This window comes from Globicephala melas, chromosome 15, assembly GCF_963455315.2.
Source record: "Globicephala melas chromosome 15, mGloMel1.2, whole genome shotgun sequence".
NCBI lineage: Eukaryota > Metazoa > Chordata > Mammalia > Artiodactyla > Delphinidae > Globicephala > Globicephala melas.
This window is the reverse complement of record NC_083328.1, coordinates 57,602,299-57,725,265: the sequence shown is the minus strand read 5'-3', so window position 1 is coordinate 57,725,265 and position 122,967 is coordinate 57,602,299. Positions and strand designations below refer to the sequence as shown.

At 41.1% G+C, this 122,967-nt stretch overlaps 1 protein-coding gene across 1 annotated transcript; it reads left to right on the top strand.

Annotated features, from left to right (window-relative positions):
• Nucleotides 1-62,437: 62,437 nt before the first annotated feature.
• On the top strand, nucleotides 62,438-107,957 carry TGM6 (transglutaminase 6). The gene is given in 12 exon segments (XM_060285316.1): nucleotides 62,438-62,746; nucleotides 63,537-63,584; nucleotides 63,586-63,657; nucleotides 65,161-65,292; nucleotides 66,766-66,943; nucleotides 67,477-67,630; nucleotides 78,391-78,494; nucleotides 78,573-78,821; nucleotides 90,975-91,299; nucleotides 105,953-106,109; nucleotides 106,388-106,509; nucleotides 107,699-107,957. Coding segments are annotated over 12 exon segments (2,109 nt in total).
• The last annotated feature ends 15,010 nt before the right edge of the window (nucleotides 107,958-122,967 follow it).

Here is a 122,967-nt window from a genome sequence, read left to right as displayed (position 1 = left end):
TCTATTTCACTGGTGTTGATGCAGCCTGGCCACAGGAGCCCGCCGCGTGGCTGGCATGTAAGTGCAGGCTTTCTGTGTTGCATGTCTCCAGTGTGGCCAACATGCCCCTCAGACTCAGCCTCTGGAGGTTCTCCCCTACCGCTAACTGCTCTGGAAGTAGTGGTTCTATTGTGATGGTTTGAGCCCAGTTCCCTTTCATGGGCTCCACTGCCCTGCCACAGCCACCTCCTCTCCCGCTTCTGCCTCTCAAGCTGGTCCAGCGTCAGCTTCCCACCTCCAAGTGCCCCAGGTGGGCAGTCAGCACCAGAACGTGTGTCCATACTTGCTCCTGGTGTCAAGGAGCTCTCACCAGGGCCCAGTTCTGGTGTCTGAACGCAGCTGGGCCTCCCAGTCTCTGCAGGACACCAGGCCCCCAGCTGCGGAGGGGGAAGCTCGTCTCTCCTCTTGGAGCCTTGCCACTCTCTCAAATGCCCCTTGATTTGGCCTGGAGAGAGACACCAGTCCCCAGTGAGCAGGGGCAGGGTGAAATAGTCAGACTTCTGCCCTGGTTTCTATTAGAAAAAAGGAAATCCAGAGGTTTCCATTTCCTCCCATCCACATGAGGCCTGCCCCAGACTTTAAATCCCTCAAGCATCAGCCCTGTCAGCAAGCGTCTCCCGAGTGCCTGCTTTCTGCCAGGCTCTGTCCAGAGAGATTAAAAACCAACAAGAGCATGATCCCTGCCTTTGGGTTTCCATCCTCAAGGGAGTCTCCTAAGGTGTGTCATTAAAAATCCATGGGGAGTTTGTAACCAACCCCAAGTACATGTGTCTTAGAGCTATGTCTATACACCCCTCCCCCCCACTTGGGTTCTGAAGGATTTTAGCAATAAAACAAAGAAATAGCAGGCAGAAGCCACAGCGCCATATTTATTTCTGGTAGAAGAGAAGTTAGAGGTTGTAGCAAAGTGTGAGATGCAGTCGGCCTGCTGGCTGAACCCCAGAATTAGGTGACCTTACTCTATTGGTTAGGATATATGCTCAGTAGCCATAGCAGGGAAACCCAAACTGCCAGGGTCCTAAACAGAATGGGCATTAATTTCTCTCATATAAGAGCCAAGGGAAGCATCTCAGGGACACAGGCTTCCTTGTCTTACAATGCTGTCATCCTCCACACATAGCTTCCACCTATCGATTCCAGGTGGTTCTTCCAGCTCAAGGCAAAAGCCCACAGGCCATCCAGCAGGAAGAAAGAAAAGGGGAATAGATGGACACCCTCCTTCCCAATCTGAAAGTCAAAAGTTGAAATTATGCATTTCACTTCTGCAAACATCCCATTGGCCAATGACTCTAAAAGTGGGTTGTTTGAAATGAATAACACTGATATATCTCTAGCCAAACTGATTGGGAAAAAATAAAAAATACACAAATTACAAATATCAGGAATGAATGCACCTGCAGCTATTTAAAGGGAGTAAAGGAATATTATGAACAATGTTATGCCAATAAATCAGACAACTTAGATAAAATGAATTCCTTGAAAGACACAGACTATCAAAATTCATTCAAGAAAAGTAGATATTCCCCATATCTGTTAAAGAAATTGAGTTTGGAGTGAAAACCAGCAGAAACTGTCCAGAAGCCAAACAAGCCACAGAGCGGCTGGTTGTTTTGTCACTATGTTTTCCTGTGGTTTGTTATACAGCAAAGGAACCATTTTTCTCCATGTCCATGCATACATCCTTGCCCTTTCCAGTGAAATGTCCCCTCTTCTGAGAAACCTTCTCCGTATCCCTCCTCCCCTTGCTGCACGCATACACAGTTGGCCCCTCCTTCATCTAAAATTCGCTTCACTGTGCACATGTCTTTTTAGACCACTTTGGCTTAAAGTCATCTGGGCCTTTGTACATCCCTCTCCCCATCTTAGACTATGTACTTGTCATGGGCAAGAACCAGGTTTCCCTTAGCCCTCCACACTTAGCAGTGTCTGGTGTAGATTAAGTACCCATAGATATTCATTAAAGACCAAAGAGGTGAATGAGATTGTAGTTGAACAAACAAATGAATGAATGAAGTGACTAATTGGAAGTACTAAAAAATTATAATATCTAACATTCGTTGAGAGTGTAAAATCTGTAAGTCACTGTTCTAAGGATTTTTAAAAATTTATTGAGTGCCTACTATGTGCCAGATATCGTGCTCAATGTTTCATGTCCATTATCTTACTGAATCCTATATAGCATTCTTGAGTGGCAATCATTGTTATTCTTATTTTTGTCCTTTTAACTTTCTTTATAAATGGACTTTATTTTTAGGAGTAGTTTTAGATTCGCGGCAAAATTGAACAGAAGGCACAGATATTTCTCATATATCCCCTGCCCCCACGTACGCATAGCCTCCCCCATTATCAATATCCCTACTAGAATAGTATACTTGTTACAATTGATGAGCTTATAGTACATTTGTTACAATTGATGAGCCTATATTGACACATCATTATCACCCAAAGTTCATAGTTTTACATTAGGGTTCACTCTTGGTGTTGTACATTCTATGGGTTTGGATAACTTTATAATAACATGTATCCACCATTATAGTACCCTCCTTCTCCTCTAACACCTGACAACCACTGATCCTCTTCCTGTCTCCATAGTTTTGCCTCTTCCAGAATGCCACATAGTTGAAATCATACAGTAAGTAGTTTTGTCAGCCAGACTTCTTTCACTTAGTAATATGCATTTAAGTTTCCTCTAAGTCTTTTCATGACTTGATAGTTTATTTCTGAGTAATGTTCCTTTGTCTAGATGTGCCACAGTTTGTTTATCCATTCATCCACTGAAGGACCCCTTGGATGCTTCCAAATTATGGCAATTATCAGTAGAGTTTCTATAAACATCCATGGGCAGAGTTTTGTGTGGACATAAGTTTTCAACTCCTTTGAGCAAATATCAAGGAGCCCAATTGCTGGATCATGCAATAACAGTATACTTAGTTTTATAAGAGACTGCCAAATTCTCTTCCAAAGTAGCATTATGCATTTCCACCAGCAATGAACGAGAGTTCCTATTGCTCCACACCCACATCAGCATTTGGTATTGGTAGTGTTCTGGATTTTGGCCATTCTGATAGCTATGTAATGGTATCTCATTGTTTTAATTTGCATTTCCCTGATGACATATGAAGTCCAGTATCTTTTCATATGCATATTTGTCATCTATATATCTTCTCTAGTGAGGTGTCTGCTAAATGTATTTAGCCTTTATTTTAATCAGGTTATTTGTTTTCTTATTGTTGAGCTTCAAGAGTTCTTTGTATATTTTGGATAACAGTCCTTTATTAGATATGTCATTTGCAAATATTTTCTACTAGTCTGTGGCTGTCTTCTCATTCTCTTGACAGTGTCTTTGGTAGGTGAGAAATTATTAATTTTGATGAAGTCCAGCTTATTAATTCTTTCATGAATCATGCCTTTGGTGTTGTATTTAAAAAGTCATTGCCACGGACTTCCCTGGTGGTCCAGTGTTTAGGACTCCGTGCTTCCACTGCTGCACTGCAGGGGGCCTGGGTTCAATCCCTGGTGGGGAAACTAAGATTCTGCATCTTGCTCAGTGCAGCCAAAAAAAAATTTTTTTAAGTAAAAATAAATAAAGTCATTGCCAAACCCAGGGTCATCTAGATTTTCCCTTATGTTATCTTCTAGGAGTTTTAGAGTTTTGCATCTTACATTTAGGTCTGTGATTCATTTTGAGTTAATTTTTGTGAATGGTATAAAGTCTGTGTCTAGATTCATTTTTTTTGCATGTAGATGTCCAGTTGTTTCAGAATCCTTTGTTGAAAAGATTATCTTTTCTCCATTGTATTGTCTTTGCTCCTTCACCAAAGATCAGTTGACTATATTTATGTGGCTCTATTTCTGGGCTCTCTATTCCATTCCACTGATCTATTTGTCTATTCTTTCACCAATACCGCATTGTGTTGATAACTGTAGCTTTATAGCAAATCTTGAAGTTGAGTAGTGTCAGTCCTTTGATGTTGTTCTTCTCCTTCAATGCTGTGCTGGCTATTCTGGGTCTTTTGCCTCTCCATATAAACTTTAGAATCATTTTGTTGATATCCATAAAATGACTCAATGAGATTTTAATTGGGATTGCTTTGAATCTACAGATCAAGTTAGGAAGAACTGACATCTTGTCAATATTAAGTCTTCTTATCCATAAACATGGGATATCTGTCCTATATTTAGTACTTTGATTTCTTCATTAGAGTTTTGTAGTTTTCCTTGTATAGATCTTGTATGTATTTTCTTAACATTTTATCTGTTTTATTTTGGAGGGTGTTAAATTAAATAATATTATGGTTTTTTAAATTTCAAATTCCACTTTTCATTGTTGGTATATAGGAAAATGATTGATTTTTTTTATATTAGCCTTAAATCCTGCAGTCTTGCTATAATAGTTTCTTAGTCCCAGGAGTTTGCTGCTGTTGTGGCTGATTCTTTCAGATTTTCTGCAAAAATAATAATGTCATTTATGAACAAAGATAGCTTTATTTCTTCCTTCACAATCTGTACACCTTTCATTTCCTTTTCTTATTGTATTAGCTAGAACATCCAATATTGAAAAAAAGTGGTGAGAGGAGACATCCTTGCCTTGTTCCTGCTCTTAGTGAGAAACCTTCTAGTATGATGCTAGGTATTTTGTAGATGTTCTTTATCAAATTGAAAAAATCCCCCGTATTCCTGGTTTACTGAAGGTTTGAAATGAGTGTTGCATTTTGGCAAATGTCTTTTCTGCATCTATTGATGTGACATGTGATTTTCTTCTTTAGCCTATTGATGTAATGGGTTACAGTAATTGATTTCTTTTTTTTTTTTTTGAGTTGCACAGATTTTTTTTTTAACATCTTTTTCAGAGTACAATTGCTCCATAATGGTGTGACAGTTTCTGCTCTACAACAAAGTGATTCAACCATACACACACATAAATACCCACATCTCCCCACTCTGCATCTCTCCCCGCCACCCCGCCCCCCGCATCCCATCCCTCTAGGTGGTCACAAAGCAGCGAGCTAATCTCCCTGTGCTATGCGGCTGCTTCCCACTAGCTATTTTACATTTGGTAGTATTTATAAGTCCATGCCACTCTCTCACTTCGTCCCAGCTTACCCTTACCCTTCCCTTTGTCCTTGAGGACATTCTCTACGTCTGCGTCTTTATTCCTGTCCTGCCCCTAGGTTCTTCAGAAATTTTGTTGTTGTTGTTTTCAGATTCCATATATATGTGTTAGCATACGGTATTTGTTTTTCTCTTTCTGACTTACTTCACTCTGTATGACAGACTTTAGGTGCATCCATCTCACTACAAATAACTCAATTTCATTTCTTTTTATGGCTGAGTAATATTCCATTGTATATATGTGCCACATCTTCTTTATCCACTCATCTGTCAATGGACACTTAAGTTGCTTCCATGTCCTGGCTATTGTAAATAGAGCTGCAATGAACATTTTGGTACATGACTCTTCTTGAATTATGGTTTCCTCAGGGTATATGCTCAGTAGTGGGATTGCTGGGTCATATAGTAGTTCTATTTTTAGTTTTTAAAGGAACCTCCATACTGTTCTCCATAGTGGCTCTGTCAATTTACATTTCCACCAACAGTGCAAGAGGCTTCCCTTTTCTCCACACCCTCTCCAGCATTTATTGTTTTGTAGATTTTTTGATGATGGCCATTCTTACTCATGTGAGGTGATACCTCATTGTAGTTTTGATTTGCATTTCTCTAATGATTAGTGATGTTGAGCATTCTTTCATGTGTTTGTTGGCAATCTGTATGTCTTCTTTGGAGAAATGTCTATTTAGGTCTTCTGCCCATTTCTGGATTGGAATATTTGTTTTTTTGATACGGAGTTGCATGAACTGCTTGTAAATTTTGGAGGTTAGTCCTTTGTCAGCTACTTCATTTGCAAGTATTTTCTCCCACTGTGAGGGTTGTCTTTTGTCTTGTTTATGGTTTCCTTAGGTGTGCAAAATCTTTTAAGTTTCATTATGTCCCTTTTGCTTATTTTTTTAATTTCCTTTTCTCTAAGAGGTGGTTCAAAAAGGATCTTGCTGTGATTTATGTCATAGAGTGTCCTGCCTGTTTTCCTCTAAGAGTTTTATAGTGTCTGGCCTTACCTTTAGGTTTTTAATCCATTTTGAGTTTATTTCTGTGTGTGGTGTTAGGGAGTGTTCTAACTTCATTCTTTTACATGTAGCTGTCCAGTTTTCCCAGCACCACTTATTAAAGAGGCTGTCTTTTCTCCATTGTATATTCTTGCCTCCTTTATCAAAAATAAGGTGACCATATGTGCATGGGTTTAACTCTGGCCATTCTATCCTGTTCTGTTGATCTATAATTCAGTTTTTGTGCCAGTACCATACTGTCTAGATTATTATAGCTTTGTAGTATAGTCTGAGGTCTGGGAGCCTGATTCCTCCAGCTCCTTTTTTCTTTCTCAAGATTGCTTTGGCTATTTGGGGTCTTTTGTGTTTCCATACAAATTGTAAAATTTTTTGTTCTATTTTGTGAATAATGCCATTGGTAGTTTGATAGGGATTGCATTGAATCTGTAGATTGCTTTGGGTAGCAGAGTCATTTTCACAATGTTGATTCTTCCAATCCAAGAACATTGTATATCTCTCCATCTGTTGGTATCATCTTTAATTTCTTTCATCAGTGTCTTATAGTTTTCTGCATATAGGTCTTTTGTCTCCCTCGGTAGGTTTATTCCTAGGTATTTTATTCTTTTTGTTGCAATGGTAAATGGGAGTGTTTCCTTAATTTCTCTTTCAGAGTTTTCATCATTAGTGTATAGGAATGCAAGAGATTTCTGTGCATTAATTTTGTAACCTGCTACTTTACCAAATTCATTGATTAGCTCTAGTAGCTTTCTGGTGGCATCTTTAGGATTCTCTATGTATAGTGTCATGTCATCTGCAAACAGTGACAGTTTTACTTCTTTTCCGATTTGCATTCCTTTTATTTCTTTTTCATCTCTGATTGCTGCGACTAAAACTTGCAAAACAATGTTGAATAACAGTCGTGAGAGTGGACAACCTTGTCTTGTTCCTGATCTTAGTGGAAAAGGTTTCAGTTTTCCACCTTTGAGAACGATGTTGGCTGTAGGTTTGTCATATATGGCCTTTATCATGTTGAGGTAAGTTCCCTCTATGCCTACTTTCTGGAGGATTTTTATCATAAATGGGTGTTGAATTTTGTCAAAAGCTTTTTCTGCCTCTATTGAGAAGATCATATGGTTTTTCTTCTTCAATCTGTTAATATGGTTTATCACATTGATTGATTTGCATATATTGAAGAATCCTTGCATTCTTGGGATAAACCCCACTTGATCATGGTGTATGATCCTTTCAGTGTACTGTTGGATTCCGTTTGCAATATTTTGTTGAGGATTTTTGCATCTATGTTCATCAGTGATATTGGCCTGTTGTTTTCTTTCTTTGTGACATCTTTGTCTGGTTTTGGTATCAGGGTGATGGTGGTCTCGTAGAATGAGTTTGGGAGTGTTCCTCCCTCTGCTATATTTTGGAAGAGTTTGAGAAGGATAGGTGTTAGCTCTTCTCTAAATGTTTGATAGAATTCACCTGTGAAGCCATCTGGTCCTGGACTTTTGTTTGTTGGAAGATTTTTAATCACAGTTTCAATTTCATTACTTCTGATTGGTCTGTTTATATTTTCTATTTCTTCCTGGTTCAATCTTGGAGTGTTGTGCTTTTCTAAGAATTTGTCCATTTCTTTCAGGTTGCCCATTTTATTGGCATACAGTTGCTTGTAGCAATCTCTCATGTACCTTTGTATTTCTGCAGTGTCAGTTGTTACTTCTCCTTTTTCATTTCTAGTTCTATTGATTTGAGTCTTCTCCCTTTTTTTCTTGATGAGTCTGGCTAATGGTTTATCAATTTTGTTTATCTTCTCAAAGAACCAGCTTTTAGTTTTATTTATCTTTGCTATTGTTTCCTTATTTCTTTTTCATTTATTTCTGATCTAATCTTTATGATTTCTTTCCTCCTGCTTACTTTGGGTTTTTTTTGTTTGTCTGTTCTTCTTTCTGTAATTGCTTTAGGTGTAAGTTTAGGTTGTTTACTTGAGATGTTTCTTGTTTCTTGAGGTAGGATTGTATTGCTATAAACTTCCCCCTTAGAACTGCTTTTGCTGCATCCCATAGGTTTTTGGTTGTTTTGTTTTCATTGTCATTTGTTTCTAGGTATTTTTTTATTTCCTCTTTGATTTCTTTAGTGATCTCTTGGTTATTAAGTAGTGTATTGTTTAGCCTCCATGTGTTTGTGGTTTTTACAGATGTTTTCCTGTAATTGATATCTAGTCTCATAGAATTGCGGTTAGAAAAGATACTTGATACAATTTCAATTTTCTTAAATTTACCAAGACTTGATTTGTGACCCAAGATATGATCTATCCTGGAGAATGTTCCATGAGCACTTGAGAAGAAAGTGTATTTTGTTGTTTTTGGATGGAATGTCCTATCAATATCAATTAAGTCCATCTTGTTTAGTGTATCATTTATCATTATCATTTGTGTTTCCTTATTTATTTTCATTTTGGATGACCTGTCCATGGGTGGAAGTAGGGTGTTTAAGTCCCCTACTATGAATGTGTTACTGTCAATTTCCCCTTTTATGGCTGTTAGTATTTGCCTTATGTATTGAGGTGCTCCTATTTTGGGTGCATAAATATTTACAATTGTTATATCTTCTTCTTGGATCGATCGCTTGATCATTATGTAGTGTCCTTCTTTGTCTCTTGTAATAGTCTTTATTTTAAAGTCTATTTTGTCTGATATGAGAATTGCTACTCCAGCTTTCTTTTGATTTTCCTTTGCATAGAATATCTTTTTCCATTCCCTTACTTTCAGTCTGTATGTGTCCCTAGGTCTGAAGTGGGTGACTTGTAGACAGCATATATACGTGTTTTGTTTTTGTATCCATTCAGCCAGTCTATGTCTTTTGGCTGGAGCATTTAATCTAGTTACATTTAAGGTAATTATCAATACGTATGTTCCTATTGCCGTTTTCTTAATAGCTTTGGGTTTGTTATTTTAGGTCTTTTCCTTCTCTTGTGTTTCCTGCCTAGAGAAGTTCCTTTGGCATTTGTTGTAAAGCTGGTTTGGTGGTGCTGAATTCTCTTAGCTTTTGCTTGTCTGTTAAGGTTTTAATTTCTCCGTCAAGGATCTCTGAATGAGATCCTTGCTGGGTAGAATAATCTTGATTGTAGGTTTTTCCCTTTCATCACTTTAAATATGTCCTGTCACTCTCTTCTGGCTTGCAGAGTTTCTGCTGAAAGATCAGCTGTTAACCTTATGGGGATTCCCTTGTATGTTATTTGTTGTTTTTCCCTTGCTGCTTTTAATATTTTTTCTTTGTGTTTAATTTTTGATAGTTTAATTGATATGTGTCTTGGCATGCTTCTCCTTGGATTTATCCTGTATGGGACTCTCTGCATTTCCTGGACTTGATTGACTATTTCCTTTCCCATATTAGGGAAGTTTTCAACTATAATCTCTTCAAATATTTTCTCAGTCCCTTTCTTTTTGTCTTCTTCTTCCAGGACTCCTGTAATTCGAATGTTGGTGCATTTTATGTTGTCCCAGAGGTCTTTGAGACTTTCTTCCCTTCTTTCATTCTTTTGTCTTTATTCTTCTCTGTGGTAATTATTTCCACTATTTCATCTTCCAGGTCACTTATCCATTCTTCTGCCTCAGTTATTCTGCTATTGATTCCTTCTAGAGAATTTTTAATTTCATTTATTGTGTTGCTCATCATTGTTTGTTTGCTGTTTAGTTCTTCTAGGTCCTTGTTAAACGTTTCTTGTATTTTCTCCATTCTGTTTACAAGATTCTGGATCATCTTTCCTATCATTATTCTGAATTATTTTTCCAGTGGACTGCCTATTTTCTCTTCATTTGTTTGGTCTGGTGGGGTTTTACCTTGCTCATTCATCTGCTGTGTGTTTCCCTGTCTTCTCATTTTGCTTCACTTACTGTGTTTGGGGTCTCCTTTTCACAGGATGTAGGTTCATAGTTCCCGTTGTTTCTGGTGTCTGCCCCCAGTGGCTAAAGTTGGTTCAGTGTTTATGTAGGCTTCCTGGTGGAGGGGACTAGTACCTGTGTTCTGGTGGATGAGGCTGGATCTTGTCCTTTTGGTGGGATAGGACCGTGTCCAGTGGTGTGTTTTGGGGTGTTTGTGACCTTATTATGATTTTAGGCAGACTCTCTGCTAATGGGTGAGGTTGTGTTCCTGTCTTGCTTGTTGTTTGGCATAGGGAGTACAGCACTGTAGCTTGCTGGTCATTGAGTGGAGCTGTGTCTTAACGTTGAGATGGAGATCTCTGGGAGAGCTTTCACCATTTGATATTACATGGAGCTGGGAGGTCTCTGGTGGACCAGTGTCCTGAGCTCAGCTCTCCCACTTCAGAGGCACAGACCTGGCACCTGGCTGGAGCACCAAGACCCTGTCAGGCCACACAGCTCAGAAGAAAAGGGAGAAAAGAAAGAAAGAAGGAAAGAAAGAAAGAAAGAAAGAAAAGAAAGAAAGAAAGAAAGAAAGAAAGAAAGAAAGAAAGAAAGAAGGGAGGGAGGGAGGGAGGGAGGGAGGGAGGGAGGAAGGAAGGAAGGAAGGAGGAAGGAAGGAAGGAAGGAAGGAAGGAAGGAAGGAAGGAAGGAAGGAAGGAAGGAAGGAAGGAAAGGAAGGAAGGAAGGAAGGAAGGAAGAAAGAAAGAAAGAAAGAAAGAAAGAAAGAAAGAAAGAAAGAAAGAAAGAAAGAAAGAAAGAAAGAAAGAAAGAAAGAAAGAAAGAGAGGGGGCTTCCCTGGTGGTGCAGTGGTTGAGAGTCCGCCTGCCAATGCAGGGGACACAGGTTCGTGCCCCAGTCCAGGAAAATCCCACGTACCGTGGAGCAGCTAGGCCCACGAGCCACAGCTGCTGAGCCTGCACGTCCGGAGCCTGTGCTCCACAGCGGGAGAGACCACAGCAGTGAGAGGCCTGCATACTGCAAAAAAAAAAGAGAGAGAAAGTTATTAAAGTGAAAAATAGTTATTAAAATTAAAAAACATTAAAAAGTAATTTTTAAAAAAGTAAAAAACAAAAAGAAGAGAGTAACCAAACCAAAAAACAAATCCACCAATGATAACAAGTGCTAAAAACTATACCCAAAAAATGGACAGACAAAACCCTAGGACAAATGGTAAAAGCAAAGCTATATAGACAAAATCACACAAAGAAGCATACACGTACACACTCACAAAAGAGGAAAAAAATATTTTTTTTTTAAAAAAGGAAGAGAGCAACCAAATCAATAAACAAATCTACCAATGATAATAAACTAAATACTAAACTAAGATAAACATAAAGCCAGGAACAAATTAGATGCAGAAAGCAAACCCCAAGTCTGTAGTTGCTCCCAAAGTCCACCACCTGAATTTTAGGATGATTCGTTGTCTATTCAGGTATTCCACAGATGCAGGGTACATCAAGTTGATTGTGGAGATTTAATCCACTGCTCCTGAGGCTGCTGGGAGAAATTTCTCTTTCTCTTCTTTGCTCGCACAGCTCCTGGGGTTCAGCTTTGGATTTGGCCCCGCCTCTGCGTGTAGGTCACCTGAGGACGTCTGTTCTTCACTCAGACAGGATGGGGTTAAAGGAGCTGATTCGGGGGCTCTGGCTCACTCAGGCCGGGGGGAGGGAGGGGTACGTATGCAGGGCGAGCCTGCGGTGGCAGAGGCCAACGGGACATTGCAACAGCCTGAGGTGCGCTGTGTGTTCTCCCGGGGAAGTTGTCCCTGGATCACGGGACCCTGGCAGTGGCGGGCTGCACAGGCTCCCGGGAGGGGAGGTGTGGGTAGTGACCTGTGCTTGCACACAGGCTTCTTGGTGGCTGCAGCAGCAGCCTTAGTGTTTCATGCCTGTCTCTGGAGTCTGCACTGATAGCTGTGGCTCGCACGGGTCTCTGGAGCTCGTTTAGGCGGTGCTCTGAATCCCCACTCCTCGTGCACCCCAAAACAATGGTTTCTTGCCTCTTAGGCAGTTCCAGACTTTTTCCCAGACTCCCTCCCGGCTAGTTGTGGCGTACTAGCCCCCTTCAGTCTGTGTTCACGCAGCCAACCCCAGTCCACTTCCTGGGATCTGACCTCTGAAGCCTGAGCCTCAGCTCCCAGCACACACCCGCCCCGGCAGGTGAGCAGACAAGCCTCTCAGGCTGGTGAGTGCTGGTTGACACCGATCCTCTGTGTGGGAATCTCTCTGCTTTGCCTTCTGCACCCCTTTTGCTGCACTCTTCTCCATGGCTCTGAAGCTTCCCTCCCACCCAGTCCCCATCTCCGCCAGTAAAGGGGCTTCCTAGTGTGTGGAAACTTTTCCTCCTTCACAGCTCCCTCCCACTGGTGCACGTCCCATCCCTATTCGTCTGTGTTTATTCTGTTTTCTTTTGCCCTACCCAGGTACATGGGGAGTTTCTTGCCTTTGGGGAAGTCTGAGGTCTTCTGCCAGCATTCAGTTGGTGTTCTGTAGGAGTTGTTCCACATGTAGATTTATTTCTGATGTATTTGTGGGGAGGAAGGTGATCTCCATGTCTTACTCCTCAGCCGACTTGATGGTCTCCTCCAGTAATTGATTTTTGAATGCAGAACCAGCCTTGCAAATCTGGGATAAATCCCACTTGATTCTGGTACATAAGTCTTTTTACACAATGTTTTACACAGTATTTTGTTGAGGATTTTTGCATCTATGTTCATGAGAGATAGTGGTCTGTCATATCCTTTTCCTATAATGTCTTTGTCTGGTTTTGGTATTTGGCCTTATTGAATGGGTTAGGAAGTATTCTCTCTGCTTCCACTCTCCAAAAGAGATTGTAGAGAATTGGTGTAATTTCTTCCTTAAACTTTTGGTAAAATTCACCATTGAACCCATCTGGGCTGGTTCTTCTTGTTTTGTACTGATTCAATTTCTTTGATAGAAATTAAATACATATAGGCCTTTTCAGATTCTTCTGTGAGTTTTGTCAGATTGTGTCTTCAAGGAATTTGTCCATTTCATCTAGGTTACAAAATTTGTGGGCATAGAATTATTCATACCATTTCTCTATTATCCTTTTAATGCTCATGGATCTGCAGTGATGTCCCCTCTTTCATTTTTGATATTAATAATTTGTGTCTTCTCTATATTTTCTTATTTAGCTTGCCTAGAGGCTTATTGATTTTATTGATCTTTTCAAAAAATTAGTTTTTGGTTTTGTTGATTTTCTCTTTTGATTTCTTGTTTTTCATTGATTCTGCTTTATTTTTAAGTTTTATTTTCCTTATTTTGCTTACTTTGGATTTAATTTGCTTTTCTTTTGCTAGTTTACTAAAGTGGAAACTGATTATTGATTTTAGATCTTCTTTTCTAATATATGCATTCAGTGCTATAAACTTCCACCTAAGCACTGGTTTGGTGCATCCTAAACATTTTAAGTTATATTTTCATTTAGCTCAAAATATTTTAAAATTTCCCTTGAAATTTCTTCTTTGACCCCTGTGTTATTTAGAATTGTGTTGTTTAATCTCCATTTATCTTGGGATTTTCCAGCTATCCTTTTGCTGTTAATTTCTAGTTTAATTCTAGTGTGGTCTAAGTGCACACATTGCACAATTTCTATTCCTTTAATTTGTTAGGGTGTGTTTTGTGGCCTAGAATGTGGTCAATCTTGGTGAATATTCCATGTGAGCTGGAGAAAAATGTGTATTCTGTTTTGGGGTGTATTAGTTTATAGATGTCTATTATATCCAGTTGACTGATGGCATTGTTGAATTCAACTATGTCCTTACTGATTTTCTGCTTGCTGGATCTACACATTTGTGATAATGATATGTTGAAATCTCCAACTGTAATAGTGGATTTATCTATTTCTCCTTACAGTTCTATCAATTTTTATCCTACATATTTTGATGCTTTGTTATCAGGCACATACACGTTAAGGATTGTTATGTTTCCTTGGAGAACTGACCCCTTTATCATTATGTAACACCCTCCTTATCTCTGATAACTTTCCTTGTTCTGAAATCTGTTGTCAGAAAATAATATAGCTACTCCCACATTTTTTTGATTAGTGTTAACATGGTGCAACTGTCTCCATTCATTTACTTTTAATCTATATATGTCTTTATATTTAAAGTGGATTTCTTCTAGACAAAATATAGTTAGGTCTTGTTTTTTGATCCACTCTTTCAATCTCTGTCTTTTAATTGGTGTATTTAGATCATTGACATTCAAAGTAACTGGATATAGTTGGGTTAATATCTACATTTATTACTGTTTTCTATTTGTTACTTTGTTTCTAGTTTTGTCTCTCACTATTTTTCTGCCTTTGTGCTTTTAATTGATCATTTTATATTATTCCATTTTTTCTCCTTGCTTAGCATATCTTTTGTTCTTTTTTTTAGTGCAAGTACCTTATAATAATAATCCAAATTCTTTTCTCCTGTCCCTTATATCACTGCTTTCCTTCATTTCACTTCTTATTATGTAAGTATACATATATACACCATATATATGAAATATATAAATACACAATCAAATATATTACTATTTGAACAAACTATTATTATTTGAACAAAATAATATCTTTTAGATCAATTATTATTTTGAACAAACTATTATCTTTTAGATCAATTAACAATAAGAAAAACAAAGAAAACATGAGGGGAATTTTCTCCGATCTTCACCAAGAAAACCTGGTAAGGTTTCTGGAGGGAAAACCCACAGAGATGTTGGGGACCCTCTATGACTGGGTCCCCCTGGAGTTTTTAACTCTCAGACTTGTCCACAATGAGCCTCCATCAATCACCACTTTCTTTAGAGTAATCCTGTAAAAACTGACCTTGTTTAAGATGAGTTATTTTAAAAATCTTAATAAAGTATAAAACAGAACAAAAAAGTCACTTCAGTTCAGGTTTTCCTACCCCAACACTGGTTCCCACAGAGGTTGCTGCTCAAGTGTTTCTCTGTATTCACAAATCTCTCCAGTTTGGGGGACAGCAGTTTGCCTTGGGACCTCACTTCTCTTATGGATCTAAGAAGAGTTGTTGATTTTTCAGTTTGTTTAGATTTTTACTTGTTGTTAGTACAGAGTGGCGACTTCCAAGCTTCTTACATGTCAGACTGGGAAGCCAGAAGTCTGTTCTAAGCATTTTATTGGTACTTGTTTATTTAAGCTTTCCAACAAACCTTTGAGGAAAGGACTAACATTATCTTCACCTTACAGATAAGGGAACTGAGACTTCAAGACTTAATTGGGTCACAGGAGAGTTAGTAAGTGGCAGTGGTGGTACCTGGGCAGACTGGCTATAGTGCCTAACCTCTATGTTATGTTGTACTACCTACACAAATTCTGAAAAGGTATCCAGTGATAAATGCCATCACAGGTTTACAAAGAAACAAGGGGGTAAATGATGCAGAAAGTCAAGGAAGTGTGTCTCTGCCATGGCACCCAGCCCTGGAGAGGCATTCTTGGATGCCTCCTCCCACACTACTTTCCTGCAACTACTTGATTATTGGCTCTCTCCTTCCCACACTAAGTGCCATCAATAGGGGAGCTATGAGTCCCTCTTCCCAGAAACAGCCTCCTTACCCGTCCTACCTTTGGCTCTAGACCACTCCTCCTCCCAACCTTGATCACACCTGCCTTAGAAGCCAGCCTCAAACAGCTGAATTCAACCAGCATCTCCTGGAGCCTGCCGCATAGTAGGGGGTCTTCCTGCCGTGTGTCATTTCCCCTCCCTGCAACCTTGAAAGGCAGACATTATTTACTTCCCTTGTACCAATGGGGAAGCAGAGGTTTAGAGCAAGTTCTCTCCATTCTTTGCTCTCATACTAACCTTCACATACCTTTATGATCATCTTTATTGCAATCATTTGTTTATCTGTCAATAGTTGCCAATATACAAGGTAGAAACATAGGCAAATGTGCATAAAATGAGTTATTGATATCACCTTATTAATGGTCAACCCATAGTAAATTAGCTTTCTCTTTTGTAAAATAAAAATGTTTAACATATACAGATACATTTATTAAAATATTTTATACAAATATAGTTACAGTATAAAATTCCCTTAAATACATAAGCAAAATAGAGACTGAAAAACAGACAGTTCTTTTTCCCACCCCTCTTCTACTCTTTTTTCCAGAGAACACACAAGTTGTCAATTTGGAGTGTGCCCTTTCCAACTTCTGGGCCCTTGAGAGAGGAGAGAGGGGGGTCTCCTACTGTTCCATGGTGAGAATTACAGGCTTTTGTAAAATCATCTGATGGTCAGTGCTTCAGACTGAAGGTCCAGCCTTCTGTTTAAACTTGATATCCCTGTGGAGACTGGAGGCATAACTCTACAGGAAGATTTTGGTGTTTTTGTATATGACATTGACAATCCAACTCACCTGATGTGAGCGACCTCCTAGGGTCACGAAGCCATTAAATTCCAAGATTTCTTGAATCACAGATGATTCATGAACCCCTACTGTGACCAGGTTCTAGGGATTCAGCACAGATGATCTTTGTTTTCTAGAAGTTTTCTGGCATGGGGAAACAGAGGTATAGAAGTGGATGTGGGAAGATAGATAATAAAATGAGTAATCAAATAAATACAAAATACATCTTCAAATAATTATTGTACACTGATGAATAAAAGTCAGGATGGTGATATGTGTTGAGGAGGGACTGGGCAGGGCAGCCCTCTGACAGGTGATATTTACTAGAAACAGAAAATGAACTATGAAGGAAAGCCATGTGAAGATCTAAAGGAGTGAGTTCCAGGAACAACAGAGCAAAGCCCTGAGGTGGGAGTATCCCTGGTGTGTAATCAGAACATAAGGAAGCAATGCTCTTGTAGAGGAGAAGTGAGGGTGAGAGTAATCGGAATGAAAGCAGAGTGGTGGAGTGGGGGGCACAGATCCCATCGGGCCTTGAAGACCACTGTAAGGACTTTGGCTTCTATCCTGGATGAGATGGGGCGTCCAGGAGGGTTTTGAGCAGAGAAGTGACAGGATCTCACTTGTGTTTTAAAAGAAGCCCTCTGGCCGATGCAGGGAGTCCAGTGAGGAGGCTACTGTAACCATCCAGGTAAGAGGTGATGGTAGCTCAGACCAGCGTGGGTAGCAAAGGCTGGACGAAGAAGTAGTGGAGAAGGCAGAACCCACTAGACATCCCAAGGGATTAGACGTGGAATGTGAAGAAAGTAGGCTAATAACTGACACCAACATCTTCTAGCGTGAGCAATACAGTGATTCCAGGGCTCACGGAGCACTGCTCTTTTGCTCTTCCTCCACTAGGTGAGCCCTGGGGGACTGCAAAATGGAAGCTCTTTACCTCTCCCTCCAGACTCACTCTGGCCCCCCATTGGCCACCTCTCTGTGTCTAACCCTCTAACCCCTGTGCTGGGACCCTGGCCTAGGCCCAGGAAACATCTTCTTTGGTCAATGTCCCAGGTGTTCAGAGCTCCACACCAGTCTTGGAAGGAGGAGCAGGTTTCAGAGGGAAAAGAAGACTTGAGGTCCAGCTGGGAGGCTGGGGCAATCAAGGAGAACGTCTCAGATGAGCTGACCTTGAAAGATGTTAAGACATTCTCATATTCAGGCAGGGGACATTGGATCCGGGTGAGGGGGGGGTGCATGAGAAGGGAAGATCTGTTGTTAAACATGAGGAATGTGAGGCTGGAGAGGCAAGTGGATGAGGACTGGGAAAAGCCTGACCCTGACTGGCCAGAGTTCATTTCAATTTGGTGGGGCAGAGTGGGGGAGGGGCTGTACGGCAGATTATATTTTCCAAACACGGCCACAATCCTAGTTCCATATGCTCTTCCAGACTCAATCAAAAGGTAAAGTCTAATCTCCCCCCTTCTCAAAGGTTGTCCTTTGAAACTGCCTTGATGAACAATGCAGCCGAAGTGATGCTATGGGACTTCTGATAAATCATAAAAGACAACATGGCTTCTTCCTGGCTCACTCTCGTTCTTGCTCTCTCTCTCTCTCTCAGCACTCACATTTGGAACCCAGCCTCTATGTTGTGAGGAAGCCCACAGCACATGGAGAGGCTTCATGTAGGTATGCCAGCTGAAAATCCAGCTAAGGTTCCCACCACCAGCCAGAATCAACTGCCAACCGTGTGAGTAAACGAAACTTCAGTAGCTTCAGCCCCAGACATTGAGTTACACTCAGCCCTCAAGTCTTCAAGCCAAGGCTCTGAACTTCATGGAACACAGGCAAGCCATCCCCACCATGCCATGTCTGAAATCCTCACTCATGAGAACAATAAATAAATGTTTTACACCACGAAATTTGGGGGTAGTTTGTTACGCATCAGTTAATTGACACAAGCTTCAGTGCATGTCAGCCTCTTGAATAATTTCCCAGTGTCACTAATGTGTCCCTATTATTTCCAGGGTTATCAGTGTCTAAGTAGGCATTATGCACAGACATTAAAGCATTTTATCTAAATATTATCTTATTATTGTTCCCCTTTGTGCTTGGCTGGTGCCTGTTTGTTGAGGAGGCAGGAACACTCCCCACCCAGGACAGGAGCAACCCTTGTGGTTCTGTTTAAGAATAGGGTTCTCTCTTCATGATGCTGTCGTGTAAAAATGATGTGCCTGCTCATCATGGATGAAGAGAACCGGGAGACTCAAAGTGACTCTGGAGTAAGGAATGTGACCTAAGGTAAAGGGCTTATCTGCTCATCTGATGCCTCCCAGGTCAGCCCTGTCCCAAAACAAGCCTCTTTAACCATCCGTGCATCCATCAGTCATCTATGCATCTACTCAATCACAACCATCTTAAATACTTACTCTGTGTCAGGCACTGCACACATGAGAATACAGTGGTCCATGAACTCATGAAGTTTATTTTTTTAATTTATTTTATTATTTATTTATTTTAGGCTGTGTTGGTCTTTGTTGCTGTGCACGGGCTTTCTCTAGTTGCGGTGAACGGGGGCTACTCTTCATTACGGTGTACAGGCTTCTCATCGTGGTGGCTTCACTTGTTACAGAGCATGGACTCTAGGCACGGGCTTCAGTACTTGTGGCACACGGGCTCAATAGTTGTGGCTCACAGGCTCTATAGTGCAGGCTCAGTAGTTGTGGCACATGGGTTTAGTTGCTCCGTGGCATGTGGGATCCTCCTGGACCAGGGCTCGAACCCGTGTCCCCTGCATTGGCAGGTGGATTCTTAACCACTGTGCCACCAGGGAAGGCCCCAACTCATGAAGTTTACATCCTAATGGAGAATCAGACAGAAGCAGGTAAACCAGCAAATAAAATACTGACAGTTTGTTATAAGTGTAATGAAGGAAAAACACAGGTGTTGTCCTGGGGAATAACAGGCTACCTCCCCTGTGGCTGGAGGAGGTCCCTCTGAGGAGTTGTTTTGGCTGAGACCTGAAAAAACCAAGCATGATAGACCTGTCTGCAAGCAAAGGAAACTGACTCTGGCCGGATCAAGGAGAGGAGAAAATATTGAAAGGACACAAGGTAGTCACTCTAAGGAGAGAAGATGGAGAACCAGGTTTAGAAAATGAGCAGGAGCAAAGGATGGCCACACGATTGGCATCACAGTCAAAACTGAACCACAGGAAAAGCGTTCAAGATGGTGACATAAGAAGATCCTGTGGTCACCTCCTCCCATGGACACACCAAATTTACAACTACATATAGAACAGTTCTCTCAAAAAAGACCAGAAGACTGGCAGAACAGCTCTTCCACAACAAAAGACAAAGGAGGGGGGGAAGGCACATCAAGATGGGTAAGAGAGGTGACCAACAAGCAGGAGGGAGCTCCTCCCTCAGGAGCAAGGGGTTCAGCCCCACATTTGACACTTCAGCCTGTGAAACCTGAACCAGAAAGGTGAACTCCTGGAATGACTGGCTTTGAAATCCAGCAGGGCTTATTCTGAGAGAGCTGAAGGGCTGTATAAAACAGAAACTCCACTCTTGCAGGGCCTACACACTGGCTCCAAGTTCCAACGCAGAAGTCATAGCTTGAGAAGCACTTGAGGAGGGAGATTTGCTGACTAATCTTAGGATGTATACGGAGAGTAAGGGTCTTTTGGAGACCTCTCCAGGGACAGAGATGCTGGCAGCTGCCATTTTTCTTACTCTCCTTCTGCCTCATTAGCCTGGAGCTAGCAGGCATCATTTTTGGCACTCTCAATCTCACTCACTAGCACAGCTCACACAGCCTGCTGATCACCCACAACAGCCCTCACCTCACCAGACCCAGAGTGTGACCTCACCCCAGTCCAGCACTCATCCAGCACAGTCCCTGCACTGCCGGATCCAGCAGATGGGCTTGCCCCATCCTAGCTCTCATCCACAGTTGTCCCACCCCACTAGATATAGAAGGTGCATGCACCCCACACAGGGAATGACACTTGAACACCTGGTGCTGGTGGCCAGGAGGGCTTGTGTTTCTGGGCCCCATGGGACTGAAACAAGCAGAGAGACAGATCTTGGCAGGCTAGCACCTCCAGAGTACTGCACAGACAACAGAACAAAGCACACCCCCAGTCTTCCAGTGACCACTCCTTCAAGAACCGGGAGAGAGAGCTGATTTGCCTAATACACAGAAATAAACACAAAGAGTCAGGCAAAATGAGGAGACAGAGGAATATATTCCAAAGAAAAGAGCAAGACAAAACCTCAGAAAAAAAGACAGTAATGAAACAGAGATAAGCAACCTACCTGATACAGAGTTCAAAGTAATGGTAATAAAGATGCTCACCAGACTCAGGAGAAGAATAGCTGAACACAGTGGGATCTTCAACAAAGAGTTAGAAAATATAAGAAAGTTCCAAACAAGCTACAGAGCTGAAGAATTCAATAACCAAACTGAAAAATACACTAGATAAATGAACTAAAAAATACAACAGCAGACTAGATGAAGCAGAAGAATGAATCAGTGAGCTGAAAAACAATGGAAATCACCCAGATAGAGCAGCAAAAAAAAAAAAAAAAGAATTAAAAAAAATGAAGATTTCTTAAGGGACCTCTGGGACAACACCAAGCAGAATAACATTTACATTAAAGGGTCCCAGAAAAAGAAGAGAAAGAGAAGGGACTAGAAAATGTATTTGAAGAAATAATGGCTGAAATCTTACCTAATCTGGGGAAGGAAAGAGAGTTCCAAATAAAATGAACCCAAAGAGATCCACACCAATACATGTTATAGTAAAGTGGTAAAAGTTAAAGAGAGGATTTTAAAAGCAGCAAGAGAAAAACAACTTCTTACATATAAGAGAAACCCCATAAGGCTAGCAGCAGGTTTTTCAACAGAAAATTTGCAAGCCAGAAGAGGGTGGCAAAACACATTCAAAGTGCTGAAAAGAAAAAACTTTCAACCAAGAATTCTGTACCCACAAGTTTATCATTCAGAATTAAAGGAGAGATCAAGAGCTTTCCAGGTAAGAAAAGTTGAAGTTCATCACCAGTAAATCAACCTTACAAGAAATGTTAAAGGACTTCTCTGAGCTTAAAGGCAATGGCACTCATTAATAACAAGAAAACATATGAAAGTAAAAATCTCACTGGAAAAGGTAAGTATATAGTAAAGGTAGTGAATCAATTAGTTATAAAGCAAGTGTGATGGTTGAAAGATGAAAATAGTAAAAATTAACTAAAATTACAATAATTAGTTCAGGGATGCACAAAACAAAAAGATGTAAAATGAGACATCAAAGATACAAAAAATAGGAGAGGGAGTAAAAATGTGTTTTGGAATGTGTTCAAATTGAAGTTGCTATCAACTTAAAACAAACTATTATATACATATAGGGTTTTATATATGAATCTCACAACAACTACAAAGTGAAAACTCATAGTAAATACACAAAAGAAATAGAGAAAAGAATCCAAACTTAACACTAAAGAAAGTCATCAAACCACAAAGGAAGAGAACAAGAACAAGAAAGGAACAGAGAGGAACTATGAAAAAGACACAGAAAACAATTAACAAAATGGCAATAAGTGCATACCTATCAATAATTATTTCAAATGTAAATGGGCTAAACTCTTCAATCAAAAGACATAGAATGGGTGAGTGGATTAAGAAACAAGACACAATTATATGTTTCCCACAAGAGACTAACTTCAGAAGTAAGGACACACACAGACTATAAGTGAAGGTATGGAGAAAGAAATTACATGCAAACAGAAATGAAAGGAAAACTGGTGTAGCTATACTCATATCAGACAAAATAGACTTTAAAACAAAGACTGTAATAAAATACAAAATGGGCATCACATAATGATAAAGGATCAATCCAGCAAGAAGATATAACGTTTATAAATATACATGCACCCAACATAAAGCAAATATTACCAGACCTAAAGGGAGAAATTGACAGCAATAAAATAATAGTAAGAGACTTTAACACTTCACTTACAACAACAGGTTGATCAGGCAGAAAATAAATAAGGAAACACAGAGATTGGTTCAAGATGACAGAGTAGAAGAATGTGCGCTCACTCCCTCTTGCAAGAACACCAGAATCACAACTAACTGCTGGACAATCATCGACAGGAAGACACTGGAACTCAGCAAAACAGATACCCCAGACCTAAAGACAAAGGAGAAACCACAATGAGTTGGTAGGAGGGGTGCAATCACAATAAAATCAAATCCCATAACTGCTGGGTGGGTGACTCACAAACTGCAGAACACTTGTACCACAGAAGTCCACCCACTGGAGTGAACGTTCTGAGCCTCACATCAGGCTTTTCAACCTAGGGGTCCAGCAACGGGGGGAGGAATTCCTAGAGAATCAGACTTTGAAGGTTAGTGGGATTTGATTGTAGGACTTTGACAGGACTGGACGAGAAAGAGACTCCACTCTTGGAGGGCACACACAAAGTAGAGTGCACATCAGAACCCAGGGGGAAGAAGCAGTGACCCCGTAGGAGACTGAACCAGGCCTACCTGCTAGTGTTGGAGGGTCTCCTACAGAGGTGGGGGGTGGCTATGGCTCACCGCGGGGACAAGGACACTGGCAGCAGAAGTACTGGGAAGTACTCCTTGGCATGAGCCCACCCAGAGTCTGCCATTAGCCCCACCAAAGAGCCAAGTAGGCACCAGTATTGGGTCGCCTCAGGCCAAATAACCAATAGGGAGGGAACACAGCTCCACCCATCAGCAGACAAGCGGATTAAAGTTTTACTGAGCTCTGCCCACCAGAACAACACCCAGCTCTACCACCACCAGGCCCGCCCATCAGGAAACTTCCAGAAGCCTCTTACATAGCTTCATCCACCAGGGGGCAGACAGCAGAAGCAAGAAGAACTACAATTCTGCAGCCTGTGAAACAAAAACCACATTCACAGAAAGATAAACAAGATGAAAAGGCAGAGGGCTATATATCAGATGATGGAACAAGATAAAACCCCAGAAAAACAACTAAATGAAACGGAGATGGCCAACATTCCAGAAAAAGAATTCAGAATAATGATAGTGAAGATGAATCAGGACCTCAGAAAAAGAATGAAGGCAAAGATCGAGAAGATGCAAGACGTGCTTTAAAAAGTCCTAGAAGGGGCCTCCTTGGTGGGGCAGTGGTTGAGAGTCCGCCTACCGATGCAGGGGACACGGGTTCATGCCCCAGTCCAGGAAGATCCCACATGCCGCAGAGTGGCTAGGCCCATGAGCCATGGCCGCTGAGCCTGCGCGCCCAGACGGGAGAGGCCACAATACTGAGAGACCTGCATACCACAAAAAAAAAAGTCCTAGAAGAATTAAATAACAAACAGACAGAGAGGAACAATACAATACCTGAAATAAAAAATACACTAGAAGGAATCAATAGCAGAATAACTGAGACAGAAGAACGGATAAGTGACCTGGAAGACAGAATGGTGGAGTACACTGCCGGGGAAAAGAATAAAGAAAAAAGAATGAAAAGAAATGAAGACAGCCTAAGAGAACTCTGGGACAACATTAAACGCAACAACATTCCCATTATAGAGGTCCCAGAAGGAGAAGAGAAAGAGAAATGACCTGAGAAAATATTTGAAGAGATTATAGTCGAAAACGTCCCTAACATGGGAAAAGAAATAGTCACCCAAGACCAGGAATCACAGAGAGACCCAGGCAGGATAAACGAAAAGAGAAACACGCCGAGACACATAGTAATCAAATTGACAAAAATTAAAGACAAAGAAAACTTAATGAAAGCAGCAAGGGAAAAACGACAAATAACATACAAGGGAACTCCCATAAGGTTAACAGCTGATTTCTCAGCAGAAACTCTACAAACCAGAAGGGAGTGGCACGATATACTTAAAGTGATGAAACTGAAGAACCCACAACCAAGATTACTCTACCCAACAAGGATCTCATTCAGATTCGACAGAGAAATCAAAAGCTTTACAGACAAGCAAAAGCTAAGAGAAGTCAGCACCACCAAACCAGCTCTACAACAAATGCTAAAGGAACTTCTCTAAGTGGGAAACACAAGAGAAGAAAAGGACCTACAAAAACAAACACAAAACAATTAAGAAAATGGTCATAGAAACATACATATCGATAATTACCATAAATGTGAATAGATTAAATGTCCAACCAAAAGACACAGGCTCGCTGAATGGATACAAAAACAAGACCTATATATATGCTGTCTACAAGAGACCCACTTCAGACTTACGGACACATATAGACTGAAAATGAGGGGATAGAAAAAGATATTCCACGCAAATGAAACTCAAAAGAAAGCTGAAGTACCTATACACATATCAGATAAAATAGAGTTTAAAATAAAAAATGACACAAGACAAAAGGAAGGACACCATGTAATGATCAAGGGATCAACCCAGGAAGAAGTTAAAACAATTATAAATATATATGCACCCAACATAGGAGCACCTCAGTACATAAGGCAACTGCTAACAGCTATAAAAGGGGAAATCGACAGTAACACAATAATAGTGGGGAACTTTAACACCTCACTTACACCAATGGACAGATCATTCAAAATGAAAATAAATAAGGAGACAGAAGCTTTAAATGACACAATAGATCAGATAGATTTAATTGATATTCATAGGACATTCCATCCAAAAACAGCAGATTACACTTTCTTCTCAAGTGCACATGGAAAATTCTCCAGGATAGATCACATTTTTGGTCACAAATCAAGCCTCAGTAAATTTAAGAAAATTGAAATCATATCAAGCATCTTTTCTGACCACAACGCTATGAGATTAAAAATCAATTATGGGGAAAAAAGCCGTAAAAAACACAAACACATGGAGGCTAAACAATATGTTACTAAATAGCAAAGAGATCACTGAAGAAATGAAAGAGGAAATCAAAAAATACTTAGAGACAAATGACAATGAAAACACGATGATCGAAAACCTATGGGATTCAGCAAAAGCAGTTCTAAGAGGGAAGTTTATAGGAATACAAGCCTACCTCAAGAAACAAGAAAAATCTCAAATATCAATCTAACCTTACGGCTAAAGGAACTAGAGAAAGAAGAACAAACAAAACCCAAAGTTAGTAGAAGGATAGAAATCATAAAGATCAGAGCAGAAAAAAATGACATAGAAACATAGAAAACAATAACAAAGATCAATAAAACTAAAAGCTGGTTCTTTCCGAAGATAAAAAAAAATTGATAAACCATTAGCCAGACTCATCAAGAAAAAGAGGCAGAGGACTGAAATCAATAAAATTAGAAATGAAAAGGAGAAGTTACAACAGACACTGCAGAAATAAAAAGCATCCTAAGAGACTACTACAAGCAACTCTATGCCAATAAAATGGACAACCTGGAAGAAATGGACAAATTCTTAGAAAGGTATAACCGTCCAGGACTGAATCAGGAACAAATAGAAAATATGAACATGCAAATCACAAATGATGAAATTGAAACTGTGATTAAAAATCTTCCAACAAGCAAAAGTCCAGAACAAGATGGCTTCACAGGTGAATTCTATCAAACATTTAGAGATGATCTAACACTCATCTTTCTCAAGCTCTTCCAAAATATTGCAGAGGAAGAAACATTCCCAAACTCATTCTATGAGGACACCATCACCCTGATACCCAAACCAGACAAAGATACTACAAAAAAAGAAAATAACAGGGGGGACTTCCCTGGTGGTGCAGTGGTTGAGAGTCCGCCTGCCGATACAGGGGACAGGGTTCATGCCCCAGTCTGGGAAGATCCCACATGCTGTGGAGCAGCTGGGCCCATGAGCCATGGACGCTGAGCCTGTGCTTCCAGAGCCTGTGCTCCGCAACGGGAGAGGACACAACAGTGAGAGGCCCCCATACCGCAAAAAACAAAAAAAAGAAAATTGCAGACTAATATCACTGATGAATATAGATGCAAAAATCTGTGACAACATACTAGCAAACAGAATCCAACAATACATTAAAGGATCATACACCATGATCAAGTGGGATTTATCCCAGGGATGCAAGGATTTTCAATATATTCAAATCAATCAGTGTGATACACAATATTAACAAATTGAAGAATAAAAATCCATATGATCATCTCAATAGAGGCAGAAAAATCTTTTGACAAAATTCAACACCCATTTATGATAAAAAAATCTCCAGAAAGTGGGCACAAATGGAACCTACCTCAACATAATAAAGGCCATATATGACAAACCCACAACAAACACCATTCTCAATGGTGAAAAACTGAAAGCATTTCCTCTAAGATCAGGAAGAAGAAAAGGATGTCCACTCTTCCCACTATTATTGAACATAGTTTTGGAAGTCCTAGTCATGTCAAACAGAGAAGAAAATGAAATAAAATTGGAAAAGAAGTAAAACTGTCATGGTTTGCAGATGACATGATAGTATACAGAGAATCCTAAAGATGCCACCAGAAAACTACTAGAGCTAATCAGTGAATTTGGTAAAGTTGAAGGATACAAAATTAATGCACAGAAATCTCTTGCAATCCTATAGTTAATGATGAAAAATCTGAAAGAGAAATTAAGGAAACACTCCCATTTATGATTACAACAAAAAGAATAAAATACCTAGGAATAAACCTACCTAGGGAGACAAAAGACCTGTATGCAGAAAACTATAAGACACTGATGAAAGAAAGTAAAGATGATACAAACAGATGGAGAGATATACCATGTTCTTGGATTGGAAGAACCAATATTGTGGAAATGACTATACCACCCAAAGCAATCTACAGATTCAATGCAATCCTTATCAAATTACCAATGACATTCTTCACAAAATTAGAACAAAAAAATTTAAAATTTGTATGGAGACACAAAAGACCCCGATTAGCCAAAGCAGTCTTGAGAAAGAAAAATGGAGCTGGAGGAATCAGGCTCCCTGACTTCAGACTATACTACAAAGCTATAGTAATCATGACAATATGGTACTGGCACAAAAAAATAAATATAGATCAATGGAATAGGATAGAAAGCCCAGAGATAAACACACGGACATATCGTCACCTAATCTATGACAAAGGAGGCAAGAACATACAATGGAGAAAAGACAGTCTTTTCAATAAGTGGTGCTGGGAAAACTGGACAGCTACGTGTAAAAGAATGAAATTAGAACATTCCCTAACACCGTACACAAAAATAAACTGAAAATGGATTAAAGACCTAAATGTAAGGCCAGACACTATAAAACTCAGAGGAAAGCATAGGAAGAACACTCCATGACATAAATCACAGCAAGATCCTTTTTGACCCACCTCCTAGAGAAATGGGAATAAAAACAAAAATAAACAAAAGGGACCTAATGAAACTTAAAAGCTTTTGCACAGCAAAGGAAAAAGGATTAATCTCCTAAATATACAAGCAGCTCATGCAGTTCAATGTCAAAAAAAACAAACAACCCAATTAAAAAATGGGCAGAAAACCTAAATAGACATTTCACCAAAGAAGACATACAGATGGCCAAGAGGCACATGAAAAGATATTCAACATCACTAACTATTTGAGAAATGCAATTCAAAACTACAATGAAGTATCACATCACACTGGTCAGAATGGCCATCATCAAAAAATCTACAAACAATAAATGCTGGAGAGAGTGTGGAGAAAAGGGAACCCTCCTGCACTGCTGGTGGGAATATAAATTGATACAACCACTATGGAGAACAGTATGGAGGTTCCTTAAAAAACTAAAAATAGGGGCTTCCCTGGTGGCGCAGTGGTTGGGAGTCCGCCTGCCAATGCAGGGGACGCGGGTTCGTGCCCCGGTCCTGGAGGATCCCGTGTGCCACACAGAGCCTGTGCTCTGTGACAGTAGGGGCCGCAGCAGTGAGAGGCCTGCATACCACAAAAAAAACTAAAACTAGAACTACCATATGACCCAGCAATCCCACTACTGGGCATATACCCTGAGAAAACCATAATTCAAAAAGAGACATGTACCACAATATTCATTGTAGCACTGTTTACAATAGCCAGGATATGGAAGTCACCTAAATGTCCATCGACAGATGAATGGATAAAGAAGATGTGGCACATATATACAATGGAATATTACTCAGCCATAAAAAGGAATGAAATTGGGTCATTTGTAGAGATGTGGATGGACCTAGAGTCTGTCATACGGAGTGAAGTAAGTCAGCAAGAGAAAAACAGGTACCGTATGCTAACGTATATATATGGAATCTAAAAAAAAGAAAAAGAAAGAAAAAAATGGTACTGATGAACCTAATGGCAGGGCAAGAATAAAGACGTAGGCATAGAGAATGGACTTGAAGACATAGATGGGGAGGGGAAGCTGGGGCAAAGTGAGAGTATCATCGACATACATACACTACCAAATGTAAAATATATAGCTAGTGGGAAGCAGCAGTATAGCACAGGGAGATCAGCTCAGTGCTTTGTGATGACATAGAGGGGTGGAGTAGGGAGGGTGGGAGGGAGGCTCAGGAGGGAGGGGATATGGAGATATATGTATGCATATGGCTGGTTCACTTTCTTGTACAACAGAAACTAACACAGCACTGTGAAGCAATTATACCCCAATAAAGATGTATTTAAAAAAAAAAAGAACTACCATATAACTCAGCATTCCCACTACTGGGCATATACCCTGAGAAAACCATAATTCAACAAGACACTTGTACCCCAATGTTCATTGCAGCACTTTTTACAATAGCCAGGACATGAAAGCAACCTAAACGTCTATTGACAGATGAATGGATAAAGAAGATGTGGCACATATATACAATGGAATATTACTCAGCCATAAAAAGAAACGAAATTGAGCTATTTGTAATGAGGTGGATAGACCTAGAGTCTGTCATACAGAGTGAAGTAAGTCAGAAAGAGAGAGACAAATACTGTATGCTAACACATATATATGGAATTTAAGAAAAAAAATTGTCATGAAGAACCTAGGGGTAAGACAGGAATAAAGACACAGACCTACTAGAGAATGGACTTGAGGATATGGGGAGGGGGAAGGGTAAGCTGTGACAAAGAGAGAGAGAGGCATGGACATATATACACTACCAAACGTAAGGTAGAGAGCTAGTGGGAAGCAGCCGCATAGCACAGGGAGATCAGCTCGGTGCTTTGTGATCACCTGGAGGGGTGGGATAGGGAGGGTGGGAGGGAGGGAGATGCAAGAGGGAAGAGATATCGAACATGTGTATATATATAACTGATTCATTTTGTTGTAAAGCAGAAGCTAACACACCATTGTAAAGCAATTATACTCCAATAAAGATGTTAAAAAAAAAAGAAGATGTGGTACATATATACAATGGAATATTACTCAGCCATAAAAACAAACGAAATTGGGTCATTTGTAGAGATGTGGATGTACCTAGAATCTGTCATACAGAGTGAAGTAAGTCAGAAAGAAAAAAACAAGTATTGTATATTAACACATATATGTGGAATTTATATGCATTAAAAATTGTACAGATGAACCTCTTTTCAGGTCAGGAATAGAGACGCAGATGTAGAAAATAGATGTGTGCACACAGGGGGCAAAGGGGAGGTGGTGGGACAAATTGAGAGATTAGGATTGACATATACACACTACCATGCGTAAAATTGATAGCTAGTGAGAACCTGCTGTATAGCACAAGGAGCTCAGCTCAGTGCTCTGTGATGACCTAGATGGGTGGGATGGGGAGGGGGTGTGATGGAGCTCCAAGAGGGAGGAGATATATGTATACATATAGCTGATTCATTTCGTTGTACAGCAGAAATTAACACAACAATGTAAAGCAACTATACTCAAATAAATAAATAAAAATTTTTAATGGGAAAAATCCCAGAAATGTAGAGATCAAATAACATGCTACTAAACAACCAATGGGGCACTGAAGAAGTCAAAGAAGAAAAAAAGAAATACATAGAGACAAAGGAAAACAAATATGACATACCAAAATTTATGGGGTAGAGCAAAAGCAGTTCTAAGAGAGAAGTTCATAGCAATACAGGCCTACCTCAAAAAATAAGAAGAATCTCAAATAAACAATCTAACTTTACACCTAAAGGAGTTAGAAAAAAGAAGAACAAATGAAGCTCAACTTTAGGAGAAGGAAGGAAATAATAAAGACAAGAGCAGAAGTAAATGAAATAGATAATAAACAAACAAAAAAGATCAATGAAACTAAGAGCTGGTTCTTTCAAAAGATAAGCAAAATTAACAAATATTTACCTAGACTAACCAAGAAAAAATAGAGGGCTTAAATAAACAAAATAAGAAATGAAAGAGGAGACCTTAGAAATATTTCAGTACAGCACAGAAATACAAACGGTTATAAAAGACTACCACAATTTTATGCTAACAAGTTGGACACCCTAAAAGAAATGGATAAATTCATAGAAATATTTAGTCTTCCAAGACTGAGTCATGAGGAAATAGAAAATCTGAATAGAGCAATTACTATCATGGACATTGAATCAGTAATCAAAAATCTCCCAAAAAACAAAAGTCCAGGACAAGATGGTTTCACTGGTGAATTCTACCAAACATACAAAACAAGATTTAATACCTATCCTTCTCAAATTTGTCCAAAAGATTGAAGTGCAGGGAACACTTCCACACTCATTTTATGAAGCCAGCATTATCCTGATACTAAAACCAGACAATGACATCACACACACACACACACACACACACACACATTACAGGTCAGTATCCTTATTGAAGATAGATGCAAGAGTCCTCAACAAAATATTAGCAAACCAAATTCAACAATGCATTAAAAGCATCATACACCATAATCAAGTGGTATTTATTGCAGGGATACAAGGCTGGTTCAACAGCCACAAATCAATCAACATGATATACCACATTAACAAAATAAAGGATGAAAATCTTATGATGATCTTAACAGATGCAGAAAAAGCACTTAACAAAATTCAACATCCATTTATAATAAAAACTTTCAACAAAGTGGGTGTAGAGGAAGCATACTTCAATGTAATAAAGGCTATATATCACAAACCTACAGCTAACATTTACTTAATGGTGAAAAGATGAAACCTTTTCCTCCAAGATCAGTAACAAGACAGGAATGCCTACTCTCACCACTTTTATTCAGCATTGTATTGGAAGTCCTAACCACAGTGATTAGGCAAGAAAAATAAATAAAATGCAACCAAATTGGAGAGGAAGGAGTAAAATGTTTGCTATTTGCAGGTGATATGATACTTTATATAGAAAACCCTTAAAGATTCCATCAAAAAACTATTAGAAGTAATAAATGAATTCAGTAAAGTTATAGGATAGAAAATCAATCTGCAGAACTCAGTGCTGTTTCTATACACTAATAATGAACTATCAGAAAGAGAAATTAAGGAAATCATCCCATTTACAACTGCATCAAAAATAAGTAAGTAAAATACCTAGGAATAAATTTAACCAAGGAGCTTAAAGACCTGTATATTGAAAACTATAAGACACTGATGAAGGAAATTGAAGACACAAGTAAATGGAAATATATTCCATGCTCATAAATGGGAAGAACTAATATTGTTAAAATATCCATACTACCAAAAGCAATCTACTCTCAAATTCAATTCAATGCAATCTATATCAAAATTTCAAAGGCATTTTTCACTCAACTAGAACAAATAATTCTAAACTTTGTATGGAACCACAAAAGACCCTGAATAGCCAAAGCAATCTTGAGAAGGAAGGACAAAGCTGGAGATATCATGCTTCCTGATTTCAAAGCATACTACAAAGCTATAGTAATCAAAGCAGTATGGCATTTGCATAATAACAGATGCAACATATCAATGGAACAGCATTGACAGCCCAGAAATAAAACCACAAATATACAGATAACTAATTTACAACAAAGGAGAAAAAAATATACAGTGGAGAAAGGACAGTCTCTTCAAAAAATGGTGTTGGAAAAACTGGACAGCCACATGCAAAAGAATAAAACTAGACCATTATCTTACACCATACACAAAAATTAACTCAAAATAGATTAAAGACTTGAACGTAAGACCTGAAACCATGAAATTCCTAGGAGAAAAAATAGGTGGTAACTTCCTTGACAACAATATTAACTATGTTTTTGTGGATCTGATTCCAAAGGCAACGGAAATAAAGCCAAAAATAAACAAATGGGACTTCATCAAGCTAAAAAGCTTTTGCACAGTGAAGAAAACAATCATCAAATGAAAAGGCTAACTACTGGATGAGAGAAGATACTTACACATCTGACAAGGGGTTAATATCCAAAAATTGTAAAGAATTCATACAACTTAACAACAACAACAAAACCCCACCAGATTAAAAAATGGACAGGGGATCTGAGTAGACATTTCTCCAAAGAAGACATACAGGTAGCCAACCGACACATGAAAATCACTAATTATTAGGGAAATGCAAATCACAGCCACAATAAGATACCACCTCATACTTAGAATGGCTATCACCAAAAAGACAAGAAGTAACAAGTGTTGGAAAGGATGTGGAGAAAAGGGAATCTTTTTACACGGTTGGTAAGACTGTGAATTGATTCAGCCACTATGGAAAATAGTATGAAAGTTCTTCAAAAATTAAAGAATAGAACTACCATACAATTCAGCCATTCCACTTCTGGGTATTTATACAAAGAATATGAAAACATTAATTTGAAAATATATATGTGCCCTGATTTTGTAGCAGCATTATTTGCAATAGCCAAGATATGGAAACAACCTTAAGTGTCCACTGGAAGATGGATGGATAAAGATATCATATATATACACAGTGGAATACTAATCAGCCATAAAAAAAGAACGAAATATAGCCACTTGCAATATCTTGGATGGACCTTGAGGGAATTATGTTAGTCAGAATGTGAAAGACGAAAATCGAGTGATTTCACTCATATGTAAAATCTAAAACACAAAACAAAAATGAACAAATAAAAGGAAAAAAAAACTCATAGACACAGAGAACAGGTTGGGGAATGGGCAAAATGGGTGAAGGGGGTCAAGTATATGGTGATGGATGGTTATAATGTTGTACACATGAAACATATAATGTTATACACCAATTTTACCTCAATAAGAAAATTGCATCATAAACCCATCGAGTGAGGACATCATTGCTTGACCTAAGAATAACATGGCACTAGAATCCATTCTGGCCAACATAATTATCACCATTGTCCCCCAGAATGGAATCCCTATTGTCCCTGCTTCTTCTTGCCACCAGCTCCCAATTAAAAATTCCAGGTGATAATTTGTGCTTGGCTATACCTAAGTCATGTGACTATGCTCTTGCTGAAACGAAGTCTGGGAAGTTTGGACAAGATGACTGGATCTGCAGCAGCCATCTGTAACAATGAAGAAACAAGCATGAAGAAGATAGCCAAAGATAGCATAACAGAAAGTGAAAGAACTAGGTCCTTGATGGCACTACTGAGCTGCTATACCAGTCTTAAGACTGTCTAATTCTGGATATTTTATTAAATAAACAATAAAGTTCTTTAGAATTTCAGCCACTATTGTCAGAGATTTTATTGCTTGCAGTAAAAAATTTTTAACCATTATAGAGGGAAAGAGATACATACTCAAGTAATTTTTATCTAAGGTGGGTGGTAGGTGTGCTCTAATGAGGGGGCAGAGAGTAAAGTTTTTCAAACTTCTGTGTAAATCAGAATCAACTGGAGTGATTGCTAAAATGCAGATTTTCACAGCTCATCCTCCAAAATTGCTGGCTCAGAATCGTGAGGCATACGCATTATTATGGCATCCAGATGCATCTGATGCAGGCAGTCCACTGAACATAGATGATGAATTCTGCCAACAGAGGCACCCTGATTTAGAAAAGCACCAGGACAGGCAAACCTAAGTCTATTTTCTTATTCCTCCTCTCTGAGTCCCAGGTTCTCATCTGCAAAACTAAAAGTGATAGTGAATGTCAAGTAGCTAACAGTACCTGGACACAGAAAACAATACAAATAATATTATTTATAGTATCAGACTGCCTGGGGATCCTGGCTCAACTGACTGTATGACTTTGGGAAAATTATTTAAACTCTCTGTGCCTCAGTTTCTTCATTTATACAATGCAGATTATAATGGGACCCACCTCATATAGTTGGGATGATGAGTAAGTTAAATATGTTGAGCACTTAGAATAGCAGTTGGCAGAGAGTTAAGTTTCAGTAAAGGTCAGCTTTAATTATTATTGCCAGGGTCAGGCATTCGTCTTAGTCAAAGAGGTTCCCCACCACTACTCCTACCCCACAGCACCAGGGTTTGGGAGTACCAGGAAGGACACAATCTTTCTGCCTGGAGGTCACTGGGAGGACCTTTGAAGGAGGTGAGATTTGATTTCTCCTTTGGTCAGAAGTGGTCTAATCAGGGCTGAGTCTGTGACACCAGAGACCTACACTGAGGCTCAACTCAGAGCTCTGAGGGTTTGCCCAGAGTAGAGCAGAGACTTCCTTCTCTGGAGAATCACAGGGATAGACACTGAGCAGCAGCCTGGATATTAAGGAAAGATCTAAGGATTCAGACAGCTGAGGCAAACCCACTGCAATCTTAAAGGTAACCAACAGAGGGAGACCTAGACCAGAACCAGCTTCTAGCATTTAGCAACTAGCAAATGTCAGACTCAAGAAATTAGATGACTTCAATGTGCAGTCAAGATTGAGAACTAGCACCCTAAAGAGGGGGGAACTTGCTGTAACTGTATGTATTAATCCAGCATGGGAGGGGGACAGGGAGTGGGGTAGAACAGTTGTATATCAGACACTCCAAATTCTCTTGGCCTCACTTGTCCCAGTCATTACTGTAGGAACTGATTCTGGTGTCTGACAGCTTTCCCTTGTACCTCCAGTTTAGACTCTCTTCCCCTGCCCATGACTTTCCTTCTGATGCTAAGGACCCAGCTCAGTATCCACTGAACTGTACACTTAAAAGCAATTTAAATGGTAACTTGTATGTATATTTTACCACAATTATTAAAAATAAATAATTTTTTAAAAACATCATAAAACAATAATTATAAAATGATGTCAATATGTTTATAATGTATAAAGATGTAATTTATATAATAATTACACAAGGATTAGGGAGGAAATGGAGCTATATTGGAGTAAATTTTCTATATGAAATTCACATTAAGTTAAAGTTAATTCAAATTAGATTTTTTAAGTTAAGATGCTGATTGTAACCCCAAGGAAATCACTAAGAAAATAACTTCAAAATTATAGTGAAAGAAACAACAAGGAAATTTAAATGGTATACTAGAAAATATCTATTTAACAGAAAAGAAGTCAGTAATAGAGGAACAAAGACATAAGACAGAAAACAAATAGCAAAATTGCAGATATAAATCCTATCTTAATGGTAATTACAGCAAACGTAAATGGGTTAAACCCTCCAATTAAAAGGCAGAAGTTGACAGAATGGAATTTTTTTTTTAATGACCAAACTACATGCTGTCTATTCGAAGACAAAAACATGTTGAAAGTAAAAGGATGGGAAAATATATACCATGCAAACAGTAACCAAAAGAAGAAGAGTGGCTATACTAATATTAGACAAAATATACTTTAAGGCAAAAATTCTTACTAGAGACAAAATAATGCATGTTCCTCGTACAAGATCTTTGTAGACCAAACCAGGAAATACATATACTTACCTTCATTCCAGAAGGTTCTCCTGAACACTAATGTTTAAGAACAATTGGTGAATGTAGTAGGCCCATGGAGGATTTAAATTGGCCTATACTTTGTTTTTAAAGTGTTTGAATCTATTGCTGACATTTTAAAACCATGAGACTGACATAACATTCAAACTTGCTGCTTCTCTAAAAGCCTGGCCACACTGGGTCTGCTTTTCTACTTAATAAATGTTGGCTCCAGGGACTTCCCTGGCGGTCCAGTGGTTAAGACTTTGCCTTCCAATGCAGTGGGTGCAGGTTCAATCCCTGGTCAGGGAGCTAAGATCCCACATGCCTCCTGGCCAAAAAAAAAAAAAAAAATACACAATAGAAGCAATATTGTAAAAAATTCAATTAAGACTTTAAAAAATGGTCCACATCAAAAAAAATCTTAAAAAAAAATGTTAGTTCCAGCTGATACCAGCTTCCTTTTTCAGTAAGTCTGTTGTCCAATTCCCACCCAGAAGAAACTTGGAGCTTGGCCAGGCCAACATTCCCCTCCACCCTTACCATCCACTCTCTTTTCATGGATGGGGAAACAGACATAGCAAGGTAGGAGCCTGGCCAAGAGTCACACAGGGAGGCTCATGCAGGAGCAGTTCTGCTGCTGCTAGTCACTATCGCCTCCATAGCACTAACATAGCACATAGCACTACCATAAAAAAGCAGAAATGCTGCCTTTGAACTCTTACCCTCCAGGGTGAGCTGATGTGGGCTCATCCTTCACCTGTTGCCTGGGTCGGCCAGTTCTTTCTCCCCCATCAAAACCATTTTAGGAGACTCCAGCAGTCACAGTACCACTGAGAGTTGAATGGGTGACAGCAAATCAGGGAGGGTACGGTCAGGGGCACTTGCATCTTAACAGACATCCAGGGTGAGCCAAATGAGTGATTCAGATTCTAAACCAGGAATTTCAGACACTTGACAGAGAATTGAGGAGGGCACACCTAGTGAATCTTCCCACTAGTGTTGAAATTGAAATCAGACTCTAAAGAGAAGTGTCTTTTAAGTGATTTCAGCTGCAAAACCCTTTCTTCAAACAAAATAACTAATGGAACATAAGTGTATATAAAGTAATCAGACAATTTCCATGATTTGGTGGGAGTGGGAGCCAGGAACTGGGTTCACCCCACTCCCCCCTTGTAGTAGACACTCATGATGGACCAAGCCTTCCTCTCGGCACAGCTGGGGTAGCGTCCCATGCACCATTGCCAGGGTCTCACAACAAGTGTGTTCCATGGGCAAGTCTCTGCTCTGCTTTTAGATAAGCTTCAGAAGGCTGCTCAGCCCTGTGCAGGCACATTCCAGAAGTGTGAGGAGTTGACACCGCTGGAGGTGACCCACTACCAGCGGAGACTGGACTTGACTCTATAATCTTTTTGGAGGGACAGGCCTAAGGTGTGTTCCATACAGTTCTTCAGAGAATGACCAGCAGGATTAAGCCCCAGTTGTTCACTGTAATTGTCTTATCTGTTCAGGCTGTTATAACAAAGAAAAACATAGACTGGATGGCTTATAAACAACAGAAATTCATTTCTCATGGGTCTAGAGGCTGAAGTCTGAGATCATGATGAGGTTCTGATAAGGACCCTCTCTGGCTGCAGACTAATACTGTCTTCTCATTGTATCCTCACATGGCATAAAGAGTGAGGGAACTCTCTTGAGTCTTATAAAAAAGGGCACTAATCCCATTCATGACAGCAGAGCCTGACCAAAGGCCCAGAGGCCCCACCTCCTAATATCTTCACTGGGATTTCAACATATGAATCTGGGGTGGGACACAAACATTCATAACAGTAATCCATTTATTAACACACTCAGTAGACATTCCTTCGTTTCTGTGTCACTTTTAATGCTCCTTCACTTCTAGCTCCTTGGATCACCTCCCAAGTCAACTGTAGGCACACAAACCTTTCCCTTAGGTTCACGGGAATTCAAACTAAGACATCCCTCACCACTGCCCCCAACATGCCTCCCCAGACACTTGCCAGGGCTCCTCCATGTGGGTGATAGCCACTGTCCTAAGCACCTCTAGACCCTGGGCTTCTCGACTACTGTGGCTAATGCCGAAAGCTCAGCCTCTGTACACTGGTGCTGGATTGAATCTTGGAGGCAAAGTTTTGGGTGAAGTAAAAAAGAATAGCTTTATTGCTTTGCCAGGCAAAGTGGGTCACAGCAGGCTCCTGCCCCAAAAAACTGTGTATCCCAACCCGGGAGGATTTGATGAGGAGTTTTATAGCAATAGTTCAAGGGTGGGGTTGCTGACAAGATTAGGGTGTGTGCAGGGTCTGTATTCCTTTAATCTCATCTCAGGTAGTCTTCTAATCTTGATGAGCTTCTCTGGTCCCTTTAATCTTGCCTCAGGTGGTTTCTTGGCTGCTACTCCCTTGATTATCAACTGTTTGAATCTTCCCTTTGGAACTCAGGGAAGATCATGGAAGCTGGAGTCTTGCCTACAAAGAATAAATGCGGGACAGAAAGGCTTCCATGGCCAGGAGCCCCCTTCACATCCAAGAAACCATCTGGACTCAGAAAAAAGTAGCCCAAAGGAAAAGATCAATGCTATTGACTTCATACACATGTACAATTCTTTAAATAGAGTTAGGAGCACGATTCAAAGGCCATGGTGACTAGAAGTGGGAATTGAGAGATAGAATAAGTAGAGGAGAGAAAGCCTCAGCTTCTGGCTGGAGTTAGAGGATGGGAAGGGATGCCATAGGAGCAGACTGGGGGGGAGATAAAAAGACTGGTCTTGGACATGTGCTTTTGGTGCCTGAGAGATAACCTGGTGGAGTTTCCAGGAGACTTTGGTTACCAGTTTCTGGAATTCAGGGGATAGAGATTTGAAAGACAGCAAACTAGAGATGATATTAAAAGTCATGAGCATGGATGAGATCCCTCAAGGTAAATGTCTAGAACAGAAAAGAAGCCTAAAATCTCTGTATTAAAACTTAACCATGGTTTCTGAAAGGTAGATTTTTAGTGGTAGTGAAATAAAGGAACTTCAATTTTATACACTTTTTTCAGCTTTATTATTGCAAGTATTATTTGTATTTATTTCTTAGATTTTGTATTTGTATTTATTTGTACTTTATCATTATAAATAATTTAGCTTCATCATTACAAATAGTAGTGTAAGATTTTTTAAATGTACATCATGGTGATTTGATAAACATGTACATTGTAAAAGGATCTCCCCGGCAATCTGGTTAACACATCCCACATCCATCACCTCACAAGTTTATCCTCTTTCTCTCTCTCTCTCTCTCTCTCTCTCTCTCTCTCTCTCTCTTTTCTGGTGAGAACATTTAAATTCTCCTTTCTTAGCAAATTTCAATTATATTGATACAATTCAGTGTTATCAACTATAGCCACCATGTTTTATGTTAGATCCTCAGACCTTATTCATCTTGTAGCTGAAACTTTGTACCTTTTACCGACCTCTTCCTATTACCCCCAGCCCCAGCCCCTGGCAACCACTTTTCTACTTTCTGTTTCTATGAGCATGAGCATGACTTTTGTTGTTGTTGTTGCTGTTGTAGTTGTTGAAGACTTCCCTTTATTCTTTGGAGTACTAAATACTTACTTTGTTCAGGTACTGTTCATACATTTAAACTCATTTAGTCTTCCTTGGGTCAACAAGGTCGGATCAAATGGGGGGGGGAACCGCCTTCTTAGAGAGCAGGTGTTATCATCTTCACAGGGTATCATTGGCTTTATAAGACTGTCTCACTTCAAGAATGCTGTGTCCATTTCCTGGTGTCACAATTTTTGGGTTTTTTTTTACATCTTTATTGGAGTATAATTCCTTTGCAATGCTGTGTTAGTTTCTGCTACATAACAAAGTGAATCAGCTATATGTATAAATATATCCCCATATCTCCTCCCTCTGCACCTCCCTCCCACCTTCCCTATCCCACCCATCTAGGTGGTCAAAAAGCACCGAGCTGCTCTCCCTGTGCTGTGTAGCTGCTTCCCACTAGCTATCTATTTTACATTTTGTAGTGTATATATGTCAATGCCACTCTCTCACTTCATCCCAGCTTACCCTTCCCCTCACCATTCTCTACGTCTGCATCTTTATTCCTGTCCTGCCCCTAGGTTCTTCAGAACTTTTTTTTTTTAGATTCCATATATATGTGTTAGCATACAGTATTTGTTTTTGACTTTCTGACTTACTTCAGAGTATGACAGAGTATGACAGACTCTAGGTCCATCCACCTCACTACAAAAAAACAAATTGCATTTCTTTTTATGGCTGAGTAATATTCCGTTGTATATATGTGCTACATCCTCTTTATCCATTCGTCTGTTGATGGGTATTTAGGTTGTTTCCGTATCCTGGCTACTGTAAATAGTGCTGCAATGAACATTGTGGTACATGTCTATTTTTGAATTATGGTTTTCTCAGGGTGTATGACCAGTAGTGGGATTGCTGGGTCATATGGTAGTTCTATTTTTAGATTTTTAAGGAACCTCCATACTGTTCTCCATAGTGGCTGTATCAATTTACATTCCCACCAACAGTGCAAGAGGCTTCCCTTTTCTCCACACCCTCTCCACATTTATTGTTTGTAGATTTTTTGATGATGACCACTCTGACCGGTGTGAGGTGATACCTCATTGTAGTTTTGATTTGCATTTCTCTAATAGTTAGTGATGTTGAGCATCTTTTCATGTGCCTCTTGGCTATCTGTATGTCTTCTTTGGTGAAATGTCGATTTAGGTCTTCTGTCCACTTTTTAATTGGGTTGTTTGTTTTTTTTTACATTGAGCTGCATCAGCTGCCTGTATATTTTGGAGATTAATCCTGTGTCCATTGCTTCATTTACAAATATTTTCTCCCATTCTGAGGGTTGTCTTTTCATCTCGTTTATGGTTTCCTTTGCTGTGCAAAAGCTTTTAAGTTTCATTATGTCCCTTTTGTTTTCATTTCCATTTCTCTGAGAGGTGGGTCCAAAAGGATCTTCCTGTGATTTATGTAATAGAGTGTTCTGCCTAATGTTTTCCTCTAAGAGTTTTATAGTGTCTGGTCTTACATTTAGATCTTTAATCCATTTTGAGTTTATTTTTGTGTATGGTGTTAGGGAGTGTATTAATTTCATTCTTTTACATGTACATGTCCAGTTTTCCCAGCACCACTTATTGAAGAGGCTGTCTTTTCTCCATTGTATGTTCTTACCTCCTTTGCCATAAATTAGGTGTCCATACGTGGGTGTGTTTATCTCTGGGCTTTCTATCCTGTACCATTGATCTATATTTCTGTTTTTGTGCCAGTACCATACTATCTTGAATACTGTAGCTTTGTAGTATAGACTGAAGTCAGGGAGCCTGATTCCTCCAGCTCCTTTTTTCTTTCTCAAGATTGTTTTGGCTCTTCAGGGTCTTTTGTGATTCCATACAAATTGTAAAATTTTTTGTTCTGGTTCTGTGAAAAATGCCATTGGTAGTTTGATAGCGATTGCATTGAATCCGTAGATTGCTTTGGGTAGGACAGTCATTTTCACAATATTGATTATTCCAATCCAAGAACATGGTATATCTCTCCATGTGTTTGTATCGTCTTTGATTTCTTTCATCAGAGTCTTACAGTTTTCTGCATACAGGTCTTTTGTCTCCTTAGGTAGGTTTATTCCTAGGTATTTTATTCTTTCTGTTGCAATGGTAAATGGGAGTATTTCTTTAATTTCTCTTTCAGATTTTTCATTGTTAGTGCATAGGAATACATGAGATTTCTGTGTATTAATTTTGTATCCTGCTACTTTACCAAATTCATTGATTACCTCTAGTAGTTTTCTGATAGCATATTTAATATTCTCTGTGTAGGGGCTTCCCTGGTGGCGCAGTGGTTGATAATCTGACTGCTAATGCTGGAGACATGGGTTCAAGCCCTGGTCTGGGAAGATCCCACATGCCACGGAGCAACTAGGCCCGTGAGCCACAACTACTGAGCCTGCGCGTCTGGAGCCTGTGCTCCTCAACAAGAGAGGCCGCAATAGTGAGAGGCCCGCACACCACGATGAAAACTGGCCCCCGCTTGCCACAACTAGAGAAAGCCCTCACACAGAAACAAAGACCAACACAGCCAAAAATAAATAAATAAATAAATTTATTTTTTTTTTAAAAAGATTCTCTATGTATAGTATCATGTCATCTGCAAATAGTGACAGTTTTACTTCTTTTCCAATTTGAATTTCTTTTATTTCTTTTTCTTGTCTGATTGCCATGGCTAAAACTTCCAAAACCATGTTGAATAGTAATGGTGAGAGTGGACATCCTTGCCTTTTTCCTGATCTTAGAGGAAATGGTTTCAGTTTTTCACCATTGAGAATGACGTTGGCTATGGATTTGTCATATATGGCCTTTATTATGTTGATTTAGGTTCATTCTATGCCCACTTTCTGGAGAGTTTTTATCATAAATTGGTGTTGACAGTGTTCATTGCAGCTCTATTTACAATAGCCAGGACATGGAAGCAACCTATGTGCCCATCGACAGGTGAATGGATAAGGAAGATGTGGCACATATATACAATGGAATATTACTCAGCCATAAAAAGAAATGAAATTGAGTTAATTGTAGTGAGGTGGATGGACCTAGAGTCTGTCATACAGAGTGAAGTAAGTCAGAAAGAGAAAAACAAATACCATATGCTAACACATATATATATGGAATCTAAAAAGAAAAAAAAAAGGTTCTGAAGGACTTAGGGGTAAGACAGGAATAAAGACGCAGATATAGAGAGTTGACTTGAGGACATGGCTCGGGGGAGGGTAAGCTGAGATGAAGTGAGAGAGTGGCATGGACATATATACACTACCAAATGTAAAATAGATAGCTAGTGGGAAGCAGCCACATAGCACAGGGAGATCAGCTTGGTGCTTTGTGACCACCTAGAGGGATGGGATAGGGAGGGTAGGAGGGAGAGGCAAGAGGGAGGAGATAAGGGGATATATGTATGTGTATAGCAGATTCACTTTGTTATAAAGCAGAAATTAACACACCATTATAAAGCAGTTATATTCCAATAAAGAAGTTAAAAAATAATAATGAAATAAAATAATGGGTGTTGAATTTTGTCAAAAGCTTTTTCTGCATCTTTTGAGATTATCATATGGTTTTTATCCTTCAATTTATTAATATGGTGTATCACATTGATTGATTTGCATATATTAAAGAATCGTTGCATTCCTGGGATAAACCCTACTTGATCATGGTGTATGATCCTTTTAATGTGCTGTTGGATTCTGTTTGCTTGTATTTTGTTGAGGATTTTTGCATCTGTGTTCATCAGTGATTCTTTTTTTTGTGACATCTTTGTCTGCTTTTGGTATCAGGGTTATGGTGGCCTCGTAGAATGAGTTTCGGAGCGTTCTTCCCTCTGCTATAATTTGGAAGAGTTTGAGAAGGATAGGTGTTAGCTTTTCTCTAAATGTTTAATAAAATTCATCTGTGAAGCCATCTGGTCCTGGGCTTCTGTTTGCTGGAAGATTTTTAATCACAGTTTCAATATCAGTGCTTGTGATTGGTCTGTTCATATTTTCTATTTCTTCCTGGTTCAGTATTGAAACATTGTGCTTTTCTAAAAATTTGTCCGTTTCTTCCAGGTTGTCCATTTTATTGGCATATAGTTGTTTGTAGTAGTCTCTCATGATCCTTTGTATTTTGCAGTGTCAGTTGTTACTTCTTTTTCATTTCTAATTCTGTTGATTTGAGTCTTCTCCCTTTTTTTCTTGATGAGTCTGGCTAATCGTTTATCAACTTTGTTTATCTTCTCAAAGAACCAGCTTTTAGTCTTCTTGATCTTTGCTACTATTTTCTTCATTTCTTTTTCATTTATTTCTTATCTGATCTTTATGATTTCTTTCCTTCTGCTAATTTTTTTTGGGCGGTTGGTGTTCTTCTTCTTCTTTCTCTAATTGTTTCAGGTGTAAGGTTAGGTTGTTTATTTAAGATTTTTCTTATTTCTTGAGGTAGGATTGTATTGCTATAAACTTTCCTCTTAGAACTGCTCTTGCTGCAACACATATGTTTTGGGTCATCAAGTTTTTATTGTCATTTGTTTCTAGGTATTTTCTGATTTCCCCTTTGATTTCTACAGTGCTAACTCTTGATTACTTAGTAGCATATTGTTTACCCTCCATGTGTTTGTATTTTTTACAGTTTTTTTCCTGTAATTGATATCCAGTCTCATAGTGTTGTGGTAGGAATAGATACTTGATACAATTTCAATTTTCTTAAATTTACTGAGGCTTGATTGGTGACCTAAGATATGATCTATCCTGGAGAATGTTCCATGTACACTTCAGAAGAAAGTGTATTCTGTTGTTTTTGGATGGAATGTCCCCTAAATATCAATTAAGTCCATCTTGCTTAATGTGTCCTTTAAAGCTTGTGTTTCCTTATTTATTTTCATTTTGGATGATCTGTCCATTGGTGAAAGTGGGGTGTTAAAGTCCCCTACTATGATTGTGTTACTGTCGATTTCCCCTTTTATGGCTGTTAGTATTTGCCTTATGTATTGAGGTGCTCCTATGTTGGGTGCATAAATATTTACAATTGTTATATCTTCTTCTTGGATTGATCCCTTCATCATTATGTAGTGTCCTTCTTTGTCTCTTGTAATAGTCTTTACTTTAAAGTCTATTTTGTGTGATATGAGAATTTCTACTCCAGCTTTCTTTTGATATCCGTTTGTATGGAATATCTTTTTCCATCCCCTCACTTTGTTTTTTGTGTCCCTAGCTCTGAAGTGGGTCTCTTGTAGACAGCACATATATATGGGTCTTGTTTTTGTAACCATTCAGCCTGCCTGTGTCTTTTCGTTGGAGCATTTAATCCATTTACATTTAAGGTAATTACTGATATGTATGCTCCTATTACCATTTTTTAATAGTTTCGAGTTTGTTTTGGTAGGTCTTTTTCTCCTTTTGTGTTTCCTGCCTAGAGAAGTTCCTTTAGCATTTGTTGTAGAGCTGGTTTGGTGGTGCTGAATTCTCTTAGCTTTTGCTTGTCTGTAAAGGTTTTAATTTCTCCATCAAATCTGAATGAGATCCTGGCTGGGTACAATAATCTTGGTTGGAGGTTCTTCCCTTTCATCACTTTAAATATGTCCTGCCACTCCTTTCGGGCCTGCAGTGTTTCTGCTGAAAGATCAGCTGTTAACCATATGGGGATTCCCTCGTATGTTATTTGGTGCTTTTCCCTTGTTGCTTTTAATATTTTTTCTTGGTATTTAATTTTTGATAGTTTGATTAATATGTGTATTGGAGTGTTTCTTTCTGGATTTATCCTGTATGGAACTCTTTGTGCTTCCTGGCCTTGACTCTTTCTTTTCCCAAGTTAGGGAAGTTTTTGACTATAATCTCTTCAAATATTTTCCCAGACCGTTTCTTTTTCTCTTCTTCTCCTGGGACCCCTATAATTCAAATGTCGCTGTGTTTACTGTTGTCGCAGAGGTCTCTGAGACTCTCCTCAATTCTTTTAATTCTTTTTCCTTTAGTCTGCTCTGTGGCAGTTATTTCCACTATTCTATTTTTTTTTCTAAATTTAATTTTTATTTTATACTGGGGTATAGTTGATTTACAACTATGTAAATGTGTGAGTTTCAGGTGTACAGCAAAGTGAATCAGTTATATATACACATATATTCATTTTTTTCATGATTTTTATTTTTTTATCTTAAAATCAGAAAGATGATTTTAATCTTATTTCTCAATAAAATAATAACATACATTTGTAAAGCAAACAATTTTAAGAATATTTCTCTAAAGGCTTTCTGGAATTCCTAAAAGAAATTCATCTATTTTACAAAGAAAATTCCAAGGAATTAAGGAAAACAACATAAAGTTATAAAGTAGCCCACTCTCCCTACAACACACAGTAATCATTCTGGTACAAACAACATTTTTCTTTTTTAATAGAGCAGGTTCTCATTAGTCATCAATTTTATACACATCAGTGTATACATGTCAATCCCAATCTCCCAACTCCACACCACCACCTCCACTCCCCCCACCGCGGCTTTCCCCCTTGGTGTCCACACGTTTGTTCTCTACATCTTTGTCTCACTTTCTGCCCTGCAACCGGTTCATCTATACCATTTTTATAGGTTCCATATATAAGCGTTAATATACGATATTTGTTTTTCTCTTTCTGACTTACTTCACTCTGTATGACAGTCTTTAGATCCATCCACGTCTCAACAAAAGACCAAATTTCGTTCATTTTATGGCTGAGTAATATTCCATTGTTAATATTTACCACATCTTCTTTATTCATTCGTCTGTTGATGGGCATTTAGGTTGCTTCCATGACCTGGCTATTGGAAATAGTGCTGCAATGAACGTTGGGGTGCATGTGTCTCTTTGAAATGCCGTTTTCTTGGGTATATGCCCAGTACTGGGATTGCTGGATCATATGGTAATTCTATATTTAGTCTTTTAAGGAACCTCCATACTGCTCTTCATAGTGGCTATATCAGTTTACATTCCCACCAACAGTGCAAGAGGGTTCCCTTTTCTCCACACCCTCTTCAGCATTTATTGTTTGTAGATTCTCTGATGAAGCCCATTCTAACTGGTGTGAGGTGATAACCTCATTGTAGTTTTGATTTGCATTTCTCTAATAATTAGTGATGTTGAGCAGCTTTTCATGTGCTTTTGGCCATCTGTATGTCTTCTTTGGAGAAAAGTCTATTTAGGTCTTCTGCCCATTTTTGGATTGGGTTGTTTGTTTTTTTAATATCAAGCTGCATGAGCTCTTTTTATATTTTGGAGATTAATCCTTTGTCCGTGGATTCATTTGCAAATATTTTCTCCCATTCTGAGGGTTGTCTTTTCATCTTGTTGATGGTTTCCTTTGCTTTTCAAAAGCTTTGAAGTTCCATTAGGTCCCATTTGTTTATTTTTATTTTTATTTCCATTACCCTAGGAGGTGGATCAAAAAATATCTTGCTGTGATTTATATCAAAGAGTGTTCTTCCTATGTTTTACTCTAAGATTTTTGTAGTGTCCGGTCTCACATTTAGGTCTCTAATCCATTTTGAGTTTATTTTTGAGTATGGTGTTAGGGAGTGTTCTAATTTCATTCTTTTACATGTAGCTGTCCAATTTTCCCAGCACCACTTATTGAAGAGACTGTCTTTTCTCCATTGTATATCCTTGTCTCCTTTGTCATAGATTAGTTGATCATAGGTGCATGGGTTTACCTCTGGGCTTTCTATCTTGTTCCACTGATCGATGTTTCTGTTTTTGTGCCAGTACCATATTGTCTTGATTACTGTAGCTTTGTACCATAGTCTGAAGTCAGAGAGTCTGATTCCTCCAGCTCTGTTTTTTTTCCCTCAAGATTGCTTTGGCTATGTGGGGTCTTTTGTGTCTCTATACAAATTTTAAGATTTTTTGTTGTAGTTCTGTAAAATGCCACTGGTAATTTGAATCTGTAGATTGGTTTGGGTATTATAGTCCTTTTCACAATATTGATTCTTCCAATCCAAGAACATGGTATATCTCTCCATCTGTTGGTATCATCTTTAATTTCTTTCATCAGTGTCTTACAGTTTTCTGCATACAGGTCTTTCTTCTCCCTAGGAAGGTTTATGCCTAGGTATTCTATTCTTTTTGTTGCAATGGTAAATGGGAGTGTTTCCTTAATTTCTCTTTCAGATATTTCATCAAGAGGCTGGGAAGATGGCGGAAGAGTAAGACGCGGAGATCACCTTCCTCCCCACAGATACACCAGAAATACATCTACACGTGGAACAACTCCTACAGAACACCTACTGAAGGCTGGCAGAAGACCTCAGACCTCCCAAAAGGCAAGAAACTCCCCACGTACCTGGGTAGGGCAAAAGGAAAAAGAAAAAACAGAGACAAAAGAATAGGGACAATGGAGGGAGCTGTGAAGGAGGAAAAGTTTCCACACCCTAGGAAGCCCCTTCGCGGGCATAGACTGCGGGAGGTGGAGGGGGGAGCTTCGGAGCCACAGAGGAGAGCACAGCAACAGGGGTGCGTAGGGCAAAGCGGGGAGATTCCCGCACAGAGGATCGGTGCCGACCGGCACTCACCAGCCCGAGAGACTTGTCTGCTCACCCGCCAGGGCAGGCGGGGCTGCGAGCTGAGGCTTGGGTTTCGATTTCGGTTGGAGCGCAGGGAGAGGACTGGTGTTGGTGGCTTGAACATAGCCTGAAGGGGTTAGTGCACCACGGCTAGCCGGGAGGGAGTCCAGGGAAAAGTCTGCACCTGCCAAAGAAGCAAGAGACTTTTTCTTCCCTCTTTGTTTCCTGGTGCGCGAGGAGAGGGGTTTAAGAGCGCTGCTTAAAGGAACTCCAGAGACGGGCGCGAGCTGCGGCTAAAAGCGCGGACCCCAGGAACGGGCGGAAGACGGTAAGGCTGCTGCTGCCGCCACCAAGGGGCCTGTGCGCGACACAGGTCACTATCCACAGCCCTCTTCCGGGGAGCCTGTGCAGCCCGCCACTGCCAGGTTCCCGGGATCCAGGGACAACTTCCCCGGGAGAATGCACGGCGGGCCTCAGGCTGGTGCAACCTCACGCCGGCCTCTGCCGCCGCAGGCCTGCCCCGCACGCCGTGCCCCTCCCTTCCCCTGGCCTGAGTGCGCCAGAGCCCCCGAAACAGCGGCTCCTTTAACCCCGTCCTGTCTGAGCAAAAAACAGACGCCCTCCAGCGACCTACACGCAGAGGCAGGGCCAAATCCAAAGCTGAGCCCCTGTGAGCTGTGAGAACAAAGAAGAGAAAGGGAAATCTCTCCCAGCAGCCTCAGAAACAGCGGATTAAATCTCCACAATCAACTTGATGTACCTTGCATCTGTGGAATACCTGAATAGTCAACGAATCATCCCAAATTGAGGAGGTGGACTTCGAGAGCAAGATCTATGATTTTTTTCCCCTTTTCCTCTTTTTGTGAATGTGTATGTGTATGCTTCTGTGTGAGGTCTTGTCTGTATAGCTTTGCTTCCACCATTTGTCCTAGGGTTCTATCCGTCCTTTTTTTTAAAAATTTTTTTCTTAATAATTAATTATAATAACTTTATTATACTTTACCTTCTTTCTTTCTTTCTTTCTTTCTTTCTTTCTTTCTTTCTTTCTTTCTTTCTTTCTTTCTTTCCTTCCTTCCTTCCTTCCCTCCTTTAGACAACGAATCATCCCAAATTGAGGAGGTGGGCTTCGAGAGCAAGATTTATGATTTTTTCCCCTTTACGTCTTTTTGTGAGGGTGTATGCGTATGCTTCTGTGTAAGATTTTGTCTGTATAGCTTTGCTTCCAACAATTGTCCTAAGGTTCTATCCGTCCCTTTTTTTTTCTAAATAATATTTTTTAATTCAATAACTTTATTATACTTTACTATATTATATTTTACTGTATCTTCTTTCTTTCTTTTTTCCTTCCTTCCCTCCTTCCTTCCTTCCTTCCTCCATCCTTCCCTCCTTTCTTCTTTCTTTCTTTCTTTCTTTCTTTCTTTCTTTCTTTCTTTCTTTCTTTCTTTCTTTCTTTCTTTCTTCATACTTCTACTAATTCTCTCTACTTTTTCTCCCTTTTATTCTGAGCCGTGTGGATGAAAGGCTCTTGGTGCTCCAGCCAGGAGTCAGGGCTCTGCCTCTGAGGTGCGACAGCCAACTTCAGGACACTGGTCCACAAGAGACCTCCCAGCTCCATATAATATCAAACGGCGAAAATCTCCCAAAGACCTCCATTTTAACACCAGCACCCAGCTTCACTCAACGACCAGCAAGCTACGGTGCTGGACAACCTATGCCAAACAACTAGCAAAACAGGAACACAACCCCATCCATTAGTAGAGAGGCTGCCTAAAATCATAATAACTCCACAGAAACCCAAAACACACCACCAGACGTGGACCTGCCCACTAGAGAGACAAGATCCAACCTCATCCACCACAACACAGGCACTAGTCCCCTCCACCAGGAAGCCTACACAACCCACTGAACCAACCTTAGCCACTGGAGACAGACATCAAAAACAGCGGGAACTACGAACCTGCAGCCTGCAAAAAGGAGACCCCAAACACAGTAAGATAAGCAAAACGAGAAGACAGAAAAACACACAGCAGATGAAGGAGCAAGATAGAAATGCACCAGACCTAACAAATGAAGAGGAAATAGGCAGCCTACCTGAAAAAGAATTCAGAATAATGATAGTAAGGATGATCAAAAATCTTGGAAATAGAATGGACAAAATGCAAGAAACAGGAACTCAGGGGGAAGATGGCGGAAGAGTAAGACGCGGAGATCACCTTCCTCCCCACAGATACACCAGAAATACATCTACACGTGGAACAACTCCTACAGAACACCTACTGAAGGCTGGCAGAAGACCTCAGACCTCCCAAAAGGCAAGAAACTCCCCACGTACCTGGGTAGGGCAAAAGAAAAAACAGAGACAAAAGAATAGGGACGGCACCTGCACCAGTGGGAGGGAGCTGTGAAGGAGGAAAAGTTTCCACACCCTAGGAAGCCCCTTCGTGGGCGGAGACTGCGGGAGGCGGAGGGGGGAGCTTCGGAGCCGCGGAGGAGTGCACAGTAACAGGGGTGCGGAGGGCAAAGCGGGGAGATTCCCGCACAGAGGATCGGTGCCGACCGGCACTCACCAGCCCGAGAGACTTGTCTGCTCACCCGCCGGGGCGGGCGGGGTTGCGAGCTGAGGCTTGGGTTTCGATTTCGGTTGGAGCGCAGGGAGAGGACTGGTGTTGGCGGCTTGAACATAGCCTGAAGGGATTAGTGCACCACGGATAGCCGGGAGGGAGTCCGGGAAAAAGTCTGCACCTGCCAAAGAGGCAAGAGACTTTTTCTTCCCTCTTTGTTTCCTGGTGCACGAGGAGAGGGGTTTAAGAGCGCTGCTTAAAGGAACTCCAGAGACGGGCGCGAGCCGCGTCTAAAAGCGCGGACCCCACAGACGGGCCCGAGCCGCGGCTAAAAGCGCGGACCCCAGGGACGGGCCCGAGCCGCGGCTAAAAGCGCAGACCCCAGGGACGGGCGGGAGACGCTAAGGCTGCTGCTGCCGCCAAGGGGCCTGTGTGCGAGCACAGGTCACTATCCACACCCCCCTTCCGGGGAGCCTGCGCAGCCCGCCACTGCCAGGTTCCCGGGATCCAGGGACAACTTCCCCGGGAGAACGCACGGCAGGCCTCAGGCTGGTGCAACGTCACGCCGGCCTCTGCCGCCGCAGGCTCACCCCGCACGCAGTGCCCCTCCCTCCCCCCCCCCCCCCGGCCTGAGTGCGCCAGAGGCCCCGAATCAGCGGCTTCTTTAACCCCCTCCTGTCGGAGCAAAAAACAGACGCCCTCCAGCGAACTACACGCAGAGGCAGGGCCAAATCCAAAGCTGAGCCCCTGTGAGCTGTGAGAACAAAGAAGAGAAAGGGAAATCTCTCCCAGCAGCCTCAGAAGCAGCGGATGAAAGCTCCACAATGAACTTGATGTACCCTGCATCTGTGGAATACCTGAATAGACAACGAGTCATCCCAAATTGAGGAGGTGGGCTTCGAGAGCAAGATCTATGATTTTTTTCCCCTTTTCCTCTTTTTGTGAATGTGTATGTGTATGCTTCTGTGTGAGATCTTGTCTGTATAGTTTTGCTTCCACCATTTGTCCTAGGGTTCTCTCCGTCCATGGGTTTTTTTTAAAATTTTTTTCTTAATTATTAATTTTAATAACTTTATTATACTTTACCTTCGTTCTTTCTTTCTTTCTTTCTTTCCTTCCTTCCTTCCCTCCTTTAGACAACGAATCATTCCAAATTGAGGAGGTGGGCTTCGAGAGCAAGATTTATGATTTTTTCCCCTTTACGTCTTTTTGTGAGGGTGTATGTGTATGCTTCTGTGTAAGATTTTGTCTGTATAGCTTTGCTTCCAGCATTTGTCTTAAGGTTCTATCCGCCCCCTTTTTTTTCCCCTAAATAACTATTTTTTAATTCAATAACGTTATTACACTTTATTTTATTGTACTGTATCTTCTTTCTTTCTGTCTTTTTTCCTTCCCTCCCTCCTTCCCTCCTTCCTTCCTTCCTCCCTACCTCCCTCCCTGCTTTCTTTCCTTCCTGCCTTCTTTCCTTCTTTGCTTCTTTTGTTCTTTCTTTCTTCCTTCCTTCCTTCCTTCCCTCCTTTTTTCTTTCTTTCCTCCTACTTCTACTAATTCTTTCTCTCTACTTTTTCTCCCTTTTATTCTGAGCCGTGTGGATGAAAGGCTCTTGGTGCTCCAGCCAGGAGTCAGGGCTCTGCCTCTGAGGTGGGACAGCCAACTTCAGGACACTGGTCCACAAGAGACCTCCCAGATCCACATAATATCAAACGGCAAAAATCTCCCAGGGACCTCCATCTTAACACCAGCACCCAGCTTCACTCAACGACCAGCAAGCTACAGTGCTGGACAACCTATGCCAAACTAGCAAAACAGGAACACAACCCCACCCATTAGCACAGAGGCTGCCTAAAATCATAATAAGGCCACAGACACTGCAAAACACACCACAAGATGTGAACCTGCCCACTAGAGAGACAAGATCCAGCCTCATCCACCACAACACAGGCACTAGTCCCCTCCACCAGGAAGCCTACACAACCCACTGAACCAACCTTAGCCACTGGAGACAGACATCAAAAACAGCGGGAACTACGAACCTGCAGCCTGCAAAAAGGAGACCCCAAACACAGTAAGATAAGCAAAATGAAAAGACAGAAAAACACACAGCAGATGAAGGAGCAAGATAAAAACCCATCAGACCTAACAAATGAAGAGGAAATAGGCAGTCTACCTGAAAAAGAATTCAGAATAATGATAGTAAGGTTGATCCGAAATCTTGGAGATAGAATGGACAATAGAATGGACAAAATGCAAGAATCAGTTAACAAGGACCTAGAAGAACTAAAGATGAAACAAGCAACGATGAACAACACAATAAATGAAATTAAAAGTACTCTAGATGGGATCAATAGCAGAATAACTGAGGCAGAAGAACGGATAAGTGACCTGGAAGATAAAATAGTGGAAATAACTACTGCAGAGCAGAATAAAGAAAAAAGAATGAAAAGAACTGAGGACAGTCTCAGAGACCTCTGGGACAACATTAAATGCACCAACATTCAAATTATAAGGGTTCCAGAAGAAGAAGAGAAAAAGAAAGGGACTGAGAAAATATTTGAAGAGATTATAGTTGAAAACTTCCCTAATATGGGAAAGGAAATAGTTAATCAAGTCCAGGATGCACAGAGAGTCCCATACAGGATAAATCCAAGGAGAAATACACCAAGACACATATTAATCAAACTGTCAAAAATTAAATACAAAGAAAGCATATTAAAAGCTGCAAGGGAAAAACAACAAATTACACACAGGGGAATCCCCATAAGGTTAACAGCTGATCTCTCAGCAGAAACCCTACAAGCCAGAAGGGAGTGGCAGGACATACTGAAAGTGATGAAGGAGAAAAACCTGCAACAAACATTACTCTACCCAGCAAGGATCTCATTCAGATTTGATGGCGAAATTAAAACCTTTACAGACAAGCAAAAGCTGAGAGAGTTCAGCACCACCAAACCAGCTTTACAACAAATGCTAAAGGAACTTCTCTAGACAAGAAACACAAGAGAAGGAAAAGACCTATAATAACGAACCCAAAAAAATTTAGAAAATGGGAATAGGAACATACATATTGATAATTACCTTAAATGTAAATGGACTAAAGGCTCCCACCAAAAGACACAGATTGGCTGAATGGATACAAAAACAAGACCCTTATATATGCTGTCTACAAGAGACCCACTTCAGACCTAGAGACACATACAGACTGAAAGTAAGGGGATGGAAAAAGATATTCCATGCAAATGGAAACCAAAAGAAAGCTGGAGTAGCAATTCTCATATCAGACAAAATAGACTTTAAAATAAGGATTATTAGAAGAGACAAAGAAGGACACTACATAATGATCAAGGGATCGATCCAAGAAGAAGATATAACAATTGTAAATATTTTTGCACCCAACATAGCAGCACCTCAATAATAAGGCAAATACTAACAGCCATAAAAGGGGAAATTGACAGTAACACATTCATAGTAGGGGACTTTAACACCCCACTTTCACCCATGGACAGATCATCCAAAATGAAAATAAATAAGGAAACACAAGCTTTAAATGATACATTAAATGAGATGGACTTAATTGATACTTATAGGACACTCCATCCAAAAACAACAGAATACACATTTTTCTCAAGTGCTCATGGAACATTCTCCAGGATAGATCATATCTTGGGTCACAAATCAAGCCTTGGTAAATTTAAGAAAATCGAAATTGTATCAAGTATCTTTTCCGACCACAACACCATGAGACTAGATATCAACTACAGGAACAGATCTGTAAAAAATACAAACACATGGAGGCTAAACAATACACTACTTATAACGAAGTGATCACTTTAGAAATCAAAGAGGAAATAAAAAAATACCTAGAAACAAATGACAATGGACACACAACGACCCAAAACCTATGGGATGCAGCAAAAGCAGTTCTAAGGGGGAAGTTTATAGCAATACAAGCCCACCTTAAGAAGCAGGAAGCATCTCGAATAAACAACCTAACATTGCACCTCAACAATTAGAGAAAGAAGAACAAAAAAACCCCAGGGCTAGCAGAAGGAAAGAAATCATAAAAATCAGATCAGAAATAAATGAAAAAGAAATGAAGTAAACAATAGCAAAGATCAATAAAACTAAAAGCTGGTTCTTTGAGAAGATAAACAAAATAGATAAACCATTAGCCAGACTCATCAAGAAAAAAAGGGAGAAGACTCAAATCAATAGAATTAGCAATGAAAAAGGAGAAGTAACAACTGACACGGAAGAAATAAAAAAGATCATGAGAGATTACTACAAGCAACTCTATGCCAATAAAATGGACAATCTGGAAGAAATGGACAAATTCTTAGAAATGCACAACCTGCCAAGACTGAATCAGGAAGAAATAGAAAATATGAACAGACCAATCACAAGCACTGAAATTGAAACTGTGATTAAAAATCTTCCAACAAACAAAAGCCCAGGACCAGACGGTTTCACAAGCGAATTCTATCAAACATTTAGAGAAGAGATAACACCTATCCTTCTCAAACTCTTCCAAAATATAGCAGAGGGAGGAACACTCCCAAATTCCTTCTACGAGGCCACATCACCTTGATACCAAAACCAGACAAGGATGTCACAAAGAAAGAAAACTACAGGCCAATATCACTGATGAACATAGATGCAAAAATCCTCAACAAAATACTAGCAAACAGAATCCAACAGCCCATTAAAAGGATCATACAACATGATCAAGTGGGGTTTACTCCAGGAATGCAAGGATTCTTCAATATACGCAAATCTATCAATGTGATAAACCATATTAACAAATTGAAGGAGAAAAACCATATGATCATCTCAATAGATGCAGAGAAAGCTTTTGACAAAATTCAACACCCATTTATGATAAAAACCCTGAAGAAAGTAGGCATAGAGGGAACTTTCCTCAACATAATAAAGGCCATATATGACAAGCCCACAGCCAACATCATCCTCAATGGTGAAAAACTGAAAGCATTTCCACTAAGATCAGGAACAAGACAAGCTTGCCCACTCTCACCACTCTTATTCAACATAGTTTTGGAAGTTTTAGCCACAGCAATCAGAGAAGAAAAGGAATCCAAATCGGAAAAGAAGAAGTAAAGCTGTCACTGTTTGCAGATGACATGATCCTATACATAGAGAATCCTAAAGATGCTACCAGAAAACTACTAGAGCTAATCAATGAATTTGGTAAAATAGCAGGATACAAAATTAATGCACAGAAATCTCTGGCATTCCTATATACTAATGATGAAAAATTTGAAAGTGAAATCAAGAAAACACTCCCATTTACCATTGCAACAAAAAGAATAAAATATCTAGGAATAAACCTACCTAAGGAGACAAAAGACCTGTATGCAGAAAATTATAAGACACTGATGAAAGAAATTAAAGATGATACAAATAGATGAAGAGGTATACCATGTTCTTGGATTGGAAGAATCAACATTGTGAAAATGACTCTACTACCCAAAGCAATCTATATATTCAATGCAATCCCTATCAAACTACCACTGGCATTTTTCACAGAACTAGAACAAAAAATTTCGCAATTTGTATGGAAACACAAAAGACCCCGAATAGCCAAAGCAATCTTGAGAACGAAAAAAGGAGCTGGAGGAATCAGGCTCCCTGATTTCAGACTATACTACAAAGCTACAGTAATCAAGACAGTATGGTACTGGCACAAAAACAGAAATATAGATCAATGGAACAGGATAGAAAGCCCAGAGATAAACCCACGCACATATGGACACCTTATCTTTGATAAAGGAGGCAGGAATGTACAGTGGAGAAAGGACAGCCTCTTCAATAAGTGGTGCTGGGAAAACTGGACAGGTACATATAAAAGTATGAGATTAGATCACTCCCTAACACCATACACAAAAATAAGCTCAAAATAGATTAAAGACCTAAATGTAAGGCCAGAAACTATCAAACTCTTAGAGGAAAACATAGGCAGAACACTCTATGACATAAATCACAGCAAGAGCCTTTCTGACCCACCTCCTAGAGTAATGGCAATAAAAACAAAAATAAACAAATGGGACCTAATGAAACTTCAAATCTTTTGCACAGCAAAGGAAACCATAAATAAGACCAAAAGACAACCCTCAGAATGGGAGAAAATATTTGCAAATGAAACAACTGACAAAGGATTAATCTCCAAAATTTACAAGCAGCTCATGCAGCTCAATAACAAAAAAACAAACAACCCAATCCAAAAATGGGCAGAAGACCTAAATAGACATTTCTCCAAAGAAGATATACAGACTGCCATCAAACACATGAAAGAATGCTCAACATCATTAATCATTAGAGAAATGCAAATCAAGACTACAGTGAGATATCATCTCACACCAGTCAGAATGGCCATCATCAAAAAATCTAGAAACAATAAATGCTGGAGAGGATGTGGAGAAAAGGGAACACTCTTGCACTGCTGGTGGGAATGTGAATTGGTTCTGCCACCACGGAGAACAGTATGGAGGTTCCTTAAAAAACTACAAATAGAACTACCATATGACCCAACAATCCCACTACTGGGCATATACCCTGAGAAAACCATAATTCAAAAAGAGTCATGTACCAAAATGTTCATTGCAGCTCTATTTACAATAGCCCGGCAATGGAAACAACCTAAGTGCCCATCATCGGATGAATGGATAAAGAAAATTGGCACATATATACAATGGAATATTACTCAGCCATAAAAAGAAACGAAATTGAGCTATTTGTAATGAGGTGGATAGACCTAGAGTCTGTCATACAGAGTGAAGTAAGTCAGAAAGAAAAAGACAAATACCATATGCTAACACATATATATGGAATTTAAGGGGAAAAAATGTCATGAAGAACCTAGGGGTAAGACAGGAAAAAAGACACAGACCTACTAGAGAACGGACTTCAGGATATGGGGAGGGGGAAGGGTGAGCTGTGACAGGGCGAGAGAGAGGCATGGACATATATACACTAAGAAACGTAAGGTAGATAGCTAATTGGAAGCAGCCGCATAGCACAGGGATATCAGCTCAGTGCTTTGTGACCACCTGGAGGGGTGGGATAGGGAGGGTGAGAGGGAGGCAGACGCAAGAGGGAAGAGATATGGGAACATATGTATATGTATAACTGATTCATTTTGTTATTGGGCAGAAACTAACACACCATTGTAAAGAAATTATACTCCAATAAAGATGTTAAAAAAAAGATATTTCATCATTAGTGTATAGGAATGCAAGAGATTTCTGTGCATTAATTTTGTACCCTGAAACTTTACCAAATTCATTGATTAGCTCCAGTAGTTTTCTGGTGGGATCTTTAGGATTGTCTATGTATAGTATCATGTCATCTGCAAAGAGTGACAGTTTTACTTCTTCTTTTCCAATTTGTATTCCTTTTATTTCTTTTTCTTCTCTGATTGCTGTGGCTAGGACTTCCAAAACTATGTTGAAAAATAGTGGTGAGAGTGGACATCCTTGCCTTTTTTCCTGATCTTAGAGGAAATGCTTTCAGTTTTTCACCATTGAGAACGATGTTTGCTGTGGGTTTGTCGTATATGCCCTTTATTATGTTGAGGTAGGTTCCCTCTATGCCCACTTTCTGGAGAGTTTTTATCATAAATGGGTGTTGAATTTTGTCAAAAGCTTTTTCTGCTTCTATTGAGATGATCATATGGTTTTTATTCTTCAATTTGTTAATATGGTGTATCACACTGATTCATTTGCATATATTGAAGAATCCTTGCCTCCCTGGGATAAATCCCACTTGATCATGCTGTATGATCCTTTTAATGGGTTGTTGGATTCTGTTTGCTAGTATTTTTTTTGAGGGTTTTTGCATCTATATACATCAGTGATTTTGGTCTGTAATTTTCTTTTTGTTGTAGTATCTTTTTCTGGTTTTGGTATCAGGGTGATGCTGGCCTCATAGAATGAGTTTGGGAGTGTTCCTTCCTCTGCAGTTTTTTGGAAGAGTTTGAGAAGGTTGGCTGTTAGCTCTTCTCGAAATGTTTGATAGAATTCACCTGTGAAGCCATCTGGTCCTGGACTTTTTTTTTGTTGGAAGTTTTTTAATCACAGTTTCAATTTCCTTACTTGTGATTGGTCTGTTCATATTTTCTATTTTTTCCTGGTTCAGTCTTGGAAGGTTATACCTTTCTAAGAATTTGTCCATTTCTTCCAGGTTGTCCATTTTATTGGCATACAGTTACTTGTAGTACTCTCTTAGGATGCTTTGTATTTCTGTGGTGTCTGTTGTAACTTCTCCTTTTTCATTTCTAATCTTATTGATTTGTGTCCTCTTTTTCCTGATGAGTCTGGCTAATGGTTTTTCCATTTTCTTTATCTTCTCAAAGAACCAGCTTTTAGTTTTATTGATCTTTGCTATTGTTTTCTTTGTTTCTATTTCATTTATTTTTACTCTGATCTTTATGATTTCTTTCCTTCTGCTAACTTTGGGTTTCATTTGTTCTTATTTCTCTAGTTCCTTTAGGTGTAAGGTTAGATTGTTTATTTGAGATATTTCTTGTTTCTTGAGGTAGGCTTGTATAGCTATAAACTTCCCTCTTAGAACTGCTTTTGCTGCATCCCATAGGTTTTGGATCATTGTGTTTTCATTGTCATTTGTCTGTAGGCATTTTTTGATTTCCTTTTTGACTTCTTCAGTGATCTCTTGGTTATTTAGTAACATATTGTTTAACTTCTGTGTGTTAGTGTTTTCTACGGTTTTTTTTTCCTGTAATTTATTTCTAATCTCATAGCGTTGTGGTCAGAAAAGATGCTTGATATGATTTCAATTTTCTTAAATTTACTGAGGCTTGATTTGTGACCCAAGGTATGATCTATCCTGGAGAATGTTCCATGCACACTTGAGAAGAAAGTGTAATCTGTTGTTTTTGGATGGAATGTCCTATAAATATCAATTAAATCTATCTGGTCTATTGTGTTATTTAAAGCTTCTGTTTCCTTTTTTATTTTGGATAATCTGTCCATTGGTGTAAGTGAGATGTTAATGTCCCCCCCATTATTGGGTTACTGTCAATTTCCTCTTTTATAGCTGTTAGCAGTTGCCTTATGTATTGATGTGCTCTTATGTTGGGTGCATATATATTTATAATTGTCATAGCTTCTTCTTCGATTGACCCCTTGATCATTATGTAGTGTCCTTCCTTGCTTCTTGTAACATTTTTAATTTTAACGTCTATTTTATCTGATATGAGTGTTGCTACTCCAGCTTTCTTTTGATTTCCATTTGCATGGAATATCTTTTTCCATCCCCTCTCTTTCGATCTGTATGTGTCCCTAGATCTGAAGTGGGTCTCTTGTAGACAGCATATATATGGGTCTTGTTTTTGTGTCCATTCAGCAAGACTGTGTTTTGGTTGGAGCATTTAATCCATCAATATGTATGTTCCTATGACCATTTTCTTAATTGTTTTGGGTTTGTTTCTGTAGGTCCTTTTCTTCTCTTGTGTTTCCCACTTAGAGAAGATCCTTTAGCATTTGTTGTAGAGCTGGTTTGGTGGTGCTGAATTCTCTTAGATTTTGCTTGTCTGTAAAGCTTTTGATTTCTCCATCAAATCTGAATGAGTTCCTTGCCGGGTAGAGTAATCTTTGTTGTAGGTTCTTCCCTTTCATCACTTTAGGTAAACCAGCCACTCCTTTCTGGCTTGTAGAGTTTCTGCTGAGAAATCAGCTGTTAACCTTATGAGAGTTCCCTTGCATGTTATTTGTCATTTTTCCCTTGCTGCTTTCAATAATTTTTCTTTGTCTTTAATTTTTGCCAATTTGATTACTATGTGTCTCGGCGTGTTTCTCCTTGGGTTTATCCTGTTGGGACTTGCTGCATTTCCTGGACTTGAGTGGCTATTTCCTTTCCCATGTTAGTGAAATTTTCGACTATAATCTCTTCAAATATTTTCTCGCCTCCTTTCTCTCTCCCTTCTCCTTCTGGGACCCCTATAATGCGAACGTTGTTGCATTTAATGCTTTTCAAGAGGTCTCTTAGGCTGTCTTCATTTCTTTTCATTCTTTTTTCTTTATTCTGTTCTGCAGCCGTGAATTCCTCCATTCTGTCTTCCAGGTCACTTGTCCGTTCTTCTGCCTCAGTTTTTCTGCTATTGATTCCTTCTAGTGTAGTTTTCATTTCAGTTACTGTATTGTTCATCTCTGTTTGTTTGTTCTTTAATTCTTCTAGGTCTTTGTTAAACATTTATTGCATCTTCTCCATCTTTGCCTCCATTGTTTTTCCAATGTCCTGTTTCATCTTCACTATCATTATTCTGAATTCTTTTTCTGGAAGTTTGCCTATCTCTATCTCATTGAGTTGTTTTTCTGGGGTTTTATCTTGTTACTTCATCTGGTACATAGCCCTCTGCCTTTTCATCTTGTCTATATTTCTGTGAATGTGGTTTTTGTTCCACAGGCTGCAGGATTGTAGTTCTTCTTGCTTCTGCTGTCTGTTGTCTGGTAGATGAGGCTACCTAAGAGGCTTGTGCAGGTCTCCTGATGGGAGGGACTGGTGGTGGGTGGAGCTGACTGTTGCTCTGGTGGGCAGAGCTCAGTAAAACTTTAATCCGCTTGACTGCTGATGTTCCCTCTTGTTGGTTGTTTGGCCTGAGGCAACCCAACACTGGAGCCTCCCTGGATTCTTTGATGGGGCTAATGGCAGCCTCTGGGAGGGCTCATGCCAAGGAGTACTTCCCAGAATTTCTGCTGCCAGTGTCCTTGTCCTCACGGTGAGCCACAGCCATCCCCTGCCTCTGCAGGAGACCCTCCAACACTAGCCGGTAGGTCTGGTTCGGTCTCCCCTGGGTTCACTGGCCTTCCCCTGGATCCTGATGCACACACTATTTTGTGTGTTCCCTCCAAGAGTGGAGTCTCTGTTTCACGCAGTCCTGTTGAAGTCCTGCAGTCGAATCCTGCTACCCTTCAAAGTCTGATTCTCTAGGAATTCCTCCTTCTGTTTTCAGACCCCAGGTTAGTAATCCTGACATGGGGCTCAGAACCTTCACTCCAGTGGGTGGACTTCTGTGGTATAAGTGTTCTCCAGTCTGTGAGTCACCCACCCAGCAGTTATGGTCTTAGATTTTGTTGTGATTGTGCCCTTCCTACCGTCAAATTATGGCTTCTCATTTGTCTTTGGTTGTGGGGTATCTTTTTTGGTGACTTCCAGTGTCTTCCTGTCGATAATTGTCCAGCCGCTAGCTGTGATTCTGGTGTTCTCACTAGAGGCAGTGAGAGCATGTCTTTCTACTCTGCCATCTTTGTTCAGGCTCCTGGAGGCTTTTGATGACAGCTTTCTGGGGATGGTTGGAAGGTGCTGCCAGCAGGCAGTGGGACAGATGAGATGACAACTCTGGAATCCTAGGCACACCAAGAAATCCAGAGCTCTGGAAGGGTATGGAAGTTCATCAGGCATTTTTGGAGTCCATGCTTTCCTTTGCTGATCAGACAGAAGGCACACTTTGGTTTCAAAGAGTGCTTTCACTTCCGCCTTGATCCAGGAAGTGGGTGGAAGTCAGAACAGCTAAAGTGGACCCCTCCCTACAGCTGGCCCTCTTGCATCTTGGTCAGGCCCTTCCCCACAGCAGTGTCCCAGCAGCTCAGGGCCTGAAGGTTGGTCTTCCAGGTCTGTAGCTTTTCCCTTTCTCCAGAGATGAGCTTCCTGTGGGTGGCTGGGTCTCCTGATTCCCTCTCCTCTCTGCCAGGACCCCAGGCTTCTGAAGCCCTCCGCACCAAAGCTGTGTTCCAGACATCGGAGCTGGAGGAGAGCAATGCCTGGATGGCAGTGAAGGAGGCTCATATGGAGAACACCATGACCATCAGCCTCACCAACCCTCCAGATGCTGTCATTGCCTGCTACCAGCTGAGCACCAAGGTTTCCTCTCGCTGCAAACACAGTAACAGGAAGCTGGGCGAGTTTGTTCTGCTTTTCAACCCATGGTGCCCAGATACGAACTCCTGAGTCCAAGGCTGAGGTTTTCCTGGAAGCTGTCCTTCAGGAAGTCCTGGGAGGCAAGTTAGGGACAGGGAGATGAATGCCAAGAGCTTGACAAGAGTGGGCCCAGGAGGAGACAGGCACAGGACAGAGGAAGCTGGTAGCAGATGTTCCAAACCTGCCGCGACAGAGGGGCAGGTATTAGTGGGTTCTGGTGTATGGAGGCCAGAGGGCAAGGAGGGGGCCTAATGGCAGGAGAGACCTAGGATTGGGTAAGAGCCAGGTTTCAGCCACCAGACAGCCTTGGTTTAGTCCCAGCTTTGCTAAGTTTCTTCCCTCTGAGTCTCAGTTTCCTCACCTGTAATATGGGAATAACAGTGCCTACCTCTTAGTGTTATGGTGAGAAACCATAGAACTAATGTTTGTAATATGCAAGGCACATCTTAAGGAGTACTGGGGTAAGTATTCTTATTAAGGGATAAGTCAGTAAGCAGTAGCCTGGATCAGTATTCTTATTAATGTTTAAGAAATATGAACCTGCCATTGTCATTAAATCAGGTCACTCGAAAGCATCAGGACTTCTAAATTCCTTCCATCTGGGGCTGGGTTGGGGGTGGTCCCTGCCTGGGGAAAGACCGGCCAGGTAGAGTAGGGCTTGGCCGGGAGGCAGCCTGGGAGCCAGCAAGCCCCTCTTGACCTCTCCTGCCCCAGCAGCCTCTAGGCGCCATCCTGCAGCTGAGCCCTGCTGTAGCCCTTTCCCCAGGCCAGTGAGGCCAGACTCCCTGCCCACGCCAGACCCAACCACTGCCTTTCAGAGGATGATGTGTTTCTGGCCACAGAGGAAGAGAGACAGGAGTACATACATGCTCAATGACAGCGGGATCATCTTCCGAGGAGTGGAGAAGCACATCTGAGCCCAAGGCTGGAACTTCAGGAAGGTCTCCAGGGACCCAGGCCAGAAGGGGGACTGAGAGTCATAAGAGACAGAAGGGGGGCTGGGGAGATGGGAAAAGTCAGTGCAGGAGCCATTATGTCTGCCCTCTTCTTCCCAGGAGGGACAAGCTGGGCTGACTCTTAGACCAAGTCCACTTCTCCAGTCTCTACTACTAGTTGTGCTGGGTCCTTGGGAAGGGGTGGTACATTGGGTACAAATAAATAGCTTAGATCAGGGGCTCTCAATCTTGAGTGTGCACCAGAAGGCCACCGAGGGCTCGTTAAAACACACAGGTGGCTGGGCCACAACTCCCCAAGTTGCTGATTCACTAGGTCTGAGGTGGGGCCTGAGAGTCTGTATTTCTAGCAAGTTACCAGGTGCTGCTGCCGTCGCTGGCCTGGAACCACATTTTGAGAGCCCCTGACTTAGATAAGTAGCTACAATACAAGGTGAGATGTTGTGGGAGGGGGCGGAGGCGGTTGGAAAGGTAGAGATGGGAGCAGAGGGAGTTCAGAAGGTCATGAAGGGAAACTCCATCTCAGGGATTGCAGAAGGCTTCATGATATTGGGGTGGAGCCCCCAAAGTCGGGCAGGATCTGGACAGGCAGAGGGAAGAGCAGACAGAGCAGTGGAGGAGGGGAGCCAGAGAGTAGCGGAGGTTCTGTAGAGGAGCTCTGTCTGCCCGGGCTCCGGGCAAGTCGAGAGCCTTGACTGTCAGACTGAGGAGCTGGGGTTTGAAAGCATCTGGGGCTCAGGGGCTGGGCAGGGATGATATACCAGAGAGTTTAAGGTCCATCTAAGGGTAACCCCATCTCAGCATCCACTTCGTTTTTTTTGTTTGTTTTGTGTGTGTGTGTGTGTGGTATGCGGGCCTCGCACTGCTGTGGCCTCTCTCGCTGCGGAGCACAGGCTCCGGATGAGCAGGCTCAGTGGCCATGGCTCACAGGCCCAGCCGCTCCGCAGCATCTGGGATCTTCCCAGACCAGGGCACGAACCCGTGTCCCCTGCATTGGCAGGCGGACTCTCAATCACTGCACCACCAGGGAAACCCAGCATCCACTTCTTATTGCCACATAAGAAAGTGAGCCCAGGGTTCCCAGACCTTCCCAATTTTCAAAGACCAGAAATCTTAATTTGTATGTGAAAATCCCCCAGTTTTTAAATGTTGTCAACTAAGTCATTTGAAAACATTATGTAAACCAGTGGGATCGATGTGGCTCCAGAGTCCCAGTTTATCATGAACTTTACTGTGGTTCGTGGGGAGCCATGGGCCTACTGAACAGGGAAGGGAGGTGATTAAGGCTGAGCTTCTGGTTCCCAGTGACTCTTTGAAAGAGGGTTTTTGAGACTTGGGTGTGCTCTGTTGTGTCCCTGGAGGGGGTGGACGGGTGGGCAGTGGGGTAGGCAAACTCCCTGCACAATACAGTGACTGACTAGGGGAGGGTTGTGAGAGGGTCTGAAGTGTAGGTGTGGCTCTGGCCTCTAAGAGCAGCCTCTCTGGGGACAGTTTGAGGAGGACATCCTGGACATCTGCTTCTGCATCCTGGACCGAAGCCCTAGTCACCAAGATGACCCAGCCACCACCAAAGCGTCCCACCACTACGACCCCATCTACGTCACTGGAGCCATCAGTGCCATGGTAAGGAGCCCAGCTATCCCTGCATGCTCACTCCCTCGTGGGTCCCCGGGCCAACTCCAGGGCCACACCCTAAGATTTTTCCCATCACCTCTTGTTTTAATTCTCTACTGCTGCATAACAAATCACCCCAAAACTCAGTGGTATAAAACAGCCATTTACTATGTTGACAACTTTGCAAATCAGGGACTTGGTCAGGGCAACGTGAGGACAGAACACCTCTGTTCCAAGCTGCTTCAGCTGGGTGTGTCTGAATGGCTGCAGATGTCTGTGATGGTTTGACGGGACCATATATCTAGGGCATTTGTTCCAACAGTCAATGTTTCCTTGGTTCTCTTCCATGCTGTGTCTGCTGGAACTGGAATGCCCAGGTGGCTTGCTCACTCTCATGTCTGGCCCCTGGGCTGGGATGATTGGAAGAGCTGGGTCTGGCCAGTCATTGCTCTGTGTCTCCATGCAGCCTTTCCACATGGCTAGGTTGGGCTTCCTCAAAGCATGGCAGTCTCAGGGTAATCAGATAAGGCAGCTGGCTTCTCCCCAAGCGATTATTCTAAAATTAAGTGGAAACTGCCAGTCTCATAAAGCCTGGGCCTGGAAACAGGCACAACATCACTTCCACCATGTCATTAATCAAAGTAGTCACAGGCCAACCTAGATTCAGGGAAAGGGTACACAGAACCACCTCGCTGTGAGAGGAGTACCATCTTTAATCTATTACATGCCAGTGCTTCCTCCTTGGAAGGTAGCCAGAGGGCCTACTAGCTCTCTCTATAGCAAGTAGGTGTTAAGATCAGTGGGTGGGTAACTGTGATTCCAAAAATGGGCAAAGCTGTTTTTCTCATATTTGATACTCTCAATTCCTCAAGACTTCAGAGACATGTTGGAGCACAGAGAATCAAAAGCAGTGACCAGTCCCGAACAGTAGAGTGGTACAACCCTGTAGGATAGCGGTACAGGCTCCCAAGTCAAAGTCCTGAACTCCTGAACCCCTTTTGCTAACTTGCTGTGCGATTTGAGCAAGTGCCCTAACCTCTATGAATCTCAGTTTCCTCATCTGAAAAAAAAAGGAAGTAATAGAACCTACATCATAGACTAACATAGATTAATATAATGTGTGCTAAACCCTTAGAATAGTGTCTGGCACACGGTAAACATTTAATGAATGTTAAGCATCTCTATAACTATCATTACCACCAACAGTCCCAAAAAAACAGATTACTTAAAACAGGAAATGCTCTAAAACTGAATACGATTTTCAGCAATAGAGCATCCCAATGGAAGGTAACTGAAAATGATAAATGGTACCAAAAAGTAGGTATTTTAAAACAGCAGATGGCCCCAATTTTCAGACAATTTAAAAACAAGCAGTGGCCCCAAATAAATGGGTGGCCCAAAGTTGGAGATGATTTTACGATGGCAATGTTCCTGAAGAGGGAAGCCCTGCCTGGTGGTGGATTTTTGGCCTCCTCTACCCAGGTGAACAGCAACAACGACCAGGGCATGGTACAAGGCCAGTGGCAGGGCAAGTACGGTGGCAGCACCAGCCCACTGCACTGGCGTGGCAGCGTGGCCATTCTGCACAAGTCGTTCAAGGGCAGGTTCAAGCCAGTCAGATACGGCCAGTGCTGGGTCTTTGCTGGAGTCATGTGTACAGGTACCCTGGGAAAGAAGTTCCCCAACCCCTAGTCAGCTCAGTTTGCATTTGTTTCCATATATTTGCATAGGCATTCCTCCCCCAACAAAAAAAATCTTTCTTTATTAGTGATGGGGAAATAGAAGTCTGGGTAATGAAGAGAGAAACCAGATCCCTCATTTATGTGACTTTTGGTCTTTTATTTTACAGGAGTCCCACCTCTCAAGCCCACTGAGTGCCCTTGAGTGAGTCTTGTGGTCCTGGGTCCTCAGTCCCTACAGGCTATTATGGCTATTATAGGGTTATTATACGGCTTCCAAGGTCCTGCCAGCCTCAGAGCCCATCTATTCAAATGGGGGGGGTGGTGGTGACTCTAGAAGTCCCCTGAGAGAATGTACAGGAGATGGAGGTGTTTCTCAGAGTGGAGACGAGAGTCGGCCCTGGCAAAGATAGGGAGGGGGCTGTGGCCAGACCTGAGGCAGGCGGCCTGCTAGGGGAGGCCACACCACTCCTCCCTGAGTCTGGGGTCCTGGCCTGTCCTGGAATCTTGCAAGCATCCTGCTCTTCACTCCTTGGGTGCTTGGGGATTTCGACACGGATTGTGTCCAAATTTAACTTGGCACATGACACGGGCAGGAACCTTAGTGTGGACAAGTACATGGACTTCTTCGGGTGGACACTGGAGGACTTGATGGAGGACAGCATGTGGTGGGTCCTCAGCCGCTGGCTCCCAGGGGCACCCTGAGGCCCTCCCAGATGGAGCTCAGCTCCACTGAGTCTGAGCCAGTTCTGGAAGGGGTGACAGGTGCCCAGCAGAGGGGGTGGTCCCTGGCAGGGTGACTCCTCTTCTGAGATACAGGGGTCTTTGGACACATGACTCAGAAGCCAAGAGGTGGGCTCAGGATTTGACAGCCTTGTACCCCTGGCTCTCCGCTCTGCAGGGCTATGAGCCCTCCCCTAGGCACCTGTGACTTGCAGGTGGGGCCAAGTCCCGCCCCTGCAGAGTCACCTCTGTATCCCGCTCCTGCTGTCTGTCAGCTGCCTGTGCACTGAGCTGTGTCTCAGGTGGGAAACAAGCTCCTTTCTCAGCTCAAGCAAAACTCTTTGCACGAAGCTTTACAAAATTCATTTTGATTTGATTTTTTAAAGTAGGAGATACATTCATGTGCTTTAATATTCAAAAGGTACAGAATGGGCTACAGTGTAAGTCTCCCTCTCTCCATTGCCAGCCTCCCCCTCCTCCTTCTGGACACAACATCAGAGAGAAGCCCTGCAGCTATAGGGGCACACATATGCACAATCCCCACCCACCCCCACTTCCCCTCACTTAATATCGACAGCATAATGTAAACTGTTCATTTTTCTCTGCATGAAACAATTCCATATTGGTACATACAAGGTTTCCTTTCTTTTTTTTTCTTATTTATTTATTTATTTATTTATTTATTTTTGGCTGCGTTGGGTCTTCGTTGCTGCACGCGGGCTTTCTCTAGTTGCGGCGAGCGGGGGCTACTCTGTTGCGGTGTGCGGGCTTCTCATTGAGGTGGCTTCTCTTTTTGCAGAGCACGGGCTGTAGACGCGCGGGCTTCAGTAGTTGTGGCGCACGGGCTCAGTAGTTGTGGCTCGCGGGCTGTAGAGCGCAGGCTCAATAGTTGTGGCGCACGGACTTAGCTGCTCCACGGCATATGGGATCTTCCTCCACCAGGGCTCGAACCTGTGTCCCCTGCATTGGCAGGTGGATTCTTAATCAATGCATCACCAGGGAAGTCCCCTTATTTTTTATAGTGTTTAAAAAGTAGTAACACCGTGCCCAGTGAGCACCTCGTCTATGCCAGACCCAGTTGTGCTGCACATGCAGGCTGACCTCATTTTATTACTCTTCTTTTTATTGTGCTTCACAGACATTGCATTTTTATTTCTTTCTTTTTTTTTTTTTTTGCGGTACGCGGGCCTCTCACTGTTGTGGCCTCTCCCGTTGCGGAGCACAGGCTCCAGACGCGCAGGCTCAGTGGCCATGGCTCACGGGCCCAGCCGCTCCGCAGCATGTGAGATCCTCCCGGACCAGGGCACGAACCCGCGTCCCCTGCATCGGCAGGCGGACTCTCAACCACTGCGCCACCAGGGAAACCCCAGACATTGCATTTTTTTACAAATTGAAGGTTTGTGGCAATCTTGTGGCAAGCAAGTCTATTGGCATCATTTTTCCAACAGCTTCATTAAAGTATGTACATTGTTTTATTAGACGTAATGTTATTGCATACTTAATAGATTACAGCATACTGTAAGCATAACTTTTATATGCACTGGGAAACCAAAAAAGTTTGTGTGACTTGCTTTATTGCTGTATCCACATTTTATCCACATGTAGTGGTCTGGAACCTAATCCACAATATCTCCAAGGTGTACCTGTGTACTAATTCATTCCTCCAAACAACCTTGTAAGCAAGCTAGTATTGTTATCTCTATTTTGTTTTTTGTTTTTTTTTTTTAAACATCTTTATTGGAGCATAATTGCTTTACAATGGTATGTTAGTTTCAGCTTCACAACAAAATGAATCAGTTATATATATACATATGTTCCCATATCTCTTCCCGCTTGCGTCACCCTCCCTCCCACCCTCCCTATCCCACCCCTCCAGGCGGTCACACAGCACCGAGCTGATCTCCCTGTGCTATGCGGCTGCTTCCCACTAGCTATCTACCTTACGTTTGGTAGTGTATACATGTCCATGCCTCTTTATTGCTTTGTCACCGTTTACCCTTCCCCCTCCCCATAGCCTCAAGTCCATTCTCTAGTAAGTCTGTGTCTTTATTCCTGTTTCACCCCTAGGTTTTTCATGACATTTTTTTTTCTTAAATTCCATATATATGTGTTAGCATACGGTATTTGTCTCTCTCTTTCTGACTTACTTCACTCTGTATGACAGACTCTAGGTCTATCCACCTCATTACAAATAGCTCAATTTCGTCTCTTTTTATGGCTGAGTAATATTCCATTGTATATATGTGCCACATCTTCTTTATCCATTCATCCGATGATGGACACTTAGGTTGTTTCCATCTCTGGGCTATTGTAAATAGAGCTGCAATGAACATTTTGGTACATGACCCTTTTTGAATTATGGTTTTCTCAGGGTATATGCCCAGTAGTGGGATTGCTGGGTCATATGGTAGTTCTATTTGTAGCTTTTTAAGGAACCTCCATACTGTTCTCCACAGTGGCTGTATCAATTTACATTCCCACCAACAGTGTAAGAGGGTTCCCTTTTCTCCACACCCTCTCCAGCATTTATTGTTTCTAGATTTTTTGATGATGGCCATTCTGACTGGTGTGAGATGATATCTCATTGTAGTTTTGATTTGCATTTCTCTAATGATTAGTGATGTTGAGCATTCTTTCATGTGTTTGTTGGCACTCTGTATATCTTCTTCGGAGAAATGTCTATTTAGGTCTTCTGCCCATTTTTGGATTGGGTTGTTTGTTCTTTTGTTATTAAGCTGCATGAGCTGCTTATAAATTTTGGAGATTAATCCTTTGTCAGTTGCTTCATTTGCAAATATTTTCTCCCATTCTGAGGGATGTCTTTTGGTCTTCTTTATGGTTTCCTTTGCTGCGCAAAAGCTTTTAAGTTTCATTAGGTCCCATTTGTTTACTTTTGTTTTTATTTCCATTTCTCTAGGAGGTGGGTCAAAAAGGATCTTGCTGTGATTTATGTCATAGAGTGTTCTGCCTATGTTTTCCTCTAAGAGTTTGATAGTTTCTGGCCTTACATTTAGGTCTTTAATCCATTTTGAGCTTATTTTTGTGTATGGTGTTAGGGAGTGATCTAACCTCATACTTTTACATGTAGCTGTCCAGTTTTCCCAGCACCACTTATTGAATAGGCTGTCCTTTCTCCACTGTACATTTCTGCCTCCTTTGTCAAAGATAAGGTGACCATATGTGCGTGGGTTTATCTCTGGGCTTTCTATCCTGTTCCATTTATCTATATTTCTGTTTTTGTGCCAGTACCATACTGTCTTGATTACTGTAGCTTTGTAGTATAGTCTGAAGTCAGGAAGCCTGATTCCTCCAGCTCCATTTTTCGTTCTCAAAATTGCTTTGGCTATTCGGGGTCTTTTGTGTTTCCATACAAATTGTGAGATTTTTTGTTCTAGTTCTGTGAAAAATGCCAGTGGTAGTTTCATAGGGATTGCATTGAATCTGTAGATTGTTTTGGGTAGTAGAGTCATTTTCACAATGTTGATTCTTCCAATCCAAGAACATGGTATATCTCTCCATCTATTTGTATCATTTTTAATTTCTTTCATCAGTGTCTTATAATTTTCTGCATACAGGTCTTTTGTCTCCTTAGGTAGGTTTATTCCTAGGTATTTTATTCTTTTTGTTGCAATGGTAAATGGGAGTGTTTTCTTGATTTCACTTTCAGATTTTTCATCCTTAGTGTATAGGAATGCCAGAGATTTCTGTGCATTAATTTTGTATCCTGCTATTTTACCAAATTCATTGATTAGCTCTAGTAGTTTTCTGGTAGCATCTTTAGGATTCTCTATGTATAGGATCATGTCATCTGCAAACAGTGACAGCTTTACTTCTTCTTTTCCGATTTGGATTCCTTTTATTTCCTTTTCTTCTCTGATTGCTGTGGCTAAAACTTCCAAAACTATGTTGAATAAGAGTGGTGAGAGTGGGCAACCTTGTCTTGTTCCTGATCTTAGTGGAAATGCTTTCAGTTTTTCACCATTGAGGATGATGTTGGCTGTGGGTTTGTCATATATGGCCTTTATTATGTTGAGGAAAGTTCCCTCTATGCCTACTTTCTGTAGGGTTTTTATCATAAATGTGTGGTGAATTTTGTCAAAAGCTTTCTCTGCATCTATTGAGATGATCATATGGTTTTTCTCCTTCAATTTGTTAATATGGTGTATCACGTTGATTGATTTGCATATATTGAAGAATCCTTGCATTCCTGGAATAAACCCCACTTGATCATGTTGTATGATCCTTTTAATGGGCTGTTGGATTCTGTTTGCTAGTATTTTGTTGAGGATCTTTGCATCTATGTTCATCAGTGATATTGGCCTGTAGTTTTCTTTCTTTGTGACATCCTTGTCTGGTTTTGGTATCAGGGTGATGGTGGCCTCGTAGAATGAGTTGGGGAGTGTTCCTCCCTCTGCTATATTTTGGAAGAGTCTGAGAAGGATAGGTGATAGCTCTTCTCTAAATGTTTGATAGAATTCGCCTGTGAAGCCATCTGGTCCTGGGCTTTTGCTTGTTGGAAGATTTTTAATCACAGTTTCAATTTCAGTGCTTGTGATTGGTCTGTTCATATTTTCTATTTCTTCCTGATTCAGTCTTGGCAGTTTGTGCCTTTCTAAGAATTTGTCCATTTCTTCCAGGTTGTCCATTTTATTGGCATAGAGTTGCTTGTAGTAATCTCTCATGATCTTTTGTATTTCTGCAGTGTCAGTCGTTACTTCTCCTTTTTCATTTCTAATTCTATTGATTTGAGTCTTCTCCCTTTTTTTCTTGATGAGTCTGGCTAATGGTTTATCAATTTTGTTTATCCTTTCAAAAAACCAGCTTTTAGTTTTATTGATCTTTGCTATCGTTTCCTTCATTTCTTTTTCATTTATTTCTGATCTGATTTTTATGATTTCTTTCCTCCTGCTAACTTTGGGTTTTTTTTGTTCTTCTTTCTCTAATTGCTTTAGGTGCAAGGTTAGGTTGTTTATTCGAGATGTTTCCTGTTTCTTAAGGTAAGATTGTATTGCTATAAACTTCCCCCTTAGAACTGCTTTTGCTGCATCCCATAGATTTTGAGTCGTCGTGTCTCCATTGTCATTTGTTTCTAGGTATTTTTTGATTTCCCCTTTGATTTCTTCAGTGATCACTTCGTTATTAAGTAGTGTATTGTTTAGCCTCCATGTGTTTGTATTTTTTACAGATCTTCTCCTGTGATTGATATCGAGTCTCATAGCGTTGTGGTCGGAAAAGATACTTGATACAATTTCAATTTTCTTAAATTTACCAAGGCTTGATTTGTGACCCAAGATATGATCTATCCTGGAGAATGTTCCATGAGCACTTGAGAAAAATGTGTATTCTGTTGTTTTTGGATGGAATGTCCTATAAATATCAATTAACTCCATCTCATTTAATGTATCATTTAAAGCTTGTGTTTCCTTATTTATTTTCATTTTGGATGATCTGTCCATTGGTGAAAGTGGGGTGTTAAAGTCCCCTACTATGAATGTGTTACTGTCGATTTCCCCTTTTATGGTTGTCAGTATTTGCCTTATGTATTGAGGTGCACCTATGTTGGGTGCATAAATATTTACAATTGTTATATCTTCCTCTTGGATCGATCCCTTGATCATTATGTAGTGTCCTTCTTTGTCTCTTCTAATAGTCTTTGTTTTAAAGTCTATTTTGTCTGATATGAGAATTGCTACTCCAGCTTTCTTTTGGTTTCCATTTGCATGAAATACCTTTTTCCATCCCCTTACTTTCAGTCTGTATGTGTCTCTAGGTCTGAAGTGGGTCTCTTGTAGACAGCAAATATATGGGTCTTGTTTTTGTATCCATTCAGCCAATCTGTGTCTTTTGGTGGGAGCATTTAGTCCATTTACATTTAAGGTAATTATCGATATGTGTGTTCCCATTCCCATTTTCTTAATTGTTTTGGGTTTGTTATTGTAGGTCTTTTCCTTCTTTTGTGTTTCTTGCCTAGAGAAGTTCCTTTAGCAGTTGTTGTAGAGCTGGTTTGGTGGTGCTGAACTCTCTCAGCTTTTGCTTGTCTCTAAAGGTTTTAATTTCTCCATCAAATCTGAATGAGATCCTTGCTGGGTAGAGTAATCTTGGTTGCAGGTTTTTCTCTTTCAACACTTTCAATATGTCCTGCCACTCCCTTCTGGCTTGCAGAGTTTCTGCTGAAAGATCAGCTGTTAACCTTATGGGGATTCCCTTGTGTGTTATTTGTTGTTTTTCCCTTGCTGCTTTTAATATGTTTTCTTTGTATTTAATTTTTGACAGTTTGATTAATATGTGTCTTGGCGTATTTCTCCTTGGATTTATCCTGTATGGGACTCTCTGTGCTTCCTGGACTTGATTAACTATTTCCTTTCCCATATTAGGGAAGTTTTCAACTATAATCTCTTCAAATATTTTCTCAGTCCCTTTCTTTTTCTCTTCTTCTTCTGGAACCCCTATAATTCGAATGTTGGTACGTTTAATGTTGTCCCAGAGGTCTCTGAGACTGTCTTCAGTTCTTTTCATTCTTTTTTCTTTATTCTGCTCTGCAGTAGTTATTTCCACTATTTTATCTTCCAGGTCACTTATCCGTTCTTCTGCCTCAGTTATTCTGCTATTGATCCCATCTAGAGTACTTTTAATTTCATTTATTGTGTTGTTCATCGTTGCTTGTTTCATCTTTAGTTCTTCTAGGTCCTTGTTAACTGATTCTTGCATTTTGTCCATTCTATTGTCCATTCTATCTCCAAGATTTCGGATCAACCTTACTATCATTATTCTGAATTCTTTTTCAGGTAGACTGCCTATTTCCTCTTCATTTGTTAGGTCTGATGGGTTTTTATCTTGCTCCTTCATCTGCTGTGTGTTTTTCTGTCTTTTCATTTTGCTTATCTTACTGTGTTTGGGGTCTCCTTTTTTGCAGGCTGAAGGTTCGTAGTTCCTGTTGTTTTTTGTGTCTGTCCCCAGGGGCTAAGGTTGGTTCAGTGGGTTGTGTAGGCTTCCTGGTGGAGGGTACTAGTGCCTGTGTTCTGGTGGATGAGGCTAGATCTTGTCTTTCTGGTGTGCAGGTCCACGTCTGGTGGTGTATTTTGGGGTGTCTGTAGACTTATTATGATTTTGGGCCGCCTCTCTGCTAATGGGTGGGGTTGTGTTCCTGTCTTGCTAGTTGTTTGGCATAGGATGTCCAGCACTGTAGCTTGCTGGTTGTTGAGTGAAGCTGGGTGCTGGCGTTGAGATGGAGATCTCTCGGAAATTTTTGCTGTTTGATATTATGTGGATCTGGGAGGTCTCTTGTGGACCAGTGTCTTGAAGTTGGCTCTCCCACCTCAGAGGCACAGCACTGACTCCTGGCTGCAGCCCCAAGAGCCTTTCATCCACAGGGCTCCTTAATTTGGGATGATTGGTTGTCTATTCAGGTATTCCACAGATGCAGGGTATATCAAGTTGATTGTGGAGCTTTAATCCGCTGCTTCTGAGGCTGCTGGGAGAGATTTCCCTTTCTCTTCTTTGTTCTCACAGCTCCCAGGGGCTCAGCTTTGGATTTAGCCCCGCCTGTGCGTGTAGGTCGCCGGAGGGCGTCTGTTCTTTGCTCAGACAGGACGGGGTTAAAGGAGCCGCTGATTCGGAGGCTCTGGCTCACTCAGGGCCGGGGGTAGGGAGGGGCACGGAGTGTGGGGCAGGCCTGCGGCGGCAGAGGCCGGCGAGACGTTGCAGCCTGAGGCGCGCCTGTGCGTTCTCCCGGGGGAGTTGTCCCTGGATCCCGGGACCCCGGCAGTGGCGGGCTGCACAGGCTCCCCGGAAGGGCGCGTGGCCAGTGACCTGTGTTCGCACACAGGCCTCCCGGTGGCGGCAGCAGCGGCCCTAGCCGCTCTGGGCGGCCCTAGCCACGTCCGTCTCTGGGCTCCGCACCCCTAGCCGCGGCTCACGCCCGTCCCTGGAGCTCTCTCAAGCAGCGTTCTTAATCCCCTCTCCTCGTGCACCAGGAAACAAAGAGGGACGTAAAAGTCTCTTGCCTCTTCGGCAGTTCCAGACTTCTCCCCGGACTCTCTCCCGGCCAGCCGCGGTGCACCAACGCCCCGCAGGCTGTGTTCACGCCGCCAACCTCAGTCCTCTCCCGACGCTCCGACAAAAGCCGGAGCCTCAGCTCCCAGTCCCGCCCGCCCCGGCGGGCGAGCAGACAAGCCTCTCGGCTGGCAAGTTCCGGTCGGCCCGATCCTCTGCACTGGAATCTGTCCGCTTTGCCCTCCGCACCCCTGTTGCTGTGCTCTCCTCCGCGGCTCCCAAGCTCCCCCACTCCGCCTCCCGAAGTCTCCACCCGCGAAGGGGCTTCCTAGTGTGTGGACACTTTTCCTCCTTCACAGCTCTCTCCCGCTGGTGCAGGACCCGTCCCTATCCTTTTGTCTCTGTTTAGTTTTTTCTTTTGCCCTACCCAGGTACGTGGGGGGTTTCTTGCCTTTTGGGAGGTCTGAGGTCTTCTGCCAGCGTTCAGTAGATGCTCTGTAGGAGTTGTTCCACGCGTAGATGTATTTCTGGTGTATCTGTGGGGAGGAACGTGATCTCCGCGTCTTACTCTTCCGCCATCTTCCCGGAAGTCTATCTCTATTTTGCAGATGAGGAAACAGAGAGGTTAAGTAACTTGTCTAAGGCTCCACAGCTAGTGAGTGGATGAGAAGTTACAAACCTGTCCTGCCTTTCAATTGTACAGCAAAACCATTGTTTATCTAACCACCTCACATGGCTGGACCAAATATTTGCCTTTACAAACAAGGCTTTTGGAAAACCAAAAAGAGGAGAAGGAAAGGGGAGAAGAGAGACAGAGAGATGGTCTGAGGCTGGACACCAGCTTGGGAGGAAGGAGTCCTGGGCTCATTCCCCTGGGCGTGGCTGAAGGACATTTTAAGAAGAGGGCTGCTGAGGCTGGCTGTGTTTCCTTCTGTACTATGTGCTCTTCACTATTCCCCTGCTCTTTAGAAAGTCGGCTTTTCTTGGCAACTTGCACATGTATAAGCAGACATTCAGACAAGGTTATTCATGGAAGCCTTGTAGATACAGGAACTCCAAAAAAAATTGCATTCTTCTCTTTATGCAGAACAGACAGACCCTTCTTTTTGTTTTGGGGATCTCTGTCGCCATACAGGTTGTCCATGTTCTCCCTTTCAACCCCAAATGCTTTTCACAATATTTTCCCAAAGAAGAGTTTGGAGGTCAGAGTAAAGACGCCAACCCAGGCCAAGAAGCGTTTCTCTGTGCTGCTTCCTTACTGTGTGACCTTGTGCAAATGATGTCACTTTTCCTAATCTCATATTCTCATCTTTAACATAAGAGACTTAAAGCCTAAACGAAGGCCTACAGAACTCTGCATAATATGAAACCTACCTACCCCCGTGCTTGCCGTAGCCCAGAGATATACTTTCTGTTCCTTGAACACACTAAGTTTTTTCTTGTCTCAAGAGCCTTTGCACATGCTGTTCCTTCTGTCTGAAACACTGTTCCCTTCACTCTTCCTATGGCTAATTCTTTTCACTTTAAGTCTCATCTTAGATGTCATTTACCTAGAGTAGGTCTCCTGCAGTTATTCCCTAACTAAAGCTCCTCTCTTTCTTCACAGCATTTATTATTACTTTATTGTTTTATTTATTTGTTTATTTATTGTTACTTTATTGTTTTATTTATCTGCTTACTTACTTTTGCCTCTCTCCCTATCTGTCTCCTTTGTTAGAATGTAAGCTGCACGAGAACAAGGATCTTCCGTCTTATTTGCTGTTGTATTTCTGGACCTTGAACAACAGGTTCTAGATATATAGATATAGATATATAGATATAGATATACACACGTATATTTATACATACAGGCAGGCCTCGGAGATAGTGCCAGTTCAGTTCCAGACCACTTCAATAAAGCAAATATCACAGTAAAGTGAGTCACATGAATTTTTTAATCCAAAAGAGCATATAAAAGTTATGTTTATATTATACTATAGTCTATTAAGCGTGCTATAGCATTATGTCTAAAAAACAATCTACATACCTTAATTTTTAAATACTTCATTGCTAAATGCTAACTATCATTTGAGCCTTCAGCATGTTGTACTAGTAACATCAAATATCACTCATCACAGATCACTATAATAAATACAATAATAATGAAAACGTTTGAAATATTGCAAGAGTTACCAAAATGTGACACAGAGAGACATGAAGTGAGCAAGTGCTATTGGGAAAACAGGGCAGATAGACTTACTTAAGGAAGGGTTGCCATAAACTCTCAATTTGTAAAAAATGTAATATCTATAAAGTGCAATAAGTGAAGTGCAATTTAAAAAAGTCTGCCTGTAGGTATATGAATGCTAGGTGCTCTATCATTACAGTAGATGAACGGTTCAAAAAATTCAGCCAGGGCTTCCCTGGTGGCGCAGTGGTTGAGAGTCCACCTGCCGATGCAGGGGACACGGGCTCGTGCCCCGGTCCGGGAAGATCCCACGTGCCGCGGAGCGGCTGGGCCCGTGAGCCATGGCCGCTGAGCCTGCGCGTCCGGAGCCTGTGCTCCGCAACGGGAGAGGCCACAACAGTGAGAGGCCCGCGGACCGCAAAAAAAAAAAAAAAATTCAGCCACAGAACAGGGCCCAGGGCCTAGCTGGCAACAGGAACTTTCCCTCTCCGAGGGCTCCTCTCTGCTCACCGGAGGCCACCCTGCCCCATCCTCTCTCTGTGGGAGGAATTTCCATGTCTGGAATGAGAGCTGGTTTGTCCGGCAGGACCTGGGCCCCGCTTACAATGGTTGGCAGGTTCTGGATGCCACCCCCAGGGAGGAGAGTGAAAGTACAGGCTTAGGGGGGCAGGTCCCAGACCCCCGCTTTTGCTCCCCTGGAGCTGCTCACGCCCATCCCTCCTGCGCAGGTGTGTTCCAGTGCGGCCCGGCCTCGGTCACCGCCATCCGCAAGGGCGACGCGCACTTAGCCCACGACAGTCCTTCTGTGTTTGCGGAGGTCGACGTGGACTACATCACCTGGCTCTGGAATGAGAATGAAGCCGGGAGCGTGTGTCCTCAGACACTAAGTACTAAGAAGATCGGGAGGTGCCTCAGCACCAAGGCAGTGGGCAGCGACTCCCACGTGGACATCACCAGCCTCTACAAGTATCCGGAAGGTAAGGGCGTATAGCGGCCTCCATCAGCCTCCCCAGTGACCCGGCTGCTGCAGAGGGACAACCACGGGCCGCCCCGGCGCCAGGCCCTTTCCCATGTGATGTGGTGGTGATAGCCTCCTTCAGTACTGCCTCTGAGATTGAACCAAGTACTTTTAGCTTATATTAACAGCTTCCTCTGTTTGCAAGTAGATTTTCCACATCTAACAATATCAATAGCTACATTTCCTTTAACATATATGTTCCAGGTACTGTATCAGGTATGCTCACATGTGATAACAATAATTACTAATAATAGTGATGTTAGTAGCAGGTATTATTTATTGAACACCTAGGATACACAACAATAGGCCCCATGCAAAATAATAATAATATAGCAGCTAAGCCATGGTCACTAATTAATGGTCACTGGTTTACTGAAGAGCCTGTACTTGTCGGGGGTACAAAAACAAAACATGTATTTTTTCTGGTCACTGCCTCTAGCTATAAAAAGTCACCCTTTTCCCCTCCCCCTAAATAACAGGTCCCTTAGCAGTGCTGTGATCTGATCACACACTTTCAGCTACTCCTGCTTGTTAAAGGAATGTTATTTGGGTAATCAAGACTTCAAGTTCAAACTTGAATCAGAGCTAGTCTCCTCCCCTCCTCTGAGCACGAACTGGAGCGGTGACCCCAGAAGTTTGCTGTAATCGAGGGGCACCAGCTCTGGCTTCCTCCAGCCCCTGCAGTTTACCCTCTAGGGTGGTGGTTTGCAATGCACTGGAGTCACCTGGGGCACAGATTGAACAACAATTACTTTTTGCTCAGGATTCTGTGGGTCAGCTGTGTGGGCTGTGCTCAGCTGCAATGGTTCGCACGTGGTGTCTGCTGGTATCTCAAATTTATCTGGGGCCTCAGATGGGACTGCTGGGCTGGCTACTGGAGCCTCTCATGCTCCAGTAGCTAGCCCCGGCTTGTCCACATGGCAGCAACGTGCTCAGCAGGTCAGAATGAAAGCTGCAAGGTCTCTCAAGGCCTCACTCAGAACTTACTATGTCACCTTTGCCACATTCTGTTGGTCAAGCAACAAACACCACCCCAGATTGAAGGGGCAGGAAGCACACTCTACATCTTAATAGGAAGAGTTGCAAAGAAAGTATTATGGCCATTTTAATCTACCACAGCAGCCCTGACTGCACCCTAAGTGAATTGCAGTCTCTAGAGGGTGTGGCCCAGCCATCAGGACTTATAAAAGCTCCCCAGGCGATTCGAACGTGCAGCCAATGTTGAGAACATCGGTCTAAGTCTTCTGGTGTGTTAGGCCAAGAAGGAGGAGGACAGAAGAATGGAAATGCCTTTGACTTCAGGGAGCGAGGATTCAGTGCCCTAAGGCAGGCGGGTGCTGCTGCCCTACTTACTCCGTAGCTCAGGGAGGACAGGTGGTGGCTCCGTTACAGCCTGCTGCCTTGGGACTCACTCCTGTGCTGTCCCCAGGCACTGCTGATTTCTTGAGACATTGCCCCCTCTTGCAGTGGAGCCCCTCCCACCCCACTGGCAGTCACACAGCTTCCCTCTGATGCATGGAAGTTTTTGTCCCCAGATTCTGGAGGGGGTTTGCAAGGCTGTGGCCCCCACACTCATCTAGATGCTGTGACCACCTCCAAACCTGGTGGGGAGAGTTCTTGATGGACTGTTACCCACCTGCCATCTCCCTTCAGTTCTCTCCTCTGTGCTCAGGGAACACACGGCTCAATAAGCAGACCTCCCACAAGGATGAAATGCCAGCTTCCCCTTCCTGTAGGCACTCTGCCAGTCTTTACCGGCCAGCTCCTTCCTGCAGGCACCCCTAAACTTTAACATTGATTCTTTTAAACACCCCCCAACACACACACACACGTTCCCCCAGTTCCTTCTCTAGGAACATGGCCCTTGATGTTGATGACCTTCTCTTCTTCACTGTCTCAGGGTGGGCAGTGAGGGACGGTAGGTGGTAAGGCCTCTTCCAAACTACTACTTCTCTCATAAGTCCTTCAGGTTGATGCCTGGTCCCATCTGCTGGGAGTTTCTAAAACTTAGAATACAGGGTCTTTGGGGTCTCTTATCCTAAGCTTTAGCCATGGCCACATGAGAAATCAACATCCTGTTACAAGATGCGAATAACAGTAGTCACCACTGCTGAGTCCCACTGTGGGCTGGCCATATTCACATGTTATTTAATTCTATTATTTAACAAATGCTTACAAAGCAGTTCCCACAAGCTTGTAAGGTAGATGCTGGTATAACATTTATTTGATAGAGGAAAAAGCAGAGGTGCACAGAGGGAAGTGGACTCAGTGAAGGGACACAGCCAGTGAGTAGCGAGTCTGGCTCCGGAGCCCATGCTATTCCTTTACGCTTGGCTGCGCTATCTAATTATAATATTATCTACTGTTGATTGCCCACTGTGGGGCAAGTGATTTTACATCTAGGTTAATAATAGCATCTAAATATTGTTAAGCATGGTGATAAGCAATGTCTGCACATTATTTCATTTAATATTCATAAAAACCCCATCTTACATAAGCAAGTTGAAGCATAGGAAGGTTAAGTAACTTCCCCAAGTTTCCAAAACCTAGAAGAGCTGGAATGCTAACCAGAGCCTCTGTGTAATCTCAGAGCCTCTGCCTCTCCACTCTGCTAGACTGCTCCTCTCTTCCATGAGTGCCCACAATGTGCCATGTACCGTGCCAGGTTCTTTTATGTGCTCAAGAAATAAAGCACCCCTAAGTGTCAGGCATGATTTAGAGGCAGGGGAGAAAGAGAAGTGCCCAGAGGATTCACCATCTGGTGAGCGGACAGCATCAGGACAGTACAGGGTGATCAGCTGTACTGTGTTGGGGAGGCCAGAAGGCTGAGGAAGCCCAGAGGACAGGTTGCTAACCAGCCAGGGAGGAAAGGGCAAGAAGAACATCCATGGGAAGGGATCCTGAAGGGAGTAGATTTAGCCAGGAGATGAAGGGTTGGGAAGGCATTCCAGGAGAGGACCCTATGCATCTTGATTCCAGATTCACTGTAAGCAGTGCTGTTCATCCAAGCCATGGGCATCCCATTCTGTGGATGAAATGGCAGGGCCTGTCTGCTTGCTCCGTCCACTGAAGGAGGATACATGATAGAGCAGATTCAGAGTCCTTGGGGACAATGTGCTTTGCCCCTGCCACTGAGTCAGCCTGGATGCTGAGCAAAGAGGAACCAGCCTTCCAAGCAAAGGAAAGTGTGTACAAAAAACGCACTGGCCGTCCTCAGATTCAGGTGGGCTTTCTGCAACAGGCTTCAGAGTAGAGTGGAGGAAGGCAGCTTCCCCCGCTAACCTTCAGACAGAGGCACTAAACACAGAGGCAAGATTTTAGTCAGAGGCTGGTGCCAGGGGTTTGCAGGGGAGCCAGGTTGGCAGTTCAGCCATCTGCCTCTGGCCCTGCCTGTTAGCTTCTTAGGGCTTCCATAACAAATTACCACAAATGTAGCAGCTTAAACCATCAGAAAGTTATTCTCTCATAGTTCTAGAGGCCAGAAGTTCAAAATCAAGGTTTAGCAGGGCCATACTCCCTCCAAAGGCTCTAGGGGAGAATCTTTCCTTGATTCTTCCAGCTGATGATGGCCCCTGCATTCTTTGGCTTGTGGCTGCATCACTCCAATTTCTGCCTCCACGTGGCCTTCTTTCCTCCTATGTGTCTCAAATCTCCATTTCCTTTCTCTTACAATGACATCAATCATTGACTTTAGGTCCCACCGTAAATCCAGGGTGATCTTATCCCAGGATACTTAATTAATCTGCAAAGGCCCTATTTCCAAATAAGGTTATATTCACAGGTACCAGGGGTTAGGACTTGGACATACCATTTAGGGGGACACTATTATGCCCACTACAGCCTGTGAGCGGGGAAGACCATGCACCTGTTGATCAGGGCCTGGCCAGCCAGCACATCCAGTGGCTGTGGGGCTGGAGCTCAGAGGCTGATCCACAGAGACTCAGTGACCAGACCCCAGGGAACTCCCCTTCCACCCTCTCTCTCCCTCTCTGTTACTCTGCTGTCTGTCTCTTTCTACACTTTTCTGCTGTGCCCTTCCTTCTTGCATTTAGTGGGTCCCCCAAGTGTCAGGTAGGAGAGTGGGCAAGATGAACAGGAAAGCAGACAATCACAGCACAGCGTGTTGCTGTCCGCCTGCCAAAGTACAAAATGGCCAAGGGAACAGCATGGGGGAAGGCACAGCTTGTTCAGGCAATAGCAAGTGTGAAAGGGTCATTGGAGGCTCTTTTATACCTAAAGGACTTTGCACAGGATGCTTTCTCTGCCTGGGAAGGTCCTGCTGACTTCATCCCAAGTCTGCCTGACCAGGGGTCTCAGGACCCTACTGGCTTCCTTCTAAGTACATATCACAATCTGATATTTGCTTTAATCTTTATTCTTTCCCCACCAACTAGACTGTGAGTTCTGGTATGGCTGGAAACCTGACTATTTTGTCTTCTGCTGTATCTCCAGCTCCTGTTTCAGCATCTACCACATAGTGATGCTCAATATGGATTCGTATGAATGAATGAATGCAGGCTGATAGCACATAATGGGCTTTGAATGCCTAAGGACTGTGATCCATATGTCGGAGGGCCTTGCTTTATTGATTGTAAGACTGGCTTATGTTATGAGATACATGAGGCACATTTTCACATTTCTCTGTATTGATATATATTTATTGAACATCTGCTGTGTGCCAGGTGCCCAGAGAACAAAACATGTATGACCCTTGCCTTAAAGGGGCTAACATTCTAGTGGGGCAGTTAGAAGTTAGGAAAAAGTAAAATAAATAGTATCTCAGATGGTGATAAGTATTCTGGTGGAAAATAAAGCAGAGAAGGATTTTAGGAACAGATTGGGAGGAAGTGAACATTTGTCATTAAAATCAGGTGATCACTAACAGATATCTATAGAAGGCCCACCCAGTAGCAGCAGAATACACATTCCTGGCAAGTCCAAATAGAACATAATCCAGAATTGACCATATGCTCATCCATAAAACAAACCTCAGAAATTTTAAAGGATTGAAATCATACAAAGTATATTCTCTGATCACAATGGAATAAGATTAGAAATCAAAATCAGAAAGGAATTTGGGGAATGCACAAATATGTGGAAATGAAGCAATACATACACCTAAATAATCAGTGGGTCAAAGAAGAAATCACAAGTGAAATTAGAAAATATTTTGAGATGAAAGTAAATGAAAACACAACATGCCAAAATTTATGAGGCGAGATAAAGCAGTACCTAGAGGGAACTTTATAGCTGTAAATACCTATATTAAAGAAGAGCGATCTCAAGTAAATAACCTAACCTTCCACCTTAAGAAACTAGAAAAAGTAGAAACTAGAAAAAGTAGAGCAAAGAAAACCCAAAGAAAGCAGAAAGAGGAAATAAGAAAGATTAGAGGAGAAATAAATAAAAAACAATGAAGAAAATCAATAAAACCAAAAGTTGATTTTTTTTAAAGATCAACAAAACTGACAAATCTTTAGCTAGACAGAGAGAAGACTCATATAACTAAAGTCAGAGAGGACATCACTACTAAACTTACAAAAAAATTATAAGGGGTGTGGTAAAAAAAATAACTAATTGGTCTTTGTCCCCAGTTCCTGGACATGGCTCCTAAAAACCCTTGAAATCTCTGGAGTGATAAGAGTGTCTTTTGTATGGAAATGAGATGACAGGTGGCTGGGGGTCCCCAGGTAGCTCAGGATGGGGCTGGTTACCAAAAAGGCCAAAACCATGCTTAGAAGATTAGAATTTTACACTTCACCTGAACCTCTGGGGATGGGAAAGGGACAGGAGATTGAGTTAAATGCCAATGGCCAATAATTTAATCAATCATGCCTATATAATTAAACTGTCATAAAAACCCCTAAACACAGGGTACAGAGAGCTACCAGGTTGGTGAACACATCCAGGAACTAAGAGGGTTACCCTCCCAAAAAGGGCATGGAAGCTCCATGCTACCTCCCCGCTCCTTCTACCTTGCCCTATGTTTCTTCTGTTTATCTCTTCTATTTGCCTATTCCTAAGTTATATCTTTTAATATAAATTGGTAATAGTAACTAAACTGTTTTTCTGTTCTGTGAACTGCTCTAGCAAATTACTGAACCTGGGGCCGTCACAGTCATGGTAACCCCCAATTTGTAACCAAGTCAAACAGAAGTGTAGGTAACTTGGGCACCCAATACTTGTGACTGGTATCTAAATTGCGGGCAGTCTTGGACTGAGCCTTTAAATCTGTGGAATCTGACACTAACTCCAGGTAGTTAGAGTCTGGATTGAATTCAAATGCAGGACAGCCAGGTGGTGACCAGAGAGTTGGAGAGTTGGTTGGTGTGGAAAACTCCCACACATTTTGTGTCAGAAGAGTTGTGAATAAAACAGTTCATTAGGAGACAGAATGAACAACTATTTACCAACATATTAGATAACTTTAGATAAAATGGACAAATTCCTCTAAGAATTACCAAAACTGCCTCAGGAAGAATTAGAAAATCTGAATAGATTTATAATAAGTAAAGAGATTGGAGTAGTAATTTAAAACTTCCCACAAAGAAAAGACCAGGCCCATATGATGTCACTGGTGAATTCTACCAAACATTAAAAGAAGAATTAATACCAATTCTTCACAAACTCCTCCCAAAAAAATAGGAGGGAACATTTCCCAATTCTTTCTATGAGGTTAGTATTATCCTGATAGCAAAACCAGATAATGACATCACAAGAAAAGAAAACTAGAGATCAATATCCCTTATGAACATAGAAGCAAAAATTGTCAACAAAAATACTAGCAAAGTGAATCCAACAACACATAAAAAAGATTATATGCCATGACCAAGGGTTTATTACAGGAATGCAAGATGGGTTTAACATTGAAAACTAATTAATGTAATATACCATATCAATAGAAAAACTGGACAAAAACCACGTGATCATCTCAATAGATGCAGAAAAATATTTAACAAAATCCAACACACCTTCATGATAAAAAGTTCTCAACAAATTAAGGATAGAAGTGAACTTAGCCTGATAAAAGTCTTCTACAGGTTAACATCATATCTAATGGTAAAAGATTGAATGCTTTCCCCCTAAGATGAGGAAAATACAATGTTGTACACCATTGCCATTTTGTTCAACATTGTGATGGAAGTATTAGCCAAGGAAATTAGTCAAGAAAAAAATAGAGATCTTTTCAACAGTGTTGGGAAAACTGGATATCAACATGTAAAAGAATGAATTTGGACCCTTACCTTACACCATACACAAAAATTAACTCAAAGTGGATCAAAGACCTAAATGTAAGACCTAAAACTATAAAACTCTTAACAGGAAACATAGGAGAAAACTTCATGACATTGAATTTGGCAGTGATTTCTTGGACATGATACCAAAGGCAAAGTTAAAAAAAGAAAGACAAATTGGACCTCATCAAACTTTTGTGACATTATCAACAGAGGAAACCTGTAGAATAGGAGGAAATATTTTCAAGTCATGTATCTGAAAAGAGGTTAATATCCAGAATATATAGACAACTCTAAACACTCGACAGCGCAAAAAAAATAAAATGGGCAAAGGATTGAATAGACATTTCTCCAAAGAGGGTATACAAATGGCCAATAAGCACATGAAAATATGCTCACATCACTGATCATTATGGAAATGAAAATGAAAACCACAATGAGATACCACCTCATAACAATTAGGGTGGCTACTATCACAGAAGGAAAGAAGTCAGGAAGGAAGGAAAGAAGAAAGGAATAAAGGGATGGAGGAGGAGAGGGAAGAAGAAAGTAAGAAAAGCACAAGTGTTGATAAGGATGTGGAGAAATTAGAACACGTGCACTGTTGCTGGGATTTTTATATGGTGCAGCCACTGTGGAAAACAGTATTGAAGTTCTTCATAATATTAAAAATATAATTATCAGATAATCCAGCAATTCCACTTCTGAATATATATCCAAAAGAACTGAAAACAGGGACTTGAAGAGATATTACACCCATGTTCATAGCAGCATTATTCACAATAGCTAAAAAAACATAGAAACAACCCAAGTGTCCATCAAGAGATGAATGAATAAACAAAACGCGGTATATACATACAACGGAATATTATTCAACCTTAAAAAGGAAGGAAATTCTAACACATGCTACAAATGGATGAAGCCTTGAAGGCATGATGCTAATGAAATAAGCCAGTCCCACATGGACAAATGCCATACAATTCCACTTGTATGAGGTATCTAGAGTAGTGAAATTCTTAAAGACAAGAAGTAGAATGGTGGATGCCAGTGGCTGGGAGAGGAGGGATGGGAAGTTATTGTTTAATGAACACGGAGTTTCAGTTTTGCAAGATGAAAAGAGTTCTGGAAATGGATGATGGTGAAGATAGCACAACAATAGGAATGTACCTAATGCCACTGAAGTGCACACTTAAAAATGGTTAAGATGGTAAATTTTATATTATGTATATTTTACCATAATTTTTTAAAAAATAAAAAGAAAGAAGAAAAAATAAAGTAAAAGAAAGAAAAGGAAGGAAGGTAGGAGGGTAAGGTGGGAGGGAAAGTAAAGAAATAGAAGAATTTCCAGATTTGCAAGGAAGAGGTAAAACTATCTCTATTTGCACATGATATGATCTTGTATATATAAAATCCTAAGGAATCCACTAAAAGTTATTAGAGCCAATAAATGAGTTCAGAAAAATTGTAGAACACAAGATCAATTTTTAAAAATTAATTGTATTTCAGGACACTAGCAATGTATAATCTGAAAATAAAATTAAGAATACAAATCCATTTACAATAGCATCAAAAATAATAAAATACTTAACAATAAATTTAACAAAAAAAAGAGCAAGTCTAGTACACTGAAAACTACAAAACATTGTTGAAAGAAATTAAAGACTTCAGTAAATGGAAAGACATCCCATTTTCATGGATTGAAAGACTTTATTTTTTTAAGGTGGCAATGCCCCAAAATTGACCTACAGAATTCATGAAACCTCTATCAAAGTTCCAGCTAAGTTTTTTCCAAAATTGACAAGCTGTTCCTAAAATTCACTTGGAAATTCAAGGGAACCAGAATAGCCAAAACAATCTTGGAAAAGAAGAACAAAGTTGGAGGGCTCAAACTTCCCAAATTCAAAACTTACTATAAATATACAATAACCCAGATAGTGTGATACTGGCATAAGAATGGACATATAGATCAATGAAATAGAATCCAGAAATAAACTCTTAAAATTATGTTTAATTGATTTTGACAAGAGTGCCAAGACAATTCAGTGGGGAAAGAATGAGAACAGTCTTTTCAACAGATGGTGCTGGGACCACTAATTATCCCCATGCGCAGAATAAAATGGGCCTCCTACATTCACACAGTACACAAAAATTAACTCAAATGGATCATTGACCTATATCGAAGAGCTAAAATTACAAGCTTTTAGAAGAAAACAGGAGTTAATCTTCATGAGCTTGAGTTAAACAGAACGTTTTTGGATATGACATCAAGAGCATAAATGACAGAAGAAAAAATTGATAAATCGGACTTCATCAAAATTAAAAACTTGTACTACAAATGACACCATCAAGAAAGAAGAAAAGCCCACAGAACAGAAAATATTTGCAAATCATGTATCTAATAAGGGACTTGTATCCATAATATACAAATAATTCTTATAGCTCAGTAATAAATAGATAAATAACCCAATTTTTAAATGGGCAAAGGATTTGAAAGACCTTTCTCCCAGGACAATATACAAATGACCAATAAACATGAAAAGGTGCTTAGCATCATTAATCATCAGGGAAATGCAAATCAAAACCACAACAACATACCACTTCATATCCACTAGAACTGCTATAAGCAAAAAGACAGACAATAAGAGTTGGTGAGATTGTGGAGCAATTGGAACACTCGTACATTGCTGGTGGGAATGTAAAATGGTGCAAGCACTTTGACACTTCCTCACAATATTAAACACAGAGTTAACATAACAACCTAGCAGATGCACTTCTAGGTATACACCCAAAAGAAATGAAAAAAAAAATCCACCCAAAAACTTGTACATGAACCTTCATAGCAACATTATTCAAAATAGCTAGAGTGGAAACAACCCTAACATCTGTCAGTGGATAAATAAAATGTGGTCTGTCCATACAATGGAGTATTATTTAGCAATAAAAAGGAATCAAGTACTGATGTAGGCTACAATATGAATGAACCCTAAAAATATTATGTTAAGTGAAAAAAAAGCCAGTCGCAAAGGACCACACATTGTATGATTCTCTTTATATGAAATGCCCAGAATAGGCAAGTTAGAAATTAAATTAACAGTTGCCTAGGGCTATGGGTGGGGCAGGGAGGAACAGGAAGTGACTGCTAATGGTTACAGAGTTTCTTTGGGGTGACAGAAATTGTTCTGAAATTAGATTGTGGTGATGAGTGCACGACTCTATGAATGTACTAAAAAACACTGGCTTGTAACCTTTAAACTGGTGGATTGCTTGTTATGGAATTATCGTATATCTGAATAAAGCTGTTTTAAAAAATCAGGTGGCCAGAGAAGCCCTCCCTGAGAAACTGACTTTAGAAGTTTTGGCAGGGAAATGAAACATTTTCTTAGTAAAAATATATTATGAGTACATTATGGAATAGAATGAACAATTCACATACATTTTAATAATAAAACATGATATGTTAAAGAACCTTTAGGTCCACATGTGTCCCTTCAAGCCCAGGTCACACAGTAGAGAGGTACTTGGGAGAACATTTGAGAAGCAGCACAGCACAGGGTTCAAGGAGGGAATCAGAACTATCAGAGTTGGATCTTGGAAGGATCAGGGTGGAAAAAGGACTAGAGTGGGCATACAGCCCATGTCCTCAGGAAGGGAGGGGCATTCTTGAGCACTGTGCTTGGGGCCTAGCCTTTGCACCTCTTGTCCTCACTTCATAGATGGGAAACTGAGACTGGGACGGACTGGGTAATGATAATAGTAAGAAAAAGTCCACAGTCACCTGGTGGCAAATTGATCTGATGGTGAGACGTTTTGTACAGTGGTATGAGGGGAAAAGAATGATGGGAGAAGGGGGAAGATTCCAGAGATCAATGAGGTTGCTGGCAGAACTTGCTGTCTCATCAGCTGTGAGCGGTAAAGATGAGGGAAGAGTCAAGGACACATCCAGTTTCCAGTTTGTATATTGGGTGAATGATGGAGCTGTTTGCTGAAATGGGGAATACTGCCAGGCAGAAGATGGCATGCTTGGTTGGGTTGGAGGCACCTGTGGCACATCCTGGGGGGGAGGTGGGGGTTGTCAGGTTGTGTATTGATCTGGAGATCAAAAAAGAGAGAGAGAAGTCTGTGCTAGCAACAGGGTAAGTGGATGATCAGGGTTCCTAAATTCACATGTCTTCAGGAGCTTGCAGATGGCAAGCCATGAGTGCAGCAGGCCAGTGGGAGAATTACAGGTGGAGACCATGGAGAACAAGCAAGTACACTCCCTTCCAGAGAGAGCACCCCTTACTCAGCTCTAGACTATAACTGCCATGTAGAGAGTGGGAAGGGAGCATGATTAAGAACATGGAAGTTGGAGCCAGACTGCCTGGGTTCAAATTCCAGCTCCCTTACAAGTTGCTTTACTTCTCTGTGCCTTGGGTTCTTTATCTGTAAAATGGGGATGATAATATAGTACCTTCCTCCTAGGAAAAAAAAAAATATATATATATATATGTGTGTGTGTGTGTGTGTGTGTGTATACATATGTGTGTATGGCATATAGCAAGTCTACAAAAGTGTCAGCTATCATTATCATATGAGACTTCAGATCCAGCTGTCAGAGGGGCTACACATCTATAATGTTATGTGAAATTTACTAACCTGAAGTTGTTGGCAACTGATTAAAATTTTATTTAAATAGTCCAGAATCAAACACAATGCATATGGATGAGGTCTGCATATGGCTCTTGAGCTTCCAATTTGAGACCTCTGACAGCCATGGTAAGTTAAAGTGGAGATCGAGTGGTGGTTTTACCTAGAGAAAAGGGAAAATAAGAAGAGCTGGCCCTGGGACAGGTGGCAGAGGAGAGAATGCCTGTCTCATGATGTCCGATGCCCTACAGGATCCCAGAAGGAGAGATAGATGTACAGCAAGACCATGAAGAAGCTGTTAAGAGTGGAAGCCTCTGGAAGGAGGGCCCAGGTCCACAGTGTGGGCAGCCATGGTCTCTGGCATGAAGACCTCCTGGAGCCTGCCAATAAGCCCAGCATCACTGGAAAGTTCAAGGTGCTGGAGCTGCCCGTGCTGGGCCATGACCTGAGGCTGGTCCTTTGCTTGGCTAACCTCACATCCTGGGTCCAGTGGGTCCAAGTCACCATACTTTACACCCACAAGCCGGTGGCAGAGATCCTGCACGAATCCCATGCAGTGAAGCTGGGGCCAGAAGAGGATAAGAACACCACAGCTGGGTGGGACCTGGTTGGCCCAGCTCCTTTTCCAGGAGGGTTGGGGTTGGGGGCAGACTTCATGGCACCCTACATTCATTCCCAGGAAAGAAAGGGATATTTCTGAGCATTTGCAGATGAGAAAACTGAGGTTCAGAGGGGCTGAATAATGAAGATAGTAATAAAAGTACACAATCATCTAGTGGCAAACATATAATGCTCAGGTGATCCCACTTAGTATGAATATTCACACACTGAATAAATACCTGCTGGGAGCATTTCATAGTATGTGGAATATGCCCTGTGTTACCTTTCTAAAATCCAACAAATTTCAGAGCTCATCTGGCTCCAGGTGTTTGGTGTGAGAGGAATGGACCAGTAAGAGATGTTTATTAAGTGCCTACATGTGCCAGGCCCTGTCCCAAGAATTCTGCAGGCATCAGCTACAACCCACAACCACCCTCAGTCCTCTCCCTTCCCCTTTCCTCCCATATTCTTCCTCTGTCCCTGTCTTTCTCTCTCCCCTGCCCCACCAGCACATACATTCTGAAGGATTTGATTAAATAAAGACATTGTTCCTCTGAACCAGTTTCAGCTAAGTGAAATCTTGTGTGTTTTGACAGGATGTAAAAGTATGTGAAGGAGGTGTCACATACTTTTTGCTTTTCTGTCACTTATTTTTCACACAGTCTAAATCACAAAATAACACTTCACAAGGAAATGTTAACTAACATACACTTTCTCCTGGTTTTTTTCATATTAAAAGTAATACAGCTACGTAGGGGAAAGCAGGAGCAAGATGGCAGAGTAGATGGACGTGCGCTCATTCCTTCTTGTGAGAGCACGTGAATCACAACTAACTGCTGAACAATCATAGACAGGAAGACACTGAAACTCACCAAAAAAACATACCCCACATCCAAAGACAAAGGAGAAGCCACAGTGAGACAGTAGGAGGGGAGCAATCACAATAAAATCAAATCCCGTAACTGCTGGGTGGGTGACACACAAGCTGGAGAATGCTTATACCACAGAAGTCCACTCACTGAAGTGAAGGTTCTGAGCCCAACATCAGACTTTCCAACCTGAGGGTCCGGCAATGGGAGGAGGAAATCCTAGAGAATCAGACGGTGAAGGCTAGCGAGATTTGATTGCAGGATTTTGACAGGACTAGGGGAAACAGAGACTCCACTCTTGGAGGGCACACACAAAGTAGTGGTCGCATCAGGACGCAGGGAAAGGAGCAGTGACCCCATAGGAGACTGAACCAGACCTACCTGCTAGTGTTGGAGGGTATCCTGCAGAGGCAGGGGATGGCTGTGGCTCACCGTGAGGACAAGGACACAGGCAGAAGAACATCTGGGAAGTACTCCTTGGAGTAAGCCCTCCCAGAGTCCGCCATCAGCCCCACCAAAGAGCCAGGTAGTCTCCTGTGTTGGGTTGCCTCCGGCCAAACAACCAACAGGGAAGGAGCCCAGCCCCACCCATCAGCAGACAAGCGGATTAAGGTTTTCCTGAGTTCTGCCCACAAGAGTAACACCCAGCTCTATCCACCACCAGTCCCTCCCATCAGGAAACTTGCACAAGCCTCTTAGATAGCCTCATCCACCAGAGGGCAGACAGCAGAAGCAAGAAGAACTACAATCCTGCAGCCTGTGGGAAAAAAACCACATTCACAGAAAGACAGACAAGATGAAAAGGCAGAGGGCTATGTACCAGATGAAGGAAGAAGATAAAACCCCAGAAAAACAACTCAATAAGGTAGAGATAGGCAACCTTCCAGAAAAAGAATTCAGAATAATGGTAGTGAAGATGATCCAGGACCTCAGAAAAAGAATGGAGGCAAAGATCGAGAAGATGCAAGAAGAGTTTAACAAAGACCTAGAAGAATTAAATAACAAATACCTAGAATAATTAAAGAACAAACAAACAGAGATGAACAATACAATAACTGAAATGAAAAATACACTAGAAGGAAACAATAGCAGAATAACTGAGGCAGAAGAACGGATAAGTGACCTGGAAGACAGACTGGTGGAGTACACTGCCATGGAGCAGAATAAAGAAAAAAGAATGAAAACAAATGAAGACAGCCTAAGAGACCTCTGAGGCAACATTAAATGCAACAACATTTGCATTATAGGGGTCCCAGAAGGAGAAGGGAGAGAAAGGACCCAAAAAGATATTTGAAGAGATTATAGTCAAACACTTCCCTAACATGGGAAAGGAAATAGCCACTCAAGTCCAGGAAGCACAGAGAGTACCAGGCAGGAAAAACCCAGGAGAAACATGCCAAGACACATAGTAATCAAATTCGCAAAAATTAAAGACAAAGAAAAATTGTTGAAAACGAGGGAAAATGACAAGTAACATACAAGGGAACTCCCATGAGATGAACAGCTGAATCCTCACCAGAAACTCTACAAGCCAGAAGGGAGTGACATGATATATTTAAAGTGATGAAAGGGAAGAACCTACAACCAAGATTACTGTCCCCAACAAGGATCTCATTCAGATTCGACAGAGAAATCAAAAGCTTTACAGACAATCAAAAGCTAAGAGAATTCAGCACCACCAAACCAGCTCTACAACAAACGCTAAAGGAACTTCTCCAAGTGAGAAACACAAGAGAAGAAAAAGACCTACAAAAACAAACCCATAACAATTAAGAAAATGGTCATAGGAACATACATATCAATAATTACCTTAAATGTGAATGGATTAAATGCTCCAACTAAAAGACACAGGCTCGCTGAATGGTTACAAAAACAAGACCCATATATATGCTGTGTACAAGAGACCCACTTCAGACCTTGGGACATATACAGACTGTAAGTGAGGGGATGGAAAAAGATATTCCATGCAAATGAAATCAAAAGAAAGCTGGAGTAACAATACCCATACCAGATAAAATAGACTTTAAAATAAAGAATGTGACAAGAGGCAAGGAAGGACACTACATAATGATCAAGGGATCAATCCAAGAAAAAGATATAACAATTATAAATATATATGCACCCAACATAGGGGCACCTCAATACATAAGGCAACTGCTAACAGCTATAAAAGAGGAAATCGACAGTTATACAATAATAGTGGGGGACTTTTAACACTTCACTTACACCAATGGACAGATCATACAAACAGAAAATAAGGAAACACAAGCTTTAAATGATATAATAGAGCACATAGATTTAGTTGATATTTATAGGACATTCCATCCAAAAACAGCAGATTACACTTACTTCTGAAGTGCGCACAGAACATTCTCCAGGATAGATCACATCTTGGGTGACAAATCAAGCCTCAGTAAATTTAAGAATATTGAAATCATACCAAACATCTTTTCTGACCACAATGCTATGAGATGAGAAATCAGTTACAGGGGAAAAAGGTAAAAAACACAAACACATGGAGGCTAAACAATACGTTACTAAATAACCAAGAGATCACTGAAGAAATCAAAGAAGAAATCAAAAAATACCTAGAGACAAATGACAATGAAAACACGACGATCCAAAACCTATGGAATGCAGCAAAAGCAGTTCTAGGAGGGAAGTTTATAGCTATACAAGCCTACCTCAAGAAACAAGAGAAACCTCAAATAAACAATCTAACCTTACACCTAAAGGAACTAGAGAAAGAAGAACAAACAAAACCCAAAGTTAGTAGAAGGAAAGAAATCATAAAGATTAAAGCAGAAATCGATGAAATAGAAACAAAGGAAACAAAAGCAAACATCAATAAAACTAAAAGTTGGTTCTTTGAGAAGATAAACAAAATTGATAAACCATTAGCCAGACTCATCAAGAAAAAGAGGCAGAGGACTGAAATAAATAAAATTAGAAATGAAAATGGACAAGTTACAACAGACACTGCAGAAATACAAATCATCCTAAGAGACTACTACAAGCAACACTATGCCAATAAAATGGACAACCTGGAAGAAATGGACAAATTCTTAGAAAGGTATAACCTTCCAAGAGTGAACCAGGAAAAAATAGAAAATATGAACAGACCAATCACAAGTAAGGAAATTGAAACTCTGAGTAAAAATCTTCCAACAAGCAAAAGTCCAGGACCAGATGGCTTCACAGGTGAATTCTATCAATCATTTAGAAGAGAGCTAACACCCAACCTTCTCAAACTCTTCCAAAATATTGCAGAGGAGGGAACACTCCCAAACTCATTCTATGAGGCCACCATCACCCTGATACCAAAACCAGACAAAGATACTACAAAAAAAGAAAATTACAGACCAATATCACTGATGAATATATATGCAAAAATCCTCAACAAAATACTAGCAAACAGAATCCAACAACACATTGAAAGGATCATACACCATGATCAAGTGGGGTTTATCCCAGGAATGCAAGGATTCTTCAATATACGCAAATCAATCAATGTGATACACCAGATTAAGAAATTGAAGAATAAAAACCATATGATCATCTCAACACATGCAGAAAAAGCTTTTGACAAAATTCAACACCAATTTATGATAAAAACTCTCCAGAAAGTGGGCATAGAGGGAACCTACCTCAACATAATAAAGGCCATATATGACAAACCCACAGGAAACATCATTCTCAATGGTGAAAAACTGAAAGCATTTCCTCTAAGATGAGGAACAAGACAAGGATGCCCACTCTCACCACTATTATTCAACATAGTTTTGGTAGTCCTAGCCATGGCAACCAGAGAAGAAAATGAAATAAAAGGAATACAAATTGGAAAAGAAGAAGTAAAACTGTCCCTGTTTGCAAATGACATGATACTATACATAGAGAATCCTAAAGATGCCACCAGAAAACTACTAGAGCTAATCAATGAATTTGGTAAAGTTGCAGGATACAAAATTAATGCACAGAAATCTCTGGCATTCCTGTACACTAATGATGAAAAATCTGAAAGATAAATTAAGGAAACACTCCCATTTACCAATGCAACAAAAAGAATAAAATACCTAGGCATAAACCTGCCTAGAGAGACAAAAGACCTGTATGCAGAAAACTATAAGACACTGATGAAAGAAATTAAAGATGAAACAAACAGATTGAGAGATATACCATGTTCTTGGATTGTAAGAATCAATATTGTGAAAAGGACTATGCTACCTAAAGCAATCTACAGATTCAACGCAATCCCTATCAAATTACCAATGGCACTTTTTACAGAACTAAAACAAAAAATCTTAAAATTTCTACGGAGACACAAAAGACCCCGCATTGCCAAAGCAGTCCTGAGGGAAAAATTCGGAGCTGGAGGAATCAGATTCCCTGACTTCAGACTATGCTTCAAAGCTACAGTAATCAAGATGATATTGTACTGGCACAAAAACAGAAATATAGATCAATGGAACAGGATAGAAACCCCAGAGATAAACCCACACACCTATGGTCAACTAATCTGTGACAAAGGAGGCAAGGAAGTACAATGGAGAAAAGACAGTCTCTTCAATAGTGGTGCTGGGAAAACTGGACAGCTACATTTAAAAGAATGATATTAGAACACTCCCTAACATGATGTGCAAAAATAAACTCAAAATTGATCAGAGACCTAATATAAGACTGGACGCTATAAATCCTTAGAGGAAAACATAGGAAGAACACTCTTTGACATAAATCACAGCAAAATCTTTTTTGATCCACCTCCTAGGATAATGGAAATAAAAACAAAAATAAACAAATGGGACCTAATGAAACTTAAAAACTTTTACAAAGCAACAGAAACTACAAACAAGACGAAAAGACAACTCTCAGAATGGGAGAAAATATTTGCAAACGAATCAATGGACAAAGGACTAATCTCCAAAATATATAAACAGCTCATGCAGCTGAATATTAAAAAAACAAACAACCCAATCCAAATATGGTCTGAAGACCTAAATAGACATTTCTCCAAAGAAGACATACAGATGGCCAAGAAGCACATGAAAAGCTGCTCAACATCACTAATTATCAGAGAAATGTAAATCAAAACTATAATGATTATCACGTCACACTAGTTAGAATGGGCATCATCAGATAATCTACAAACAACAAATGCTGGAGATGGTGTAGGGAAAGGCAATCCTCTTGCACTGTTGGTGGGAATGTAAATTGATGCAGCCACTATGGAGAACCGTATGGAGGTTCTTTAAAAAACTAAAAATAGAATTACCATATGACCCAGCAATCCCACTACTGGGCATATACCCAGATGAAACCATAATTCAAAAAGACACATGCACCCCAATGTCCATTTGCACCACTATTTACAATAGCCAGGTCATGGAAGCAATTTAAATCCCCATCAACCGCTGATTGGATAATGAAGATGTGGTACATATATACAATGGAATATTATCCATAAAAAGGAACGAAATTGGGTCATTTGTAGAGATGTGGATGGATCTAGGGACTGTCACACAGAGTGAAGTCAGAAAGAGAAAAACAAATATCGTATATTAACCCATATACGTGGAACTGAGAAAAAGGGTACAGATGAACCAGTTTGCAGGGCAGAAATAGAGACACAGATGTAGAGAACAAACGTATGGACGCCAAGTGGGGAAAGTGACGGGGGTGTGGGCTGTGGTGTGATGAATTGCGAGATTGGGATTGACATATATACACTAATATGTATAAAATGGACAACTAATAAGAACCTGTTGTATAAAAAAATAAAATAAAATTCAAAAAAAATATAATACATATTCATTAAAGATTTAGAGAGCAGAAGGGAAAGATCACCTATGATCCTGCCACCCACCTACAAATTGTTAACGTTTTCCTTCCAAATTTTTAATGCCTGTTGCTTTTTGAAAAACAGTTCTGGGGCTTCCCTGGTGGTCCAGTGACTAAGACTCTGTGCTCCCAATGCAGGGGGCCCGGGTTTGAGCCCTGGTCAGGGAACTAGATCCCACATGCCACAACCAAGAGTTTGCATGCTGCAACTAAAGATTCCACATGCCACAATTAAAGATCCTGCACGTGGCAACAAAGATCCCATGTGTCGCAACTAAGATCCAGTGCAGCAAAATAAATAATTTTTTTTGGTTCCAAAATAGGGTCTTTATATTTTTATTAAAATAAAAGATATTACAGAATATAAGTCCAGTAAAATTTCCTTTTTTTAATTAAAAAAGGAAAATTAAACAAAAGAAAAGAATCTGTTAAAATGTTTGGTTCTATGTATGGTCACCAAAATCTATAATCAATTTGCTTTCAGTCAAATATACACACAGATAGAGACATAGACACAGTAAATACACACACACACATACACATTCTATATAATGTTTAAGATATTAGGAACATCAAAATATATTTGTGTATGCTTCTCAAACTGGGCTTCCTATTGTCTTGGATATATGGTGCTGTATCATTCCATGTTATATAAATTAAGGCACTATTTATATTAACACGAAGTTATTATGGAATAGAATGCAAAATTTGCACGCATTTTCTAGCACTCAGAAATTATCAAACAAATATTAAGGAGTTGATTAATCAATGAATTAGGGTTTTTTTAACATCTTTTTTGGGGTATAATTGCTTTACAATGGTGTGTTAGTTTCTGCTTTATAACAAAGTGAATCAGTTATACATATACATATGTTCCCATATCTCTTCCCTCTTGCGTCTGCCTCCCTCCCACTCTCCCTATCCCACCCCTCCAAGCGGTCACAAAGCACCGAGCTGATCTCCCTGTGCTATGCGGCTGCTTCCCACTAGCTATCTACCTTACATTTGGTAGTGTATATATGTCCATGCCTCTCTCTCTCGCTTTGTCACAGCTCACCCTTCCCCCTCCCCATATCCTCAAGTCCGTTCTCTAGTAGGTCTGTGCCTTTATTCCTGTCTTACCCCTAGGTTCTTCGACATTTTTTTTTCTTAAATTCCATATATATGTGTTAGCATCTGGTATTTGTCTTTCTCTTTCTGACTTACTTCACTCTGTATGACAGACTCTAGGTCTATCCACCTCATTACAAACAGCTCAATTTCGTTTCTTTTTATGGCTGAGTAATATTCCATTGTATATATGTGCCACATCTTCTTTATCCATTCATCTGAAGATGGGCATTTAGGTTGTTTCCATCTCCGGGCTATTGTAAATAGAGCTGCAATGAACATTTTGGTACATGACCCTTTTTGAATTATGGTTTTCTCAGGGTATATGCCCAGTAGTGGGATTGCTGGGTCATATGGTAGTTCTATTTGTAGTTTTTTAAGGAACCTCCATACTGTTCTCCATAGTGGCTGAACCAATTCACATTCCCACCAGCAGTGCAAGAGTGTTCCCTTTTCTCCACACCCTCTCCAGCACTTATTGTTTCTAGATTTTTTTTTTTTTTTTTTTTTTTGCGGTACGTGGGCCTCTCACTGCTGTGGCCTCTCCCGCTGCGGAGCACAGGCTCCGGACGCGCAGGCTCAGCGGCCATGGCTCACGGGCCCAGCCGCTCCGCGGCACATGGGATCCTCCCGGACCGGGGCACGAACCCGCGCCCCCTGCATCGGCAGGCGGACTCTCAACCACTGCGCCACCAGGGAAGCCCTGTTTCTAGATTTTTTGATGATGGCCATTCTGACTGGTGTGAGATGATATCTCATTGTAGATTTGATTTGCGTTTCTCTAATGATTAATGATGTTGAGCATTCTTTCATGTGTTTGTTGGCAGTTTGTAAAAGCCTGCCAAAAAAAGAAAAAAGAAAAACAGTTCTAATGATATCACAAACACTCATTAGTGCCCTGCTCCTTTCATATTACATTATAATTTAAATATTTTTATAAGCTCTTCATTCACATCATTTGAATGGATGTATAATCTGTAAACAAATATATGGCGATTTATTTCATCTTTTCCCTTCTTTTGGGTAGTTATCAGCTATTGCTATTTCTAAAAAGCACTAAAGTAAACATCTTGGTGAAAAAAATTCCCCTTTTTTTGATCTAGATTTTGGACTGTTTTGTTAGAATACATTCACAAAAATGGAATTACTAAGACAAATTGTATAGCTATTAAATATAAATAATTTATTAAAATGTATAATTTTTTAAATTAATAGGCTTTTTTTTAGCAGTTTTGGTTTCAGAAAAAATGAGCAGAAAGTCCAGAGGGTTCCCATATACCCCTCACCACCTCCCATATTTCCCTATTATTAGCATCTTGCATTAGTGTGGTACATTTGTTACAGTTGACAAGCTAATACTGGTACATGTTATTCTTAACTAAAGTCCATAGTCTACATTAGGGTTCACTCCGTATTGTACATTCTGTGGGTTTTGACAAATGTATGACATGTATCCATCATTAGAGTATCATACAGAATAGTTTCACTGCCCTAAAATTCCCTGTTCTTCACCTATTCACTTCTCCCTCCCTCATCTCAAACCCCTAGCAACCACTGATCCTTTTACTGTCGCCAAAGTTTTGCCTTTCCCTAAATATCATAGAGTTGAAATCATACAGTGTGTAGCCTTTTCAGATTGGTGTCTTTCACTTAGAAATAAGTACTTAAGATTCTTCATGATTTTTTCATAGCTTGATAGCTCATTTTTTGTTATCACTGAATAGTATTCCTTTATATGGATATACCACAGTTGATTGATTCATTCACCTACTGAAGAATACCTTAATTGCTTCCAAGTGTTGGCAATTATGAATAAAGCTGGTATAAACATCCATGTACAGGTTTTTTTGTGAACATGTTTTCAATTTATATGGGTAAATACTAAGCAGCATGATTGCTAATGGTGTGATAAGAATATGTTTAGTTTTCTAAGAAACTGTCAAAGTATCCCAAAATGGCTGTAACACTTTGCATTCCCACCATCAATGAATGAGAGTTCCTGTTGCTCCACATCCTCTCCAACATTTTGTGTTGTCAGTGTTTTGGATTCTTGTAATTCTAATAGGTATGTGGTTGTATCTTGTTTTAATTTGAAATTTCATAATGATGTATGATGTGAGCATCTTTTCATATGCATCTGTACATCTTCTTTGGTGAGGTGTCTGTATAGATCTTTTGCCCATTTTTTAATCATGTTGTTCATTTTCTTATTGTTGAATTTTAAGAGCTCTTTGTATATTTTGTATAATTGTCTTTTATCAGATGTGTCTTTTGCAAATATTTTCTCCCAGTTTGTGGCTCACCTGCTCATTCTCTTGACAGTTCTTTCACAGAGCAGAAGTTTTTAATTTTAATAAAGTGCAATTTATCAATTTTTTATTTCACGGATCATACCTTTGGTATTGTACCTAAAAATTCAGTTATCATCATACCCAATATTATCTAGGTTTTCTGCTATGTTATTGTCTAGATGTTTTATAGTTTCACACTTTACATTTAGGCTTATGATCCATTTTAATTTCATTTTTGTAAAGGGTATAACATATGTGTCTAGAATCTTTTTTTTAGTGTGGATATCCAGTTGTTCCAGCACCACTTATTAAAAGGACAATCTTTTCTCCATTGCTCCTTTATCAAAGATCAGTTGACTATATTTGTGTGGATCTACTTCTGGGCTCTATTTTGTTCCACTGATTTGTCTATTCTTTCATCAATACTACACTCTTTTGATTACTGTAGTTTTATAGTAAGTCAAAGTCAGGGAGTGTTAATCCTCTGATGTTCTTTTCCTTTAATATTGTGTTGGCTTGTTGGCTCTTCTGGGTCTTTTGCCTCTCTTCATAAATCAGTTTAGAATCAATTTGTTGATATCCATTAAATAACTTTCTGGGATTCTGATGGAATTGCCTTGACTATAGATCAAGTTGGGAAGAACTGACATCTTGACAATATCAAGTCTTCCTATCCATGAACATGGAATATCTCTGCGTTAATTTAGTTACTTTTTTATTTCTTTCATCAGAGTTTTTTATAGTTTTTCTCATGTATATACATATCTTCTACATATTTTGTTAGATTAATGCCTGAGTTGTTCACTGTGGGGGTGCTAATATAAATGGTATTTTAAATTTCAAATTCCACTTGTTTAGTTCTGGTATATTTTAAAAAGTGATTGAATTTTGTAAATTAACTTTATATCCTGTGACTTTGCTATAATTAGTAATTAGTATGATTACTTCCAGGAGTTTTTTATTATTGATTCTTTCAGATTTTCTACATAGATAATCATGTCATCTGTGAACAAAGACAGTTTTATTTCTTCCTTCCAAATATGTATACCTTTTATTTCCTTTTTTGTCTTTTTGCCTTAGCTGGGACTTCCAGTCCAGTGTTGAAAAGGAGTGGTGAGGGAGACATCCTTGCCTTTTTCCTGTTCTTAGTGGGAAAGCTTTGAGTTTCTCACTGTTAAGTATGTTGTTAGCTATCAGTTTTTTGTAGATGTTCTTTGTCAAGTTGAGGAAATTCCTCAGCTATTCCTAGTTTGCTGAGAATTTTAATCATGAATAGGTATTGGATTTTGTCAAATGCTTTTTCTGCATCTACTGATATGATCATGTGACTTTTCTTCTTTAGCTTATTGATGTAATGGGTTACATTAATTGATTTTTGAATTTTGAGGCAACCTCGTATACCTGAATAAATCCCACTTGATCGAGGTATAGAATTCTTTTTATACATTGTTGGATTAAATTTGCTAATATTTTGTTGAGGATTTTTGCATCAATGTTCATGAGCGATATCGGTATGTAATTTCCTTTTCCTGTAATGTCTTTGTCTGGTTTTGGTATTAGAGTTATGCTGCCCTCATGAAATGGTTTAGGAAGTATTCCCTCTACTTCCATCTTCTGGAAGAGATTGTAGAGAATTGATGTCATTTCTTCCTTAAATGCTTGGTAGAATTCACCACTGAACTCATCTGGGCACAGTGTTTTCTGTTTTGAAAGGTTATTCACTATTGATTCTTTGATTTACTATTGATTTCTTTAATAGATATAGACCTGTTCTGATTGTGTGTTTCTTATTCTGTGACTTTTAGCAGATTTTGTCTTCAAGGAATTGGTACATTTCATCTAGGTTATAAAATTTGTGGGCATAAGGTTGTTCAAAATATTCCTTTATTATCCTTTTAATGTCCATGGGATCTATAGTGATGTCCCTCTTTCATTTCTGATATTAGGAATTTGTGTCTTCTCTCTTTTTTTCTTATTTAGCCTGGCTGGAGGCTTATCAGTTTTATTGATCTTGAAAAAAAAACAGCTTTTGGTTTTGGTGACTTTCTCTTTAGATTTCTTGTTTTCAATTTTATTGATTTCTCATCTAGCTTTTTTCTAAATTTTATTTCTCTCCTTTTGCTTACTTTGGATTTAATTTGTTCTTTTTCTAGTTTCTTAAGATGGAAATTTAAGATTTATTGCTTTTAGATCTTTCTTCTTTTCTAATATATGCATTCAGTGCTATAAATTTCTACCTAAGCACTGCTTTGCTGCATCCCACAAATTTTAAGTTATATTTTCATTTAGTTCAAAATATTTTTAAATTTCTTTCAAGATATCTTCTTTAGCCTAAGTGTTATTTACAAGTGTGTGGTTTAATCGCCAAATATTTTGGAGTCTTCCAGTTATCTTTCTGTTACTGATATCTAGATTAATTCTCTTGTGGTCTGAGAGCATACATTGTATAATTTTTATTCTTTTAAATTTGTTAATGTGTTATTCATGGCCCAGAATGCGGTCTTTCTTGGGAAATATTCCATATGAGCTTGAGAAGAATGTGTATTCTGCTCTTGTTGGATGAAGTAGTCTATAGTTTTCAGTTATATCTAGTGGTTGATGGTGCTGTTGAGAACATTTATTCTAAGAAAAGGGTCTCAGTTTTTATTAGATTGTTGGTGGAGTCCATGACCTACAGAACTTCAAGGAGCTCTGTTCTGAATATTGTAAGGAGTAGTCTTTCTCCTCCCTTCTCCCGTGGTCTGAACTAATGTCCAAAGCTCTGTCCATGTGCATAATTGGGAGCATCTGGTGGTTCTTCACTCTGGAGCCTTAAAATTTGCACTTCTAATAAGTTCCCAGGAGATGCTGATGCTACTGGTCCCAGGACCACACTTTGAGAACCACTCATCTCCCACCATGCAAGGAGTAAATGATATAACATATATAAAATATTTGGTATAATTCCTACCACTAATGAACATTAAATTTATGGTAGTGATTGTCAGTATTGTTGGTATTATTATAAGCTGGGGATAATAACACTTGCTCATGGGATTGTTGTAAGGATTAAATGAGTTAATCCATGAATGTGCTTCCAAGTGCCCCAGACACTTTAATCCCTCAGTAAAAGTCAGCTTTTAAAATGATTAATTATTACTAGTACTGTAGTAAGGGTTCTCCTAGTAATGGCCTGCTGGACTAAGGGAACCCATAAAAACATGGTAGAACTTTGACACATGGATCAGCTATGGGCATTCAAGAAGCATCGACTATATGCAAAGCTCTTGGGGAACAGAGAGTTTGAATCCTTTAAGGATCTTTCCCACAGATTGAAAACTCAGATGCCTTTGGAGGCAGGAAGGAAACAGAAATAAAGGAAGCAGTAGCGATAAGGCAGTAGGGGATGGTAGAACCTGGGCAAACTGGAAATGACATGTTGTACCTAAAAGAAAAAAATGTATAGTGGTCAAATATATATATGTGACTAACAATCACCTATGGCCTGTGGTGACCCATGCTCAAAAGAAGAGACTGCATGCGACTTCCCTGGTGGTGCAGTGGTTAAGAATCTGCCTGCCAATGCAGGGGACATGGGTTTGAGCTCTGGTCCGAGAAGATCCCACATGCTGCGGAGCAACTAAGCCTGTGTGCCACAACTACTGAAACCCACGCGCTCTAGGGCCCCCATGCTGCAACTATTGAAGCCAACACACCTAGAGCCCGTGCTCTGGAACAAGAGAAGCCACCGCAGTGAGAAGCTTGCACATCACAATGAAGAGTAGCCCCGCTTGCCACAACTAGAGAAAGCTCGCATGCAGCAACAAAGACCCAAAGCAGCCAAAAATAAAAATGTATATACAAGTAAATAAATAAATTTTTTTTTTTTAAAAAAAGAAGGGACTGCATAGGCAGGTTGTTTGTGGCTGATGAGAGAGAGATGGAAATGGCCAGAACCACAGGAGCTCAGTAGGCAAAGGGCACAAGATGATTGAGTAAGGGCATCAGTGAAGCCTTTCCACAGTTGGTGAGCCTGACTGGAACTGCACCTTAATGGGGAGAGAGGATTTGGAGAAGCTGTGAGGAAGTTGGCCTCCTCACCGAGTTGGAAGCTTGAGGTAGGCCTTTGGCCTCCCTCTTCTCTGCACTAGCACATAGTAGGTGCTCATTAAGCAGTGAGTGAATTCCTGATGGGATAAATTGTTGATGGAGTGAGAGATTTCCTTTTGGAATGATTGGGGGGATTTTAAACACATCTCCAGAAGCTCTTAGAGAGACAGTCTGCTGTCATCATAGCTGACTGGCCTGAATTTGAATCCGACCTTATCTTGGAGTCTTGATTTACTTGCTATGTGACACTGGACAAGAAATTACCTTCTCTGAGCCTTAGCTTTCTTAATCTGTGAACTGATGATAGTAATTACTATCTCAGATTGGTTGCAAGGATCATAGAGTGTATAACTATGAATTTAGCCTTCCCTTCCTTTTCTAGGTTCTTTGAAAAAGAACATCAGACTCCCAGTTCCCACCTCTGCTTTCCCTTCCAGAGAAAAAGATCCCAATTGCAATATCTTACTCTCAATATAAGGAAGACCTGACAGAGGACAAGAAGATGCTTTTGGCTGCCATGTACCTTGTCACCAAGGGAGAGAAGCTCCTGGTGGAGAAGGACATTACTCTGGAGGACTTCATCATTATTAAGGTGACTCCTGTAAGCTGTTCCTGGCAGGCCTCCGTCAGAGCTGGGGGAGGGCATCAGAGGCTGGGGGTTTGTACTTTTAGCTCTGGCTTCAGCTCTCAAAGGTTGGAATAAGTGGTGTGGATGCAGGAGTATGGATATAATGATAGACCTCAGTAATGGGGTAGGTGGAAGAAAGGGGTAGACAAGTTTAACTCCCCATCCTCTGACCCAGCCAAGATCATGGGTTTCCTGGGAGAATGGGGAGGATGGGAGTTGACTTATGGGTACTGCCCCTCCAGGTGCTTGGCCCAGCCGCGGTGGGGGTGGAAGTGATGGTGGTCAACCCCCTCTCGGAGAGAGTGCAGGACTGTATGCTGATGGTGGAGGGCAGTGGCCTTCTCCAGGGACAGCTCAGCATCGAGTAAGTGTCAGCCTGGGGTGGGAGGGCTGCTTATAGCCCTTCCTTATAAAATGGGCCATAAAGACACTGCCAGCAGGGGGAGGAGGGAGAGATTCTGGATCCCCAGGAACCAGCCCACTGCCTAGACACATCAGCCTTTCTTCATTTATTCATTTCTTTATTTAATAATTAACTTATTTGGTCATATAACTTGTCCACTCATTCACATTCATATTTTCTTTCATTTATCCATTTACTTATTCATTCACTCACTCTTATTCATTTACTCTCTCCTTCACTCATTCATTCACACTTTTTTTCATGTTTTCACTCATTCATTCATGTATTTATCTACTCAGCTCAGTTTTGACTGGTTCATTCATCCACTCATTCTTTCTTTAATTTGCTCACTCATTTACCTATTTATTCACTCATTCATTCATGTATGCATTCATTCACACATATTCTATTTATCAGTGTACTCATTTATTTACTTATTCTCAATCATTCACTCATTTATTCATTCATTCACTCACTCACACTCATCTGGTCCTTCATCATATTGGCCTGTGCTCTGACCCACCTGTCAACTGTTGGGAACACCAAGATGAACAGATGCGGTTCTGCCTGAAGAAGGACTCTCAGCAATATATGGCTCTTCAAATGAAAACAGTGTGATTTGTACAAAGGGATGGACCCTCAAGGTCCAAAAGCTCAGAGATAGCCCTTGAGTTGGGATTGGGTGGGACCAGGGGAAAGCCCCAATGGAGCTGGTATTTAAGCTGGGGCTTAAGTGATGAATTGAGGAGATTTTCAGGGATCAAGAAGGATGGAGAACTTCCCAGTCAGAGGTCTCCATGGCTGGTATAGTCATAGTCAGGGAAGGTCTCCTGGAAGAAGAAAAACTAATCTGGGCCTCAGATGTAATTGGAATGGGAAGGGCACTCTAGGTAGGACGAACAGACCAGACAAAAGCCCAGAGGAGGGGAAGTGTAAGGTATGTTCAGGGCACAGGGAGGAGACTAGCCTGACTGGTTGAAAGAAGCAAGAAGTGGTAGAAGGGATAACTAAGCTGAAGCATATTGAAAGGCTTGAATGTCAAGCCACAAGGTGTGACCTTGATCCTAAGTGCTCTGGAGAGCTGTGGACTGGCAGACCAGGTTCAGGAAGGAGACAGAGCTGAAGGTCTGCCTTTCTCCCATCTCCCCAGTGTGCCCAGCCTGCAGCCCCAAGAGAGGGCCTCAGTCCAATTCAACATCATCCCCTCCAAGAGTGGCCCACGGCAGCTGCAGGTGGACCTTGTCAGCTCCCACTTCCCAGACATCAAGGTCTTTGTGATCATCCACGTGGCCACAGCCAAATTATGGGCCATGGGGGGCCAAGAGTGGAGGAGATGTCCCCTGTTCTCCTCCTGTCCACCTCTCTACCCTTCCCATATGGGAGCCAGGAGGTCTGGGTTCCAGTCCTGATTCAGCTTCTGCCCTACTCTGTGAACTTGGGCAAGTCCTTCCCCTCCTGGGCCTCAGTGTCCCTATATGTAAAATGAGGTGTTAGACTCAGTAACCCTTAAACTTTTGGACAATGATGGATGATATAAGGAGCCACTACCACCTTCATCTCATCACCCTCATTGCTGATGGACTAATGGACTGAGAGTCACAGTAACCTTGGCCCACCCGGCTGTGCCACCTCCTGCCAGCCAGTTCACCGTCACCCTGGCTGACCCCTGCACTATCCTTGCTTGTCTCTCAACTCTTCAATGCTCTGACCACAGCAAGATCAAGAATATTCTCCAAGCTCTGACAGAGAACCCAAAAGTTTTGGCACTGACACCTAAATATCCCTCAACACTCCTGTCTTACACAGAGGGGACAGTCTAGCCTATGGCCACGGGGTAAGCTAGAGACAGAGCTGGGGCCCTTGTGCATGCCATTTACATCAGCAAAGTTTTACCCCAAAGTCATGTTCCTGAAAAGCATTGGGTTTAAAGTGATGGGAGAATTTCCCTCAATGAAGACACAGGCCCAGCAACTGGAGATGGGGAGGGGGAACGCGTGGGGAAGGGAGTGGTTACTGCTGCCTGAAAGAAGCTGAAGAAAGAGGAAGGACCATCAAGCCCAGCTGAGTTTGGGGATAGAGCCCCAAATCTGATCTAGCTATGGTCATCAGGGATCTCGTACAACCAACCCAGCTACACCCAATGTTCATTTACTTCTTTGGAACCAGAACAGTGTTGCCTTTGAAAAACATCCCCAGCAGCTTACCCTACACACAATCACTCTCTTAGCATCAAGGCAGAACAGAGACTACTAGGATGAGGACAAGAGTGGAGACCATCAGGCCCTGAAGATAACTGCATCAGACATAGAAATCAGCTCCGAAATGCTCTAGATAGCCAAGGAATTATAACTAAGCATGCAATTTAAATAATCTGAACGACAACAAAACAGGCACATCTGCAGTGAGACGTCTCCTGGTCATGACTCAGGTGAGAACAATTCATGAAGGGGGTCAGGCAAACACACAGACTTTTGCATGACCTTTGTGACCTAAGCCTTAATGAAGACATTTCTGTGATGATTCTACACAGCATGGGGACAGCTTGGAGAATCCAGATGAGTGGATGCATTTAATGAGTCAGGCCCTCAGCTCCAGGACTCCTCTCCAAACCATCCAAAGGTTTTGGTTGCTGATCCTGTATAAAAAGGGCAGCTGGAGGTTCAGAGCAGGCAGCCATTTCCTCAAATTTGAGCAACAGGAAGGAGCCTTGGGGGCTGAAGTCAACAGGAGGCCATCTCCCACTCTTAGTACAAAGGACACACCTGTCAGGAGGGAGACCGAGATGGTCTCCCCTTGGGGGGGCCCCAGACACCTCACTCTCCCCACAAACACCAACTGCCCGTCTTCCTTAAGCTCGGCTGTCATAGGCTGAGTTTCCAAGGAAGCTGAGTCTGAGATGGAGCTTAGGGTGCAGGGTGTTGACTGAGGGATGACATTGGGATCAACCCCCATGGAAGGGAGGGGGAGGAAGAAGGAGGAAGGAACCAGAGGAGAAATCGGCCCATGATTCAGGCCCAGTGAAGCCTGGGTGCACCCCACGGGCAGCTCTGAAGCTTGTATGGCCTGTCAGAGTGTGTGTATTTGAATAAGGGAAAGTAGCTGAAGGTGATGGGGTCACCTGCCGGGTAGCTGCAGCTCCAGTTCAGCCCCCTTGCCCTCACACCTCTCAGCTGGGCTGAGGTAGCACTTCACTGGGACCAAACTGGCCTCACAGGTCCTTCTAGCTCCAGCTGAAAGCAGAAGCCACTGCAGCAGCCAGTGAGAATACCCTGGTCAGGACTGGGATAGGTGGGGACGTTGAGCGAAGATAGCCCAAGGGGGACTGTGGATGGAAATGCTACTTTTGAAGCTGCAAAGAAAAATGTGCAGGTAGGGATTACCTGTCAGTTGATAGGGCAACACCTTGATAGTGCCCTTCATGGAGGAAGGCAGAACACATAGTTTAAGACTGCAAAACCTTAGAGTCAGCTGGCCATGGGGACCCAGAACGACACCAGCAACCTGAGACTCAGGCCCCCCCCCCCCGCTTCCTTTAAGTCCCCTTGGTCTCTTAAATGCTGCCTTCAGGGAAGCTCTTGACACTGAGTTAGGTCATAATCTGGCTTTCACATGCCAGAGAAGCCTTTAGAACAGCAGTTGGCTAGCTTTTACTGTCAAGGACCAGATAGTAAATATCTGGGGCTTTGCAGACCATATGGTCTCTGTTCCAACTACTCCACTCTGCTGTCATGGTGTGCAAGCAGCCATAGACTAGGGGTAGACAAATGAGTGTGGATGTGTTGCAATAAAACTTTATTTACAAAAACAGGCAACAGGCCAGGTTTGGCCCACAGGTTGGGCTTTGCTGACCCTGCTGCAGAACAACATGTTGGTTCAGCTGCTTGCTCCAGGACTGAGTCCTGATGCCAGGGTATACCAAGCCTAGGATTAAGCCCAGACTTGAACTGAGGCCAAGCCCTGAGCAAACCCCACAAGGAAACTCAGATGAGGTTCCAGCTTGTGCTCATGACCTTAGATAGAGCCATCACTATCCATGACTGCCTAGACTTAGTCATGACCATGATGCTAGAATAAGTCCTATACCTTGACCTCACACTAAGTCCTGGCTCCTACCACAGCTAACCCGTGACTTGACTGGCCCTAGATCAAGCCCTGACCCAGCCCCAGACATTCCTGGCCCCAGACTGAGCTTCAATCCTGATATCTGATTGAGCCCTGAACCCAGGTTAAACCCTGGTCCCAAACAGAACTCTGGTACCGGACTGAGCTCTGACCCCACCCTGAGCCCTGATCCAGTCTCATTCCAAGTCCTGATCTCAGTCAGACCCCAGCCAGATTGAGCTCTATGCCTTGGATTTCTCATGCAGATCTGAGTTTCTCAAATGCGGGCCCACACACCCCTCCAGGATATTTGATGTCACTGGGCAAACATGACCTGTCTTCTTGCACCAGGGATCTGAACTCACCTTCCTTTCCCTTTGAGGTACTTGGGCAGAAATATTTGAGAAGCATGGTGAACCACTGGATCCTCACATCTGTGTCATGCTGTGAGAGTCTGCACTCACAGCCCATCTCTCCAGGAGTAAATATAAAGGCCTGGCAGCTGACCAGGGCCCTCTCTCCACCCCTGTGCATTCACTTCTCTTACGCATTTGCCAAGAGTGGAAGGAGCTCTGCTAAGCACCTGATACCAGAGCAGGAGGTCATCTCCTGCTCTTAGTATAAAGCACACTCCTGTCAGCAGGGAGGCTCCATATGTCATCCAAGATGGTCTCCCCTTGTGGGAGCCCCAGACACCTCACTCTCCCTGCGAACACCAACTCCCTGTCTTCCTTAAGCTTGGCTGTCGCAGGCTGAGCTTCTCAGGAAGCTGAATCTGAGATGGAGCTTAGGGTGCAGGGTATTGACTGAGGGGTGACCTTGGGATCAACCCCCAAGGAAGGGAAGGGGAGGAAGAAGGAGGAAGGGGCCAGAGGAGAAGTCGGCCCATGATGCAGGTCCAGTGACAGCCTGGGCGCACACTCACGGGCAGCTCTGAAGCTAGAATGACCTGTTAGAGTTGTTCCAGGCTTAGCTGAGATGGCTGGGCCTTTCTATGCTTCCATCTGTCACCAATTCGCCTCAGAAGGGGCGTGACTTTTGGCGACTCTACAGCCAAGGCCATCCCTGAAGTGGCCGACAGCTGAGGGTCATCTGCGGGAAGCACTTCTAGCAGTTGGAGCAACAAGCCCTTCACTGAAGGAAAGTCTGGACAGCACATCTGCATGTCCACCACACCTGCGATCTGTTCAATGCAAGGACAGAGCAGTCAGATTCCAAGTTCCCTGCACTCATGGGGATTACCTTCCATGTGGTATACAGAGGTATTCAATACATTTTTAAGGGTATAAAACGTAAAATGAGAAATACAAGTAAACAAGCAAATTCGTAAATAAATAAGTTAATTCAATTTAGTGACACATGACAAAAAGAAAATAAAACGGAAGGCCACCTCTCCCCAAATGGTGGGGAGTTAGATTGTGGCATCAGAGAAAGACTTTCTGAGGAAGTGACGTTTAAGCTGAAATTTCAATAATGACAATAAAATAATGATTAAAAGCCAAATTAGTGTGTTTCCTGGAGAGTTCCTTATATGCCAGAAACTGTTTCAAGGGCTTTGCACATATTAATTTATTTAATGGTGGTAGAGCCCTGGGCAGTGTCCTAACCAGGTGATTTCTGCTATGACATAGTTGCTGTATGTTCCTGTTACCAGTCACTGTGTGACAAACCAACCCATACCTTAAGGCTTAAAATAATGACCATAATTATTTTGCTCATGAATCTGCAATTCAGGCAGGGCTAGGTAGAGATAACTCATCTCTGCTCAACTTAGTGAAGCTAAGGTTTTACAGCTCAAAGGCTAAGTCTGGGATAATCTGAAGGCTTGTTTACTCATACTTCTGGTGGTCGATGCTGGCTGTTGGCTGAGTCCTAAGCTGGGCTGTGGGCTGGAACACCTACCTACTACCTCTCCACATGGCCTGGGCTTCCTTACAACATGATGGCTGGATTGCAAGGGGGAGCATCTCAAGAGACAGAGTCAGATGGAAGCCATGTTGCCTTTATGATCTAAGATTGGGAGTCACCAGTGTCACCTCTGCCACATGCTCTGTTCATCAGAGAAGTTCAAAGGGAGGGGAAGTAGACCCAATCCATAATAAAAAGTGGAAAGATTCTGGAAGAGCTTGTAGGGCTGGAAATACTGCTGTAGATATTTTTGGAAATACATGATCTGCCATACTGCTTCCTGCTGCCTGCTTCCTAACTCTCTGGAGACTCATGGAACCCCGTATTGCCCTCTGTCTGGTCTGTCTGTTAGCATCCTCTCTAATTTCTACTCCATCCCCTTTTGCTTAAGCCAACAAAAGTCAGTTTCTTTTGCTTGCAACCAAGAACCCTGACTCATAAAGCAGTGAGGTGGAAAAAAGCATGATGAATCCAAGGGACAAAGCGAAAGCCAATGTACCCAAAGTGACTTGCAGCTCAATACCTTCTTCTTGACATAGGTCAGTGGCCCTGACCTACAATTCCTAGATATCAACCAACAAGGGGGATTCAGAGGCCAGTACCTTGACTCTGACCACTTCAATAGCTTCTCATTTGTGTCATCTTTGCAGTTTCTGTATGCCTAAAAGGCTGTCCCTCAGAAAGATCCTTGACATTCTATTTATTGGTCTGGCAGAGTGGGTTTTAAGACTCTTTTTCTTTATCTCCACCAAATTTTTACATGCCTCTCTGTAGTCAGTCCCCTTCCCTCAATTTATGACTCTTTTTGAATCGAAGCAAAAAAGACAAAGGGATGATTGTGGTAGTGGTGGTGCTTGTATTTGTCAGGGTTCTCCAGAAAAATAGAACCAATAGGATGTAGATATCAGATTTGTCAGCCTCCATAGTTGTGTGAGCCAATTCCTTAATCAAATGCATTTCTATGTACTATCAATGAATAATCCAAACCAAAATTTAAAACATATTCACAATGGTAAAAAAAAAAAAAACTTAGATGTAAATTTAACAAAACACATGTATTTATATGCTGAAAATGACAAAATGCTGGTGAAAGAAATCAAAGAATATCTAAATAAATGGAGAGACATACCATGTTCATAGATTGGAAGACCCAACATAGTTAAAAAGTCAGTTCTACCCAAAATGATACACAGGTCTAACGCAATTCCTATCAAAATCCCAGCAAGGAAAATTGATAAATTAGACTTCATCAAAATTCAAACGTTTGCTCTGCAAAAGATCCTGTTAAGAGGATGAAAAAACAAGCTACAAACTGGGAGAAAATGTTTGCAAACCACATATCTGACAAAGAACTAGTATTCAGAATATATACATAAAGAATTCTCAGAATTCAACAGTAAAAAAAAGAGCAATCTAATTAAGGAAATGTGCAAAATATATAAACTTTTCATTGAAGAGGATACAGATGGCAAGCACATGAGAAGATGTTAATGTTATTAAACATTAGGGAAATGCAAACTAAAACACAGTGAGATAGCACTATATATCAACAAAAAGGCTTAAAAAACAATAGTGACAATGCCAAATGCTGGGAAGGATACTGAGAAACATGATAACTCTTACATTGCTGGTATATATGTAAATGTTACAGCTACTCTGGAAAAGAGTTTGGCAGTAAAACACACACACACACACACACACACACACACACACACAACCAACATATAACCCAAAAATTGTACTCCTGGCACTTATTCCAGGAAACGAAACCTGTGGTCACAAAAAAACCTGTACATAGATGTTTATAGCAGCTTGATTTGTAGTAACCACAAATTGAAAACAACCTAGATGTCCTTCAACTGGTGAGTAATCCATACTGTGGAATACTACTCAGCAATAAAAAGGAACAGACTGTTGACACATGCAACACCTGGAGGAATCTCCTAGAATTATGCCAAGTAAAAAAAGCCAATTCTAAAATGTCACCTTCTGCACAATCCCATGTACAATCATCCCTCAGTATCTATGGGGGATTGGTTCCAGGACCCTTCTTAGGTACCAGAATCCAAGGATGCTCAAGTCTCTTATATAAAAATGACATCGTATAGTCAGCTGTCTTCATCCAGTGGTTCTTTATCCATGAATTCAACTAGTCGCAGAATTTCAATACACAGTTGGTTGAATCCATGAATGTGGAACCCGTAGATGCAGAGAGCCAACAGTATACAACATTCTTGAAATGACAAAATTATAGAAATAGAGAACAGATTAGTGGTTGCCAGATGTTAAGGAGGTAGTTGAAGGAGAAATAGTGAGTGTGGGTATAAAAGGGCACAACAAGGGTCCTTGTAATGGAATGTTCTCTCTCTTGACTGTATCATTGTCAATATCCTGGTTGTAATACTGTACAAGATGTTTTGCAAGATGTTACCACTGGGTGAAACTAGGTAAAGTGTCTGTGGAATCTCTCCATATTGTTTCTTACAGATGCATGTGAATCTATAGTTATCTGCAAATAAGAAGTTTAATGTAAAAAATAGTTGATTGAGGCTTCTTTTGTTGTCTGACATTTAGTCTATCCTTGAGAATGTTCAGTGTGTGTTTGAGAAGAATGTGTATTCTGTTGCTGTTGGGTGTTCTATAGACCTGTTAGGCCAACATAATGATAACAGCTGCTTTGAAGTCTTGTTCTGCTAACTCTAACATCTGGGCCCCCTCAGAGATTATGTGTATTGACTGCTTTTTTTCTCTGTGGAAGTTACACTTTCCTGGGTGTGTGTGTGTGTGTGTGTGTATGTGTTGCATGTCTTATAATTTCTTGTTGAAGATTGGACATTTTATATATCACTGAAACTCTGAATTCTGATCCCCCCCGGAAGGGATGGTTGTTAGTATTGTTTACTTGTTTCTTTGTGTCCTGGATTTGTTTGCCTGGATTAATTCCATGGAGTCTATTTCCCTCACATTGTGTGGTGGCTAGTATCTCTACTTAGGGTTTTTTTTTTTAATTCTTGTTTTTACTTTTAAGCCTGACTTCCTAGAGGTCACCCTTGGGCAGCATAGGATTAGTCAGAGGTTGTGCTTAAAGCACCTTTATCCAGTAAGGCATCCATCCTTTGCTGATGGATCTGTGGGTGGTTTGGGGAATACATTCAAGCAACTTACAAGTAGGTTCGACCTTTTATGTTCTATGTTTACAACACCTCACATTCAGCAAGGAAGGAGTAAGCTGGCTGGTGTCCTCTCTGGTCTCTCCTTAGGTGCTCACAGCCTTGAACATGAGCACAGCATTCCAGACCACCAGGCATAAGTAAAGATTTTATCAAGACCCACTCTGGCTGTTTCCTTCCTAGATCTCCCTTGTTAAATTTCTGGCTGGTCTACCTATGTGTTGCTCCAACCATTAGAGACCTTAGGCTAGATGTGATGTTGTCCTTCTCTAATTATTTGACACTGATATCGCTGTTGATTTTTACAACCACCCTGGCAAGTAATTTTCTGTACTCTTTTCCAATAAAGTCTGTCCCCTTTATTAGCAGAGCTGCAGTCCTCATAGGACTACAGAGCTGTGGGCAGTGGGTAGTGGGAGAGGAGCTAACATGCCATGAATTCCCATCATTCATATCAAGGCTTGGTAAATGTGCTTCTCAGTTTGTTGTGTCTAATGTAACACATCCAAAACTGAATCCATGACTCCTATCCCCTCCCACTGTAATTGGAATCTCCCTCCTTCCAGCTTTTCAGATCAAAAACCTTGGAATTATTCAGTGTGGCCAAGATGATGGAGTAGGAAGACCTTGAGCTCACCTTGTCCCATGAGCACACCAAAATTACAACTATTTACTCTCTCTGAGAAAGACCTGAAAATAGCAGAAAGGATTTTCTACAACTAAAGACACAAAGAAGGAACCACAATAAGAAGAGAAGGAAGGGGTGGAGATGCAGTATAGTCAAGACCCACACCCCTGGGTAGGTAACGCACAGACAGAAGGGTAACCACAATTCCACAAGTTCTCCCCAAGGAGAAGGGGTCCAAGCCCCACATCAAGCTCCCCAGTCTGGGGGTCCTGCACCAGAAAGATGAGCTCCCAGAACATCTAGATTTTAAGGCCAGTGGGGCTTGAGTATGGGAGAGCCAGGGCTGTAGGAACAAGACACTCTTAAAGTGTGCATGCAAAATCTCACACTCTGAGTCCCAGCTCAGGTGAGTAACATGAAAGCAATATGCTGGTGGCAGCCATTTTTGAGAGTTTGTTCTACTACGAGGACACTAGTGTTGACAGATGTCATTTTGGAGAACTCCCTCTAGCTTATTAATGCTGGGTTCTTACTCGCCAACCCATTGGCCAGAACCAGTCCAGTGATATCCCACACACAGCAGAGCCACACGATCAGCCATGCTGGGACCCAGCTCTGCCCACCAGGGAGCTGGCAGCCACCACATGAAGCAGGGCCTGGCAGCCAACTGACCTGAGGGTCAGCCCCACCTACCAGCATACCCATAGTAGTTGACCCTGCCACAAAAGAAGGGCCCACACAGCCCACATAGGGGGCACCTCTAGAGCATATAGCTCTGGTGACCATAGGGGAGTGTGCTTCTGGGCCGCATAGGATGTCTCCTACATAAGGCCACTTCTCCAAGATCAAGAAGCATAAATGACCTCTCCAATACATAGAAATAAACACAGAGAATTAGACAAAATGAGAAAACAGAGGAATATGTTCCAAAGGAAGGAGCAAGACAAAACCCCAGAAGAAGAACTAAGTAAAGTGGAGATAAGCAGTCTACCTGATAAAGAGTTCAAGGTAAGATCATAAAGATGCTCAATGAATATTGGGGAATAATGAATGAACACAGTGAGAAGTTTAACAGAGTTAAAAAATATAAAGAAGAAAATCAGAGGTGAAGACTGTAATAAAAAAAATACACTAGAAGGAATCAACAGTAGATTAGATGATATAGAGAAACAGATCAGTGAACTGGAAGACAGAGTAGTGGAAGTCACCCAAGTTGAACAGAAAAAAGAATTTTTGAAAATGAGGATGGTTTAAAAAAAATGAGGATAGTTTAAGAGACCTCTGGGACAACATCAAGCATGAGAAAATTCACATTATAGAGGTCCCAGAAGGAGAAGAGAGCAGAGAACCTATTTGAAGAAATAATAGCTTAAAACTTCCCTAGCCTGGGAAATGAAACAGACATCTAGGTCCAGGAAGTACAGAGTCCCAAACAAAGTGAACCCAAAGAGGTTCATACTGAGACATATTATAATTAAAATAACAACTAATTAATAGCAATTAATATAGATAGAAGGAGAATCTTAAAAGAAGCAAGAGAAAAGCAACTAGTTATGTACAAGAGAACTCTCATAAGACTATCAGCTGACCTTTCAGCAGAACTTTGAAGGCCAGAAGTAGTGGCACTATATATTCTAAATGATGAAAGGAAGAAACCTATAATCATGAATACTCTACCCAGGAAGTCTATCATTCAGACTTTAATAGTTTTACAGACAAGCAAAGCTAAAAGAGTTCAGCAACACTACATCAGCTTCACAAGAAATGTTAAAGGGACTTCTCTAAGCAGAAAAGAAAACACCAAATCTAGAAATATAAAAATTACAAAAGGAAAAATCTCATTGGTAAAGGCAAACATACAGTAAATGTAGTAGATCAAGTTAGTAGGAAGGTTAAAAGACAAAGTTGGTGAAATCATCTATATCCACAATAGGCAGTTAAGAGATACACAAAACAAAAAGATGTAAAATATGATATCAAAAACATTTGGGACTTCCCTGGTGGTCCAGTGGTTTAAAATCTGCCTTCCAATGCAGGGGACATGAGTTTGATCCCTGGTTGGGGAACTAGGATCCCACATGCCATGGGGCAACTAAGCCCACCTGCTCTACAGCCCACATGCCACAACTAGAGAGTCCGCATGCCACAACTACTGAGCCCGCATGCTCTGGAGCCCACACGCCACAACTAGAGAGAAGCCCATATGTTGTAAAGAAGAGCCCACATGCTGCAATAAAGATGTGACACAGCCAAATAAATAAGTAAATTAAAAAACATTAAATGTGGGGAGGAATAAAAATGCAAGGTTGTAAGAATGCATTCAAACTGAAAAGACCATCAACTTAAAATAATTACATATATGTATGTATATTTGTATACATGTTGTTAAATATGAACCTCATGGTAACCACAAACCGAAAACCTATAACAGATACACACAAAAAAGATATAAGATTCCAAACATAACACTAAAGATAGTCATCAAATCACAAGGGAAGAGGGTGAAAGAAGAAGAAAGGAACAAAAAAGAGCTACAAAAACAAACAAAAAAATGAACAACATGGCAATAAAAACATACCTATCAATAATTACTTAAAATGCAAATGGACTCAATGCTTTCAATCAACAAACGTAGAGTGGCTGAATGGCTAAAAGCAAAACAAGACTGCCTACAAGAGACTCACTGCAGATCTAAAGACAGACAGACTGAAAATGAGGGTATGGAAAAAATGTATCCCATGCAAATGGAAATGAAAAGAAAGCTGGGATAGCAATACTCACGTCAGGCAAAATAGACTTTAAAATAAAGACTATAACAAGAGACAAAGAAAGACATTACATAATGATAAAGTGATTTATCCAACAAGATATTGATGCAACAAGAAGATACAACAATTGTAAAGAGACATGTACCCAACATAGGAACACCTAAATCCATAAAGCAAATACTAACAAACATAAAGGGAGATTGAAAGTAACAGAATAATAGTAGGGGACTTTAACACCCCATTCACATCAATTGACAGATCATCCAGACAGAAAATCAATAAGAAAACACTGGCCTTAAATGACAGATCAGATAGATAGAGATATAGATAGAGATGGATGTGGATATAGATATAGGTAATGTATGTATACATATTTTTTTTTCATCCAAAAGCAGCAGAATACAACTTTCTTTTCAAGTGCATATGGAACATTCTCCAAGATCGATCACATGCTAGGCCACAAACAAGTCTCAATAAATTTAAGAATATTGAAATATCAAGCATCTTTTCTAACCACAACAATATGAAACTAGAAATCAACTACAAGAAAAAAACTGCAAAAAATATGAACACATGGAGGCTAAATAATATGCTACTAAACACCAATGGTCACTGGAGAAAGTGAAGAAGAAATCAAAATATACCTTGATGTAAGTGAAAATGGAAGTAAAATGGTCCAAAATCTATGGGACACTGTAAAAGCAGTTATAAGAGAGAAGTTTATAGCAGTACAAGCCTACCTCAGGAAACAAGAAAAGTCTCAAATAAACAATCTAACCTTATACCTACAGGAATTAGAAAAAGAAGAATGAGCAAAATCCAACATTAGTAAAAGGAAACAAATCTTAAAGATCAGAGCAGAAACAAGTGAAATAGAGACTTAAAAATAGAAAAAATATTAATGAAACTAAGAGCTAGATCTTTGAAAAGATAAACTAAATTGATAAACATTTAGCCAGACTCATCAAAAAAACAAAGAGAAAGGGCCCAAATAAATAAAATCAGAAATGAAAGAGAAGTTACAAATGACATCACAAAAATTCAAAAGATCATAACAGATTACTACAAAACAATAATATGCCAATAAAATGGATACCCTAGAAGAAATGGATAGATTCATATAAATGTACTGTCCCCCAAGACCAAAACAGGAAAAAATTAAAATTATGAACAGACTGATTACCAGTAATGAAACTGAATCAGTAATCAAAAAACTCCCCAAAACAGAAGTCCAGGACCACATGGCTTAACAGGTAATTTCTACTAAACATTAACAAAACAGTTAAAACCTATACTTCTCAAACTATTCCCAAAAATTGGACAGGAAAGAATGCTTCCAAACCCATTCTATGAGGGCAGCATCACCCTGATACCAAAATCAGAGAAAGACACCACAAAAAAAAAGAAAACGACAGCTCAATACCCTGATGAACATAGACACAAAAATTCCTCAACAAAACATCAGCAAACTGAATTCAACAATACATTAAAAGGATCATACATCATGATCAAGTGGGATTTATCCCAGTGATGCAAAGGTGGTTCAATATTCGTAAATAAATCAATGTGATATACCACATTAACAAATTGAAGAGTAAAAATCATATATCTTCAAAAATGTATGTGAAGAAATTATGAATGAAAACTTCCCAAACTGAAGAAGGAAACAGATATCCAGGTAAAGGAAATACAGAGTTTCCCAAGCAAGATGAACCCAAACAGACCCACACAAAGTCATATCATAATTAAAATGGCAAAAGTTAAAGATAAGGAGAGTATTCTAAAGGCAGCAAGAAAAAACAGAGTCATATACAAGTTAATCCCTATAAAGCTATCACCTGGTTTCTCTGCAGAAACTTTGTATCCAGAAGGGAGTGGCAAGATATACTGTCAGGGCTAAAAGGGGAAAATCTGCAATCTAGAATACTCTACCCAGCAAGATTATCATCTAGAATAGAAGGAAAAATACAGAACTTCTCAGACAAGCAAGAACAAAAAGAATTCAAGGGTCTTCTCTAAATGGAAAAGAAATAAGAATCTGTAGGAAAGGGAAAATCCCAATAGAAAAGGCAAATATATAGTAAGGATTGAAGGTCACTTAAATAAGCCAGTACATAGATTAAAAGACAAAAATTGCTTTTTATAAAACCCACTATATCTGCAATAAACAGTTTAGGGATAAACATGAAAATGTAAAATATGACAACTAAAGCAGAAAATGTGGGGAGGGAAGTAAAAAAGGTGATCTTTTAGAATGTGTTTGAACTTAAATGACTACCAGTTTAAAACAAGTAGATATAATTATGGATCAACATATATTAACACCATGGAAGCTGGAAATCAAAACCTACAATAGAGAGAGGGCAGACAGCAGAAGCAAGAATAACTACAATCCTGCAGCCTGTGGAACAAAAACCACATTCAAAGAAAGATAGACAAGATGAAAAGGCAGAGGGATAGGTACCAGATGAAGGGACAAGATAAAACCCCAGAAAAAGAACTAAATGAAGAGGAGATAGGCAACCTTCCAGAAAAAGAATTCAGAATAATGATAGTGAAGATGATCCAGGACCGCAGACAAAGAATGGAGGCAAAGATTGAGAAAATGCAGAAATGTTTAACAAAGAACTAGAAGAATTAAAGAACAAACAAACAGAGATGAACAATACAAGAACTGAAATGAAAACTACACTAGAATGAATCAAAAGCAGAATAACTAATGCAGAAGAACGGATAAGTGACCTGGAAGACAGAACAGTGGAATTCACTGCTGCATAACAGAATAAAGAAAAAAGAAGCAAAGAAATGAAGACAGCCTAAGAGACCTCTGGGACAACATTAAGTGCAACAACATTCGCATCATAGGGGTCCCAGAAGGAGAAGAGAGAGAGAAAGGACCAGAGAAAATATTTGAAGAGATTATAGTCAAAAACTTCCTTAACATGGGAAAGGAAACAGCCACCCAAGTCCAGGAAGCCCAGAGAGTCCCAAACAGGATAAACCCAAGGAGAAACACGCCAAGATACATAGTAATCAAATTGGCAAATTTTTTTTTTTTTTTTTTTTTTTTTTTTTTTTTTGCAGTGCACGGGCCTCTCACTGCTGTGGCCTCTCCCGTTGCAGAGCACAGGCTCCGGACGCACAAGCTCAGCGGCCATGGCTCACGGGCCCAGCCGCTCCACGGCATGTGGGATCTTCCCAGACTGGGGCACGAACCCACGTCCCCTGCATCAGCAGGCAGACTCTCAACCACTGCACCACCAGAGAAGCCCCAAATTGGCAAATTTTAAGGACAAAGAAATATTATTGAAAGCAGCATGGGAAAAATGACAAATAATATACAAGGGAACTCCCATAAGGTTAACAGCTGATTTCTCAGCAGAAACTCTACAAGCCAGAAGGGAGTGGCATGATATACTTAAAGTGCTGAAAGGGAAGGACCTACAACCAAGATTACTCTACCCAGCAAGGATCTCATTTAGATTAGATGGAGAAATCAAAATCTTGACAGACAAGCAAAAGCTAAGAGAATTTAGCACCACCAAACCAGCTCTACAACAAATGCTAAAGGATATTCTCTAAGTGGGAAACACAAGAGAAGAAAAGGACCTACAAAGACAAACCCAAAACAATTAAGAAAATTGTCATAGGAACATACATATCAATGGATTAAATGCTTCAACCAAAACACAGTCTTGCTGAATGGATACAAACACAAGACCCATATATATGCTGTCTACAAGAGACCCACTTCAGGGCTTCCCTGGTGGCACAGTGGTTGGGGGTCGGCCTGCCGAAGCAAGGGGCGCGGGTTCGTGCCCCGGTCCAGGAGGATCCCACATGC